Raw genomic sequence first — 144179 nt, forward strand, 5'->3', positions numbered from 1 at the left:
TCCAAATTGGTGCAACTTGGGCGGGCTCGACCCGAACCCGGCGGGTTCAACCCGAAAAAAGTCGGGTTGGGTTGGGTTGAGTTCGGGTCGGGTTCAGGTTGAGTGCTTGGGCAACCCGACCCTGGTGAACCCGATATTTTGAATAATTTTTTTAATTATTTAAACTTAAAATCTTGGGTGGGTCGGGTCGGGTTGAACCTCGTTGGGTTGGAACTCGGGTTCGGGTTCGGGTTGGCCTCAACCCGACCCAATCCGACCCGAGTTGCACACTTGCACCTCTAATATTTCCAATAAAAAATTTTCATAGAAAAATCTTTTCTAATTACATTTCATGGAAAGAAAACCAATGACAAGTGTAAGAAATTTTCATATGTATATATTTATTTATGTTCATTAGTGGTTGAGGTGATGAGTTTTGGACAAGACCCATGAGGTTGATTTGCAGTCTGCACTTTCACAATGATCCTAAATTTGATGTGATTTGCTTCCCATCTTTTGCACTTTTCTGAGAAAAGATGGCTACAAAGTTTGACAGGATTGGTTGTGAATTTGGAGGAAATTTTCTATTTGAAGGTCTCAACTAGATAGTTTTGCATATAGCCAAAAAAAGAAAAATGCCTATCTCGGTTAGTAACTGCCCTATGGGTTCCACTTCCTTATCACAACCATTATTGCATGTAATGTAGAAAAGAATGTATGCTCCTTGGCGCTTTAATTTTTAGTCTTAATATTTTAATTTTTTGTAATGAATTTGCCATACTTTGAAACTCTCTGGTCAGACAATCCTAACCATTGATTTGGATTACTTTATGTGGGCCATTTTACATCTCCAAGCCATCATCCAATGGTTGGGATTTTCTAATTGGAGTGAAATTCAGTCTATGACATCTCTGTGTCTTTGGAACATTTGGGTGCGCCTAGATGAAGCTTGTCATGCCCCATTTTCTAATGACCCTTCAAAACCTATCCTAAACACTTGTAGTGACTAGTGACTAGTTGTGTGTTTACATTACACAATTGTATTTTTCAAATAGAGAAGAATGCTCCAATTCAAATGATTAGACAGTTTTGGAAAAGAATTCTATCAATCAAAAGGGTTCCACTATTGTTATAATGTTCAATAGTTTAAGGTGCACAAACTACCATGTACTGCACCTCTGAAATCCTTGTACTCCATCCCTAAGATATCAAGAGATCTTTTGATGTCTATAGCCTAAACCTATTGAAACAAACAAAAAGTATCCCCACTTGCAGCCATTTGCCTTGGATGTGTATGGTGCCCTTACTGTTCAACCAAAGTTGAAGCCACTCAAAGAGCATCCCATATCAAAATTTCCAAAATTTCCATGGAAAATTAATGGCCGGTATCATGCAATTAATCCTGTTTCCTTGTGAAACACAACATTGATCAAGGGTTAAAACTTTTAGTGTAAAATAGTGAATCCATGTGGTGCGTTAGTCCTTGATCCTACAAGAAGGGTATGTATCGATAGCATATTGATTATCTACAAAAAAAAGTTGCGTCTTTCGACTTAAAATGGGCGTAAAACAAATTTTACGCTCATTTTCCACTTAAAAATGGGCATACAATTTATTTTATGCCCATTTTACATCAAAAGAAATACAGCCTAACAGTTTAAACAACAATTTCAATTGGAAAGGAGCAAATAAATGATTTTTTTTTTTTTTTTGGGGGGGGGGGGGGGGGGGGGGGTAACAAAGTGTTGATATGCATTTTATTAATATATTCTAATTATCATCAGAAGTATAGGAGCAATTGCTGCTTTCTCTAAGGCCTTGTTTGGATTGGAAGAAAATTATTTCTGGCAGAATTCTTGTCGTTTCCACGTTTTAGAAGGAATTGATATGGTTATGTCTTATTTAGAGGGATATAATCTTAATTGGAAGTCCCTCTAAATAAAACTCCAACCATGCTGGTTGAAATTATTATTTTTTTCATGTGTAATCAAACAATGGAAAAACAATGAAAAAGTTTTTCCTTTCCAAACTTTTCAAGAAAATTCCTGCTATCCAAACAGAGCCAAAGAAGAACATATGAACTTTTGTAATTTTCTCTTAAAAGTAACAATATCCCAAAAAGAAAATCATAACTGGTGGTATTATTATAATAAGCACTTCACAAAGAATTGATTACAATGAAGTCAAACAATTGTAGACAAACTTCCTTAGTAGTATTCTCCTCTTTTTCTTAGAAAGAAAGATTCCCTCCCATTATAATGCCAAATGGGTTTCAAAGCCAATGAGGGTATTTCTAGTACAAGCAGTAGATCATTTAAATACACCCAACTTGGGCATTTGCTTACAGAGGATTACAAAAGTTATAAACTAATGATAATACCAAGCTGGCCCAAGAATAATAGTTCCATTAAGTAAAACAAAGCTATGAGAAATATCTTCACACATGTTTATAAGATTCTATTTCTCAATACCATTTGTAGTTTTTTATATATGGTTACTTCTGTAAGAAACATCTTTTCTGCTATATTCATTCCCATGTCTATTAGTCAATGATGATGTTAGTTAGAAGCAAAAATCCTATGAATAGTGGATTTTTTTCTTCTCATTAAAACGAGAGAGGGTTTAGAATTTTTCTGCCACTTTTCCTGAATTGATCTGAAATTCTATAATCAAAATACCAAAAACAGGTTCTCCTTATAAGAGAAATCATAGGATTTTTTGTGCAAAGCTATGCTATCATTACCAGATAATAGTGAAAGGAACTTTATTCAATCTAACTACTATCTTTTGGTCACTTAAACAGAGTAGACTATTTTAGCAAATTCCTATAAAAAAAAGGTGTCCATTGACATCGACTTCTAAATGCCTTTTTCTATGATACCTCTTCTCCCATCTCTAAGTTATTCCAGCTACCCACCTTAAAACCATTGGTGGTTCTTGTCTTCTTTCTTTCTCACTCTAAAATATCCATATCTCTTCAGATTACACTTGCATACCTATTTATGAAGTCAGATTGCAGAATCTCTCAACTATCCATATTATAGTATTTGCATTTTCACATGCCTACATACATATGACATAAATGTTTGCTTGTGTATATTCCTTAGTAGCCGGAAAATTCTTGGGCGAGTGGGAAGCTCGTTTCCCCTAAAACATTTCCAAAACATTTTTTTTTTTTTAAATTGGGGAAACGTTTCCGAAATATTTCCAAAATGTGGGAAACATATGAGAAACTTATGTGAAACATGTGGGAAACGTGTGGAAAACATATGGAAAGCTCGTAGAAAACATATGTGAAACGTGTGTAAGACTTACGAAAACTATTTTGTAAAATAACATACCAAAAATTGCAGAATAGATATTAAAAAGGAAAAAAATAGTATATATTGTAATAAAAAGTATTCAAATAAAAATTTGAGATTAACAAATTTTAAATCTACAAAACCTTTTATTTCTTGTTTTCGATGTGTTTCATATGCATTTTCATTAACATGTCTTTAATACTTCTGAAACATTTCTGATATGTTTCCTAAGGCGTTTCTCAACGTGCTTCTCATACGATTTTCTATTGTTTTCCTGTTTCTCATTTCCCCTCTATTTTTTCCCACGTTTTCCGTTTCACATTTCGCTTTATGTGACTACATACATAAGAAATACCTGTTTGCTTATTTATATTCCCTATTGTGCAAAATCCAAGGTGGAAAAACATCCACCCAAGAACTATATCCAACCAATCCTCACCTTAAAAAAAACAATATTTTCCTTCTTGGTTAGCCTTATTAAACCCCACCCCACCCAACATATTACTAAGTCCCTCTCTCTCTCTCTCTCTCTCTCTCTCTCTTGCAAGATGGGGAGGAAATGCTCTCATTGTGGGAATAAGGGTCACAATTCAAGGACTTGCAATAGTAACAGAGGAAATATTGGAGGGCTGAGGCTCTTTGGAGTTCAGCTTGACATAGATTCTTCTTTAAAGAAGAGTTTTAGCTTGGAAAGCTTATCTTCTGTTTCTTGTTCTTCATCCTCCTCATCTTCTCATGTTTCTGTTGATGAAACCTCTGATAAAGTATCCAATGCCTATCTATCTGATGGTCTCATTGGCAGAATCCAAGAAAGGAAAAAGGGTGAGAAAATGTGTCATTCTTTTCTTCTTCTGTTTTCGTAGTTCAGCCCCCTTTTTAGTCATCTTGTGTTTTTTAGTTGTTTCTCAATTTGGTTTAGTTTCAATGGGAAAGACATTTCTTTCCATTTATATGATTGCCATGCTTTAGTTTCTATCTCATCATCATGTAAGAACTTATCAGGTTGCTTTTACTAGTTTAAATTCTCTTAGCTTTCTCACTGGAACCCAAGTTTTGATTCTGAAACCTTGAGAATTAGAATAATGATTGCTCATTTTTTCCGCATATGAACACTAGAAGGAAATATGATTTCTTTGCATGTTCTGATTATAAGATTGTTTTGTTCTGGATTTCATACTAGCTTGAATTCCTTGTTTGGTTTCTTTGCATATTTTGATTGTATGATTTTCTTGTATTAGTCTATGATTGTTTTTCAGAAGCACCCTAGTTTTGATTCTGGAATTTGGTGAAGAGATAGAACTTTTCCATTTTCAGCATTAAACACCATGAAAGATATATGGTTTCCTTGCATTTTCTGGATGTATTATCATTTTCTTCTGTTCTCTTTTCTAGCATGAATTTTTGATTTGTTTCAGCTGAACCAAGTTTTAATTCTGCACCCATCAAAAAAAAGTTTTAATTCTGAAAATATGGGTAAACAAATGCCAAGTTTTTTGTTTTAGAAATTGCAGTTTTACTACTTCATGTTCTAGTTTCATTTTTTTAGTTTTACAATTTATTTATTTTTATTTATTTTGGGTTTTTTTTGCCTCTACTCAGTTCTTGGGGATTTCAACTTTTTTTTTTTTTTTGACTATGCTTGCTGATAAAACTCTTTCGCTTCTGTTTATCATCTGTTTCTTCCGTGCCAACTCACTGTTGCAAGATGTATAACAGTTTTTTTTTGTTTTTCGGTAATGCATCTTTAACTGAGTCATACTGATAATTTCATCCTAAGTTTAGACTCTAATCTTTGTTTTGTAATGGCTTTGTTTATTATTTACCATTTCGCTGTCCTTTGCATTCAGATTTACCAGAGCTATTTAGTCTATATCCTGACACTACTGCTATTTTGCAATGTTGCATTTAATTTTGGTGTTTTCATGATTTGGGTAATTCAATAAACTTCTGTGGTGCTTAGGAGTGCCATGGACTGAGGAAGAACATAGGACATTTCTAGCTGGGCTTGAGAAGCTTGGAAAGGGTGATTGGAGAGGTATATCAAGGAGCTTTGTAACTACAAGGACTCCAACCCAAGTTGCTAGCCATGCTCAGAAATATTTCCTCAGACAAACCAGCCATAGCAAGACAAAGCGTCGATCCAGCCTCTTTGATATGGTAGTGATTCAACTAGTTTCTATTTAACATCATTCACAAGGTTTAAAATTTCAGTTTCGGTTTGGGACATAGCCGGAACCAAAATTTCGGCCGAAATACGGAAATTTCAGCCGAAATCGGTAAAAATACAAATTTCAAACTTGTGCCTGTTTAAAACCATGATCATTCATCCTCAATGAAGAAATTAACCCAATTCCTACTTTTCCACTTTTTGCAGGTTGGGAACTGTAACACAACAGTTCATCTTACTAATTCTAACCTCAAAGAACCACTTTTCTCAACTGAATTGCCTGTTTCTTCTCTGTCTCCTTACAGAACATACCATGAACTTCACAAAAATGCCCCTCCAATTGATGTAAATTCGTTACAACTTGAACCCAGATCAGAAAATCTTCAATCATCATCATGTCTTAATGTTATGCCCATTTGGTCATCATATGGATCATATGATGCATCTCAAGGTTTTGTTTCTCAACCATCTTTTCCCATTACAAAGACCATTGTTCATCCTGAGCCTCTCAATCTAGAGCTCACCATTGCATCTCCAAGGCCATTGGATCAAAGTAAATATTCGCAAAGCTCTCTCCTGATTGGAACCATAAGCGTGAACTGACTGTCAGTCAAATGAACCTACCACTTGGTCCCTTACATCAATGGAGATGTTCTGTATCTAATCAGATATATATTTCAAACAGACTGTTGGTTGGCTTAATTATCCGAATATAAAGAACTGTTGATGCCTAAATAAAAGTAGCATTAGTTAAGAAACTTGTTTATATGTGACTTGTCATAGATGGGAAGATAGGAAGAAAGCCAGAAATTTCCATATGGGCTTTGTGGTTTTATTTCTATAATGGCATAACATGCACGCTTTTCTTCTTTTTTATAAATATTGAGAGCCTATCAAATGCACAAGAGAAAGGTACCTTGAATAACCCAATATAATGAAAAACTCTGACATGCTTACTTGGTTGGTGCATTCAGTGAGCAAATCTGGATTGGTTGATGCAATCAGTGGGCCATCTGAAAAGAGGTCTCAGTGTCTCACTGCACTAACCATGGCAGCATCTTTGGCCTTGTCTGTTCTAGATTTTGAGAATTGATTTTTGGAGTCCAAGACTGATTATTGCACTCAAAATTGCATTTAATTTTGACTCCAATCAGCACTTTTGGACTAAAAATTGATTCTCAAAATCCGAAACAAACATGGCAGTAGAGCATGGAGTATATTAATAGGGATTTGCTAGGGACCATTGCAGAAGGCGTTTCGCAGATGGTCTATCGCATGTCAGACCAGCCACCTCGTGAATGATGACAAAATCTGCTGAAAAGTGAGCCTTTGTGGCTGGTCTGACATGACGGACCATCTGCTAAATGCCTTCTCCCATAGCCCCTACCAAATTCCATATTAATATTGTTGGTGCTTTGCTGTAGTACTTTTTCATCTCAAGCAAGTTTGCATTAAGTCTCTCAGCTCCTTTCAAGTCTGTTTTTTTAAGTTTAAAAACATTTGGCAGATGGAAAGTCAAGTAAGAAAATGCACTTGGAAACTTTAATTTTAATTTTTTCCCTTTTTTTTATCTCCATGAGGAAGATGTAACATTTCATCCTTATATTATTATAAGATTTGCAACTCTAATAATGAAAATACCCTAACATATATATCTTGGAAAATGACCAAAAGGCCCTTATTTTATAAAGATAACCAAAATCTCCTTCATCTAAAAAAAAAACTACAATACCCTTAACTCATGGAAAATGACTAAAATAGAAACGTACAGTATGACCAAAAGGCCCTTATTTTTTAAGAATTTTTTGTTAAAAAATTGTGTTATTTTGTTAAGGATTTTTTATTTATATTTCAAATTACTTCGTTCACATCACTATGGATTTCTTTTCCTCTACTAAATATAATTGCTTGGGGTTTTTGGATCATGACTAATCCGCTCTTGATCCCTCCAATAAATAAATAGGATCCTCCGGTGTCGATATTGATTAATTGAAAATTAGGCCTAAATTATATATTCAAAATGTCGAAAAAAATGCTAATTGAATGAAATGTGAGTAGAAATATTTAGACCCTTTTTTGTGGGGCCCACAACATTTATTTATTTGAATCCACAATTAGGGCCCACAAACAAGGATCACTTTGAAATTCCTATTGAAGCCCCAGCTTGAGGAGTCCCAGACACTCCTGTCCTAGACATTCGCAGAGTAACCCACAATCCGCTGGACTTTCCTAGAGTGACCCACCGTCTAGGAAGTCCCCAGAGGATTTAAAATCTCGTGCCACTAACCCCGTTTAGGGTCCGTTTGGAGGTACACCATGTAAAAGTAGAAGGGAAGGAAAAGACTTTTTCTTTACTTTTCTTTTTCTCTTGATTTGAGGGGAAAGAGAAACAATGTAATACAACTTGCATTTGGAAAATTTACAGCTGACGAGTACTGGCATGTGAATAGTAAATGGTAAACAGGCAAGGGTAGGAAATAGAAAATGTATCATTTTACTTACATTTTCCTAATTTTTTGTGCACACAAAAGAAAGCCTTGGAAAACATGTTTCATGTGTCTCTTTCAGTAACACTGAATTTCAATTCTCCTTCACTTGATTTTTTGACAAATCAAATCTACCTGTGGAGGATAAGAGTCATTTTCAGGCAATTTGGGTTGTGAACTTGTAAGCCTCTACAGATGAATAGCTTATTTTGAAATCTTAACAATTGAGCGTGCTAAGTCCTCTACCTTTTCAAAAGGGTGGTTGCAAAGGGTCAATATATCCCTATAGAAAAAATGAACAAAGTGACATTATCTTACTTGTTTTTCAATATCACAATTTCAGATTATACAAGTGTTCCTTTATGAGAAAACATATCCAACATGGTGAGGGGAATGCCATTATTTTCCTACACCCCTAAGAAAAACTCCTACATACCTAAAACTCTCTCTCTGCGCGCAAGCGCACACACACATGTTTTGTTAATGGAAATTTTCCCATTAAAAGTTTTTCCTGGGAATTTTTTCTATAGAAAATAAATTTCCTAGAATTTTCTAAACTCATTTTACTTTAAAATTATTTTCCTGTTCTCATGGAAAATTGCAAACCTAATAAACCATGGATTTTTTTTCCATGGAACATTATTTTTGATGAATTTTTTACACTCATGTTTTGATGAGGTGGACCCCACCATTTTATACCGATGCACAGAATGGATTACACCTCATGTTTTGATGTTGTGGGGCTGCGGTCTCCATCCAAACCCATGCATAGGGAGGGGTGCACCATTCTACACCTCAGGTTTTGATGAGGTGGGGCCCACCATTTTACAGAGGAATGCTACATATCGTGTTTAATTGAATATGAATGATTTGTCATATTAGGTAATCAGTTTTAAACAAATTAATAGAGAGATGTGGACAACTTTGTATTCTTTACTACGTGTAACTATCAATGGGGTGTGAAAGTGTACCTCGTCTTGATTTCTGTATTCACATGTTTTCCATGGGACTTTGTAACCAGTATCACAACTGACCCAATGCTCAGAATTGGCTACAATAATCCCAGGACCACCCAGCTACGAATACTCTCTCTCTCTCTCTCTCTCTCTCTCTCTCTCTCTTCTGTTTACTTAGCTGATTTCTTTTTAATGACCATACAAGTGAAGTATAGTAAATAATTCCTAAGACCATATTTGTTTTTTTATCATGTCGACTGCGGCGTAGAGGCTCTTGGACTTGCCAAATTCATGAATATTGTTGGGTCATCCGAGAATGGTTTCTCCATAAGACACTATATATGTGTGTGTAGTAGGCCCCTTTTCTTCCCTGGCCTAGCCCCCCAGGGTATTTATGACTACAATTTACACTAGAGGCCGGTGGCCCAAGGAAGAAAAAGGGGCGAATATATCATTTCCATAGTTTGAAAAGAAACAAAAAAACTGAGCTTATTAAAAACCCTTACACCACCCCCAAACACATGCACCTATAAGTCAATTGGCTCACATTCACCAAAGAGGATTCGCCTTTTCTCCTTTTGATGTCTCAGAATTTTATTATTGTTGTTAGAAACTTAAAAAAAACATTGCTTGAAGTCTTTTCCATAACAAACCTCTGTAAAAGGTTGGTGAGATTTGTTTTATATTCTTCTCTTTAAATAGTCGAAATCAATTTCAAAAGTTGGGTAAGCATCTTGTTTCATGCTCAAGTTTCGTTCTTGAGAAGAAAAATTAAATTGACTTTTTTCTAATAATAATAATAATTATTGTTCATCGTACAAGGATTAGGAATCAAATTCCCAGAGCTTGCTGAATTTTCTTCAATAGAAAATACATCCAGAGTCATCTAATAATTCACAATTCGGTTATAACCGAATTATTAATCGGTTCGGTTATCAAAATTTGATAACTGAAATTATTTGGGTTATCATATTTCGGTCTACGGTTTGGTTTCGGTTATAACCGAACGAACACCCTTAGTCATTTCAGTAAGGCTCCGTTCCTTTCCATGTAAAAATGGACGTAAGATTTGTTTCATGTAAATATAACGTTGAAAGGGGCAGATTTGCAACGTGAATACGTGATAGATAGAATTGAGTGAAGCAATTCAAGAGTACACAGCATGGTCACAAATATCTCGTGTATTTTCAAAAGGGAAATGATATCAGCACAATCATATTTTAATAATTGCACTAAGTCAGCTTGTATTTTCTTTTCAGATGAGTTTGGGACAGCGTTTTGGGAATCGTAAGAATAATGGCAGCTATTTAAACAATAAAAGACAGAGATGGGATAGTGCAATTATTATTAAAACATGGTTGTGCTGAATATGCTGGTAACCGTCTCACAATATTTTGTGATTTTTTTTGTTAAAATGACAATCCCAAAATTCTCATTTCCCTTTTCTTAAATTTTTTTGTTAAAATAATAAATATTGTTCTTATATATATATATATATATATATATATATATATATATATATATATATATATATATATATATATATATTTTTTTTTTTTTTTGCATATTCTAAATATTTTATTTTCCAAAGTCTTACAGGTATAAACCCGAAATAACAAAAAAAATTAATATACAATTCCCAAGATAAATATTTGTGACTACGGTCTCCATTACTACGATTAATTCTATACACTTGTTCCATATAGATTTTACCTGAGTCAGTAATAATAATCAGAAACCTAACAACGATGTTTAAATAAGCGTGGGAGATTTGATTAAAGCGGGGTATAAAAGAAGGTGGGATGGGTATTTCAAAATAAAAATACATGAATTGATACTATTCTACAATTCAACAACTGCAAATTGAGCACCAATCAAAAAAATCAAATCAAATACACGATGAAGTAGAAACTATGATACACAAATTCAGTATGCAGGTAAGGAGTAAGATTTACCCGATCAAAAGCCGAGACCAAAATTTGTTAGCTTCTTGGCTTTTAGATCCCTCTAGTGTGTCAGTTGAATTTCACTCGTGGGGCTGTTAGGAGGGTTGAGGAGAGAACGGGAAGGAGAGCTTTTAGAAGAATTGTGAATCAGTCTATCTCCTTTGCGCTCTTAAGTACCTGTCCCCCAGAGTATTAAGAAGTCCATCAGGTAAAGCTGGAATTCCATTTCTGTGCATGATTTTTTTGTTTATCATGAATCATGAGAGCTTTGGACCAGCAAAGTAATACGCTTAGCACTCTCTGCGCGAAGGCTATCACCTTTAAATCCCATCTGGAAGTTGAAATCATATTCAAAATACCTTAACCCCTTTGGTAATGGAGAGGAAGTAATTATGATGAGTGGATGATTTGCAAAAAATGAGAACATTACCTCGACCTGGATGCTATCGGGAGAAAACCATCGCAATAACACCCCAAGATGTATGACTGCAGGAATCAGCTTAAACAGCAACGGAGTAGTTACCTGCACAATTTCTTCTCTAAGTGATCATAGAGGGAATTATAATATGATGAAACAACTGAATTTGAAAAAGCTGAAGTACTCATACATTACAGGTGTCAGAATCCAATACTTCAGTATTTGCCACGACACTTCTAGATCTCTATTATGTCTTTTTTTTTTCCAAATACTATCACCACATGTTTTGAGTTTTATCGATCTTAATAGTAAAATTTTAATATAGTACCTGTTATAACCATATTATTATCTAAAAAAATTATAATTTGAGAATTGATTAAAATACTTCGGTGAATCCATGAATCTTTCTTTTTGAGATTTGCCAAATCTTGCACTCATACGTGCCAGATTCAGACACTTGTACATGTACTAATGCAATGTAGGTTGTATAGCTACTTCAACCTAACAACTTAGAATAATGTGATCTGATCCTTCAATATACTCCCCGCCTGAGCAAATTTTCAAAAGACGCAACTCTATCTTTTGATATTTCAGTCTCATTTTGAGGCTTTCATGGGTCTGGTTGGACTTTTCTTGTGCAAGTTTGGCGAAAATGCATGTAGTCACTGAAGAATTTTTTTTAACAGAGTAACATTTTATTGGTAGGTGACCCAAAAAACCAATAGTGGGGTAGTCACTGACGAATATTTACCTACATATCCCACAAAGCCATTCCATTAATTTTTGGCTTCTAATAAATACCTAGCAATAGCATCGACAAGTTGGTTACCTTTCAAAACAAAATAGCATCGACAAGTTGGTGCCCACAACGGATTGAGCGTCTAGCTGAATGGTCAAGGTTTTTTTCTTCGACCTAGAGGTCGAAGGTTCAATCCCAGCTTACCTACCAAAAAAAATGTTGGTGTCCCCACCAACTTGCTAGGAAGGCACAGGAATATTTGTTGTATCTCAGAGATGCTTTGGCATTACGTGCCCCTATGTCAACCATTAAGGGCAAGATAAGTGTGGATCGGAGCATGTGCTTATGTGACTGTTATAGGTCAGATTCAGAGGCTACATAGGGCTTCACATTGTGCATTGAACAAAATGAATTCAAAATGGGATAGTTACATGATGAGGTTGAGATAAGTGTGGATCGGAGCATGTGCTTATGTGACTGTTATAGGTCAGATTCAGAGGCTACATAGGGCTTCACATTGTGCATTGAACAAAATGAATTCAAAATGGGATAGTTACATGATGAGGTTGAGAAAATTACCAGACTAAGAGCTGTTGTGCCAAGAAGCAGCAGGTAGAGTTTTCCCTGTCAAACATGATCAGGCTGACAGTTACATCATCAATTTTGATAAAATAATAAAAGGAGTGTCTAACTCTTGACCCAGTCTTTCATGTGTGTATCCTTGAGAATGAGCTAAATTTAGCTAATCTCAAGTAAATGTACTTTGCTTTTATGCAGAACGAATTTATGCCAAAATGAAGTGTATGCCGATATTTCCTAATTAGGCATTATTGGATCTAATAAACCTGGTTTGAACCATAAGCTTTTATAATGAACAGATTTATGCCACTCAAAAAAATGTACTTAGCTTTTACATGCTTCACATAATAAACCCACGTGAAGTGTATGCCGATATTTCCTAATTAGGCATTATTGGATCTAATAAACCTGGTTCGAACCATAAGCTATTATGTGGAACAAATTTACGCCATTAAAAAAAATGTACTTTGCTTTTAGATGCTTCACATAATAAACTCACGTGAAGTGTATGCCGATATTTCCTAATTAGGCATTATTGGATTTAACAAACCTGGTTTGAACTTTGAACCATAAATACAAGATTTGTTTTGCTAACTTCTATCTTAATTAGATGCAATAGGTCAAACTGTAAGAGTAGTTTTATTCGCCAACACTAACCTCAACTAGATGAAGATTAGATGCACGACTGAGAAGAACAAAAGCAAACTCTCCAATTTGTGCCAGGGACATGCCAACCTACACATAATGTGATAGAAACTAATTCACCAGCAGTAATATGTAAAAAGCTCAAAATCTAGCTACGCCAGCAAAGAACAAACTTACGAGAACTGAAGTCTTATTGCTATAGCCAAATCCCTTAACAACTGTTGTGATAACAATTGTTTTTATAATGATCACCAAAATAACGGCAGCGAGTAAAATGTCCACATGGTTCCAGAGAAAATGGACATGTATTAGCATCCCAATGCTGGCAAGAAAAAGGGCAGCAAAGAAGTTGCGAATGGGTTCAACCTGTAAAAAGAACAAATATGGAATGAGAGTACGATGGGCCATTTTCAATACACAAATGTCAAGATTCTCTGCTAAAAGATCCTAGCCATCCGTACATAGGCCAAATTTTGCATGAGTTCAATAAAATATCATTGAGACAACTAAATATGAATATGTAATTTCAAATGCCAGAGATCTATTTTCTCACTCTGGATATATGGGGTAAATATGAATGAAGAAACCAGAATACAAAAATAAAAACCTACATGGATGAAGCAATCTTGATAATTAAATTACAACATTGACATGGCTTCACCACAATAGTTTTGTTGAATTGTTCATAAATGTATACAAAAGTTGGCCTTTTAGAAAAGACTAAAAAAATGCATGTTCAGGAGAATTCCCGAATTATAAAAATAGCGGTGTACTCTTCCTCAAAGTGGGGCTATGCTATTTCATTTTCACACATTAGGTTCTTGGTTATTCAACAAAAAATCTACAAATGCAGTGAATTCTACTATCATTTCTTAGAACAGTGACAAAGTCCCAACTCACTCGGGAATGTAGTCCTTATATATTCTGAATGTGGGTGTGTTTATAGTACAAAGTGTTAGAATATCAGGTTTGTTACAAAATCGAGAGGAAAGCACATATATGGAAGCTTTCATGTGGAAAAGAAATATCTTTGCAGAATGTCTTAGATTGGTAACTTCAAGTAGAAATCTACTCCGGATAGTTTCAAGATGAAAGTCTCATCCGGGAATTCAGGCCCAACTATAATATACCACACATATCTAAGGGGCATGCCACCCCAGATCCTTTATAATAGAAGATGAAAAAAACTCATCAATCACACACATGTTCCAGTCAAATTATTTTCTTAACTACTGTGCCATTCAAAGTTGAAAAAAATAAGAAATTATTAGTCAACAACTCCTCTGAAGTCTCTGACAACACAATGGAAGGGATACTTAAAGTACAGCAGTCGGCAATGGCATCAGGAATCTACACAACTTCCGACCAGGAAAATAAACAGAAAGAAGGCTTACTTGTTCAAGGGTATGTTGTGAAAGATCAGTTGTTGATATCATCACTCCCGCAGCAAAAGAACCCAACTCAAGGCTCAGACCCAACTTGTCGCTACACTGAGATGACACCAAACAAACTAGTTAAAGTGAAGCATCTGGCTTGAACTGTTAAAGGAATTCATATACAATAACTAGTTAAGCCTTTAAAAAAACACTAGTTAAGCCTCAAACGCATTATCTAGGATCCGTGAAAGACACTTTAAATATTATAGTGATGTGAAGGCACACAACCACTAAAATGCTGATACAATAATGGCTCCTGTGAAGATTTTTTAGTAGGTAAGCTGGGATTGAACCTCCGACCTCAAGGTTGAAGAACAAAGCCTTGGCCAATTGAGCTAGAGGCTCAATCCCGGCTCCTGTGAAGATGTAATAACAGTAGCAGTAGAAAAACTGTCTGAAAGAAGATTATATATAGAGTATGAAACAAAACCAAATAAGAACCAATCAAAGGTCACGGAATACATCAAACCAAGCATTGAGAAGTGATCTGGAACAAACCCAAGCAACAAGTAAACAAAATGCCACCGCTGCCAATTGATAAAGTTCATTTGTCTGCATAGAAAATGCCAGTGAATAAGATCCCTGGCACATAGAACACAATGTAAAATTGTGATATTTTCCTGTATGCCTATGAAAATTCATACAAAACATACCTGTGATGAGAGACTGATCATTAGCTTAAGAAACCAAGGTACACAAGTACGGCATAGTATAGACAAAATGGCCAAAAATGTACAAAGCAAGACCAACCTGGAAGAGAGAAAAATCAATAGACGCAATTAACGGCAGTTAGCATAAAGTAAAGGTATAAGAGACTAAAAGATCTTAAGCAATGGAAGACTCTAGACTCCTTTCAACCTGAACAAAATCAATAAAATTTTCATTACTAAATCCATTTACAATGTGTTCAAATGCATAAATTTCTTCTGATGGATATGAAAGAAACCTCCATTTTCAGTAAAAGGAAAGTGATCCTATGATTTTGGTTTGTTCCTCTAAAGATCTGGCATAACAATGTTTTATTAGTAGAATTGAAAGCTGTTCCCAAGTGGTAGGGACTAGGGAGCCCAACATCTCAGGTTCTATTCCCAACTTATTGTTCCAAAATGGAGGTTATAAAGCCTATCTACGCAAGAAGACAATTATCTTGCAGAAAAAGGGAGGTGATCAAATGGTTTTCAATTTTATTTATTTTGAAAGGATTTGAAAGAAAATTTCATAGTACAATTTGTAGAATTCGTAAAATGTGGAAGTATACTGGATCATTATGAAAATTGGAACTAGAATTTCAAAGGAGTAACACAGTTACCTAAATCATATGAAAAGGGGTCAATATCAAAAAGATCCTACAAGAAATAACTTGAAATAATACAAGTCATCTTGTTTATTTTTGGCAAAAGGTCAGAATTCTGCATTTACAACCAAGTTCGGCAAGGAGAAAATAGTGGTAGTTTTCCTATATCCTCCTCCCATTCACTGTATCGGGAACAAACGTATCATACAAATATGAGCACATTGGTCCATTACAATCAGACCATGCAGCCATTTCAAAAAAAAAAAAAAACAATCAGACCATGCATGAAACCACAATTGAGAAAAATGTACAAGTATTCTTTCTTTTATCCTTTTGTTTCCATGGCACTCACTTGCCCTTGAGTTAAGATAGCAGCTATCTTACCTTGTAGCTATCTTTTAATTTTCAAAAAAGAAGATAGCAGCTATCTTACCTCGTAGCATAGTTTGGTTCCTTGCCACTTTTCTAATGATCCATTCAGACACTAAATTTCAGTTTATTAGGCTGTCCTCGTATTTACATCCAACTTGCAATTTGAATCCAATTGGGCTCTCCAGATTGCAGTTTAGACATAAACCTGCATTCAATAAAGGCTCATACTGCAATTTGGGAGTACATCCAAATACACCCTTAATTTTTCTCTTCGCAACTACAAATATGTCATATTTCTATGGCAGTACAGGCTGATACAATGGATCCACACACAAAATGATTTGTCTTTCACGTGACTATCGCAGCCTGCCTATTCTTCTACTACAACTACCTAAAACAGATCCTATGAACTCTATGCACCCTTGATAGGTGATACAGATGCAGGACCATTTAACAATAATTTAATCACGTGGATTCAATTCAGTATGTGGGTTCACAATGGTTCATCTCTAGAACCTATCCTTTTTATTTTGGAATTTAGTGAAGTTTATGGAATATTTTGGAACCATTTTGTTACATTTCTAAAAACCACTGTTGCGAAGCTTGTGATGGCTGAATTTAGAAAGTTCGAATTTGAATAAAATTTGGTAACTTTATGATACAAATCGTTGAGCTGAAAATCCTTTTGGGCAGCAGTCCAACTTTCCTGTGTTTGTCTATTTAGATATTTTTTTGTGTCTACTTAGGTTAGGGCATATTTTAGGGGCTTCTTTTGATCATGGGTATTTTTGTCATTCTGGTCTTTAGGTTCTTGAATAGGGGTAGTTTTGTCATTTTGTCTTTGGGGGTTTCACGTAGGTTTTTTCCAGGACTTTTGAGGGTTGTTTGTCACTGTAATCTCTGGTGTAAGGTCTTTATATTGTGTTTTAAGGTGCCTAGGGGTATTTTAAGAATTTTAGGCTTTCTTGTAAATTTGGTTTGAGCTGAGTATTTAAGGGGCAGAATGTCATCTCTAAGAAGGTTTTGAAACAGAGACTTTGATATCTTGAGAGAAAAAACTCCCTCTAGCTAGGGATTGAGAGACTAGAAGAAGTAAATGTTAAAGCTCTGAGCTCCAGGTTCGTTCCAATATGCTTTTCGCAGCAAGATGACACGCGAAGATAAATGTACTCTCATTCGGTTGTTGGTTTCTTTTCAAAACAGAGATTTGACGGATCTCAATGATGAAAATCTGCATCGTTGACACCTCCTTGCTCCCTGGTGGTTCATCTGATGCCTCTTCGCAATATCCTAGCGCATGAGGACCTTCACCTTTTACTGTTTAGCAGCCCAACAACTTTGGAGGTATTTCTTCTTCTTCATGTTTAATGAGTATTCTTGGATTTTGTGGTTTATTTTCAACCAAATTTTTGTTGTGGTTTTTCTTCAACATTATTTGCTGTCGTGTCATTGGTTTGCATCTATGTCACAAATATCGTTCTCGGGAATTTCTCGTCAAGGGAAAATCTCAAGAAATTTTTATTTTTTTTATTTTTTTTGGGTTTATACCGGGAAAAAATGGTAAAAACAAATTAATTTACAAATATAAAATATTAAATATGTACACTTTTTTAATTCAAAGGTTTTAGGATGTTTGAGAGATTTTTAGAGTGAATTAAGTTTAAGATAATTTTTAAAGTAAACCCCCCAAATTTATCGCAATAATTAGCGATAAATCACGAGAAAACCACGAGAAATTCAATTTCTCGTCATAAAAACATAATTTTATTGTTTAATCAAAATATCATGATTTTCTAACGAGAAATTGAATTTCTTGCAGATATTTGTGACATAGGTTTACATCACTTTACCAGTAAGTAAAGAGGTGGATCAGACCAAGATAAGATTCATACGTAGGGGAAAGTGAAGCATTCAAGATTTTCAAGAGTTTGGGTGGCAACAAAAACCTTTCTAAAGGAACCAAGGCTTCTTTAATATTTCTGACTGTATACAACAGTCCTGAATTTAAATATTTTTAAAAATCACTATTTATTATTGCTTTTTCTTTCATGAATACACAAGCGTTCAGTCATTTTTATACTGAGTTGCTTGTCAGCACCTAAAATAGGTATAGACTTGGGGGCTTAATTTTATAGTGAACATACATGAACTCCTGTTCTCCATCAAGATTCTTCTCCTACATTCCATTCTTACATAGTATCATAGCCAAAGTCCAAAGATCAATCATAATGACAAACCGGACAAGGCCAAAGCAATGAAACTATTCTCCAAATTCTTATCTCTTTCTTTTATATTTCCTCAAATCACAAATTTTCAACTTTTCTCTACATACCCCCATCTGAAATCCTAAGACTCTCCATTCCTTCCATTACTCGTTTTTTCCCTCTCATATTTCCCTTTTATTTCCCTGTGAAAAAAACCTCAAAACATCTCTCTTGTCTTTCTTCTATCAACATTTTGTTTCAAAACCTAGGTTCCCTTTTAATTTGTTGTATGGACTTTTGAACTCCCTTGCTTTTTATTCAAATTTTGAAATTTAGACTACTCTTCCATTGCTAATTTACAACTCACTTAGGTGCATGTTAGCGAGTTTTTTTAAAAGAGAACCTGTCGACACTTAAACTTCAGTATTTTTCATTTGCTAATTTGCACCTCACTTAGGTGCATATCAACGGCTTTCAAATGGAGGCCCAATTACATTTTTGTTGTTTACTCCACTTAAATCGCAATTTCAAATCCTTTGCCCATACAACACTTATTCTTACCCTACGTCGCTTTTATTAATGCCATTCTGGTGGGCATTTCAATTTGCTCATTCGAACGGAACGTTCCTGTGTTTTGTCCATTTTGAAAAATATGCTAAGAATGGTGATTTTTTAAATAGTTAAAAAACTAAACGAAATTGGTTCGGCAAAAGTGTGAAAATGAGAGGTTTTGATGTGTTTTTAACCCTCCCATTCATCTGAAGGGTTTGTTTCAAGGCATCAAATGTCCCTCAAACAACTATAAAACCATCACTACAAATGGGTTAAAAAGGACAACTCTGAATAAATGCCAAAAGGCATTTTATGGCACTTTTGCATAATATTTGGAATGGACCACAACGAATGGAATGGACCGGAACAGAACGAACACAGGGCAGAAAGTTTCGTGCCACATTTTGTACCATGTTTTAGTCCGGAATGAAACGTTCTCGCCATTCCAGACAAAATGGAATGGAACTGATATTCATGCCCTAAACTTTTTTTTTTCTATCCATACAACTTATTTCCCTCTTTTTAAATCTATCCCTTCCTTTGATTGCATACTTTCTTTGATTTTCCTACTTTTCTTGTTTGTCTTCTTTCTATTTTATAGCTTCCACTTCTTTCAATTTTTGTGCTTCTTCTAGCGCACTTTTTTCTCTCCTTCCCCATCTTGCTACCATCAAACTTTATCCCATCAATTTTCTACCCTGCAAAGGTTAGATTCTTGCTTGTATGAATGCATCCTAGGTAATTATGATGACTCGTTAATGTTACCACCTAAATATATTAAAAAGAGTGAAAAGGAGAGGAGATGTCTTGGGAGAAACATCGAAATTTGAAGCTTTGACTATGATCAACTAGTTCTTGCATAGATAAATTTTGCACTTTCTCCAAAGATCTTTACTTAAGCTTTTGATGAACCCACTGCACCAGAAATTTGGAATTATTCAAGATACTTACAACAGTCGAGACACAAAACATACATCTTTGAGCATAATTCCACAATTATAACAAGGATATTCCATTTGTTTTGGTTACCTCAACAAGATGAAAGGTCTTAATATCAGCTTGCAGCCATAAAAAAGTTGTAAATGGCAAAGATAAAGTCCAGCAAGTCCTTAAAGATCTTGATAACAATTATAGGATGTTTAATACATATACGATGACTCATACACCTTTTCGCACTTTTGCGAGGTATAAGATTTTGTCAGCATTGGGCACAATTTTCCCTAAAAGCTAGTTCATTTAGACCTCTGATCAACCTGAGGTTTTACTTGCCTATGCATCTCCTCACATAGTTGTAGACAAGGCCATGGACAAGATAGAGAGCACCAGTACTTTAAGCCTCCTTCACAACAACCATTGCATAATTATGGATAATCATATGGATATATGGCTCCAAAGTCCACACCTTCTCCCTTGCTGCAAGACCAACACCCCATTGTTTAGTAATTTGCCTATACCCAGGACATGCTCTTCCACATTTGCTCCCCCATACTAGCACCTTCGCTCCCTTCTAATTAATGTAATCACGCTACTACATTGGTTTGTACTTGTCAAATTTGTGGTTAGTGCTACTACCATTTCAATAAATTTCCACTAATCAATGTGCAAGTGCATCAAATCAACAATTAACTGATGAATTTGCACCATAATCTAACTACTATATATAAAGGCAAAATGATGGGTTAAGTTCTTCCACCCTTTGCCGTTATTTCCGCTTGTGTCCCACTGCGATAATTTCAATTGTATCCCACATGTAAGGGCATTTGTGTCATTTGCCGTTATTTCTGCTTGTGTCCCACCTTTTGATCCACACGACATTACTCTTTTACCATTAACCCCTTTGCTGATATCTAACATCTGTCTCTATGAGAAATTATTTGAGGGTAAAATCATAATCTACATACGAAAAGTACCGACATAGGGTACCTGCCTATGACAATTACGGCGAAAGACTACAAAGAAGAGGTAAAGACATGCCAATGACGAAAGAACTACTTTATAATACTCATGCAGGACACTTTCAAAATGTTGATGGATTCAGGGCACCTGAAGAGGAATAACAATTATGGAAACCCCTATCGATTGGAGGGCTAGGATCAGCCTATATCGATTGGAGGGCTAGGATCAACCTATGGAAATGGTTTTACGGGCACAACCGATTGATGTTGTGTTTCATCACATGGACGGTTTAGATCAACCTATAACCCTCTATAGATCAGAGGGTTTGGATCAACCTATGAAAATTATTTTTGGGGCACAACCGATGTAGGAAGTGGCCCATCCAAAAGAAATTTCTTTTCTTTTTGTCTGGGATTTACACGTCAGCATTACTGTTTTACCATTAACCCCTTCGCTGATATCTAACATCTATCTCTATGAGAAATTATTTCAGGGTAAAATCGTAATCTACATACGAAAAGTACCAACACAGGGTACGGGCCATACCGTACATTTTAATAGAGTGAGGAGTGCGATCATCAAAATACGGTGAGTAGTGCCATTATAAAATATGGTAGTGAGGACATTAGCACTATATATAATTTCAAACCGTTGTTCTTACTTGGATGTTCCCACGCAGGTTGGGTTCAACCCGAACCCAACAGGTTCAACCCGAATTTGGGTCGGGTCGGGTTAAGCTTTTTCGCAAATCGGGTTGGGCTGTCGGGCAACCCAACCCGACCCGAAACCCGAATTTGGGTTCCATCTGAAGAAGTTCTGTATATGTGTGTTTTTCTTTTTCAACATTCAAATAGTCTCCACAGTCCACAATGGACGGTTTGGTTAATCCTATGGTGCGGCCCATACCGTACTTGAATAAAGTGAGGAGTGTGATCATCAAAATATAGTAGTGCGGATAATATTTCCCTTTGTTAATTGTTAGTCCCTGTTTGGTTTCGATTTTAAGAACCGACTGTGAGTTAAAAACTGATTATTGGTGACTCACTATTGGTTCTCAAAATCCAAAACAACCCGGCTTGAGTTGAGGTGGTCAACAATTGGTACCATATCAAATCGGGTCAGCCCGACCCGACACAACCCGAATTGGGTCGGGTTGACACCCAAGTTGCACCCCTAACGATGACGAAAAAACTACTTTTCCTTATTCACTATGTGCGGGTCAAATTACAGAAATGTTGATATTACGAATGCAGGACACCTGTTAAAATATTGACGAATTATGGGCACCTTAAGAGGAACAACAATCACGGAAACCTATATAGATTGGAGGGCTAGGATCAGCCCATGGAAATGATTTTACGGGCACAACCTATTGATGTTGTGTTTCATCACATGGACGGTTTAGATGAACCTATGATGTGGTCTGTACAATTTTAAATTGATAGCACGTGCATCACACATGCATTTTTCCTAGTTGAAGAAACAGGGCAAAAAAAATAAGCACTTAGCAAGCAAAGTAGAAAACCACTTCTCTATGCACTTTGGTCGAAATTTCGACAAGTCGTTCGGTATTTTGTAATTTACAATTTTACATATGAAAGTGGTAGACTTGATGTCAGGCCTATAACGAGAGGATGAAAAAACTTCACCTATTATTGACTAGATAACTTTTACGTATATCTTAGTATATGAATTACAACGTTTTATTCCGAAGTTCACATCTACTCAAGGTTAAATGCTCAGTCACAAAGTTTCAGCTGCATGGTTTTTATGTATCATTCATCATTAGCATTTGTATATTAAGTGAAGTTGGAACACTGATTTCTTATATTAATTTTCCATAATAAAAAATATCCTTCAGATAATGAAAAAACATTGGTACAAGTGATTTACTTACGACTTGGCCATGGATATAACGCCTTGAAGAACACCAAAAGTGCCACCCAGAATTGGGAGTAGTGCAAAAAGCAAGCCCACAGCACAATCCTGATAGGTAAAGACAGATTTATTATCCACGAGCAATCTTGTGTTATATCACAAATGAATATAATCCATTCCTAACCACACCAGATGATATTACAATAGTTACATGACAACCAGACAGCGGTGAGCACTAAAAGGAGTCCTCAAATTATTTTTTTATGACATAGGGTATCCCCACCCCATTTTAGGATGGGACTAATCCCTATGGATGCGTGTAGTCACCCGTAAACCACGCACATCGGGTTACTATGGGAGGATTCGAACTCACGTCACTGGGAAGCATAACCATGACTTTAAGCCGAAGAACCATACTAAAAGGAGTCCTCAATTATTGAAGTCCATAACTGAAAGATGTGCGAGTACGAGTTTGGTACCTGGAGAATAAGGGTGCCAACCGTAACTTGGCCATGAAGAGAACTAATGCTGTTTCTTTCCATCAAAAACTTCAAAACCTATGAAAGAAACAATATAATATATTTATCAAAGTCTATCCATTCCATAGATATCTTTTGAACTTACTAATGGCAAGAATATTAATACGGATTTATCATATTCTATCCATTCCATAGACATCTTTTGAACTCAACTGATGGAAAGAATATTAATACAGATTAGGAGAATTATATGATACCACCAAAAAAAGTACAAAAGAATATGTAGTGTTAACATTCCTGAGAAAGTGAGAAAAAATGTAGGCAACCCAGCATGGAAACTAGAATATGCCGCTTAGAATATTTGAGTGAATCTAGTGACACCTGCACCACAGGTGTCATCGGATTGTAGAAGCAGTCCAAGAGCTTTAGAAAGATGAAGTCTCACTATATTTTGTAAGGTTATGATCCTCCAAATACCCAAAAGATTAACCAAAAAGCCAAAGTGCCTTTGCAATATGTAGGAACGAAGGGCAAAGTTTTCAAATCAATTAGGAGGATTTTCCTGTCAACACCACGAGAAGACTTCTGCATTTTCAAGACATGTAGGGTTTGCACTGTGCAAACAAAATATGCATAACCAAGGTTAGAAAATTCATGAAAATAGAATGACGTGGGTTGGCCAAACATTTTAGAAGAAATGGTCAGTAGATTCAAATAAATCTTTGAGCCTTTAACTTGCACAGATTACGTCATCACAAAAAGAGAAAAAATATGAAAGTAAAACCCAGAGAAATAGGATAATACAATCGAAGGATGATAAACTCAACTAAACTCAACTAAGCCTTTGTCCCAAACTAGTTGGGGTCGGCTAATGAATCCTTTAGAAAATACATCGAAGGATGATGTATTAAGAAATAATTCATTCTTCTTGGGGATATGGCTTGGCAAAGAAAAAGTTGCTCCTTGGAGGACTGTCATCACTGGGAAGTATGGGTGGGTGGGACCGCAAAGAGTTAGTTAGACGTAGGGGTTTTAAGAGCCTGGCATTCTATTTGTCAAGGGGTTCTTGTTGGGGATTTGGTATAAGATGTATTCAAATAAATTCAAAGAACTTTGATTAGGTAGTGTTCAGTGTTCCTTTCCATCATGCTTATCTAAGACTCCTAGGATGGTTAGGAACTAGAGGACTGTATTGCTGATTAGGAAGTAGTGGGATGGAGAGTAGTGGGATGTGATTTTTCCAATGTATTTTCAAAGACGACAGATTTGGTATCCCAAGCTTCTGATTTTTCTTGAAGAGGCTTTCATGTTGGGTGGTGAGGAGGATCATAGAATTGGCTGCAAACCCTCAAGGTGTGTTCTTACTTAAGTTATTGTTCAAGGTTTTTGTTGTGAATTATTTACAACTCTTGGAGGAGCTCTTTGAAAGACCCTTCTAACTAGAATTCATGATCAAGGAGTCTATTGAACAATGGCATTGGATAAAATCATACAATCAACCATTGTGATTTCTTGAAGAAGAAGATCATTATGGCTAATGAGTGTATGATGTGTACAGAGGAAGGGGAAACTGCTGGGTGGTAACGATCTACTGATTCTTAGTAAGATTGCATGAAGTGTTCGTGTACAATATCCTAGAGTGGTTCAGTTTGTCTTGGGTCTTTGACTTCTTAATCCTTTGTAGGAATGAAATATGCATTGGAGCGAGAGAGGTCACAGTCTTTGACCTATAATTCAGTATGTGGTGATGTGGGTGATCGAGTAGCCTTGTAGGGTGTTTAAGGGTGAACTCTTTCAATTTGAAAGATTCTTCCCCGGATTAAAATTTTCATTTTTTCTAGGGTGCTAGTGAGAAAGAGTTTGGGGCATATCGGCACAAGACTTTTATAAGAAATCGAAGGAAATCATAGTCAGAATTTTTTTTTACTTTAAATGTGATAAATGGTGGAAAGGTAGAACTTTCAGTATGTCATGGATTCTTCTCACACTGATTTATCGACAATCAACCCAAAGAGTGGTGAAGTAGAGGCATAACGGCACAAGTCTAGAGGAATAAGTCTAAGGCAAAGCAAATGCTCCTAAATTCTTTTTACTAAGAGAGGGAATTAAAGCTTCATACAGAAGTGAAATTGCTACTGAACAGGTAACTGTGATTAATTGCAAGAATAACAATAGGGAGGATAGATCAGAAGATTTTTCTATCAATGAAATATGACATGAGTTTGGTCCTGTACAAAGCACAAGGGGTTTGTTCTTGTGTTGATGATTAACTTTGAAAGGATCGCCGGGCCTTCTGGGATTTTTTCATTCAATTTCTCATCAAAACAACAAGGAATAAAAAAAATACAGAACTTCTGCATAGATCCATCCATAATTACATTTAAATGGTTTCATATGAACAATCAACTAAAATGATGAGCAATTTATTTCAATGTTAGAAAAGTACCACAGCTGTTGAAGACATAGACAAGAATGCACCAACAAATACCCCCTCTGAAAGTTTACCTCCGCATAACTGCAGAAAGCACGCATTGGCACACATATCAGAATGGCAACAAAGGGAATAAAGAAAGACAACATAGAACAATTCATGAAACTACCTGACACAAAAAACCGCAAGCTGGAAGTTGGAAATAATATGCTTTTCAGATGCTTTGAGCATTATAGTGATGATTTAAGATTATTTTCAGATTTGTAGCGTTGGAGGAAGTCAACCCAAATTTCTAGCATCATAGAGGAGCAAGACAGACGATATATGTCTAAGAAAATGATGTGGCCAAAAAGAATGGTTTGATACAATGACAATCCACTTGTATCTTGAGAACTTCATGTATATTCCAAAACAAATGTGAGAAACAAGATAACTGGTAAGTATAACAAATGCCACTTATATTGAAAGAAGAATTTATCAAATAAGAGAAACAAGAAAAGATTTTTGTAGCTTACATAAAGCCTTCATCTATTTTTTGTCAAAAAACGATAGAAGTATTAATTAATAATTTAACCAACAGTATTAATTGGCTTCCTGTGTTGCAACATGATTAATTGAAATGATGAAACCACTTTCCTTATTTTAGTTTTTTTTTAACAAGAAATATCTTATTGCCATTCGGAAAAAAAAACAAGAACTATCCTCTCTTTTTTTTTAAATGAAGAAATATCTTATTAATCAAAACAAAAATAGGAATTATGCAAGGAGAAAACATTACTAGACAAATAATTCATAGATATACACCTTTCTAAATTGTATTTGTCTCTACCACATTAGCCACACACAGAGTGTGACTAAAAGATGAACTGATATCACTAGAGAAATACTATATTTCATCAATGACAAATACTAATCTCCACGAAGCCAAACTCTTTTTTGATAGCTTCGAAATTTCAATTAAACTTAGATTCTGACTATACTTAAAATAGAAACTTCCAATGTATAACCAGTCCCTACTCCCTACATAAGTCAAACTGAGGATTTCTACAACACTAGTACAATCCTCTGAAAATTCAATAAAAATCAGAAATAACCTCCTCCATACTGACATTGGCAAGGTTGTGTGCTGACATCAACATAACAGCAATAAGGCCAAGTTCAACCCTTCTTCTTCCCCTTTTCTTGGCTGAGATATCCCCTCCTTGCGTAATAGGATGTACTGCATCGTATCATACCACCTCAAGTGCCTCTTTAGCAGCACCCAAGTGCTCCCATTGCCCAACAATCTTGTGACAGTTATGGCAACCTTAACCAGTGTTTACGTGAGTCCAGCCATAAATGTAACCCTAACCCTAATGGAGCCATTGGTTCTACATATCTTGGTTCTTTCTAGGAGTAGCATTGGAAGTCATGTTGCCAATTGCAATTGGAGGCATTGATTTTCCAAGGCCAAATGTGATGGCAGAGAGAGAGAGAGCATCATAAAAAAAGCGGCGTTTTAGCCATCATAAAGTAAAAAATAAGTTGAAATGCGAAAGAGGCATTCACATAATTCATTATTGATTAAAGTCTCGTTCTAGTTAAAATTTTATAAGGCGTTTATAGAATGCACTTGCTTCAAAAAACCGCATTAGAAATGCCCGAAAGCAACAAGTTTCACATCACATGACTAATCCAATATTTTCATTAAGTGTGAAAAAAACAAATTAGAAATGGTTCATAAAATTCTGAAACATACCGAAGCTGTGATGCCACACAGGCACATAAATAGAAAAATTTGCAGAAGCCCTCCTAGAACAGCAACTGCTCGAACAACTCGTAGCTGCAATTTCAAAGAGGAGACATCAACCTAGCTACTCTGAATTTACACAATACTTGAAACTGTGAAAAATATTATTTCAAATTTAGGAAGGGGAAATTAGGATGAGGGTCATGAATCAACCTTTGCTGTGGAGAACTCAAGCCCTAGCGCAAAAAGAAGGAAAATGACACCAAATTGAGCAACTGTCTCAACCTGCATTCAAGAGCATAAGTAAAAAAATGTATTGTAAAATGGGAAGGTTTAAAACTTATTTGCTTGAACTGGACAGTAATAATCAATCTGAAACTCGTACACTAATGAAGAGATGAATATAAACCTTGTTTATGTTCTGGTAGAAATTCATATTGAATCTAAGATCCTTTCTTTTCTTTTCTTTAATTTGTTTTCCGGTAGGCAGAAAATATGAACAAACAAAAAAAATTAACTTTCAACAGTTAATACTACATAATAAATGAGCCAATTCCAAGAATGATTAATAGAATTTCGGCCAAAAAACCCTCGACCCGTTTCTTTTCTTTTCTTTTCAGTAAACAATATTTTTATAAAAAAGTGAGAAAGATAACACCGCTGACCTTACATATTCATTAAGAAAGAGGAAACTGGAACCCAAAAGAAAGGACGGCCTTGACCGTCGCCCTTAGCTGAAGTGTTGGCTCCTTCACCAGGAAACGGTCGATAAACTACTTGTGAGTTGTAACAACTCATACACATCTAATATCTCCTTGACCAAAATTTCCTAACCGCCTCGGGAATTTCTGACTCTTGATAACTAATCTAATAAAATTACGAAAGTCCACTCAATCTCAATTTTAACAGAAAATATTAGAAGATAATAATTTTACCCCTTGACAAAAAGAAAGGACTTTGGGCCTGCTCAAATCCTTAAAAATAATGAGACATGAAAAAACAGCTTAACTTTTCTTGCATGATTTCTAACGATACCAACAATTCCCACCAGACCTGGATAGCCAAATACAACCATCTGAAATTCAACTTGACATGGCCCTCCAGCGGACTCTTCTACCTTTTCAGCAACCATAGCCCACTTCAACAATTCCAACAAGAAGAAGCATACTCTCCTCTAATAACATGAAACTCCAACGAAACATTGCCGACCAAATAGTAAGATTTTAATTTCTTTCTCTCACACCCCTTGCTTTCCCAGTAACAATTGTCATTATACACAAACATGGCATTTAACGGTGCCAGATGAAATGTAGATATGTACGTAACAGGGACTGTCAAACGCATGTTCCCAAGTGATAATAGTCATGGTAGGAACATTCCACCTCTTTAAAAGAACCATGACAGGTGTCTGGCCTCTTTTGTTGAGACAATACTCTTGGCTTACTATCGGGGAACTTTATAAGTGAATCTTTGGGAGGCAAAAAGTCAAATCCTAAGGCAAGTCATGGTTCACCGTTTACCACATCATATCCTAAGGTAATTTTTCTCAAACCAATGCCACAAGTTCTCCCTAATGAAACATCAACTCGGAAAAAGGAAACATATTTTAAAGAAGGCATAACTTATAAGCAAGGTTTTAAATTTCAATTTCGGTCGTCACGGAAACGGAAATGTTTCGGTTTCAGTTTCGGTTGGAAATTTCAATGGATATCCTGTAAAATCATATAAATATATGGAAACATAAGCAAATGATAGTAGTTAAAGATGAAACATCAGGAAATACTAGAATATGCACAAATACAAACTTAGAAGCCATCACATAAGGAATACAACCATCCATAATGGTTTAAAATCATCAAACACCTAGTGACATGCACTGACACTGATAATTTAGTACATCTCAAATTTCACATGTAATTCATATAAATATTTATGCATAATACATGTACCACATTTTGCATGCAATTCATATATGATATAATTATGTAATACATATTGATATAATGAGGAATGATAGATACAAGGGAGCCCTTGCATAAAGAGCCAAAAAAGGGCTCTGGATTTGATCCACGTCAGCAAATGTAACTGATAATATATCACTATTACATACTGATGTAATACACTTACGATTTTAGTTTATGAATTTTAGTCGTTTCAGTTTCGATTTAGGTGGGGATGGAAACAGAAATATTTTGGTTGTTTCGTGTAGGTTTCATGGAAATTTAAAACCATGCTTATAAGCATGTAAAAGTAAAAGCATCTTACTTGCACCATTTCACTAACAAAGCTTAGACCTCCAGGCCCAATAATAGATCCCGCTAGCAAATATCCAGTAATAACCTACAATAAATTCAAAATGGGTAAAACACACAGTTCATTTAAGGATGGAGGATGTGTATTCATATAATATCAATAAATTATTATAGAATAATACTCTCTTCAATAATTACAGTTCATTATGAAAAAATTCAGGGCAGTAATAATGCTCAGACCGGTTGTCCAGCACAAGCGAAGGCAATGCCACCACAAGTTGCAGATACGATGACCACTACGAGATCTGATATCAACCTGCAAAGACAGCAATTTGAACAGTGTAAATAAGCTGAGAGGTTAATGTAAGCAATAGCTCCAAAAAACACAAAAAATCAGTAGGCTTACCTCAAGTCTAACTGTAGGACAGGATATTTTGATTTGGGATTTGATATAATGAAAACATTGTCCTGGAAACGCAGTTTTCAGCATGTACATCATATTTGATTAGCCTTGAAGACTAATTTGTTTTTTTTTTTTTGAATGGTGGATTAGACAAAGCTTATATAACATACCTTACGATCTATTAAAGTTGGAGTATCTTCTGCTCGATTTTCATTATCCAAATTGAAAACATCGTGAAGTTGAAAAGACCTATAGAGCCAAAAGGATGTGCAGAAATTAAAATTTATACAGCCACGCTGAATTAACTTTTAACTATAGCATTTGCATATTTAACTTCTTTTCAAGTGTCAATCAAGAAAAGCAATTTCCAGTGAAAAATCAATTTATATCATTCATAAATTCACATGATAGAAGCATATACTTCTCCTCTTTGGTGTCATTTTTCTTGGTCTTAACTCTAGCTACAGTTTCCAGAACTGCCTGATGAACAAAAACATATAAAGAAAAAATATTAGCAAAAGAATGAACCTGAAAATCCACTAGCATATGCAACCAAATATGAAAACCCAAAGTTTAGCGTTACATGTGCTTTTGTAACAAGACAACAAACAACTATGAAATGCACACCCATTCAAGAGTCAAGACAACTTATACACATTCTTCATGAGCCATAATAACCATGCATTCTTCATGAGCCATAATAACCATGCATTCTTCATGAGCCATAATAACCGATGTTATCTTTACAAATACAAAAGCACATGTCATTTTTTGTAATCACCGTCATATAGGCATCTCATTGGAAATAAACAAGTTTTAGAAGGTATACAGGAGCAGATATCGCAGGGGGATTTCTGAGGAAAAGAGGAGCGTTTGACCTCAGATAAGGCATAGATCCTACAAATACAATGACAACCACCGGCTAATAAATATGAAAATATGCTTACATGTAGCCCATTAATATTACTTTACAAGAGCACTGACAGGCTACAAGAATTAGAAAATATCAATCCTATATAATAAGTGTCGGAGAACAACTTTATCAATACTATATAAAAAGTGTCAGAGAACAACTTTTAGTTTCTGTCCGCATTAATGTCAAAATAATGCATGCACCACAAAAACTTTTAGTGCCGGCCCCCTATTGTCCAAGAGTGGCAGCCTCATGTTTGATAATGCATGCACTACATTTTATATGAATTGCATTCCCATTTTTTTCACATGTTTCCATAATTTTACAGGATTTCCACCAAAATTTCAAATGGAAACTGAATTGTTTCCATTTCCGTGGCAAGCGAAACCAAAATTTAAAACCTTACCTTAATCCCGCTCCCATGCTCAATACCTTTTTTGGAATGGTAGCAATTTTCATTTAGAAGCCAAAAGGAAGGCCGAGGAGGTCAACCCAGATAAATACGAAGAGAAAAACAAAAAAGAGACACGATCAAGGAGGAAGAAAATAAAAAACTCCAATCCCTGCTTTTCTAATCCTTCCCTAGCTAGACAATCTGCTATACCATTGACCGATCTTCGAGCATGCATAAATATGATTGACGATCCAGCATCTCAGGCTAGAATCTCGTCAAAAAACCAAGCAAATCTCCAAGGGGGGACAGAAGATCCCCCTAAGCCAGCAAATGGCATAGAGGGAATCCCCCTTCACTATCACCTTGTCGAGGCAATCCTTTCCCAAACTTATAATTCCCTGATGTGATGCACGAACTCAGCCTCATTCGCATCTGCTATCCCGATATGTCCTGAGAAAGCCCAGATTACTTCACCCCTCTCATCTCTAAGGACACCTCCAATGCCAGCCTCCAACTCTGGATGAGGAGGCTGCCACTCTTGGACAATAGGGGGCCGACGCTCAGCGCTGAAAAAGATCTTCTTCCAACCTTCCCATAAATCAAATGGCGACACAAACCGGAACAGGGGAAGGCTTCTTACCCATGCAACAGACAAGGCAATAACTTTAATGCATAAAAAAGCAGGAGACTTGGCAACACCTTCAAATACTCTAGCATTCCTCTCTTTCCGAAGGACCCAGAAGGTTGCTAGAAGAATTATGGCCCAAAGGTTGCGAACGAACCTCAGCCTCGTTCGCATCCGCTATCCGATGCTCAATACCTCTGTCAAGCACTCTTATCAATTTTCAAAACAATGCTAGTCAATCTTGATTTTTACATTGTCAACTTGCTCAGGTCACACCCTCTTATTCTGTCCAATCATCGGCTTTAAAAAAGCACACTTAGTTCTTTACTTATCCAAGTCAAACTTGGAAACTGAAAGACAGATATCCAAGCTTAAGACTCAAAGACTAAGTTTTCGAACATTAGATCAACCATAGAAATCCAAGGTACTACTCGTGCTTGGGCAATTGATATGGGGCTTCAGATAATATGACATGTAAGACATTCTATCACTCTTTAGAAATGCATGTCTCTAATACTACATGCCCCTTCTACAATATATAAAGTAGGCCCATTTTCTATATCTATTTATGGAGTTGCTCTTAAAATCATTTGGTGTTTACTAAGTTACAAACTAGCCCCAAGTAATGTTTCTAAAATGAACTCATCCGTGAAATTGTAATGTCACTATCCTGCTGTGGGATTGTCCAAGATCTAGTCACCCGTAATATATGAATAACCAAGATATAGCATGAGCGTTTCAACAGTTTTAAGCGAAAGGCGATGTGGTACAAGTATCATGCCAGTAAGGAGCAACTGTCCTATTATTTTCAAAAGTTTATTTACATTTTTGCCATTAAAAAAAAAGTTATTTACATTTTTCTTTCTTATAGCAACTTGTGCACCACCTATAAGCTTGTTACACACTACTCTTGTCATTCCCTTGCAGCATTGAGTCATTTGCACTGTTCGGCCTTATCCATCCCAATGAGTGGGGTTTCCACCGTTCGACCTTATCCATCCCAATGCGTGGAGTTTCTAAAGTAGGTTCATTTTCTTACGTTATATTCATTTATAGCTAATGCTCCCATCACTAGCATGGGATTGACTTACTCCTCAAAGTTAATACCATAATGTACTGTGGAGATTATGTTTCATACTCTTCCATTTAACCTCGATTATATTCATTGTCTTATATGGAGGAATTTGAAATCTGTTATTACAGGCATTAGTCCCACTTACTGCATATGGTTTGAAGGGCCTATGGAGAGCACTGTACAAAAAGCATGCTCAAGGCGGCTACTACGCTTACCAGGTACTTGAATCACCACTTGAGCTTCACTATCACTTTGCCCAACTCCTATGCCTAGCACAAACTTGAAGCATCACATGCCTACTAAAGCAAGCTTAAGCTTCACAAGGCCCTGAGGAAGCTAAAACACAATCTCCTTTCACGACTAAAGGCTCCACTCACCACGTTTAGTTGTTTATTGGTTCCTATCCACCCGGTGTGATAGAGACTATAAAGCAGTCTTAATTCAACCTTCCTACTTCAACTTAAACCTCCTCAATTCAAAATAGAAACTCCAGAATGCCTTTTTCTAGAACATGGACTTTCTAAACCTCCTCAATTCAAAAGAGAAGTACACCAACAATTCAAATAAAAATATAAAAAAAGTTCAAGAGTTCCTTAAAGGTCATCATCCTTCTCCAATTTATGGTTGAAGGGCCTAAGGATTTGCATAGCATCACACCTCCTAAACCCAAATTTTACAGCTTATCATATGTATATTTGATCCTAATACTACTCATATGGCATGCAAACAGCTTGTTGGGGATTTCCACACTCACAATTAATTTTCCCAATGTCGCATGCATTGTCAACCAAGATGTGTATCACATTGTAGCCTATTTGAAGTACATTCATCTCGTGAATATTTGTCATATAACTCATGCTAAATGAAAATTTTGTTTGGATGACGATATTTAGGGCCATCGATTTCCTACATTATTTTCTACATCTCAGCAGTTCCCTGGGCTGGTTCCTCTAATGAATGTGTTCTACCACAAGCTCCTATACCTTCCTAGGATCATGTCTTATTCTCCAATATTCAAAAGATCAGACCCAACTTAGAGCTTGCTTAGAGGCTACACAATAGAGTAGAATGACAAAACTAAAGAGTAAAAAATTAAAGAAGAACTAAAAAAGGGAAAAAAGTACTTATATGGGAGTTTTTGATTGACTTGGCTGAGTCAACGGAGAACTAGGCTGAGTGGATTGTTGAATAGGAGCAACTCGTCAGACACATAATTACTCATGCTTGGTTAGGGCTAGTGGGCCACAACCAAGTCAATTCAGATGAATTCAAGATGAACAAGTAAGTTTGGGACAACGGAGAACTAGGCTGAGTAGATTGTTGAATAGGAGCAACTTACCAGACACATAATTACTCATGCTTGGTTAGGGCCGCAACCAAGTCAATTCAGATGAATTCAAGATGAACAAGTGAGTTTGGGACATTGTTATTTTCTGCAAGAGGAATGACCATGAGACTCTTTTTACCTAGAACCGAAGTAAAATGCCATATCTATATAAATTATAGTGAGATTAAAACAATAAAAAAACTATAATGATATTGTTCAATATCCAACATTGCTTACTCATCTGGGAACTAGGCAAACTCTATGTTGTAATATGTATCATAAAAGCCACTTATAACTAGGGGTTACACATTCAATACATGCAATGGTTGATTGTCAATACCACAAAACAACAACCACCTAGGCTTGTTTCTCTCCTACATGTTGATTCAATAATTGAGATTGCAGCTCTTTTCACTATGGCTATGACTCATAAATTTGATCTCCACCAAAGTTCAAAGATTGAATTCATAATATCAATTTCCTGGGAGGCTAGTAGTGACATTTCCTTAATTGTGTGTTGACATTTTTTATAATAGTTAGCATTTAATGGTAGCTATCTAAATGGTTTTATGCTTCTTTTTTTGAAAGGTTATACTTCTATGAGGGTTTTTTTTTTTAAATACCTATGTGGTTAGGAATGTATTATAGAACTTCGAGGCATTGCCCTAGGAAGATATATCTATAATACATAAATATATTCATCACAAATCGCATGACTGGAAAACCATTACTTTAATCTATAAATATCCTTACAATCATTAATGAATATAACCCTTTGTACCTATCCCTGATCACACTTGCTGCCAAATACATCCCCATCTATGCTTTATGAATTCTTCTAAACAATTGGAGAATCATGTCTCAACACCTTTCAACATGGATTCTAATACTGATATGCTTAGGACATGGCTAGATTCTTCCGTCAGCCATGCACGGACGAAGCTCAATGATTAAGTGCCATAATGAGACTTCTATGCAACAACTAAATCTCAATTGACACTAGTATTAAACAACTATATATCATTATCCACCTGTGAATCGACATCTAAAGAAACTTTTCAAGTAAAGACTCCTTCCTAAATCTAGTTTTGAAGATACAAATCCCACTTATCCTTGTTATTCAATATAATCCATGATGAGCAGGATGCTTTGGACATGTTAAATCATCTTCCTCCTCCAGTTTCATAGTGAGACAGAAGCAATACTGCTCCTGTCTACTCTAGGTATCCAAATTTAATTATCATTTTTTTTTAATGGGCCAAATTTAATTATAATAAGAGTGCAAATTAATGTTCCAGATTAAATTTGATGCTTAGTAGTGTATCATGCAGATTTAATAAAGCTTCAGCTATGACGAGATTAGATGTTAAGTTCCAACAAAATATTAGTAGTAGTTAGATTCAGTGTTTTTAATTACCAAGTTCTCAATGGTGCCACACACATTCTTAAATTCAACAAACGATTAATTCAAAATATAGGTAAAAGATCATTCACAACACATCACGATCACTACAAAACAGTTGTCATGTAAACAAATAGATCATCCACAAATAGTGACTAGCAATTCCTGAAAGCACAATTACCAACCTGTTGCTCAGCCACACTATTGTTAAAGCTGCCTGCATCAGTTTCTGCCAAAAATAAAAAAGCAACCAAATCAGTGTTTCTTGATACCACATTAGAAATTCAAACTTTTGATTTTCTTTTTCTCTCAGTAAGACGGACTCCAAACCACTAACTACCATAGTTTAACCAGGACTAGTAGAATCTTCCTAATCTCCTCGGTTCAAAACCTATCATTAAAGAAACATTAGACTACCATTGCCACGGCAAAGAAATCAAACTGTCAAAACCTAACATTCAAAGACTGACAAAGGATTTCCAATTAATCGACAGAGATCAGTTACGACTTCACACTCACAAGACTCAAACCAGCGTTTCAGAACAAATCTCACTCTAGTTCTAGATTTAAAAGAGTAAAAACATAATTCGTGATCTCACATTCATCGTTTCCTCTTCCATCACACATTGCCGAAAAAAAAGAGAAGAAAAAACAAGAAATCAAGTAAAAGAAAAATCTCACTCTATTTTTCTAGATTTCACACTCACAAGACTCAAACGCGTCTCCGAACAAATCTCACTCTAGTTTTAGATTTAAAAGAAAAGAAAAAAAAAAACTAATCCGCAATCTCTCAGTCATCTTTCCCTCTTCCATCACAGATTGCCAAAAAAAAGGAGGAAGAAGGGAAAAAAAAGAAGAAACCGTGTAAAAGAAAAATCTCACTCTAGTTCAAGATTTAAAAGGGTTCTAGATTTCACACTCAGGAGCGTATCCGAACAAATCTCAGTCTAGCTCTAGATTTAAAAGAAAAAAAATACCTAATTCATAATCTATAACTCATCTTTCCCTCTTCGCGTCACACATTGCCAAAAAAAGAAGAGAAAAGAAAAGAAAAAACAAGAAATCAAGTATAAGAAAAATCTCACTCTAGTTCAAGATTTAAAAGGGAAAAAAAAACCTAACTCATACTCTTGGAGTCATCTTTCCCCTTTCCAATCACACATTGCCAAAAAGAAAGAAGAAAAAACAAGAAATCGAGTAAAAGAAAAATCTCACTCTAGTTCTAGATTTCACAATCGAGAAAAGGAAAAATCTCACTCTAGTTCCAGATTTAAAAGAAAAAAAAACCTAATTCATAATCTAGGAGTAATATTTCCCTCTTTCCATCACACATTGCCGAAAAAAGAGAAGAAACAAGAAATCGAGTAAAGAAAAATCTCACTACAGTTCTAGATTTCACACTCACAAGAATCAAACCGCCGAAAAAAATCTCAATCTAGTTCTAGATTTAAAAGAAAAAAAAAACCTAATTCGCAATCTAACACTCATTTTTTCCCTCTTTCCGTCACACATTGCAGAAAAAGAGAAGAAAAAACAAGAAATCGAGTAAAAGAAAAGCATTGTAGATCTACAGACCTCCGGTTTGTTCATTTTCGGGGAATTCTTTCTCGAGAGCGCGATCAATCATATCAGCGAAGCTATCCTCCTTCGAATCAGTGATATTTGTGCTTTTGGATCGATCATCGGTTTCAGAAAGCGAATGAGAAGGGAGAAAAGCGAAGGAGAGGAGGAGAGAAAATAGGAAGATGAGAAGAGAGGAGGAGGAAGAAGAAAATCTCATTGCAGGTGGGGCACAAGATATGGGGAGCGGCGCAGGCTAAGAAGAGAGAGAGAGAGAGAGAGAGAGAGAGAGAGAGAGATTTATAAATGCATGCTGATGAAATAAAAACAAAAAGAGTAATTAACCGTGGTTGGGGGAGGTTGGGTTATGTTCTGTTACATCATACATAAAATGCATGCTCGTTTTACTGTCCAAAGAAAGCTAACTGACGAGGTAGCGTGAAATTACGGAAAAGTCCCTCTCTTTAAATCATCCGTAAATCAAATTGCCTTCAATTCAACTCTCTCTCTCTCTCTCATACATGGACCATGATTCATCTATTAATCAGAGATCAAAAAGACATTAAATTAAGGGAAATGATATCAGCATAACCATGTTTTAATAATAGCACAGACCCAACCCAAATTGTGTCTTCATTTTTAATTGATTTGTGAGAGCTGTTTTTGGAAGTGTAACAACGGCCCGTTTGGATGCCGAGAAGATTTTGATTTGGAATTCTCACATTTGCAGCCCTTTTTGCATTGACATTTGGATCCCGATCAAATCCTTGAATTTCCAATTCAATAACTGACAGTGAAAAAAATCAAATTTCCAAATAAGCTGTGGAAATAAGAAATTGGAAATCCACAGATTTAGCAGTTTCCTTCACCCTCTTGGCTCTTCAACCTATCCCCTGCAACAGGAATTACCCCATTCGCTCTCTGTCTCCCTCAACATGAGCTGGCAGATCTATTCATTTTGGAATGAAAACTCAATTCCAAATCCAAATACAAAATTTGAGGTATCCAAACGGGCCCTTAATAGCTTTTTAAATACTTAAAGACAAGATGAGTTAATGGAAATATCGAAACATGATTGTGGTGAGATCATTTCACTTAATTTAATGTCTCTTTAAACCCTGATTAATTTAATGATTCTCTGATTAACTTAATGACTCTCTCTCTCTCTCTCTCTCTCTCTCTCCAAAGTGGGTGGAATTGCTAAAGGAGTGGGTGTATCCTTTCCCATTTGGCCATGTCCACAGGCTTTGATAGATAAGCTGTCTTTAGAGATTTTTGGTGTGAAGATTTGTGGTTTTTTAACAAACAATGAAATTATTCACCGTCCTAAGCAAAAATTTAAAAAACTGGCTCGACCTGAGAAACTATCCCTGATAGGATTTGGTTTATGAAACATGTTTTTCCCCATTAAAAATTGATTGGGCCTAACCCGAGGTAATTTCTCGAGTAGGGTAGGGTTCTTATACGTACACTTACCGAGATTGCATGGAACTTAGAAATCTAGCGCATTGCAAATTAAGAAATAGTGACGGTCAGATCATCTTAGCCGTTTGATAGCTTGCTAATTGACAGTCAAGAAGTCAAGAGCATTGGGCAAACAATTATCCAAGAATTAACATAAATTTACACTAATAAAACAATTACAATGTCCAATTTTTTAACAATTTTGGGCCAGTGGCCATCAACATGGTGGCCCACTACATTTATAGGCCTAGTCACCATATACGTGTGCCGTGTGTATGAATGAGGATGGTGTGGTATAAAAACAATGACACCCCACAAAGCATTGTAGTATCTTCCTTGTGAGAAATGACATTTCCCCTCCTTTTTTATTGCCTTTTTCTTATCAGGCAAGTGTAGTTTAGTATGTGGTTAGAAAGGAAGGAGTGGCACACAAATATCATGCAGATTTTGTTTTTTTTCTTTAGTGTCCACAGATGAGAAATGATCGACATACCCCTCTCATTTTCAAAGCTATGACAACATGGGTTCAAAATGAGATCTTCAGGTGGGAAACAAATGTCCAACACATAGACCAAAGCAACTTCCTAAGAAGCTTCGCCTTAAAAATAACTGAATGACCAACTACCCTTAGCACAGTCCTAGAGATATATAACTTGGTTCCCACATGACAAACATGTGTATCATCACCGTTGATCCAGTTGTCATCTCCTAAACACATCAATGGCACACCTCGCACTCGCTCTATGTAATGAATTATTGGAAATCGTGTCTTAGTTACTCAATGAATCATTTGCAACATACGTGGAAAGGTTGGGGGGGGGCGGCCTAGTCAGGGTTGCAACTTGGGTGAGGTCGAGTTGAGCTTTTACTAAAAAAATGAATTGGAATCAACCTGAACCTGACCCATTTTATCGTAAAAGCTAAACCCAAATTCCCAAAAATCGATCTGAGTTGCACCCCTAGCCCCAGTGGCTAAAGCGAAAGTGGTGCTTCCAATTTCTAGAAAGTGGTCTGGCACATATGGTTCTAGAGATCGCAAGTAACCCCATAGAAAGTATTTACCTAAATATACTGGAGCAGTGGGAGTTTGGGTCAATAATCAAAATGGACAATCAAATAAAGTATTTTATTAGAGTGGGTGGATGATTCTCTGTATTTGGCTAACTCATCTCCAATTGTCATGCAGCTGATGATTCACGATCCGGCTCCAATTCAAACAAGAAGTGCAACCTAACTTCAGCCAGAAATATTACCATATTAATAAGAAAGTGATAGGGGCAGTACAACTAGACTTCCCTTCTTTAAAGCTCATTTTACCCTCTACGCATGACGTGTAAGTGCTGTAACCATGTTTCAGCTTGTGATCACTCCAGAAAACCGTGATAGAAAATAAACAGGCACTTAGAATAAGTATATGCTATCGAGCATAATTGACCAACTCATCAATGTTGATTCATTTCAATATGAACAACAATTCAGCCCAATTGACTGACTTACGAATATAAAACTAACATGGGACAATGGAAAATATTGGTAATGGATCATGCTAAAATAGCCCTTTCCATTTCATTTAATATAGAAACAATATACAAATTGAATTGAAGAGAAAAAGAAGTAATATCAGTATAATAACATGTAACGAGGTGTTATTTATTTATATTTTATTTGATTTTGGACTTCCAATTCACGAGCGGTCTACATCGGCAAAAATAATGGCCCAGGATCATCCAATCAAAGTGGGACCAATTGCAATTGGCCATACCGTGTTCAAACAACAAATTTGACACATACACATGAGAGAGAGAGAGAGAGAGAGAGAGGGGGGGGGGGGGGAGGAATACATCTAGATCCCCTTTGTCTGTTTAATTTTAAAAACAATTACCAATGGGGGGCACAAAAATGACGTAATTATCAACAGGACCCATGCTTTTCTAAAATTATCAACAAGGGACAAAAGAGGTCTTGTCAGTAAAAGCTAGACGAAAATGCCCTTTGACATTTACAGCACGTTTTCACCTTGTTTTTTCCTTCTTCCCTCTTCTTTTACTTTTCCATTTTCACCTTTTTTTTCTTTTTTACCCTACTAGTCATCTTCCTCCTCATTCAGCCACCATTGTTGCTGGCAAGTCTTGAAAACTTGAAAGTTGAGTTCTTACCATCTATCTCTCTGTATCTCGAAAACTTGAAAGTTGAGTATTTTTACCCTACTAGTCATCTTCCTTTGTTTCTGATTTATCTTGTTTAGGGTTTAAGCGGTTTGTATTTTAGTGTGTGTTCTGCAGATAATGCATGGATGGCTTCACTCACTTTTTGGAAGCCAAGTGGTTGTATAAGAAAATTTTGATGCCAACTAGAGTTCGCTTGTGTCTAATCATCTTCTACTCCTCTTTTCTCTTGGTTTAGGAGCACAAGCCACTAATGTTTCAAGACCCTATTGATATCATTTAGACATTGATGCAGATTGGATCGGGGTTGCTGTTTTGCAACGTTTGCTATTGTCCCTCAGCCCATTGGAGTTGGCTTTTGAGTGTCAATGTGGGCATGGTATGGGCCTCTGATTTCATCGAAGTCCTCATCATCCAGAGGTTGGTTCTCAGGGTAAGTGCTTGTGTTTGACCCAGTCTCACTTCCCCGTTCCTCTTCTGATTCTAGCTCCTCCAGAGCTGTAGCTGTTTTTCAATTAGAGGTTATGGGGGGGGGGGGGGGGGGGGGGGGGGGGGGGGGGGGGGGGGGGGATTTTGAGTGTTACTATTTTGAGTGTTTCAATCATAATCAATCTTTTGCTTGATAATTCTTGCAGATGTCGAGATAACTGAAATCCGGGAGGTCTGCACCTGCATTAATTTCTAATCATAATTATGCTGAATATTTCAGTCTTGCTGGTTTTGTGGTATGGGAGTCCATGTATAGGCTTGCCTATTGTGCTGGCTATCTTGCTTAAGCCAACAAGGGTCCAAAATTTCAAATGTAGACCTGGTAGCCGAATCCATGTTGGGATGGAAGTGAGGCTTAGCTTTTCTAGGGAGATGTCCGGAGTCCATCTTGGTAAAATAAGGGTCTCTTCCCCATAGTAATAGTTATTTATCTCGAGAGCCAGAGGCCTGAGTGAAATCTTCCGAATTGCTGAATTTGAAAAGGAAGAAGCCATTGTTTAGAGCAAAGAGCTGAAGTTCTACTTTCCATTTCCTTGTGAGGTGCTCTTCTAGAGCTAGGAAATACGACCTGCCGAGGAAGTATCCAACTAAGTTGCTTACCCATCGATCTTCAGCCTCTTTGAATTCTGTCTTCAAATTTGATTATTACCTTTCCTTCGTTGTCATGTTGAGGTGCTACAACTGTAGCTGGGCAGAGGAAAACTGTTTGGGAGTCTGATTTGCAAACAGTGCGCTCTAAGGCAGGGTGATCTTTTGTTCTTCTCTTGGTCGAGTCAAGTTCTCCTGTGAGCTGATGTTATCCCTGTAGCTCATTGGGAAATCCTAGTTGGATTTTCCTCTTGTGCGGCTAAGGGTCTTCTTGCAGTTGCTGTTGGAGGTGCCCAAGTCTTCCTTGGTTGTCATTTGAAGCATTTCTTGTTTGACTGAGTAGTTTCCTGTTTTTGCAGGTAACAGGGCGATTGAGACATGGTTTCTAGTTAAACTTCTAAGATATTTCTTTTTTCTGTCTTTTCTACTCTTCATTTATCGAGGTCTGTGCTTGCTTTTGCTGGTTTTGCATCTAGAAGGGGGTCCTTTTCTGAACTTTCTATCATTTCAGCCAACTTTCCTGTTTCAGCTTTAGATGAGGCTAATACGTTATTTTGGAAAGAAGCTCTTTGGCCAAGTTGGCTGCTAGTTTCCGTTTTTGCATTCATCTTCAACCTCTGGATACGGTCTTCGAGGTCAGGGGTGATCACCATTTCACGTTTTTCCTGCCTTTGTATTGTAATGACTATTGCTTTGAGTTTGCTTCTTTTTTTGGCGAATCCCAGTATGTAGCTCCTGGAGCTCCCATTCGGCCAGCAAATCATCAAGCAGGCGGCAGGCGCAGAAGTTTGGGTTGGGTGGGTTCATAGTGTCCTTAAAGCTAAGGGGCCTTTTGGATACGCAGATTTTAGAATCCGGGATTTCTTCAAAATTGTAGCTAAGAGATAAGAGAAGAAATGGACCAGCCATCGTTTTTGACTTCTCGCCCTTCTTTCCCTCAGCAAGAGAGTAGCAAATCCTCCCATATTTCCAAGTTTTAGAAATCTCAGGATGCAGGAGAGATTTTTAAAACCTGAATTTCTCACTTAAAATTCAAGAAACTCTGTCAGGACAGCATACAGCAGCTTGATTATGAACCCTCTTTTACACTGTTTTCAAACTAAAAACCTGGATTCTAAAATCCGCATATCCAAACGGTATAAAAGAGGGTTCACGTAGTTAGAAAACAGTATAAAAGAGGGTTCACGACAAACTGCTGTATTCTAAGGGGCCGTTTGGATACGCAGATTTTAGAATCCAGATTTTAGCTAGACAAGTATAAAAGAGGGTTCACGTAGTTAGCAAACAGTATAAAAGAGGGTTCACGGACAAACTGCTGTATGCCGTCCTGACAGCGTTTCTTGGATTTTAAGAAAGAAATCCAGGTTTTGGAAATCTCTCCCCCCATCCTGAGATTTCCTAAACCTGGAAACATGTGACGATCGTCTGATCTCTCTTACAGAAAGAAGGGTGAGAAATCAAAAAACGACGGCTGGTCTATTTCGTCTCTCGTCTTCCATGTACAATTTTGAGGAAATCCAAGATTCTAAAATCCGCATATCCAAACGACCCGTAAGGGTTGTAGAACCTGTGAGAGCAGCAGAAACCACCAGAGAATAAAATAAGACGAGAAACTATTGCTTTATAGAGGGTAGATCGAAGATTGGACATTAAATTCAAAACACAATACTCACAATGCAGGACATTTAATTGAGGTGCTATCTAGGAGTTAGTAGAGATAAGATGCTGGTATTCTATGGAGAAACTCAGGATAGGCAGTGGAAGATGAGGTACACGGAGCAGAGAATACTTACCTCCTCACAAATTAATCTCGGTGGAGTCGGTAAGATGGGTTTCCTCCATTCTCCATTCTCTTGTGGAAGATATACTGCTTTAGAGCATTCCTCTTCCACCTCCCACTATTGCTTTTCTGCCGCCACTCAATCATTCTTCTATCCAGGAAACCTTTTGATAATATTTCTTACACAAAATAATTAAATATTAAAGAAAATAACATTTATACATGAAGAGAGAGAGAGAGAGAGAGAGAGAGAGAGAGAGAGAGAGACCCATCATGAATGGGCCATAGCACTAAAATCAGAATGATTGTTCAATCATAACCACTCAAATGAAGACATGTGGGCTATTATAAGATATTAGGACAGCTACTTATGCAGAGGAATGAATAATCATAGAGAAAAGAGAAAACGAAGACATGATAAATCCCAAACCGACACCAGTAATTAAGATAATTTCACAAGCGTGCGTGCGTGTGAGAGAGAGTGAGAGAGAGAGAGAGAGAGAGAGAGAGAGAGAGAGAGAGAGAGAGAGAGAGAGATCTGAAACACTATTGATCTTCATAGTTATGAAAGTCATGAAGCCAGAACTTCACCGCGGCGAGAAAGAACTCCCACTTGATCTTCACATGAATTGGAAAGCAAGAATTTTAAGGTGCAGACAGGCTAGGTTCGCCAAGACCTGGGTTGTAATCCTTTGGCCCATGTAACCAATGATTCATCATGATGAGAAGCCATTGTTTTCCTCAAAATAAAAGTCATTTTGTTTGTTAGATTTTGTACGTGCCTCGAGCTTTATGTGAAATGAAGCCCAAAGATTGGGGTGGGTTGCAATTCTAGCATTACAGATATCGCAAATATCAAAGTTTGTGACCAAGCTATGGGGGATGACCACCCATCTTTTTTGCCAAAATCCCATGGTGACCAAATTTTTGCTTTGAGAATCATTGCCCATGATGTTGGGATGATGTTTTAAAGAGACGAAGCCCAAAGATAATAAGCCAGGTTTGCTAGCTCGTGATCAGGGGATCAACCCACCAATCGATCAGTCGACCACCAACCCGTCAATTACTAATCAAATCAATCCCCCGATCAATCATAAGCATCTATCGATTGATCAATATCAATCTTTGCGCAAGCACCCCCCCTCCCAAAAAAAAAAAAAGAAAGAAAAATAATAATCCCCACGAAGCCCTTCGTGATCAGCCAAGCGTGGACTGTTCTCCATACAAAGTGTAGAGTGTAAGGTAAAAAGCAATGGACTGTTCTCTATTGCTCGAGAGTGTCAACTCTCCGTCCTTGGTACAAACCAAGAAAATGACGGAACATGATAGGAACATAGAACTTATTTGATGGACTGTTAAAATTGACTTTGGGTAGTTTGATGGCTCCTCGATTACTAAAATGCTTGTTTATTCATGCTTTGCAATGAGCCTTGAATAGGCTACCTCTAATAACTTAACAAAGAATTTGATCTAACCATTGACATGAAAATTTATAAAGAGATCCCTACTTTAGTGACTATGATGTGGAAATGTGGGAATGGTGACATCTTCAATGAAAAATTTTCAACTCATTTTCTGAGCAGGTAAAAACGTGAAAATGGTGGACAGTTATCCATGCCTAGAATGTGTAAACTCTTTGTCCTTAGTAGGTAAAAACCAATGGTGGATTGTTCTCTATACCAAAAGAGTAAAATCTGTCCTTAGAAGGTAAAAACCAATTCATATTGTACCAATCTATGCCATGCAAGCTGTCTGTGTCTGATGGGATGTACAGATTACATTGATAGCAGTTTCAAATAGATTGCAACGTAAACAAAGAACAGTTTCAATTGCTATCAACTTAACTATGCTAAGCACACAAAATCTTTGAGAACAGCAACTGCATAGCTTTCATACCAGACTTGGAAGTTATGAGAGAACTGACGCCTAAATGGTTGTTCTTCGAATTATGATTTGAATGGAATAGGGTGCTTACCCCTACTTTTTCTGGGTTAATATCTAGTAACTCTTAAAATGTAACTAAATTACAATTTGGATGATTTGCTGTAATGTAGGAGGTGAATATGGAATGTCAATATGTCCATTGGCCTTCAAATGAACGGTTGGTTAAACTAGTCTATAGTGTTTCAGAACTCCTTTTTTTTTCTTTTGAATGGTAGCTTCATCACTTTCATGTCTTCTGCTTTGGCATGGAGTTGTGCCTGATTCATGAGTGGTGCTGCCTGCTTGAAACTCTGATCGATGGTGCTTTGGTCAAACCCACTATGAAGTCAGGTTATGGTACGATGTTATGTAAGATGACAAGCGTACCAAAGAGTGATTTGGCTTTCTTCTTAGGTAAAGACAACGTCAACATTCGCCGTTTAATTGAAACCTTTGCCCCCTGCCGTGACCTTCTTGACTTGAAACTCTAAAGGTGCTGACAAAACGTGTTGAGTTTGTGCATCTACACCCGATTCCTGACCTTCCACAAGTCGAGGTTTATTTTATTTTTCTTGCTTGATGTGGTGGATCAAGTGCAGCGAGGAGTGAATCCGGTGACCGCGGTCCTAATAGAAACTTCTTTCGGTCTGGATATGCTTTCCCACACCCCTGATTCATCCTACTTAGGTGTTCCTGCTCTTCTAATCGTAAGTAGAAACTTTCTATTCTTGTGATGATTTGCGACCGCATGTATGGAAGTGAGGTCACAATTCCTGAAGCTTGCAACCGGAATATTCCCTTGACTGTTCAGTGTTTTGTGAGGTGTGGCTGTCCTTAGAAACTGAAAACTGTCATCCCCGGTCCCTTAACAGGTTTTTGCTGAGGCACTTATTGTCTTACGGATATGTGATAGCTCATGAGGACACAATTGTTTGGGTTTCCTAGCTCAGGATGCGAACCAACAATGAGATACTATAGAGTTTTCCCAGAATTGAGGTTGCGGTCCTTCGAACTTATGGTTGAGTAGGTGCGCATTCTGGGTCTTAATAACACTTATTTTTATCTACCCCATCAGGTCTTGACCAATATGGAGCGTGCCACGGAATATGGGGAAGTTTTAATAAAAAATTACAAAAAAATTAAGAAAAATAGAAAATTTAGTAAAAACTAGCGAAATATGGGGAAGTTTTAGTAAAAACTAACAAAATATGGAAAATTTAGTAAAATCTAAAAAAAAATAGTAAAAGCTAATAGGGTACATGAAAATTTTAGTGTAAACAAAGAAAATACTAAGAAAATTTACTAAAAAGTAACAAAAAATATGGAAAATTTAAGTAAAAACTAACATACATGGAAAATTTAGTAAAAATTAACAAAATAAGTGAAAAGAATTAGTAAAACTAACATAAAAAAGTAAGGAAAAAACATTAGTAAAAACTATCAAAATATATGAAAAAATTAGTAAAAACTATCAAAATACATAAAAATATAGTAAAATCAAACAAAATAATGAATATAAAGTAAGATCTAATAAAATACCAAAAAAACTGACAAAATAGATGGAAAAATTAGTAAAAACTAACAACATATATATAGAAAACAAAGAAAATACAAAGTCACCCCTGAGCACATTGTGTCCATGACATAGCGTGATTAAAAAAACAAAATTCTGACCATCCAATCGGAAGACCTGGAAAATGATTGTGGCCCATTTTTTCTCAATACCTCAATCCCACTAAACAAGTGGACAAAGATCCTTACTGAGGTTGGGGTGGTGCCCACAAATAATGAAGACCCGCACTGTACTTGTATGAAAAGAAATGACCGGAGACAGTTGATCAGATCGACCGAGATGGGTGGCCCCCTGTGGGTCCAGATTTGAAGATTAACGGAGATTTCGTTGGCACCAGTTAAAACCATGACAAGATTTTTTGTGCTTCGAAAGTTACTTCAAAAGTAACCATCTATACTTCGTACATGACTTTTTTCCTTGGAAAAATATGAAAAACACCATATAATCATTTGTAAGCCCAGAAAGCCCATCACAAGCATAAAATTTACCAATCAGTGTACGATCCATTACAAAAAGATCAGCTGCTCACTTAGCTGAAAGAGTCCAGGTCAAGTACACAAACTCATCCATGTATCCATTTGCAAAGATTTCAGACAGGAATGACCTGGCTCTTTTTAGCCATACTGTCTAGAACACCATTGAGTGGTTTACATAAACCCACAATCTGCAAGGTTGATGATACTGTAAGTACAGAAGACTAGGAGAAGATGAAAAGAAAGAAAATTGGTCACATAGCCTATCAAGATGGTAACAGTGGCAAGTAAGATGAATACAAGTCTGGTTCTTTGAATGGTCAATACTGTACCAAATGTATCACATACTATCAGGTTTATAAGACAGCTCAGCCTCATCATATGTATCTTCTAATACATGTCAGCTTCCAACAATTTTCCAACACAATCAAATTAGTTGTTGCAATCTAAAACCTCGTTCACTATATCAGTTGAATGTAGTTTTTAAAAGCCAAGCAGATGACAAAACGTGCCAACACATAAATGAGTTATTGCAATCTAAAACCTAGTTCAGTATGTCGGTTGAATGTAACTTACAAAAACCAGAGTGATGACAATAGTGGCAAAGGACTCCATTCGGTCGAACTCGGTTTAACCCCATTTCAAACCAGTCTGAAGCATACCATTCCAAAAAAAAAGAGTCTGAAGCATGACATAGGCATGATACATCAAATATTTTTATAAAAACAGAGTGAAAAATAAAACTAAGTAAAATAAATTTTGAGGCTGCCATTTTTGTCACTGTGGATGTAGGTAAGAGCATCATTTTCTAGTCATTCTCGGGTTTGTACTGTATGGTTTTTAAGTTCTTGGAAGGAGGTATGTGTACCAGAACAGTGGTGGTGGAGATAGGATGTGTAGAAGTAAAACAAACAGTCTGGTTCGTGATTAACTGTCCAATTCATTCTACTACGATGGTTTGATCTGTCAATCCAACAACTCGAGCAGCAGGATAGGATTGATAAGATAAGAGACTGGTGATTCAGGTCAAACCAGATCAAGATCAAATCCTACTGTCAAGTCTGGTTTGAGAACACTGGATTCCCAAAGTGCATATAACTATGTTTGAATTTACCAGGTCATTGATAAGTTCAGTTCCGACACTTTTTTTGATAAATACTTCCAATTGTACTTATAATGTGTCACATTCCAGTAGCAGAACCAAAATGAACAACTACACACTAATACAGAACACCATTTTGAGAATGATATCCAACTACAACATCTAGGTCATTAGTGAAAGATCAAATATCTAAATTCAGTATTTCAGTAAATCATCAAAGGGCAAACTATGTCTCTTTCGACAAACCCAAAACATTGATATCCATCAACTATCGTATCCCTTTTCTATTCAAGACTAGCAGCTCATATCTCTCACTGGAAGAGGAAAAGGTAGAACAGCCAATCAATTTCATCTAAATAACATATGAGGTAAATGTTGACGTCTTAACCATCAATATCAAAACAACAAGACGGGAATGGACATCTATGGCAGGATTCATGAGAAATTAAAAAGAAAAAAATCAGATAGTGAATATATGTGGTGCCTGTGTGTCTTGACCATGCAAGAAGAACCAGGGGACCACGAAATCATTTTAACTAGCTAACCAATGGAGCCCTAGCATCACTACTTCGATACAAACATATCATAATAGTCCATGTAAGCATCACATATTAAGCACATGAAGAATGTACCTCTACAGGAGCGATGCCGAGAAAAGTCCCTAGTTCCTCAAAGCTTCATGAAAATAAATTCAGAAGAAAAATCAGAAAAAGGAAAAAGGAAATTACAAGGCATTTTTCTCACAAAATAAAAAGCCATCATCAAATTCCAACCTTATGTTTGTATAAAGTTTACTTGCACTTAAAATATTATCAATCATGGCACGACCCAACACAGTGAAATTATACAGAAAAAGTACTTTCTGTTGGAAAAATCATTAGAAGTCATATTATTGCATCAAGAAAACAAGGGGCAGAGGTAGACAAGATGAAATCCATGCAGCAATGATGTTTGTATCCTGGTGTACACTCAATTCTTGGGCAGATGCATCAATTTCTGGTTTTCTTGAAATTCTCTCCAGGTAAATCTGACACAGATATAGCATGCAAATGAAAACAGTAACATTTTGGCCATTTTGTGTCAGTTTTGGTGAAAATTTAAAACAAGGATTGCGTACCTCATGAATCCATAAACACACAAATACCAAACCAGTAAATATTTGCGAAAGAAAATATGTAACATCAAGTTTAAATGAATCACAAAATAAATAAAATAATGATTACGATGAAATTTAACTAGTCAAATCAAAGAAACTGAACAAAACCTGGAAGAATAACAAAAATTAAACATACAAAAACCCAAGTAAAAATCAAGAATACAAAAACAGAAAACAAATAAATTCCTCCAGCAACCTATTGAGAAACAAAAAATCCTCCAAAAACAGTATAATATAGACAATCATACTTCAAATGTCAATTACTAGGATCGAACACAAGAGAAATATACACTTTAAGCCCGACACTTTGAATAGCAAGGGGAAGATGAGGTACGCGGAGCAGAGAATACTTACCTCCTCACATATTAATCTTGGTGGAGTCCGTAAGATGGGTCATGGGTTTCCTCCATTCTCCACTCTCCTGTGGAAGATATACCGCTTTAGAGCATTCCTCTTCCACCTCCCACTATTGCTTTTCTGCTGCCACTCAAGCATTCTTCAATACTGGAAACCTTCTGATAATATTTCTTACACAAAATAATTAAATATTAAAGAAAAACCTCAATTTTTAACCCATTTTTGTTCTTTGTATCAAGCATGCAACATTTATACATGAACAGAGGGAGACCCATCATGAATGGGCCATAGCACTAAAATCGAAATGATTGTTCAATCGTAACCACTCAAATGAAGAGCTTTTACTCAACAAATGTGGGGGCTATTATACAGCTACTTATGCAGAGGAATGAATAATCATACAGAAAAGAGAAAACGAAGACATGATGAATCCCAAACCGATACCACCAACTAAGATAATTTCACATTTCACACACCAAGCATGTCTCTGTGTGTGTGGCGAGAGAGAGTTCTGAAACACTCTTGATCTTCATAGTTATGAAAGTCATGAAGCCAGAACTTCGCAGCGGCGAGAAAGAACTCACACTGGATCTTCACATGAATTGGAAAGCAAGAATTTTAAGGTGCAGACAGGCTAGATTCGCCAAGTCCATGGGTTCTAATCCTTAGGCCCATGTAACCAATGATTCATCATGATGAGAAGCCATTGTTTTCCGCAAAACAATAAGTCATTTTGTTTGTTAGATGTACGTGCCTCGAGCATTATGTGAAATGAAGCCCAAAGATTGGGGTTGCAATTCTAGCATTACAGATATCACAAATATCAAAGTTTGTGACCAAGCTAGGGGGGATGACCACCCACCTTTTCCGCCAAAATCCCATGGTGACCAAATTGTCGCTCTGAGAATCATTGCCCATGATGTTGGGATGATGTTTTAAAGAGACGAAGCCCAAAGCCAGGTCTACTAGCTCATGATCAGAGGATCAATCCACCAATCGATCAGTCGACCATAAACCCATTAATTACCAATCAAATCAATCCCTCGATCAATCATAAGCATCTATCGATTAATCAATATCAATCTTTGCACCAGTGTCATAAAGAGCGCCCCTCCCCAGAAAAAAAAAATCCCCACGAAGCCCTTCATGATCAGCCAAGCGTGGACTGTTGTCTATACCAAGTGTAGAGTGTAAAATCTATCCTTAGAAGGTAAAAAGCAATGGATTGTTCTCTATTGCTCGAGAGTGTCCACTCTCTGTCCTTAGTTGGTACAAACCAAGAAAATGAGGGATCATGATAGGAACATAAAACGTATTTGATGGACTGTTAAAAGTGAAATTGGGTAGTTTGAAGGCTCCACAATTACTGAATTGCTTGTTTATTCGTGCTTTGCAATGAGTCTTGAATAGGCTACCTCTAATAACTTTAACAAAGAATTTTGATCTAACTATTGACATGAAAATTTATAAAGAGATCCCTACTTTAGTGACTATGATGTGGAAATGTGGGAATGGTGAGATCTTCAATGAAAAATTTTCAACTCATTTGCTGAGCAGGTAAAAACGTAAAAATGGTGGACTGTTTATCCATGCCTAGAGTGTGTAAACTCTTTGTCCTTAGTAGGTAAAAACCAATGGTGGATTGTTCTCTATACCAAGAGAATAAAATCTGTCCTTAAAGGTAAAAACCAATTCATATTGTACCAATCTATGCCATGCAAGCTGTCTGTGTCTGATGGGATGTAAAGATTACATTGATAGCAGTTTCAAATAGATTGCAACGTAAACAACGAACAGTTTCAATTGCTATCAACCTAACTATGCTAAGCACGCAAAATCTTTTAAAACAGTAACTGCATAGCTTTCATACCAGACTTGGAAGTTATGAGAGAACTGACGTCTAAATGGTTGTTCTTCGAGTTATGGTCTAAATGGGTCAATATCTAATACCTCTTAAAAATGTAACTAAATTACAATTTGGATGATTTGCTGTAATGTAGGAAGTGAATATGGAATGTCAATATGTCCATTGGCCTTCCAATGAACGGTTGGTTAAACTAGTCTAGAGTGTTTCGGGTCCTTTTTTATTTTCCTTTTGAATGGTAGCTCATGTCTTCTGCTTTGGCATGGAGTTGTGCCTGATTCATGAGTGGTGCTGTGTGCTTGAAACTTTCACCGATGGTCCTTTGGTCAGACCCACTATGAAGTCAGTTATGGTACGATGTTATGCAAGATGACAAGCATACCGAAGAGTGATTTGGCCTTCTTTTTAGGTAAAGACTAAAGACAGCATTAACATTCGCCGTTTAATTGAAACCTATGCCCCCTGCCGGGACCTTCTTGACTTGAAACTCTGAAGGCGCCGACAAAACGTGTTGAGTTTGTGCATCTACATCTGATTCCTGACCTTCCCCACAAGTCGAGGTTTTTTTTTTTTTTGAAAATTGACAGAAATATATTAAAATCAAACGAAGGATACTTGCTAGGGGGGCCAGTAGTCCCCCTAAGTATTACAACGTATTAAGACCTGGAAAAAAATTACTGAGAACAAGAAAAACAAGGAGTAAACCATAAGACCAATGACCGGTGCTCCCAAAACTCCTTTAATCATCCACCCGTACAATTCTATGAGTCTTCCAATAAAAAACATCTACCCACCTTGCTCTTGATAACCACTGATGCTACTCCTTCCACTAAAAACTTTCTTCACCCATTCTAGAACAAGTCCCCTCAACCTATACATTTCTCCAACTCCTTTATAAGAGACTTGATTTCATGACGACAAGCTTCTTCATCCGACACAATGGCTTGGTCTGCCTCGTTTCGGGACCTATTCTCAGAAACTTTTCCAGCCAAAATCTTCTCTTCCAGCTTCTGAATCCCAACCGCTTTCTTCACCTCCCACTCCTGCCGCCTTACACTTCTTTCATCCGTCAAGTACTTGATGAAAAAAGGATGCTTATGCATTGGTTTGTGGGATTCCTTCACGTTGTAGGTCCCAGTTAGGCTGAAAATGCTTCCCTTCTCCTGTTAGCTTCATTCTTAAACAACGTCCATTGCCTTTTTATGAATTCGCTAATGACTTCCCTAGGGGTTCGAGAAGACTTAGAAGCTTGTTCTTCATTATAGTCCATGCCCCTAATCCTTAACAAAGCCTCCTCCATTTCCAACAGATCCATGGGCCGCTTTCTTTCCGGTTTATGATCTGGGCAGAAGAGGGAGAGGACAGGGGAGGAGAAGATTGATTCTGGTATTCCATTTTCCTTAGAGAGGCTGCAGGGTGTCTGGGTTTCAATACTAATATTTTACTTCCAAAGATCCTTATATTAAAGGGGTAACCGCTTACAGATACCAATAACCGCCCCCACATCATCCACGAAAGCGAAATAGGGGAGGTTTCCATGCTTGATGTGAAATCATTTATGGTGTCAGATACACTCTTGACCAAACTATACTGACTCTTCGGCTTCCAAGGGTAATAAGACAAAGGATCCTATACAAAGTAAGCTTAGACAATAAGGCCCCAGCATGGTCTCTAACAGACTTCTAATCATCCCCTTTAGTCACCCCAAGACGCCATAAATGTTATACTATATGTAATGATAGTTTGATACACCTTTAGGGGGGGGCGCATCGCCTCCTTCTTGTCCTTTCCGATTATCCCGAATCGATACCTCGATTTTAGTTTTTCTAGATCAACAGCATACACGGCTCTCTTTTTATTTTCAAAAAACTCTATTCCAACCGGCTTCCATAAGGTAGCTCCTAGAGGGAGAAAACCTCCAGGACTAGTTATCCAGTCACACACGGGCCCCACTTGCCCTGGAAAGACATAGGGAAAGTGTTTTTCAGAGGCCAATCAACTGTTTTATTTGTCAGGGCAGAGAAATAAGGACGGGGGGCCAAGAGAAAATTGGGAACAATCTTTTTAACTTTCCTTTTCCCCATCATTGACTGGTGGGGTTTGAAATTTGAATTCGAAAAAGTGGGACCCAAGGATACAACGGTCTTTTTTTCCAGCAGGCCTCCAGCCAACAGGTGGCTGGCCTTCACTCCCGACCGGAAAAACTAAGACCGCCGGCCGATTTACAGTGTGGCTCGATCGATTCAATGTAGGCAGGCTTAAAGGATTCAGTGCTGGATAACTTGGGATTCTGTGAGGAAGCGAATCCAAGGTTTGACCCATGCTATCGATAGAGGGAGAGAATTCGATTCCTATAGTAAAAACCTCATCCAAAACCGAGAGGAGAACAAAGGGGCATGAAAACTTCCATCTAGGGGCAAGGATTCTAGCCGACACAAAACTCATACATTGTCTGTGTCTACCCTCCATCCGTACTTCCAAGACTTGACCAAAAATGTTTCCAAAAGCTTCCACTGTTGAAATTGCCCATGCGCGTAACGGGATTCCATAAAAATTGACCCAAAATTTCTTCCACTCCCTGAGTAAAATCCCAAGACCAAGCTGAAAGGGATAATAATTGGTTCCCACACGCTTCCACCCCTTTGGCCAGGATCTTTGCCGCCTGGTCTGCTGATCCAAACATAAAGAGAACCTCATCCCTCACCAATATACAGGGACAAGTGAGGGAGTGGATACTCCAAAAACTTTTAGCCCACAACCAAAGCTCATCTAAGGTCTCGCTCGGATCCTTCCTTCTTCCGACCAAACATGCTGATGTTAATCCGAGATCCCACTTCCTTTCTAGATACAAATAAGGACGGGATCCCTTTTTCACTAGAAAATGAGTTTCTTTAGAGTCCGGCCACACTCCCCCGCATCTTCAGCACTGGCCAACGGTTGTTGAAAGTTCAACCCACGAGAGAGGGGAGCTGATTTCTTTCTTTCCGGTTTTTTTTTATCTACTAAAAAAAACATAAAAGTAGATAAAAATTTTGAAAAATCTATCAAGATACATGGAAATTTTAGTAAACACTGAGAAATATCCAAAAAATATACTAAAAATTAACAAAAAAAACTTGGAAAATATACTAAAAACTGACAAAATATAGAAAATTTGAAATAAAAACTAAAATAGAAAATTTAGTAAATGTTAACAAAATACATCAAAATTTAGTAAAAATTAACAAAATAAGAAAAAATTGAAAAATACTCGGCAAAAATTTAGCAAAAACTAAGAACAAATATGGAAAATTTAGTACAAATTGCATAAATGCACGAAAAATATATGTAACTAAGAGCATGTACGAAAAAATTAGTAAAAATAAAGAAAAGGAAAAATTGCCAATGGGGGACATCTAGTTAGTTTTAGTTGAGAAAAATTACCTTGATTAGCTTGACCATCCTTAAGCTATAAAAGGGTAAGGTAAAAAAGGAGAAATTTGTGAGAATAAATACTCTAAAACTACTTTAAAATGTTGGAATTTCCCCCATGGTAAAAGGCCAAGCTTAGGTATCATGGCGACTCCTCAGTTTGTTGGCTCCACGTGCTCAGCCTAAAGAAGTTAGATGCGCAAACGAATACCTAAGGATTTGAGTCACGAGCATAGCCGATAGGTCGTTACGAGATATTTCACCCAGGCCCATCGGTTACCTAAGTATCTGAATTTTAGGGCCAATAAGTCGTTACGGGATATTTCACCTAACCCATCGATTGGCTGAGTATCTGAGCTATGAGTAACTCTGACGGGTCATTAAAAAATATTTCACCAAGCCCGTCGATTACGGGAAGATCGAAAATTATGAGTAAGGGCGATAGGTCCCTATGAGATAACTAGTCGAAGACCTTCTGATATAATCTAGATCGATCGATCTTATTTCATAGATAAGAGTCTAGAACATTTTCCAATGATCGGCCTACCACTGCCCTATCTCTAGCTCCAAGTTTCCCAATGCTAGATCTTATAACAGCCTCCTTTCTCTCCACCATTCCTCATCTCAATCCTCTCCTCATATTTGTTTCAATCGGTGCTACAATAATTTCTCACCTCCTTTCCCAATTTGCTCCACCGGATCCCTGGCGGAGAAGCTTGTTGTTCTCCCTGTTTCGCCACTTATTTACCAGTTGTCACAGCAGTCCTTCACCCCATTTTAATATCCTCTTATGCATCGAATTGCGGCCTCCCCTTCTCCCCGATCTTTCCCTTTGTCGCATAATCTTTTTCCTTAATTTCCTCACCTGAACTCTCTCTTGTGGCTAGAACAGTCCCTTTGTCAATCAGTGCTACATTTCTTTCTCTAGCATCTCTTGGACACTCCTCGACAAAGAGGTTGTTACATGGTTAAAACTTGCACGATCAAGCTAGGGGTTCCGATACATCTTTACATCATTCAAGTCAACCGAATTTCTATCAAATTTATATATCACTAATTTGCCTATACCGGTCCCCATCTTTATCACCCTTAGCTCCATACCCTACAACAAACATCTATTAAACATACAAAACACAGCCCCTACCTTTCTTGGCACATATAAGTATTTTACAATGAATTTGTGATTTCTTCGACAGGATAAAATACCTACGTATGTCCAAGAAAGCTAAGGGGTTGTGACTTGACTGTGTAGATGTATGGAGAGTAAGGGACTGAGTGTGATGAAGATGGGGCTGAAAAAAGCAAATAAGTGTCGAAAGTATCAAATATGAAAGTAGGTTTTCAAGAATGAAACAAAGATGAAGAGAAACCCGTACCTTGATCGTGCAAGGCTTCGACCCTGGTCTTCTTCGTGAAGGAGTTTCAAAGAGATGCTAAAGAAATAGCTACAACAACGATTGGAAAATAGACCCTTCGGCAACATGAGAAATTTTCACATAGGGAAATTAGAGTGAGATTAGGGGAAAAGAAAGGCATAAAAGACAAGGAGACAGAGGGGAAATATTTGGCTAATAAGCAAACTTCTGAGCAAGGTCATTAGGTAGTTACGGGTATTTCATCCAGCCCATAGATTAATTACCTAAGAATCTGAGTTCAAGGCAAGGCATATATAGTTCGTTACTAGATATTTTATCAAGCCCATCAATTACCTGAGAATCTGAATTGTTAGTGAGGCTTATAGGTAGTAATGAAATATTTTGCCAGGCCCAAGGATCGCATTGAGTATATGAGTTATAAGGAAGGTCAAAAGGTCGTTGCGCGATATTTCACTCATCTCATCGATTACTGGAGCATCGTAATTCTTAGTAAGCTGACCAAAGACATGAAGATCGTTGTGAATGATTTAGACCGATTCATCTGATTTGATTGATATGAGTCGAGGAAATCGCTCGACAAAAATACGAGAATTGCCAACATGGGACACATTTTTGAAAAATTGTTAGAGCGACGAAATGGGGGTAATCGAGTCTCTGAAACGGTGTTATCAACCCTCTAAATGGGGTTATCAAACTTCTCAAAAGGTGGTTATCAACCCTCTTTAACAATTTTTCAAAAGTGTGTCCCTCGTTGGCAATTCTCGTATTTTGATGTCCCTCATTGGCAATTTTTCCTTAAGACAATGTAGAGAAAATTTCATTAAAAATAACAAAACCATTGAAAATTTTAATAAATGTTAACAAAATACATCAAAATTTAGTAAATTAACAAAATACGAATTAAGTTAGACAAAAAACATGGCACAAATTTTGCAAAAACTAACAACATATATGGAAACTTTCATACAAATTGAGTAAATACACGAGAAATATATGTAACAACTACAAGCATACATGAAAATTTTAGTAAAAAATACGAACATACAGAGAACAATTCATTAAAAGTAACAAAAAACATGAAAATTTTAGTAAAAACTAATAAAATATAAGAAAATTTTAATAAAAACTAACATCCATGGGAAATTTAGCATAGTCATAGGGTAAAAAAAATCCGTAGAAAATTTATTAAAACTAACATAAAAAATAGATAAGAACTATCAAAATGCATGGAAATTTAGTAAAAGCTAACTAAATAAATGAAAATATTTGTACAATCAAACAAAATACATGAAAAATTAATAAAAACTAACAAAACATGAAAATCTCACAAGATACTAGAAAATTTAGTGAAAACAACTAACACATGGAAAAGTACTATACAAACCAAGAATACAAAAGAAATTTTTTAGAATGAAAATTTGGACGAAACATAAAAAATTAGTAAAAACCAAGAAAATTGGGGAAAAATTTACTAAAAATTAACAAAAAAAATTAAAAATTTGGTCAAATCTAACAAAATATAGATAAATTTTTCTCAAAACTAAACAAGCTACACGAAAATTTTGGAAAAATCAAACAAAATACATGAAAGGTAGTAAAAGAGAACAAAATATGAAAAAAATGACAAGATACATGCAAAATTTAGTAAAAGCTAACAACATATAAGTAACATTCAATACAAACTAGAATAATACAAGAAAATTTTGAGTAAAAACTAAGAGGGTACATGGGAATTTTAATTAAAACTAAGAAAAGACAAAAAAAAATTGCTAAAAAGAAACCAAAAACAAGGAAACTTTAGGCTCTGTTCACTTCTTTTCCCCGGAAAGGAAAGGAAAGGATTTCGTTTTCCTTTCCTTTCCAGGTGACATGGCAGAAGGAAAAGGAATCCAGAGGAAAAGGCTTCGTTTTCCCTGGAAAGCCTCTTTCCGATATATTTAATCGGAAAGCAAATCTCAAGTAACAAGGAAAAAGTCAATTTCCACGTCATTTTTAGCTTTTAAATAAGAAATTCCACATCTGATAATAGTTTTCCCTGGAAAAGAAGTGAACATAGAAATTCTGTCTTGTCAAGGTCTTGTCAAGGAAAAACAGCACTAGGGAAAAGAAGTGAACAGAGCCTTAGTAAAAAAGTAATAAAATATAGGAAAATTTAGTACAAAGAGGATAACATAAGAAAAAATTATTAGAAACTAAGAGCCTACATGGAAATGTTAGTTCAAATATTCGCCCCCTTATAACGTGAACAGTGGGCAACTTTAACACTTTTTGACGTCAAATCACGTTAAAAGGGGTGCAAATAAATATCATCACCCTATTTCTAAATACTAACATATGTGAAAATTTTAGAAAATACTGACATGTGTAAAACTAACGTAAAATTACCAAAAAAACAGTTAAAACAATCAAAATAGGGAAAAACAGACAAAATACATGAAAAAATGAGAAAAAACTAACATATATTGAAAAATTAGTATAACTAAGAAAATCTATGAAAATTATTAGTAAAAAACTGATAGAAACATGGAAAATTTAGTAAAATCTAAGAAAATAGAGAAAAAATTTTCTAAAAAGTAAAAACTTATAGAAAAATAATAGAAAAAATAACATAAAAATTTTTTGTAAAAAATAACATATATAAAAATTTAGTAAAAAACTAACAAAATAGGTAGAAATTTTAATAAAACAAACAAAAATGTACATAAAATTCTGACTAAAAACTATCAAAATACATGGAAAATTTCGTAAAATAAAATATAATACATGAAAATTTGTTAAAAATAACAAAATATGAAAAAACTGACAAAGCACATCGAAAATTTAGTAAAAAATGCATATGAAAAAGTTTATAAAAACTAAGAAAATACAGAAAAACTTTACTAAAAAGTAAGAAAAAACATGAAAAATTTGGTAAAGATTAGTAAAATCGTACATGAAAAATTAGTAAAAACTAACAAAATGCATAAAAAATTTAGTAAAAATTAACATAAAAGAACATAAAAACTTTAGTAAAACTATCAAAATACATGGAAAATTAGTTAGTGAAAACAAACAAATCACATGGAAAGTTAGTAAAATAAAACAAAAATAAGTGGAAATTTAGTAAAAACTAGCAAAAAATATGTAGAAAATTTACAAAAAAGGGAAATTTTAGTAGAAACATACATCAAAAACTAAAAACAATTAAATTACGTAGAAAACTTAATAAAACTACATAAAAGTGTATAAAAATTTAGTAAAAACTATAAAAAATGAAAAGTTTAGTAAAAACTATAAAAACAGATGGAAATTTTAGTAAAATCAAACAAAATGCATGAAAATTTAGTAAAAACTAACATACATTGAAAATTTAGTAAAAACTAACATACATTGAAAATGTAGTAAAAACTTGCAAATTTTTAAATTACTAACAAAATATAGGAAAATTTTGGTAAAAACTTTATGGAAAATTTATTAAAAACTAGTAGAAAATTTAGTAAAATTAACATAAAGAACATAAAAATTTCAATAAAAAAATTTTTCAATAAAACTATCAAAATACATACATGGAAAATTTAGGAAAATTTCAGTATAAACACATACATGAAAATTTTAGTATAAACAAACAAAATAAGCAGAAAATTTAATACAATCAGCAAAAATGTACATAAATTTTTTAATAAAAACTAACGAAATACATGAAAATTTTAGGAAAACTGAACGAAATACAAGGAAAAATCAGTAAAAACTAACAACATATATCAAAAAATCAGTACAAGCTAAGAAAATAGATGAAATTTTTAGTGAAAACTGAACATGAAAAATTTATTAAAAACTAAGAAAATACAGAGAATATTCACAAAAGTAACAAAAGACATGAAAATTTTGGTAAAATCTAACAAAATATAGGAAAATTTCAGTATAAAACATGCACCATTTAGTAAAAACAAAAAAAATAAGTAGAAAATTTAGTACAACTAGCAAAAATGTATATGAACATGTTAATAAAAACTTACAAAATACATAGAAAATTTAGTACAACTAACAAAAAGGTACATAAGAAATTTAGTAAAAATTATAAAAAATACATGAAAATTTATTAAAAACAATCTAAACACATGAACAACTTAGTAAAATACTAAAATAAAACAAAAAATGGAAGTTTTGTAAAAACTAATAAAATACGAAAAAAACTGACAAAATACATGAAAATTTTAATAAAAACTAACAACATATTAGGAAACTTAAGTATAAATTAAGAAAATACATGAAAAATTTTAGTAAAAACTAAGAGAATACATGGAAAATTTAGCAAAAACTAAGAACATACAGAGAAATTTACCAGAGAGTGTGAGAGAGTTTGTGATAACTATACAAGAGGAAACACCCCACAAATCTTTGTCATCACTCCCCAAGCAAAACACGTAGGGCAATGATAAATTTGCACTCCTTGTAGGATAATTCGCACCCCTTTTAACGTTAAAGTCTGCCACAATTCACGTTAAAAGGGGTGCGAATTATTCCACAGGGGGTGCGATTTTATCATCTCCCAACAAGAAAATACAATTAAAACAGTAACACTCCGTTCAACACAAAACTATGGTTCTCAACACCCATTTCCATTTCCAGATATCTCAAAAAGAGATGTTATTTGGTACTAAAAAATTGTACATTCTCTGTCTAGTTTCAGGAAGAAAAATATGAAGAAAGAAAAGAGAAAAAGGTTAAAATCCTATTTTACAAGAACCCTTGAAAGGTACAAACCCAATTTTGTACTAAATACTGCAAATCCCTAACCAATGCAAACACTAGGGTTTTTACAAGAACCCTTGAAAGGTCTAAACCCAATTTTGTACAAAGTACTGCAAATCCCTGACCAATGCAAACAGCAGGGTACAAGAACCCTTGTGCGTTTTCAACTCTTCCTACACCCTGGTAGTAAACACAAGAGTCTATTAACAGATTACAGGCATAACTCAATCAGAATGAAAATCAAAGCACCAAATAAGCTGCTGTATTAATGGGATTACAGTCATAATCAGGAAAAAAAATCAAATCTCCAAATAAACAACCAACAACTGCAAGGGAATCGAATTTAGGGAAAAGAGATAAAGGATTGATAAATACCAGAACCAAGAAACAATCTCCCGATGGAATTCTGAACCTCGTCCGACTTCATGTTTGTGTTCACACCCATGTTTGATATCATGTGGGTTCCTTGTAGAACAAAAAGAAAAATCAATTCTCGATATTGATTCCCCGGGATTCAGAGAAAGCTTTATTGGGTCATAAAAATGGAAAATATAAGGAAAAAATGCTAATATTGAAACAAGTGGGGAAAAGATCATCTCTCGATTTCGGAAAATAAATTGAAAAAAGAAATGAGAGCTAGTAATGCGCCACACGATTGCTTTGGTATTTGCACTCATCTCTTCGATGTAGATGCATTGGTCAGGCAAAAATTGGGGGGCAATGCCATTATCAGGAAAACCTAAGAGGCGATTTCCAAGGTTCTGAGTTGGAGGCGATCCTTGTCTCCGATCTGAAGAATCAGTTGTCGCTGGATTCTGAAGGGGGAAGTGTTTGGGGCGGGTTTTTGTGGGATTAGGGGTTTGAAGGAGAGGAAATGAGGGATTGGGAGGTGGGTTTTTTTGTGGGGTTGTTGAATGCCGAGCTAGGGTTTTGGGGAACACCATTGATGCAGAGAGAGAGAGAGGGAGGGGGAGTAGTAGATTTTCTTTAATTAAAGCTCCGAAATATGGGGCAAGCGGCAAGCCCTTGTTTTAATTGCACGAAAAATGGTGGTTTAGAGAGAGAGAGAGAGAGAGAGAGAGAGAGAGAGAGAGAGGGACGCGGTACTGAAAAACTTTCCTTTTTACCTAGGTTTCTATCTACCGCGTTAATCCCGCGTTAATCTATAGCTATGTTGCCAACTCAAAACAACGGTCCCAAACGATGTTCAAATAGGAAAGGGGAGTGTTTTTTATATTCGCGAAAAATAATCTTTTGTTAAATAAAGCTTAAAAAGATGCAAATCCCAATAAAATAAAGTTGGGAATCTAAGTACTCATGACTTAACAAACATTCAACCCCTAGTAATTTAAGAGCCCGTTTCGATGCTTGATTTTGATTTTGATTTCTCACATTTGCAGCCCTTTTTGTGTTGTGATTTGGATCCTGATCAAATCTTTTGATTTCCAAATTAGTGACTGAGTGAAAAAAAATCAGATTTACAAATATGCTATGGAAATAAATAATTGGAAATCCACAGATCTAGCAGTTTCATTCACCCTCTTTGCCCTTCTACCTCTCCCCACCATTAGGAAGTACCCCCTTCTCTCTCTCTCTCTCTCTCTCTCTCTCTCTCTCTCTCTCTCTCTCTCTCAACATGAGCTGGTGGATCTATTCATTTTGTATTCAAAACTCAATTCCAAATCCAAAAACAAAATATGAGGTATCCAAACGGGCCCTGAGGGAAGTGATATATCCGCCCCTTTTGATTACTAGGGACACCCAGCAGCAGTGTATCAATGACTGCAGAGGGGCTGATGTACTTCACGTCAGAAGGATTCAATGGGGGTGATTGCCACGTACATTGGCCCTGGGTGTCCCAAGTAATCAACAGGGGCAGATATATCACTTAAATCATTCAGTCTTTGTAAAGTACACACAAATATGGTGTATAAACCATAATACATCTCCACCCAATCACTAAAAATGCCATTCGATTCAAGCCATCCATATCATGCAGAATTTAGCCCGTTCAATGCAGAGTTTTGCCCATATTTCCCCTAACCATTTTTTAAAAATCATGTTTATCTGACTAAGGGTTACAAACATCCAATGGGGCTGGTCGCGATGGGGATAGAAATCCTTGGATAAGCTGTACCTGGGATTGGCTACCTTGCTTGTATAATATACCCTATTCATTGCAAGAGTATCAAGGATAAAACAATCCCCAGCTTGATATCCCCATGGACAACAGCCCCAATTGATGTCAAGAGTGGGGTTGATCTATACACTGAAATTGGGTGTGTAGAATTTATGCAAAAGATCATTACTCAGATTAATTTCATCCATGCAGACGAAAATTTAGGGTTTTCTCAGGGCTCATTTCTTTGAAAGCAACACGCCTAACTATATTTACGGAGTCCCACATGCCTACAATTGATTAATTAATAGTAAGATATTTATTAAGCATAGAGGTCACAGTCAAACAAAACACAGTTATGGTGTCTAAATCTACATCTGACTTCATGGATAAGCTGAAACTACATTAGGGATGATTCTCTAATAGCCCATGCTGTTGGAAATTCTAAGAGCTGCTATTTATGAAGATCACTCTTTAGCATGGGATTTCCTCATTTTAGACCTTGCATATCTGAACAAACCCAGTCAAGAAATATCACTTGTATGCAGTGTTAGATGAAAAAGTAAAAGATCTTAGAAGTCTACTGATATTGGCACTACCATGTTTTGATAGTTGCACAAATCCTGTTTGTCTTTTCTTAACTAAATGCCTTCTGAGAGAATTTTGGGGAATTGTAATAGCTTTTGGCAGCTAGTTAAATAATAAAAAAAGTAAGTTTTTGCAATTATCAAACATGGTAGTGCCAATATCAGTAGCCTATTGGAAATGTACATAAAATGAAGAGAATTCAACTTCTTGCAAAGGATACTCCAAATGTAATCCACCACGATCAGATGAGGCCAGCAAACTGCCTTGAAGACTTTCCATGGCTTCAGTAGCTTGTTCAATTTCCTGCAAATACAAATATCTCAAGCTTTCAACTAAGCAAAGATTAGATCACACAAGCATTCAGTTGCAAGCAGTAAAAGTGTAGGGGCATCAAAAGAAGAGGAGAGGAAAACTAGTTTTTGGGTCAAATTTCGCTGTAAATTGGAACATATTTGAGAGTCTAATATGTTTCAGTGAGTAGATAAAAGATCAATAGCATAGTGATGGCTGGTATTGGTGAATTGCCCGCCCATAAATTTGGAAGTTTCCCACCATATCAGTCTGTCTTATTTTATTTACCTTTAAATTCTTACATATAGGACACACCCCGCATGACTGCCAAATTTGAAGTGTCTGTTTTAAAAAAAGTCTGTTCCACACCCTTTATGATGTTTGACATTGATGTTCAATATGATGGAGCTTTCTGGGTCTCAAGGGAGTAATTTTTCCAGCAGTAAGTCATCAATATTAGGGATTTTAATTACTAATTGTTAATTAAATGTCAAAAAGAACAAAATTAATGATTAGGTTAATTATCATAAATGGAGTAAAGAGTACAAAAAATGAACAAAAAATGAGATACTAAAACAAATCGCTCTTCATTTTCCTTGCCCACATATGAACCAAGAAACTACAATTTCACATGAAAACGGATTGCAATCTCATATTAAGGTTGAAGCTGAAGTGAAACAACATGTGTGGAAGTTAGAGCTAAAGCTGGGGTGGTTCGTGACCCAAAAACTGAACCAGCAACATGAGCCAAAGAAGAGAGGAATTGGGATTGTTCGGGAGACAAATTCTGGCGCGGACCCATCACCTTATTTACGAGTGTTACGTAATTAGGGTATAACAGATTTGAGTGTTAAGTAATTGGGGTATAACAGATTTTTTTTTAAAGTTTCACTTAAGTCACATGAGTGAAATAAAATAAAAGAGGGCCGCTTCACCCCATGACACTATTCACAATACTATTCACAGTGTTTCGTAGGGAGCTTTAAGCGAGGGTATTTTTGCCAAAAGTAAAAACTTTCTACGTTAGGATTTTAAAAGCTTTCTAGGTTCTTTTCTTTTCTGTGTATATGTTTTTTTCGAAAGATAAACAGATTTTATTGCTAAATATGTACAACGCATCTGCATAGAACACTCAAATGGGACAAGGAGTCCCATAGGGGAAACAGGGCAGATACACCATAATTAAACCCACAAAAAACGCATCTAAGACCCCAACTGCGCTTCTACCGTTGGATTGGAAGACAATAAACAGGCCTTGATTCTCCGCAACTATTTAGCCAATTTGTCTGCTTGCTCATGAGCAGACCTCAGCATTTTTTTCTTTTGAAAATTGACTATTATATTCATACCATGGAATATACATGGGGACCTGTAGTCCCACCAGATTTACATAGTATGAGGATCCAAGAGAATACTCCACGACCAAAAAGTTCAAAAAAATGTAAAGATCTATAATCAAACTCCCACCATCATCTAAAACTTCCTCCTGCATCAACCCTTCCCTGCAACCTTCTGTAATACCTTCCAGACAATCCAACCACAGAAACACCATAGAATCCAACAATTAGCCATATAATTGCAGAAAACCAAGGAGTTCATAGGCCTCAAAATCCATCAAGGATCTAAGTCATTTTTCCACCCACCTTTGTAACTAAGATAAACTTCAAACAACCACCACGGGGAGGAATGGTTATCAGGGGGAGAGAATCTCCCCCGAGCAGCGAAGGAACATTGTCCCTCAAGCACACTCTGATAAACTAAAATAAATTCCCATAATTCTTATCAGCAAAAAACTTTTACCATAGGCTTCCAGCCCAGCACAACATTCCCATCCCTTAAAACATCTAGGGACTACCGTAGCCTACCACAAACCACCAAAAGTTCCAAAAACTCCCTACCATCCCAAAAAGCATTCGACGAGAGTATTTACACAGAAAGAGCCCCCCTTCATTTCCAAAGAGCTTTAAGCTCTCGGCTCCCGCGACCAGGGGACTTACCTTTCTTCTCTTCCACGTCCCTTTTCTCAGTGTCGAAAAACATCTTTTTTTGTTTCGTCCACGTCTTCCTTGTAATCTATACCCAGTACACCCCCCATTTTAGCCGTCTCCTCAAACTCTTCTGAATAGGCTTGCTCTTCTTCCTCCAAGATGGCCTTCTCATCATGGAAGTGTGAATAAGCTTGCTCTTCTTCCTCCAATATGGACTTCTCTTCATCAATTGTGACTCCCTTCTCATCCTCTACGGGAATCTACTTCTGCCCTACCAAGACAAGTTTTTATTTTTCCACTGAGATCCACGTCCATCGAGTCTCTAGACATCATAGACTCCAAGTCCGGGTAGCAGTGCCAACCTCCTTCTGTTGATTTTCTCCATCCGAATCCGTCTCCATAAGAGCATTATGCTCTTCTTCCAAGTGTTTCTGAAAGAACGGTAATTTATAGACTGGTACACATACCTCCTTGATTGATCTCTTTCCTGTGAGTTGAAATAATTCCTCCTCCTTGCCCTTTGCGTCCTCTTCAAACTTTTTCCACTGGAGTTCCAGATACTCCATTGGAAAAAGGCTTTGTTGAGTTGAGTTGAGTTGAGTTGAGTTGAGTTTCAGATACTCCATAGCTATCTCGCTTTTAGTTGCCGATTCAAGGTTCACCCTATTTTTGTCATATCCACTCTTCTTGAAACTCTTCCTTGTCCCCACTCCCAGTCCGTCATCTCTGGCAGCCTTACCCTTCGCCCTTGTAGTCGATTTTGTCCCCTTCATCTGAGGAGGAAGAGTCCCCACTTTTCTCAAAGTTTTCCAACATCGTTAGAATACTAGCGAGAAATTTTTTTCTTTTTCTTTTCTATGCTAGAACTCAGGACCTAATTTGACGCAAAGATCTCTAATTTCATCAATAATGCCTACTATTTTTCAAGAACCTACTGATTTTTTTGTTGGCCATGCAATAACGCATGAAGAATCACCTTCAATGTCTAATAGATCACTTAAAGAATTAGCATAGCATCTCAGTCCCCAAAGAAGGGCTCTTGTGTCTACCTCATTAGAATCACAAACACCCACCAGGTCTGAAAAGGTTAATAATGTGTAGCCGTCTGAGTCATGAAATATACTGTTGATACTTGCACAACCTGGATTACCTTGGGAACTTCCATCAAAATTAAGCTTTAATGGAGCGCCACCTCGGAATAGCTCAAATACCCATACCTTCAATGACTACTAGACCACTCAGAATTAGCATACCATCGCAATCCCCAAAGAAGGGTTCTTGATATTGCCTCATTGGAATCACACCCCACCAGGCTTGAAATTTTATTTTTTTTGAAAAATGACATATTCCATAAAATTGAAAGAGCATTCGGGACCGGTAGTCCCAACCTGCTTTTACAAAATATTAATACCGGGCATTCCCGGGCTAGTACATGAAAAATAAAATGTGCCCTTCTGAAGATCAGACCTACACCATCCTCCACTGAGGAACAGGATTACAAATATGATACTACTTCGAGATCCTCCCTATTAGCTCCTGCCTTACCAGGCTTGAAAATTTTAATAATGTGTGTTCGTCTGAATCTTGAAATATAATGCTAATAATCATTACCTTCGGAATTTCTATCAAAATTAAGCTTGATCCATCCATTAGGCTCCGTTCAGTTGTGTTTCTTGGGTCGAAAACCCGCGGATATGACATGGCGAGAAGAAAAAGGAAACGAAAGGAAAGATTAAGAGAAAAAACCATTCGATTGGAAAGAAAAGGTAAGAATCTGAGAGAGAGATAGGGAGGGAGGGAGTCTTGCGGCCGTTGATGAGAATGAGGGTTGTACGTAGTCGGTTGTACGTATTTGGTTTGCTGATTTTTACTGTCAACAACGTATAGGGAGATCTTGGTCAGAGGGCGGGTTAGTGCCTAATGCAGCTAGCAAGAGGCAGATGGCGAGTGAGGGGAGAAGAGTGTGTGGGTGTGTTTTGGCAGAAAACATTGGGAAGACAGAAAAGGCATTGGTAACCCTGTGGAAGACAGAAAACATTGGGGTGCCACATCAGCGATAGGGAGTTTTGACAGAAAACACATCCTCTCTAGCACAGATCTCAGACGGTGTTGGAAGGAGATTTTCTTAAGCAAGGATAGGGTGGAGATGGTCTCCCCCAGATGGTCCCATCCAAATGCAGGTTGGCTGAAGTTAAATTTTAGCGGATCAAGCATTGGTAACCCTGGTCAGCCTGGAGTAGAGGGGATTCTCAAAGATGTTAGATCCACCAGGTGGGCTTTTTTGGGCCCCGCTGGTGTCAAGGAGACAAGGACTCTAATGAGGCAGAAGTGACCGTAGTGCTGTAGGGAATCAAGATAATTGGCAATAGAGATAAGGGAATATTTATTGCGGAGGGAGATTTCCTCAGTGTCATTAGGTGCATGGATGGAGGCCGACCCTACCCATGGAGGTTCACGGACTTGATTGACGAGATTCAGGATCGGGAGCGAGGGGGGCAAGCGGTTCGTTTCCAGTATGTTTGGAGATTGGTTAATGGCAAGGCAAATCAGCTCGCCTGATCAAGAGTGGATAGGAAGAGAGCGAAGCTTTTTGCGCTTTCGATTATTGCTATTTCTTGCTTGATGTACTTTATCTTTTAGCTCGGTTGCTTTTTTGTAGTTCTGACCACCTCGGTCGTGTGTTTTTCCCCTTTTTCTTTTCTTTAATAAAATTATGCATCATTTCAAAAAAAAAAAAAAAAAAACATTTGGATTCTAGCCTAACACTGGGACAATTGGGACGACAGAACAAACTGTCGATGGAGTTTTGACAAAAAATAAACCTCATTTCCGTCAAAACACAATGGAAAGTAACTCAACTAAAGAGGGCCTTAGAGGGATGGCACGACCTTGGAATATCTCTAATACCTGCAATGACTAATGGACCATTCATAGAATTAGCATACCATCTCAATCTCCAAATAAGGGCTCTTCCTTCCGTCTTAATGGAATCACACACGCCCATCAGACCTGAAAAAGTTAATAACATGCCTCCGTCTAAGTTGCAAACTATACTGCCAATACCTGCACAACCTGGATTACCTTTGGAACTTCCATCAAAATTAAGATTGATCCATCCATAACGAGGGTGCCATCTTGGAATAGCTCTAATCTCCATACCATTTTCTCGAATAATAGTCCTCCATTTCTATGTATGTCTCTCGTATTATAATTCAAGAATATTTTTTTCATTTCTTCCCCAAAAATGAGATCTATTTTGAATTATAGCATTATCCTTTCCAATCGACTCTTTGCTTCGTTGAAGATACGATTATTTCTCTCCTTCCAAATATGCCAAATCAGTACAAACTGGTTGCCAGAGCGCGAATCAAAAGCGGGAATCGAAACGGAAATCGAAAGTGGGAATCGAAGGCCCCCGGAATGATCGGAAGCAGGAATTGTGAAGTCGCCGATGAGTCAAAGGAGACTCACTGGGGAGTCACCGGGAATCGTTGGGGAGTTGGAAATGACCAGAGAATCTCCAGGGAATCGCTGGAAAATCGTGTTTCACATAATAATAAACCGCGGTTCCCAAAAGTGGGAATCACGTTTCCGGGGAATCACAAACTGCGATTCCCAAAAATGGGAATCGGGTTTCCGGCGAATCCGAACCAGGATTCCCAGTTTTTGGGGATTCGAGAAGATTCCCATTTCGGATTCGATAACTGGGGAATCGAGGTTCCCCACGCCCAGGGAAGAATCCTGCTTCCTTGGTACAAAGTGTCAGGCCCCAAAGTATATGTCATGATTTACCAAAGAGTCCACCCCACGAATGTAGGATAGTGTTCTTGATTGACTGCTGAAATGAAGAGTCTGAAGCTTCTGGTAATGGAAAGCAATAGCTAATGAGCAGAAGGACAATGTACCACGACGTGATCTAAGGACTCCTCTTTCATGCATAAAATGCACCAGCTGGCAAGGCGAATGTTCCTTCTTCTGAGTCAGTCATGTGTTAATTTTTTTATCGGCACCATAGAAGCAAAGGTCGTCACCCATGAGGGAGCAACTAATTTCCAGAGCCTTGCAAAACGACTATCTTTCTCATCCTTCTTGATCAAGCAGTGAAAAAATATCAACTAGAGAAAGAACCATGAGTATCTGGGAGCACGACTCTATGGTCAGGAACAAGAGGAGAACAATAATAAGAACTAAGAAGACCTAGTAACGATGTAAGGCTGTCTATTTCACTATCCCTTAGGTTGCGTCTAAGCCTAATGAACCAATTCAGATCCCATCCACCACCTCCTCATATAGCCACACTTTCTAGCCCATCCAACGATAGCCAAAAGATATAGGTCCAAAAATGCATGGCATAAAAAGGACTCATCTAGCCAAAGATCCACTCAAAATCTTGTCCCCTCTCCCCTCCCGACTCTAGATCTAATAAAAGACTCATGGAGGGATCTAGGACCACATCTCGAAAATCTTATCCCACTGTTTAAGAGGTGTTTTTACATCCATCTGGAGCAATTCTATGTCAAAATGGACAACCAATGGTTCGAGGGTTATAACAGACTTGAGCTGAAGGCCTTGGTGTGAAGACAAATCTGTGGCGACATTGTCATTGCAAGTTTGACCACAACTTACTCAGCAACCCGAAGGAAGTGAGTGAAAAAAGAACTAGTGTCCCTTCAGTCATTTTATGTAGGAGGGCACCTCCGTACTTGGAGCTGACAAGTGACGACCTCTTTTGAGGATTTGCAAGATGTTGGGTTGTTCCCGGCTGTTGTTGTGATTGAATTAATTGAATGGGCTAAATGAAAGAGAAAATCAGATGCCATTCTTAAAGAACAAAAAAATTTGAGAATTCATGCCCTACTCTACACTTCTATCAATGAAACTTGCATCATCCATGTATAATTTACAACCCTTTGGATGCGAAACAAAAAATCATGTTTATGTTGAAATTGTCATCCCCGCACTTTCTTTGCGGAATGATCTGAAATCAAACGCAAATCAGAATGTTTGACCACAACCCGCTTCCTGACACACAAAAGGCCGAACTACCGTGCACGCCTTGATGTGCTCTGTTCTTGCCCATGCCCACTTGAATGACATCTTGCACCCCTTCCAGTGGAATTTCAGAGGGCAGCCATTGATGTGGACCCACTGGTGCTGCACGAGACACTTGTGAGAGAAGAAATTCTTCCCACTCCCTTTGACGCAATATATATTGTGCTTGTGCAATAATAGTTCTTGCTTTTTGCAAAAGCCCTGTCACATTTTCTTTTATTATCATATCAATGTTTGCTTCGAGCTCTCTTCACTTTCTTCTTCCTGATTTGCCTCTTACCTGCCTGTTTGACTTTAGCCTATGGCTTTTGAGGTCTTCTTCTAAGGTGTGCTCTGACCGCCTTCAATATCATCCTTAGAATTTGAATCGCTTAGACCAATGTTCTTGTCCCTATCATTACGAAGAGGAGTCCCATGTTGTACAGACAAACTTCGGAGAATCCTTCCATGATGTGGTGAGACATTTTCAGGGGAATTTTCTTCTGCTTCGAAGGCATTGTCCTGTTGGTGAAATTTGGGTCTCTTGGTGCCTGCCTTCTCCAGCTGTTTTCTCCTCTTCTTCCCATATTTCCTAGGGACAGTAGTTATGCTTGGAAGGAATTCCTTTTTGAAGGAAACATTTGGTGAAAGTATGCTTCCATATTGAGCTTTTGATTTGTACCTTGAGTATGAAATTTTCTTTTTATGTGTTCTTGTTCTTGAGTATCCCTATACGCTAGAAAAGGATGTACCTAGTTCGACATCCATACGTTCCCAATAAGAAATCCCCTTCTTTGTGGGTATGTTACGGTTCCCCTTCTCTCGACCAGGCTGGGTTGGCGACCACCCAGATGGGCATGGCTAGGGTGGTGTCGGGTTGGCAAGCCACCAGTTCTTCTGGCCGAGAGTGGAAGAGCGAGGACGAGCAAAGCAAGAGTAGTTTTCGTCATTGTGGGGTCTCCATATGTTTGACCATGGTAAGTCTGATAAAGGGAAATAAAGGAATGTGACAAGGGTTTTCCAATTTCGCATCAGCATGCCGACGATAGCCATATTTGGGCCGCAGCTTCACCCTTGCTGGCGATGGAGAGGAACAATTAAAGGTGAGGTGTCGAGGAAAATAACTTTAGTCAGTCTTGCCGGCCATGGATGGCCAGCAATCCGATTATTTAGCAGACGGTAGCCGTAAGACTCTGCTCGATGGGAAAAACCCACACCAAGTTAAATCTGCTAAAGACTTTGCTCCGCACTTCACAAGCCAATCTGCAATGTAGGAAAATATGATTCATTGTCTCGCCTGCCTCCACACATAGAGCGCAATGGTCAAAAATCAGCATGTGGCAGTTACACAAATATTTTATCGAGGAAGACAGTCCAGCCAAACACACATACCATAGGAGGCACAGGAATCCTCCACACTCAGTTTTGCGACTATGCCATTCTTGGCGATGGTGATCGTAGACGAGAAGGTGGCGGCCGCAACCCAAGATATTTGGTTTGAGTGTACTATAACTATATCTAAAGAAAAGTCTCTCATTTCAAATACAGGTGCTTTGGATTTCGCAAAAAGATTTTGGAGCGACGAAGTGACTAGGGATTTCTCTCCAGTGTCTGCTAAGATGCTCCGGTCATTGGTTGACTCTGTTGCAACCCCGATTTTCTCAAAGATTAGAGATGTCACTGGTACTATGTCTCTGTCTTTGACCTATCGATTGAGGGGTGCTTCTTATCGTGCTTATCGTGTCATCATCCCACCCAAATCCCGACAAACCCCATCTCTCATTCCCACCCCATTAAACCACTCTTCTCACCACCCGACATTCCCTTTTTTCAAATCCGCGAGATCACAGGACAAGGGAATCAATAGATCTTTTCTTTCTTTCCTTTTAATTGTGTGTGGTTTTATGCTTTGTAGTAAACATAATCCTATAGTATTGTTCAATCAAATCTTATCTTTTCTTGTCTTATTTCATAAGATAATTGCAATTTCTACTTGCTTGCCACATTATTTGCCCATCGTAGAATTTCTCCTTTATTTCACTTTTCATTTAGCTACATCTTTTGTATTTTTTAGTTCGTAGTATTACATTCCACACAAAATCCCTACGCAAAGTGAACAGCAACATCAATGCATATCCTATCAACATGACCTTGTATCATGAAAAACCAATGTGCAGTGACTCTGTATATACAAGTTACTGAGTAGTCAAATAAATTAGGCATTGCAACTCTGTTAGTGCACATAGGTCCATCAAATTGAAGCAGTCAATGACACAGCAGCAGCTTAAGACTATTTTGATCTTATTCGATTTCTAACATATTGGTAATTGCAATCGATACAAATGCCAGTATTCGTAATTTGGTAGAAACAAAAAACTAGAAGAAAATCACTATACGAATGAAACTGATGATGACGGCTTAGGGCGCGTTTGACTACCATGAATTTTTTTTTCATGATAAATCGGTGTCTCCAAGTGGAGACAAGGATGAAGTGGCTAAAAATCAGGAAACCAGTGTCTCCAAGTGATAGAAGTGGCTAAAAATCAGGAAACAAAAAACTCTACTTAAAATAGGATCGACTTTTTCCTGATTTTTAGCCACTGCCCCTGCTCATCTCATCATGCCCTCTAAAATCTCTCTCCTCCCACCGACTTACCCCTCTCTTACCACTTGAAGATACCGATTTATCATGAAAAAAAATTCTTGGCTGCCAGACATGGCCTTAACAAATGTCAATTTCATGAGATAAGAACTAGTCTTCTAGCCATAAGCAACAATATACCTGAAAATCAGCGAAGGCAACCGGCATTCCACCTCTTGCCTGCATCTTAAGCATATGGAATCCAGTATATCTAGCAAGAAAAATAACAGAATGTATAACATTTTTAGCCAATAGTAGTCGACAAAGAATTATGTTCAAGAGAAAATAAAAAAACACATGTACTTCTTAAGGCACAGCCACGCAGAACCCATCATTTGATGAATGACGGGACAAAGCAGAAAAATTATGAATGCATAAAAACAGGGGGAAAGGAAGAAACAGGAACAGTCTGTCAACATACTGGGACAAAACTTGCTTAAGTTCTTCCTCAGTGCAACTTGGGCCCAGATTTGCAATGAACAACGTAGAACATGGTGGTATTTCGGCTCCTACAGGCTTTTCCAACTGTTCCTGCAACAATAGGTGCAAACTAAGTGAATTGGCAAGTTGCAGAAACATGCCTATTAATGTTTTTGAAAGTCAGAATCGAATCGTAAATCGTAATAGGGGTCAAATCATATCGGATCGTAAATCCTAATAGGAGTCGAATCGTATCGGATCGTGAACCGTAAGATTCATTCAAAAAAAAAAAATTTATATATATATATATATAGGAAAGTGAAGCTACACCGCCGGCATAAAATACAATGGGCCCACATCGTTTTGGTGATCCAAAGAATTCATTTGATTGGCCCTCACATAGATAGGGTGTCCACCAAAAATCAGTTCCATAGGATCATCCCAACCCTACGATTTGTGGAGGCAAAAATGAACGTGTAAAAACCTTCACAAATTTGTCCATTTTTGCCTCCACGGTTTGAAGGGTTGGGATGATCCTATGGAGCTGATTTTTGGTGGACACCCTATCTATGTGAGGGCCAATCAAATGAATTCTTTGGATCACCCAAACAATGTGGGCCCATTGTATTTTAAGCCGGTGGTGTAGCTTCACTTTCCTCGTATATATATATATATATATATATATATAGGCCAATCAAATGAATTCTTTGGATCACCCAAACAATGTGGGCCCATTGTATTTTAAGCCGGTGGTGTAGCTTCACTTTCCTCGTATATATATATATATATATATATATATATATATATATATATATATATATATATATATATATATAGAGAGAGAGAGAGAGAGAGAGAGAGAGAGGAAAAGGATTGTGAGCTTGAGCGTTGGAACATATTCGTGAGCTTGAGCTCTCAAACCAATGAGGCCCACATTGTTAGGATGATCCAAAGCATTCACTAGAAAGGACCTTACATATATAGGGTGTGTACAAAAAATCAGCTCCATAGGATCATCCTAACCCATCCATTTGTGGAGGTCAAAATGGACAGACCACAAATCTGCACATTTTTGCCCTCCACTTTTGGAGGGGTTAGGATGATTCAATGGAGCTGATTTTTAGTACACACCCTATCTATGATAGGCCCTTGCAAATGAATGGTTTGGATCCTCACACAAATTGTGGGACCCATGTGATTGGTGCACTCAAGCGCACCATTCCTTAATAGAGCTTGAGCGCACGAACATATTCCTCATATATATATATATATATATATATATGAGTTAAGTAAAGCTACACATACGTGTAGCTAACTTAGCTACACCGACGGCTTAAAATACAGTGGGCCCACATTATTTGGGTGATCCAAACCATTCATTTGATAGGCCCTCACATAAATAGGGTGTCCACCAAAAATCAGCTCCATAGGATCATCCCAACCCTTCAAACTGTGGAGGCAAAAATGGACAAATTTGTGAAGGTTTTTACACGTTCATTTTTGCCTCCACAAATCGTAGGGTTGGGATGATCCTATGGAGCTGATTTTTGGTGGACACCCTATCTATGTGAGGGCCAATCAAATGAATTCTTTGGATCACCAAAACAATGTGGGCCCATTGTATTTTAAGCCGGCGGCGTAGCTAAGTTAGCTACACCGGCGGTGTAGCTTCACTTTCCTCTATATATATACACGTATGTGTAGCTTCACTTAACTCTCTCTCTCTCTCTCTCTCTCTCTCTCTCTCTCTCTCTCTCTCTCTCTATATATATATATATATATGTATATATATATATATATATATATATATAGAGAGAGAGAGAGAGAGAGAGTTAAGTGAAGCTACACATACGTGTAGCTAACTTAGCTACACCAACGGCTTAAAATACAGTGGGCCCACATTGTTTGGGTGATCCAAACCATTCATTTGATAGACCCTCACATTGATAGGGTGTGCCCAAAAAATCAGCTCCATAGGATCATCCCCACCCTTCAAACTGTGGAGGCAAAAATGGACAGATTTGTGAAGGTTTTTAGGCGTCCATTTTTGCCTCCACAAATCGTAGGGTTGGGATGATCCTATGGAGCTGATTTTTTGGGCACACCCTATCTATGTGAGGGCCCATCAAATGAATGGTTTGCATCACCCAAACAATGTGGGGCCCACTGTATTTTAAGCCGTCGGTGTAGCTAAGTTAGCTACACGTATGTGTAGCTACACTTTTCTCATATATATATATATATATATATATATATATATATATATATACACATATATATATGTATATATATATATATATATATATGTATGAGCATGCATTTGCTGCGCTCGAGCACAGAAACAGGGTGGGGCCACATTTTGGGTGGGTCCAAAGCATTCATTTGATGGGCCCTTTCATGGGTAGGGTGTCCACCAAAAATCAGCTCCATTGGATCACCTTAGGGTGTCCATTTGTCGGGCCAAAAATGGACAGATTTGTGGACAAACAGTATCTGTCCATATTTTGCCCCACAAATGGACACCCATTGGTGATCCAATGAAGCTGATTTTTGGTAGGCCCCCCATCCATGATGCGGCCTTCCAAATGAATGCTTAGGATCACCCCCTCAATGGCCCCACACCCCTGTTTCTGTGCTCGAGCGCAGCTAAGCCTAGCTGCGCTCGAGCACAGCAACCCTTTTCTCTATGTGTGTGTATATATATATATATATATATATATATATAGGGAAAAGTGATGCTACTCAGTCGAGTAGATAAGCTTATCTACTCGGTCAGCTTATCTACTCGGTCGGGTTAAATACAGTGGGGGGCCACATTGTTTGGGTGATCCAAACCATTCATTTGAAAGCCCCTTACCTAGATAGGGTGTCCACAAAAAATCAGATCCATAGGATCATCCTAACACATCCAGCAGTGGAGGGGAAAATGGGAAAAAATGGACAGACACAGTTTGTCCACAAATCTGCCCATTTTTCCCTCCACTGTTGGATGGGTTAGGATCATCCTATGGGTTTGATTTTTTGTGGACACCCTATCTAGGTAAGGGGCTTTCAAATGAATGGTTTGGATCACCCAAACAATGTGGGGCCCCACTGTATTTAACCCGACCGAGTAGATAAGCTTAGCTACAAGACCGAGTAGCAACACTTTTCCGATATATATATATATGAGAAAAGGGTTGCTGCGCTCGAGCACAGAAACAGGGAGGTGGGGCCAATGGGGGGGTGATCCTAAGCATTCATTGTGAAGGCCCCATCATGGATGAGGGCCCTACCAAAAATCAGCTCCATTGGATCACCAATGGGTGTCCATTTATGGGGCCAAAAATGGACAGATACTGTTTGTCCACAAATCTGTCCATTTTTTGCCCCACAAATGGACACCCTAAGGCGATCCAATGGAGCTGATTTTTGGTGGACACCCTACCCATGAAAGGGCCCATCAAATGAATGCTTTGGATCCCACCCAAAATGTGGTCGCACCCTGTTTCTGTGCTCGAGCGCAGCAAATGCATGCTCTATATATATATATATATATATATGAGAATAGATGAGAATAGAGTTCCTAAGGGTGCCCTCATATAGCTTATATGAGGTGGCTCTCACAAAACATAAGGGGCTCACATTGTTAGGATGATCCGAAGCATTCATTTGAAAGGCCCCATCATAGATAGGGTGTGTACAAAAAATCAGCTCCATTGGATCATCCTAACCCCTCCAAAAGTGGGGGCAAAAATGGATAGACACGTTTTGTCCACAAATCTGCCCATTTGTTCCCCCACTTTTGGAGGGGTTAGGATGATCCAATGGAGCTGATTTTTTGTACACACCCTATCTATGATGAGGCCTTTCAAATGAATGCTTCGGATCATCCTAACAATGTGGGCCCCTTATGTTTTGTGAGAGCCACCTCATATATCATATAAGCTTATATGAGGGCACCCTTAGGAACTCTATTCTCATATATATATATATATATGAAAAATATAAAAAGGGCGATGATAGTTTCACACCCCCCCGCAGTACGCATCACCCCCCTTATATTCTCACGAGAAGATTCACGAAAAGTTCTATTTTTTCATACAAAACTTAATTAGGATAAATCGCATGAATACTATAAATCGAACTATTTACGATCGAATCGTAAGATTCAATCGAAAATAGCAAGAAAATTTTCTGAAGGATTCATTAGCCAACTTGTTTGAGACAAAGGCTTAGTTGAGTTGAGTTGAGTTGTATTCATATGCTGCATGTATCTCATTCCAGAAATTTGATACTCTCATTCTTTTCCTAGATGAAAAAGCATTCAGCTAAGAAGTTTATTTGCAGTAGGAACACGAATACTTCTCCACAACATAAAACATTAAAACTAAAATGTTCCTAGAAACGAAAAGAAAACAAAAACGCCAATTGTTTCATTATCGTATATTTTGTGCATTCTAATCGACGAACACCTCGTGATATAATAATATAATAGTAGCAATAACTTGCTCTTCCCCTTCCCCTATCTATTGATGAGGGAGGCACCTCATGCTGTGTTTTTGTAACAATTTATAGTATATCACCATATGAATTCCAATATTACTATAGAACCTTGGGAGACATGATCTGCACTTACATGTGGTGTAGCTTGAGCATTATCCAGGTCACCCATTGTCTTAGCACTGAACACAAGAAAAAAGAAGAAGATAAAGTTAGTTTCAAGTGGAGATTCCAATAGGCCTACAATATGCATTATTCTATTGAAACAAAAGACTCCAATATCTAGTCAGCTATCAATGAATATATGAAATCAGCTACTATAATAATCCAACCAAACAATTATTGTGATTTGAGAAGTGCATTTCAACCTCTGTGCGGCAGTTAAAGCACCCTTGTTGCTGGAATTAGGTTTATCAGTACTGGATGGTTCATCAGATCCACCATGTCCTGAATGTGCAAATGTGACAAAACATGTGCAAGTGAGCTGACTGTGTCTCTAGTGCAATCTAGACTGCGAAATTCTCAGTCAAAGGCATGTGAGGAGTGGAAAACCAAGGCAGATAAAGCACTAATTAATTACTGTAGAAGTCTTAAAAGTGATAAAATATAGGGCAATTGGCATGAAATAATTCTTCACCCGTAGAATAAACCCAATACTAATAATAACATCAAACAATAAAAACCTCCATGGTATTTTCCACTTAAATCCACCATTCATATGGTTCATTACCGTCATCACTCCCAGTTTCATAAGCATCATTTGGTGCTTTAACTCTCTTATCAATTACCCAATAGACTCCAGTCCCTGTATACAAAAACCGCATGTTACTGACGTGCTCAGATTTCTTGATTTCAGCCATGGTTTGAAATTTCAGCTAAAATTCCAAAATTTCGGCTGAAATTTCGGCCAAATTTATTTTCTTTTATTTTTTCCGGAATTTCATATATTGGCCAAAATTTCTGCCAAAAAATCTTATTTTTCTGAAATTTCAGTAATTGTTTACAGAATTTCGGCCGAAATTTCTGGATTTCCCAAGGCCGAAACCGAAACTGAAATTTCAAACCTTGATGTCAGCATAACATTCTCCACACCTGACCAAACTGGCCCAGGAATACATATTTAATAATTTAATAATTGAGCCAAAGCAACAACTTATAATAGTTAAAGTTTTAACTACTAGAGAATAACAAATACTACATTACCACGTGAGCGTTTGTGCCGCGAATTCGATCGAGCCAGCTCAACATGCAGAGTAGCTCCTGTTTGAGGGTCAAAGGTTACGCCCTGAAAAAAGGATCATCATAGAGGACAATATCAAGACATTAGCAAGTGCTTATGTTTTTAAGCCCTCAAAGCTTTGTATGTTACTTTTTCTCGGTTGCTTTCTACATGAAGACAATGGTTAATTTCAATTATTAACGAATCAAAATGTTGATAAAAAGAACAAAGGATGACATGATATTATAAGGTTTTTTCTTTTTTTTGAAAAATAAGCAAGTGCTTATGCTTTTAAGCCTTCAAAGCTTTGTATGTTACTTTTTCTCGGTTGCTTTCTACATGAAGACAATGGTTAGTTTCAACTATTAACAAATCAAAATGTTGATAAAAAGAACGAAGGATGACATGATATTATAATTCATCTAAAATGTAAACTCCATGTTTTCACTTTCAAAATAACTTCCTACATACAAAGTAAAACACTGTCTATTGTCTTATCAAAATTCTGGCTGAGAATCATGAAAATATTGTATGGGCTAAATTATTTGTTAAAACCCACCTTGCAATATTTATTTTGCTGAAAAGATTGGGTTATTTAATTCTTATAAAGACACCGAGAAGTTTCAAATTTAGCCCTAAACATTGACTCGAGATATGAAAAAGTATATGAAATTTTTTTTCTTGTGTGTGAACATGCCCATTTTTAGACTACATAAGATTTTTCCATTTCAACGAATTCTATATTCTATATCGCTCTCTGTTTTTTTCTCCCACCATGAAAGATCTCATGTTCTTTTCTAATTCATTAATGGATTTAGATTTTCCAAGAAAATTAACAGCTTTCTATCATTTACTACTATAGTTTTTTTCCTGTGGTAGGTAAGCTGGAATGTTATAGTTTTCATTGCAATATACTTTCAAATTGATAGTTCTTATTTTCTGGGCTGTCTGTTAACCAATGATCTGTGGACATGGACACGGACATGAGTGTCGTGTGTCGACACTGACACAGAGTGTCGGACACGGCAAACCCCCAAAATTTAGAAACAGGGACACGGATAAAATAGAAAGTATATATAATTATAATTTGTAGATATGGATACGTGTGTCGAGTATCGACACGGATATGAGTTGTTATGGCAACATCTAAAAATCTTGAAATGATGACACCTACATACACATAAAATTATTGATTATTACACAAATATATGTCCACACACCCACATTAACTCTACACTCCTTGCAATACATTTAAAAGTGTCCAAAGGAGTGTCAACACGGGTGGACAAGCATGTCGTGTCGGACACAGCAGGTCCAGCAGGACATGTGTGTCAGCAATAAATTCAAAGTGCAGACTAAATCATAGGTCAAAAAAAAAAGTAACAGATTTACGACCATTGTTAGTTCTTACATTCAGCGCATCCAAAGCCGCCATCGCCAATGTGTGATTAGAAAAAGTAGCAAATGCAACAACCTGTAAAGCGCAATCAACAATATAAACAAATGAATTATATATAAAAAATTGAAATAACATTTAGGCATAAAAGTAACAAAAGGGAAAAAGAAATTGAGCTTAAAACTGAAAACTAGCAGAATTAGTAATTCTCTTTATAACAAAAATAAATAAAAGTCATGCATTCTTCAATCAACTCTAGTTCCCTCACAAAATGAAAAATATCAACAGTAAAATGAATAAATCAACAACAGCAAAATGAAGAAATCAACAACATGAGAACAACATTATTAGGGGAAAAAAAGAAGAAAAAAAGTTAACCCTAACCCTAACCCTAACCATGGTTTGAAGTTTTGGTCAAAACAAAATGTTTCGGCCATAAAACGAAATCCACTTGGATTCAGAGAAATACAAAATTGTCCGAAATTTCAAATTTTCGCCCGAATATTTTGGGATTTTATAAAAGTATCAGCCGAAATACAAGGAACATGAGCATGCAACTTTTCGGATGTAAAAGCAAAGACATACAACTCCAATCCCAGAAAAGAGAAGAACACAAGACTCCTTCAAGAAATTTCTAAAAAAGACCGAAATGTTTCTATGATTTTACAAGATTTCGCCCTAAATTTCGTATTGAAACCGAAACCAAAACTGAAATTTAAAAACCTTGGTTACAAAACCCTAACGAGAGAGAGAGAGAGAGAGAGAGAGAGAGAGACCTGATTGCGGCGACCAGTGTACTTGAGCTGGCAGGACTCAAAGCCATGACGCCTGCTAAAGAGATTGTGGATCTCACGTGGCTTCACATCATCAGGGAGTCCAGAGATGAAGAGTGTGTTGATGATCTTGTTCTCATCCGGATTATCATAACCCACACCTACTGGATTCTGATTCTGGTGATGGTAATGGAGACCGTACGGGTGATGGATTCCCGTCGGCATAGACATGGTGGTGCTCTCGCCGCCACCGGAGACTGAGAGCTGGAATGGGAGAGAGGAAGAAGTGGAGGAGATGAATGGCTGAGATTGAGAATGGAGGAGGATCGAAGGGTTGTGGTTGAGGTGAGGGGGTGGGTCTCTTACCACCCCCAAATATTGTTGCCGTTCGTTGGAATCCATAAGGAGCAAACCATATTGCCGATCGTTGGAATCCATCATACACAACAAACCAACTCCAAATTTTTGCTCTCTTTCCAACTCTTATCTAAGGCTAAAGGCTAGGGTCACCATCATCCGTACACGTGTCCCGTAGATATTCTTGGCCATTTGCAATTTGGCCCCACTTTCATTGGATGACTCTTGACCTTTGATTAAAGGGATTAAAAAAAGAACAATCATATGGTGACTGAGTAGGAGACCATGAGTGGAACCGAACAAATATCTTCATTCCAACTTAGAATAATCACCTTTTTATCAAGGGAAAATGACTAAAAAAGAGGGCTTTCTACTGATTATGACGTGGCAAGGGGGTGTTTTCTAAATTACAAATTTGAAGTGATGTTGACTAGTTTGGATGGGTTTAGGACAAAAATGCCCTCATTGTAAAAAAATGATAGTTTTACTCTCTTTTTTTTCTTTTTTTTAACATTCTCTCTCTCCCTGCAAATACCTTGCCGGCAGAAATTTTCCAGCAATTCTCTCTCTCTCTCGCTGCAAATACCCCTTGCCGGCGGAAATTTTTCGGCAACTCTCTCCGTCTCTCTCTGCAAATACCCCTTGCCGGCGGAAATTTTTCGACAACTCTCTCTCTCTCCCTCTGCAAATCTCACCAGCAAATTTCTGAGAAAAAAAAATTCTCGGAATTCCGCAGTAAACAACATAGTAAAAAAAAAAATTTGCTCGAAAGTCCAAGCTTTTCTCTCGGAATTCCGTAGCAAACATCACAGTTAGAAAAAAAAAAGTTCTCAGAATTCCAAGAACTGTTCCATGCATGTTTAAAGCCCTGGAACATGCGATTTTTTTTCAATTACCCCTTCTATTATTCATTATTTTTCCCTTCTCTCTCAAACCCTTTCCAAACCCTAACTCTATTATCCATTTTTCCTCAAAATTCCTCAAATCTAACCATAATCCATCATCTTCTTCCTCCAAAACACTATTTTTTAGCCAAAAACCCAAAACCATTGGTAATCATAAATAAACAACTTATAAACACTCTAAAACCACTGCTACTCCTATATAAACCACTTACAGACACTGTAAACCACTGTTTACGCTATATAAACCACTTGTAAATACTCTAAACGACTGCTACTCATATATAAACCACTTACAGACACTCTAAACCACTATTTACGCTATATAAACCACTTGTAAATACTCTAAACCACTGCTTACCCCTATATAAACTACTTACAAACACTATAAACCACTGCTTACATTGTATAAACAACTTATAAACACTATAAACCACTTATAAACATTCTAAACCACTTATAAACAGTCTAAACCACTGTTTACCATATATTATACACTTATAAACCCTCTAAACCACTGCTACGCTTATATGAATCACTTATAAACACTCTAAACCATTGTTTACCCTATATAAACCACTTGTAAGCACTCTAAACCACTGCTTACCCTATATAAACCACTTATAAACACTATAAACTACTGCTTACCCTTTATAAACCACTTGTAAAGACTCTAAACTACTGGCAAGCCTATATAAACCAATTATAAATACTCTAAACCACTCTCGGCTTATATAAACCACTGTTTACCCTATATAAACCACTTATAAAAACTCTAAACCACTGCTTACCCCTATATAAACCACTTACAAACACTATAAAACACTGCCTACACTGTATAAACAACTTATAAACACTCTAAACCACTGTTTTCCCTATATAAACCACTTGTAAATACTCTAAACCACAGCTTACCCCTATATAAACCACTTACAAACACTATAAAACACTGCTTACACTGTATAAACAACTTATAAACACTCTAAACAATTGTTTACCTATATAAACCACTTGTAAATACTCTAAACCACTGCTTACCCCTATATAAACCATTTACAAACACTATAAAACACTGCTTACCCCTATATAAAAGTGGGTCTTGGGATTTGTATTGTAAATGTAATCATTTCAAAAAAGGTGATTTGAGAGAGAGAGAGAGAGAGAGAGAGAATCAAGGGCATTTTGGTCACATGCACTCTTGATTGGTGATTTAGAAAACACCCCTCTTGACAAGTCATAGTCAGTAGAAAGCCCATTTATTTGGTCATTTTCTCTTTTATCAAAGGTGATTAAAAAAAACTTCCTATATGTCTTCAAGTTGTTGATTTTGCTTTTAATCTTGATGTCCAAACCTGGTGTCGCCTCATCAACAAAAGACTCGGAATCCCGTATCTTGCTAATCCCATCACATGCTCTCGTCACCGAAGCCTTCCACCCTTCTCTCACCTTGTGTACACAAAATATCCTATGATGTTCTTTTCCATGGTTGCCAAACATGCTCCAAATCTTTGGGAGTAGAGAGAGCATCCACTCTTCCTAATAAGTAGTTAAAAAAACAAAGAGAAAAGTGTTCCTACACTGCAGCAGGAGCTTAACTGCGTTGTAGTTGTTTATAAGGCTACCCATTGGTTCGTATAGTGGGTCCACAAGAAAGGAACCAATGGAAGGCTTTATAAACAACTAAAGCGCAGTTAAGCTCCTTGCACTGCAGCGCAGGAACGCTTTTCTCAAAAAAAAAAAAAAAAAAAAAAAAAGAAAAGAAGAAGAGAGAGAGGAAGAAAAATGATATCACCACAACCATGCTTTAATGATTGCACAGACCCAGACCCAGCTTCCAGACCCAGACCCAGCTTCCTTTTCTTTTTTAATTGAATTGCCTTCTGAGAGCTTTTCGGGAACTGTAAAAACAATTTGACAGCTCTTCTACTACTAAAAGACAATATGTGCTACTAAAAATATTAAACCATGGTTTTGCTGATATCATTTCCCAAAAAAATCTACTTAAATTTGGTTTTTTGTTTTCCTTATTTGTAGGAGTTTTTCATGATCCTCTCACTGCCAACCTCTCAAGTTTCTCCCTCTCCCTCCATGGAATACACTTTCAAGGTTGCCAAACATTGCCTCACCTAAATCTAATCAAGCCAGTTACAATAATTAAATAGGAGCAGAACCTCCTCGCAACCAATCGTAAAAGAGAATTTGTGGCTGTCTATCCTAGCATTTCTGAATTAGTTACGGTTTATTATGAGTTATACCTTCTTTTTTTTATACACAAGATCATTCCTCACTGATGAGTAAAAGATGTCAATAAGATGAATATCTACAAAAAAAATGAATGTTCATCTGATTAAGACTATAAATACATACTGATAGCCAAAAAATTTGAAAATTTACAGTCCCAAATGCATCTCCCTGCAAGAGACGCGCAATCCTACTTTGGTTTACCCTTTGCTCTGAAGTTAAGATTCTTTGTTTCCAAATCCATCGAAGTTGGGAATTTCATCACCTTCAAAAAGTACATCCAACCTCATTCCACTTTGACTAAAAAATCTCAACATTTGGGATGGAACATTAGCTGAAATTTTTATTTCCATCTGAAAAATGCAATGTAGACAGTTGTTTCCTTTGATACTACAGTTGCAAATAATGATTTAATCTGTTCTGCACTTCCTTCTTTCTTATCTTTGTCAAAGCTGCTTTCTCTATCTTTCTTATCCACTCTTTGGTCACATGGAAAAGCCTCCCAATCTCCTCGAGGGATTTGCTTTTACCATCCCCAAGCCCATACCTTAGTACCAGAACTTGTTTCTCTCTTGGATGTAGGCCTTCTAAAAGCTCATGAATCTCACTTCTCATGTGTTGCCTCATGACAGTCTTTTCAGGAGTTATTAATGATGTATCTGGTGTTATCTCCTGCATGTAGGATACAATGTGCTTAATGATTGAAAATTTAATAGGAAATTTTTGTTAACATTAATTATCATAAAATTAATAATAATAACTTATAAAATTTAAATCAGTTACCACAATTAAGTCATGGTTCTCATGCCAAAACACTGCAGTAAACATATATGACATACAAGAGAGTATAAATGATCACCAGCTCAGCCAATGAAGTTCTACTGCTCATTTTTGCTGATTATAAAAAACCTATGTTGCATGAGTACGGGTACGGGGACGGAATTCGAAATGGGTATTGAGTGGTGGATTCGGCTAACCTCGGAAAAAAAGGATTCGCGGATTCACTAATATATTTTAATTAATTCTAGTTGTATTTTTACAAGATAATATGACCATAGTAGGTAATAATTTGAAATTTTTTAATAGTTTAAGTAAATGTAATGTTGTATTTTCATATAAAAAGCTTACTATTGAAATAAATAAAACTCAAACACATGAGATAATAGTAAATTTGTTGTAGTAGTATTTAATAAAGAAACAGACAAAAGAGATCCAGAAGTGTCTTGGTGAATCCTAAGTATTGAAATCCAACAAGTGTCCAACACAGGTACATCACCCATTCAGAAGAATCCATGTAACATAGTAAAAAAGCAAAGATCAGTTGGCCCTTCCAAAAATTGATCTTATACTGGCTTTTCATTTTTTTTGGAAGTCAATGATATCCAGTCATTTCTAGGAAAAATGGACTGTTTTAATTATCGTAGTCCTTTTCAGTTTTTGATATTGTGAAGATGAAAAGGTAATGAGTCAGATTAACATTTTTTTAACTGTAAGCCAAAAATGAGTCAAATTAACATCTGTTTATCACTTGATCTTTTTTAGGCACTCATTCTAAGTCTCCATGGTTTTTAGTAGGTGAGATATTTCTAGTTAATAGGAACGATCTTCTATGGAGTAATGATGGCCAACTAAAAGTTAATAAGTTCGAAAAGATGGTTCAGAGTTTAAGAATGGAACCCAATTATACCATAAGAAGAAAAGAAAATAGGTAGATGGATGCCAATTATAACAAAGACCATGTTTGTTTGCATGCGTGTGCGTAGGCAGACCGACTCGTAGATAGATGGATAGATAAAAGGTAATTGGCAAAGTTCAAGTGCCACGTACCATAAACTTTACACTCGTTTCACGTCCCACTTTCTGATCAATTGAACCCATAAATCTTGAGCACTTGCTAGCCAATCTGACTTTAGCTAATGACATACTGGTAAGCTTAGATATTTCATCATGAGTTGGGTACCTTCCATGGAGGTTATGAAGGTTTCTTCTGGCTTTCTGTGTCTGATTTATTACATTGTTCAATGACACCTACAAAGACATGGAAACATGTCAAATAAGCACTAGGTTCTACTTGAAAACCACGGACACAAGAGCTCAAACCTTTAATACCAAGAAAAGGTCCATACAGGTATTTGGATTCCTCTAGAATGTCGTGTTACCAGCATTGACATTGATTTCCTAATCCAGTGCTGGACATAAGTCGAGAACTGGTATCCCCTCGTGTTGTCAAACCTTTCTGCGCCTTGAAGGACACCCATGTTCCCTGCCTGCGATACATACATGCATGGAATTAGAAATATAGACAAATGTATAATGATGAAAGATGAATGCTAAACTCAGGGGCACCCTTGAGAAAATCAGATGAAAGGGCGCTTCCATTGGTTGCTATCTCCAAAGTGCATTTATTGCTCTTTGACTTATACATTTTTCGGTTCTGTTATAAATGCACTTTGGAGATAGCAACCAATGGGGCGCCCTTGCAAGCCCTTTCACCTGATTTTTGCAAGGGCGCCCCTGAGTTTAGCATTCCTCATGATCAAATTTCTTCAATCAGCGGATACTTCTGCTGTATATGATGTACCTGAAGTAGATCTTCGAGTCCTATTCCCCGTCCTCGATAGTTTCTTGCAAGGTACAAAACTAAGGAATGGGTACTTTTCAAAAGTCTATCTCTGCAATACCAACCAAAATGCAAACGCTGCTTCAAATCCTTTTCATTGATTCCAGCTGCATCTGCCCACCTGCCAAAGCTTGCTGCCCGTCCAATTTTCTCTTCCAAACTTGTGCGGATCCTTTCCAACTTTGCGACCTCCTATAAATTTAAAGTTTCATCACTTTCAACTTTCTTCAAACCATGGTTTTAAATTTCGGATGAATACCGACATTTCCGCCATATGTGATTTTTAAATTTTTTTCCAAAATTTATGTTTTTTTTTTCCAAGCATAAAGAAACGAATTTTATTTATTTATTTTTTACCGAATTTTAGCTGAAACACTGGCGAAGCCAATCCCGAAACCAAAATTTCAAACTTTGCTTCAAACACTGTAAAGAAAATAAATGTAACTCCTAAGAAATTCAAGAATTACCTTGACTCCCCTTGACATCTCTGACTCATTTCTAGCAATTGCGACTCTTCTACTTCTTGAGGTTGTCGTTTTCCTTGGCAACTGACTAACATTACTAATTGTTTTTGAGGGTGATGGCAAAGCAGACATCTTGGAAACTTTTTCCAATGCTCTTTTTCTCTTTGATCTTCTCTCCATCTTCTTCCTAGAATGAAGAGTTAGGCCATCCGTGGAGGTATGCACACACAAATCCTTAGAATTCACAATAGGTGGTAAGTCCAGGTTTAGGGCATTTGGTTCCTTAAGAGTCCTGGATAGACAAATATGAAATAATTCCAAAGCTCCAAGCCTTCCAATTTGTACCAGAATATCTCTTTCTAGCCTTATCAAGTCTGAGTTGTCAATGATCTCTTCTATTTTCTCAAGATTCTCCATCAAGAAACTAAAATGCGATGTTTCTTTCCGAAGATATGCAGATTTAACCTCCAGAATAGGCATGTTGATTTTGTTAATTGTACTACGGGGCCCCGAATGCGACCCTTTCTTGCTGACATTCATCTGACATGATAAAAGACTAATAAAAATTTTGCATTTTTAACTAAACCGATAAGATGCAAGAAAAGGAAATTACAAGGCTTAGAAATGAGTACAATTAATAGATAATGAAAAATATACTTAGAATAAGATTTAAGTAGAAATTTTTTTATTATGACAGTTGTTAAACCAAAAACAACGGTTCACAAGAATGATGTGGGGAAATAAAATCATCAGGTTCATATTATTTCTAAAGTCACTGAGGTATGCTTAAGATTTTTTCACGGAAATTTATGATGATATAACACTAACCTTCATCTCTTCCCCTATCACATCACAGTTCTCTTTGCTTTGGAGTGCTCCAAACAAACATGAATAAGGCTTGAGAGAATCTCTATACCGAGTCTCATTTTCCTCAAGAATGACAGATAGGGTGGAAACTCTTGCCAGTTCCAATGACACCTCCCTGCCTCTTACTGTGTTATTTAACAAGTAGGCAATTAGTGTTGCAGTCCAAGTGGCAATTTTTGTAGACATGAAATCAGTGCATCACACTATGTATGATATACACAAGTGGGTGCACACACACACACACACAAAGACATGTGGTAAGTAGTTACAAAAAGATGCAAACTTAGAACAGCACTAGGAAAAGCATCTGTTAGAGACAAACAATTATACTACTAAGAAAAATAGCTGTGACATGAACATTTCCACGGTGATGCCCGTGAAGTTAATGACAGGGAATCAAAAAAAGAAATAATGCAAGAATGTTTATTTCAAGCTATAAAAAGAGGACTTTCCCATGAATTTCATTTCTACTACTACTTTTTACGTATCTGCATCCTTAGACAGGGCAATCAGGTTGCTGACAGGAAGGCTAACATAGTTTTGACAAAGGGGAGTAAATTGTATAAAGGAAACACATTTCGTTAATAATTTTCTGTTCAATGGTGGATTCGACTTTCCTCAGTACCACTTCAAGTTGGAGTATGAAACCATGATTAATTCTCTTTTGGTGTCGTCTTCTGTTGGTAAAGTAGCTTTATTTCCCACCACTGTGAGTTGCTTGGGAGGGAAGGCAAAAGGTAAAAATAAGAAAGTCTATTTTGGGTTTTTGGAAAATCTAATGAAATAAATACCTCTTCTCCAACAACGGTTGCATGGAGGCCCTTTGTGTGTGTGTCCGGCTGCAAAGTGGAGGAGAGTGAAAGGGAGAAGGGAAGAGAAAGATAAGGAGAGAGAAGAAGAAAGAAGAGGCCCTTTCTCAGGTTTCTTCTCGGGTTATTCTTTGTGTATGATCCATGGTTTTAAATTTCGACCGAATTTCAGATTTCGGTGGGGACCGAAACTGAAATTTCATTTTTCGTCATTTACCGAATTTCGGTCCAAAATTTCGATTAAATGCCATTATTTATTTATTTTAAAAAGTGTTACAAAATTTCGGTCCGTAATTTCAAACCAAATTACCAAATTTCGGACCAAAATTTCAGTTTTCGGTGGGGTCCGAAACGGTTACCGAAACCGAAATTTTAAACCATGGTTTGCTTCTTGTTTTACTCTTCCGTTAATTTGTGCACAATCGGATTGGATTTTCTCGACGGATTTTCTCAACAAGTGGTATCAGAGCCGAGGTTGGAGCGATCTTCGAGGCCGGGTGGAGTGATCATGGGTGCTGTGATTTGATTGCGGGTATATTGATCGTCGAATGGTAGAAAGATTATCTGAGAGATTCTCGTTCGAGGTGGAGCACTACACCAAGAAGTGCAGAGTAATTTGAGATAGCAGTAAAATCGAGTTCTACCCAGTTCAACATTATCAAGTTTGACGGAAATTGCAGTTTCACCCTATGGCAGATGAGGGTGAAGGACATCCTAGTTCATCAAGGATTGGACAAGGCGTTGAAGGGAAAGGATGGGAAGCTGGAGAAGATAACGGATGCCGAGTGGGAAGACATTAAGTCGGAGGCAATCGACACGATTCGGCTATGTCTGGCAGATAATGTTTTGTTTAACGTTATGGAGGAAGAATCTGCGCCTAAGTTATGAGAGAAGTTGGAAAAGCTTTACATGTCAAAAAGCAAGGCTTTGTTGACATTCCTTAGGTTACGGATTCCCAATCCTCCTGACCTTATAAGTTTACAAACATCCTTCCAATTAACAAGGTGGAATTTCTTCTTCTCCCCCCGCCCCAACCCAAAAAAAAAAAAATCTAAATTTGCTCGGTTCGCACGATGACTGTTATAGGACATTTGAATATGGGCAGAAGATAAATCGGGATATTCTTCCTCCGAGCGAAGTTTTGCTTCCACGAGGATAATCTTCATTTCACTCTCTCGATTACAGGATCCCAAGCTTTTTTCTTTTGACGGAAAGGATTCTACTGAGCACCTAAGCAGACCTGCCAACCTTTCTCCTTCACCATCCCCTTGATGTATACTCATTAGCTTGGATTTTTTGAAGTTGGTCCTTTGTCCTTAAACCACTTCATAGCACCTGATTACAACTTCTAATTTTAGTACCTTATCTTCATCAGCTTCACTAAATACCACTGTGTCACCTGCGAATTGGAGGTGTGACAATTCCACCCCCTGGGAGCCGATGGTAAATCCTTTTATAAGCCTGCAACTTCTTCCTTTATCTAGAATCCTACTGAACGTTTCTGCAATAATGATGAAAAGGATGGGGGAGAGCGGGTCTCCCTATCTAAGACCCTGCGAGGTGAGAGCCACTACTGATCAATGTTTTTGAAAGACATAACTGCCAAAGTTTTAGGAAGATCTATTGCTTGGAAAACCTGATTGAAATATTTGTAACACTGTACTATCTCACGACCTTAAAAGCTGCAAATCTGGTTGGGTGGAGGGTTGTCAGTGCCATCAAAGGAGGCAGCACCTAGGACGCTATGGGCATTGTGAGATGTGGTATTAGATTGACCACACGGCGACCATGCCCGCGTCATGATTGTCAGCCACGCACACGCCCATGTGAAGAGGAAGATTGGGTCATGAAGGTTGTGTTGTGAACTATGGATTGAGCAATTTGAGAGGCATGTTAAAGGCGACATTCTTGGTGTTTTTTTTTTTTTTTTTGAATGGTAACTGAATATATTATAAAGGGAGAGGCCGAAAAAGTCCCCCCGCACACCCCACTAAACAAGTATTACACAAAAGAGAAAAGAAAAAAGAAAAACAATACTATAAGAAATTAAGGGGGCAGAAAATCGTAAAGCTCCAGAGCCTGCTTGACAGCACCTGCTTTAGCTGATCTCCTTATATTTTGGAATGCCATAGAGCACCCAACCGTTATATCCTTTATTTCATCGAAAAAACGAAGAAATCTCCAAGGAAGAACCACCGAACCCTTAAGCCACCTAATGACATTTAACGAGTCTCCTTCCACGATAGTGCTCGCCATCCTTCCTAGAAGCAAAATGCCTTGATATGCGGCTCTAACTTCAGCTTCGTTCGAATCTGCTACGCCGATAGGCCCGGAATAAGCCTGCAAAACTTCCCCATCGGAATTCCTCAAAACACCCCCGATCCCGGCTAGACCGGGATTGCCTAAGCTTGATCCATCAAAGTTCAACTTGGAAAAGCCAACAGGTGGATTAACCCACTTCTGTGAAATTACAGGATCGGGGACTTGACTGTTGCAAACCACTTTCCACGCCGCCCACAAGTCGAAAGCCGAGACAAATTTGAAAATTGGCAGCGCCCTCGCCCAGGAAATCGATAACGCGACTACCTTGATATATAGATAGTAAGAAGAATTTGCACGCCCAACGAAAATCCTATTATTTCTTTCCGTCCGTAGAACCCACATCGTGGCCAATAAAGAAATCGACAACAAAACTTTCCCTTTTTTCCTCCATGGAATAAAAGACCACCCTTCAAAAAGATCCTTCACATTAGAAGGAAACACCCACGCAATACCGAACCTTGACAGAACCCCTCCCCAGACCTCTCGAGCTACTTTGCATTGAATAAATAAATGATCCACCGACTCCCCCGCTTCTATACACAAAGCGCAATGATCGACTATAATCATATTCCTAGCCCTAAAAAAGTCCACCGTTTGTATACGACCTTGAATCGCCGTCTACCCAAAGAAGCAAATTCTTGGGAGGACCTTAATCTTCCACAATTCTTGGTTGAGGAGATGAGATGTGAGATTAGCAAAGGATGGGGGTTTAGGACGAACAAAGAGTGCTGTAATGACAAATTCATATTCTGGTCCAACACCTGTAAGGGTACAAATGGGAAGTTCAATGCCTGAAATTGGTTACTGAATAATAGAGAGACCATCGACGATACATTTAAATTGCTAAAGATAGTCATGTATGGAAAGGAAACCACAACAAAAGTTTTGAAGTTTGTTCCATGGTTTGGATGATTCGAGCAGCAGAATGATCAGAGAAAACACAATCAAGGGTAATTCATATTTCTCAACAGGTGTTGAGGTTAATGTATGTGAGGAAAGTTTTTGTGAGGGCCACGTTGATCCAACTGACAAGCAGCCATTGTCCACAAAATTGACTGCTTTCTAGATTGATAACAACATGAACCGACTGAAACACTCTGTATGTAGCCTATATAAGGGAGAAAATAAAGGCTCTTGAGGGGTCTCTATCGATCCTAAATGGTTCTTCCTATCCACTAACTTATCAAATACCATGATGCATAGATACGACATTGAGTATTTGGACTTGGATAAACTTTCTTTGGCCACAATATTGGTTTAGCATTTTATAGGACAGGGAATCTATAGAGAATTAAAGATCAACTATTTCACCCTCAACTAATTTGAGACTAGACCCCTAGTCTGTATATTCAGCCAACTAATATTTGGCATACTTATAAATGATGTCAAAAGCCTTAAAATCAAGTACATTAAATCTTCTGTTCCTTTACTCAAGGCCACATTACAATTGCATATTTCTTACTAGTAAACCCATGTAGGTCAATTGTTCTCGAACATATGACAACTCAATTAGTACAAAGTCAAAGCTTCATTTCTCTGCAAGTTGTACAAGGGTTGTCCCTATTTTAATGTAAATCCTTAACAGACAAGATCTGATGCAAGGACATCGCAACAATGTAATGTACTACTTTGGGCAAACAAAAATATTTGATCTTACCTGATGCAAATTCCATGAAGTAAAACTTTTGACTTTAACTACAATAATTCTCTTGCATTAATCTCAAAACATAGCATAAGAACACCAAGACCACTTGACCATTTGTGTTCAGTTACTCAATTACTTGAATCCACACAGTGTATCCTTGACCAGTCACTTCTACCGAATTCCATTTTCCCAATTTTGATCATCCAATACAAACAACCATACATGCTATAGAGAACAGGTTGTTACTAATTACAAGTAAATTGATGCATGCACAGCTGAAACACAAAACAAATAACCCCAATAGTTCGTTAACTTTGCTAAAAACCCATTGAACATCTGTCCACAAAACATCAAAGTAGTATATTATCAATTAATATATACAAATAAAGGAACATCCAAAAATCACTTCCTACTGTTCTCTTTTCCATCTTTTCAAAACTCAACTTACTCTAATTTCCCAAACTAACCAATTACTCATCATTTAATTTGTGAAGAAAACCCATGAAGCAATTAGAACAATAGAACTTTATAAAATATAGCATCAAACCCATATATTTGAAGTAGATAAAAATGCTTAACAGCACAACATAATAAGTGAAACAAGTCTAAAAATAGCAGAAAATCTGAACTCACATGAAGATGAGTATTGCCTGGCTGATGAAGTGGAGAAGGAAGGGGAGTGGATTGGAAAAACCCATTTCCAATCTTGCATGAAACCAATCCCCATTGCTTATTTGAGGCTTGGAAGATAACCATGTTCAAATCCACCACCAGTTTCCCATCTCCAAATAAAGACCCCCTTTTTTCTTGTACTCTCTCTCAAGTCTTAACACCATGAAAAATATCTAGAGATATCAAGGAGTCTCTTTTGATACATCCACGCTGTCACTCCCCTATGCAATCTTCGTCACACATCAGAGTTGTATGGCCAGATAATCTATGGCCCACTAAATGAGCAGCCTAGCTTATTTCGTGGAAATGAGATTAACCATAAAAAAAAAAAAAGGGAAATGATAAATTGGCCCCTTTATTTTACTTGGGACAGCCGCCTCTACTGAAAACAGAAGTCATAAATACACTAGAGGGGGCTGTCCCAAGTAAAAAAGGGGGGCGAATGTATCACTTCCCTAATCTTATCTAAGGAGTTTTTATATGGTGTAAGCCCGTATGGGTTATGCCCCAAAAATCATTTCCATGGGATGTTCCGACGCTCCTACAGAGGAGCTCTATATCATGGAAATTTCTATAGATCGGAGGGCTAGGATCATCATATGGAAATGATTTTTTGGGCACAACCTATTTACAACGTGTCCTATCAAATGGATGGATGGATGGACGGTTTGGATCATCATATGGTGTAAGATGTGTTGTACTTTTTGAAAAACTACTGGACTATACGGGCTTACACCATATAAAACCTCCTTATCTAAATCCATATTTATGATAGAATGGTCCTATGATTAGTTTTGATTATAGATGATATTAGCAATTTAGCACATATCAATGTCATAAATTTAAGGAATGTTTGGCAACCATGAAAAAAAAAACCCAATGGGAATTCTCATGCCTTATCAGATTTCATTGCTCTATCATATTTCGATCCTGACTACGTTGCGAACCAACATAATTTTGGACGTAAGTATACTGATCTAATGGACACATTCAGATCCAACTAGCGGACCCAAATCCTGTACAGTGCCCATTGGATAGTCTGGTCCACTAATAGCCCTTCCAACAGTCATACCTCATGATATTTATGCTTGCAAGTAGGGGTGCCAATGGATCCAAACAGTTCGATGGACCTCTAAATCCGAACTTAAAGGGACAGTAAAAGTAAGTCGTGCATTATTTTTTCAAATTATTCTTATTTTCAATATTTTCATTCTATAACCATTGAGCCTGAGTCCCTAACCCACAGAGCACACTTACCCTATCCATAGCTTTCTTCAAAGAAATTTAACTGAGTAAATGTTTGTAGGACCTACTGGGACACTTCGATTTGAAAAGGATCATACACGGAAAGTATGATCCAAAGAACACTCCGAATCCGATCCGCTTGGTAAGTGATTTTAATGATCATGACCGAGACATAGGTGGATCCGATCTGAAGTGGATCCGCTGACAAACCCTACATGCAAGAGCCTTTATTCGTATCAACCTCATTTAACGGCTACCGGCAATCTCCGGTAATCCATCCAACACGTGCCGAAGATTATGTCACACGTGTTGAATATTGCCCCAAATCTCTGACATCCCAAATCGCATATCCACGTCAGAATGTCAAACAGCCAGGACTATCACGAGGATAACATCGACAGCTTGTCATTCACCTTCCATTCTAATTTCTAAACTTCTTATTACATAGTTACCCCTCAATTTAGCAGTAAATTACAAAACGCATCAGTTTAAACGAGAAAAACCATACTATAGTCTTTAATAAGGAATCGGTCGAAAATGTCTTTTTACGGGGTGAAGGAGTAAATTGTAATTTTATACAAAATCCAGGTTGCTCTTTAGTATTTCAGTTTCTTCTCTCCAAATAGCCTATAAATGTGGCCACTTGCACCCTTCTTCACGTCTTTCTCTCTTCTTCTTCAACATGACGGTGATTATTCGAGGTATTTTCTTCTGTAATTTATATTTTCAGTTTTAGTTAGATTGTTTTTGGGTTTTGTTTTGTGAAACTATATGTTTTTTTGGGCATAGAAATGGTGTCTGTCCATTTTGCCTTCAACATTTGGATGGGTTAGGATGATCCTATGAAGCTGATTTTTTGTATACATCCTATCTATGTAAGGGCCTTTCAAATGAATGCTTTGGATCATCCTAACAATGTGGGCCCACCTGTGTTTGGGCCCTCAAGCTCATATAAGCTATATGAGCTTCAAGCTTATATGTGAAGAGGAAAATGATTGTGAGCTTGAAGCTCATATAGCTTATATGAGCTTGAAGGCCCAAACACATGGATCCCACATTTTTTGTGATGATCCAAACCATTCATTTGCAAGGCCCCATCATAGATAGGGTGTGTGCCAAAAATCAGATCCATTGGATAATCCTAACCCTTCCAAAAGCGGAGGGAAAAAAGGACAGATTTGTGGCAAATGGTGTCTGTCCATTTTGCCTTCAACATTTGGATGGGTTAGGATGATCCTATGGATTTGATTTTTGGCACACACCCTATCTATGATGGGGCCTTATAAATGAATGGTTTGGATCATCACAAAAAATGTGGGATCCATGTGTTTCAAGCTCACAATCATTTCCTCATTACAGAAAGCCATATAAGTTATATGAGCTTCAAGCTCACAATCATTTCCTCAAACTCATATAAGTTATATGAGCTTCAAGCTCACAATCATTTCCTCATTACAGAAAGCCACACAGTTAGTGTAAATGAAAAAAATGGAACGTTGAATTTCGATGGAGACAACAATGCATTTGGCCATTCTTTTAGGTAATCTTTTTCTATGTTTTTAATTTTTCCATTTCTGTAACTTTTTTTCCTTCAAAAACTGCTTATGAAAGTCTTCAAGTTATTTGTACTCATTAAAATAAGAGAAGAAATGGGTCTTCTATTACCCCCCAAAGTGATTCTTTTTCCTTCTCTAAGAATAATGGGTCCTGTTTTTTTTTTGTTTTTAAATGGGAAATTGCTGTGCATATTTGTTTGATTGCTGTGAAGGGATTATGAAAAGGAGAGCGAGAGAAAAGAGAGGCTAGAAAAATTCTACCGAGATAATCATGTTTATCAGACCTACGAATTTGTAAGACTCTCTAAACCCATTGTTTATATTTATTCAGAAATGCAATATATAGCTATATACATTATTCACAAAAAAGACAGTCTTAAATGGATTCTCACCGGTGTTTAAAAACGCGGATTTGACGCGGAATGCGGCCAAGAAAAGTGCTTGTTGACTCGGCGCGGACGCGGCCAAGAACGCGATTGACGAGATTGACGTGGTCATAACTTGGGAGAGTCGAAGGCATTTATTAACCTTGTAGGGCAAAACGTGGAATGCGGATGTGGTGCAACGCGGAACGCGGACAAAGCAAAAAGAAGTCGAGTCGGGGGAGTTTTTTGTCGAGTCGAGGAGTTTTTAAACACTGATTCTCACAACCTTCCTTCGTTTCACTTATTTATTTTTTCTTTCTGTCAATATTTTTCAATTCCAAAAACAATTTCAACTATTACTTATGGACAATCCACCTTTTTTTTTTGTCAATTAAGGTAACTTCTATTAGTAAAATTGAGTTTTCAGAATTTTAGAATACTTCTAGATTTTAAAATATTTTTTATCCCATATAAATGCCTTAAATGTTAACAAAAAAATAACATTTTCTTATTTGGATTCTTTCCATTTCATTTTTTTTCTAATTCTTATTGGGATTTTTGCCATCTAGTACCTGTAATTTTGCCAATTTAATGAGGGAAAAAAAAAAGGGTTTTACACGTTGGGGGCACGTGGTGCAATTTGTTGCCTAAATATAGCAATGTGGACTCTATTCTTATTTTCTAGTGAATGAAAATTAATTCTTAAATTCACACAGCCTTATTTTGATATGCACATGCACGCACCCCATTTGATTGTTCGTATGATTTACGTAGGCAAAGAAGCAGAAAGAGGAATACGGTAAACTGAAGAAAGGTGAGATGAGTATATGGGAATGCTGTGAATTGCTGAATGAATTTGTGGACGAAAGTGATCCCGATCTCGACGAACCTCAGATAGAACACCTTCTCCAGAGTGCTGAGGCAATCCGAAGAGATTACCCAGATCAAGATTGCCTTCATCTCACTGCTCTTATCCATGGTAACTTCATTTTTTCTGTCTATGCTTCTAATTGTTAAGTATAAATCATTAAATAACACCAACTCTAACAACTTAATTGGTTGTTCACATGGTATAGAGTTCAAAACCCAACAACTCTTATGGTATAGAGTTCAAAACCCAACAACTCTTTGACATTAAAAATTCACGTGTATAGGGCCACACATGAGGGGGAGTGATTTAAGAATAAATTATTAAGAGATTTGCTAGGAACATCACAAAAAGGCATTTTGCGGCCAGTTCTTGCATAAGAGAGCAGCCACCTTAGATGAATTAAACGAATAAGACAAAATATGTTGAAGATGAGATTACCCTGATCAAGATTGGCTTCATCTCACTGCTCTCATTCATGGTAACTTCATTTTTATATGTTTCTAATTGTTAAGTATAAATCATTAAACAACACCAACTCTAATAACTTAATTGGTTGTTTCACATGGTATAGAGTTCAACACCCAACAACCATTTGATATTAAAAATTTATGTGTATAGTCAACCTAGAAAAGAGGGGCCACACCTGAGGGGGAGTGTTGAAGTATAAATTAATTATTAAATAACACCAATTCTAAGCTTTCTGAGTAATTGGTTGTTACACATTATTCTCTTGAAATAGTATATCTATATGCAAGAGAATTTGGGCATCAGTCAGATTCCGGTGGTTCTAATATGCTTGTAATTTTGGCAGATTTGGGCAAGGTTATGTTGCACCCAACATTCGGTGGAAAGCCTAAGTGGTGTGTTGTAGGTGGGTTTTCTTCTCTTAAGGCCTTGCTGGATTCCAGTGTATTTGGATATTTCTCTGGCGGGTTTTGATCGGATTTATTTTCAGGCGATACTTTTCCTCTTGGTTGTGCATTTGACGAGTCCATAGTCCATCATCAGGTAATATGGTCTATTTAGTAATCATTTTCTATCTTGAGTAAACACCAAACAAGAATTTTTTTCTGTCATTCTGTTTGTTGTTTTTGCTTAGAAAATTTATACTGAAAAACTTTTTCTACACAAAATTTCTATTCAAAATTTTTTCCCAAAATTTTTTCCCCCTGTTTTCAAAAAGTGTAAACTATTGGACCTTAGTTTTTTCTGTGGAAATATGATAAATGATAAGTGCGCCCCTTTTCATCACTTGGGACACACAGCTAGACTGTATCTATGACTGCAAAGGGGCTGATGTACTTCACATTTGAAGGAATGAAGTGACATAATTGCTACGTACAATGCAGCTGGGTGTGTGTCTCAACTCCCAAGTGATGAAAAGGGTTGCATTTATCATTTCCCGGAAATATTTTTACAATAGCACAAGAAGGGCCCACCATTTAGACCTCATAATGGGGAAGCGGTATATTTGCTCCCGTTGCTTTCCTGGGCCAGCCCCATCACGTATATTTTATGACTACCCTATTACTCTACAAGGGGCTAGTTCAATTAACCCGTACGGGTGTGGTTCTTTGGCTTAAAGTCATGGGACCCTATGTCATTAAATAAAAAATAAAAAAAAGGGCTTGCCCAACCAAGAAAAAAAGGGGTGACTATGTCATTTCTCATATTTTCTTGGGGTGGACCCTCCATTTTATACTTCATGTGACCATCATCTCCACCTTAACCATGCATATGGTAGGCTCCACAATTTAACCTCATTTTATGTGGTAAGGCCCACCATTTTACACCCTATGTTTTGATAGTGGGTCCTCCCATCTCCTCCAAACCCATGTATAGTGTGGGGCCCACCATTTTGCACCCGGGCCAAGAAGGGTAGAGTATGTATATGTTTCTACTTTTTAACCTTCATTTGCTAGACACCCCTTATTTTTACGAGAAATTATATGATGTAATACCTTACAACTATAAGGCCTTGGTACGGTGGAGGTACCACCCTTGATATTTGATCCAACAGCAGATCACTTTTAGTATTTGCCGGACACGTCTCCTTCTTTTTACAACTATAAGGCCTTACAACGTATAAAAACTCTCTTTTTACTACGAAACGGTGTTTGGACGTGGGGAGCATTTCAAGGAAAACCCGGATTATCATAACTCGGTTTTCCGTACAAAGCTGGGGATGGATCTACTCGGAGAACTGCGGGTTGGACAAGGTGACGATGTCGTGGGGCCACGATGAGTACATGTACATGGCATGCCACGTCGTTGGGTCTGGTTTTCTTCTGATGACGTGGCTCTACTTGTTTGACAGGTGGCAAAGGAGAACAAGACGACCCTCCTTCCTGCTGCCCTCTTTATCATGATATCATCAGTTTCCATTCGTTCTATGGTGGGTCCAATCATAGTTAGCAAAACTCCTTTTTAAACTTTATTATTATTATTATTATTATTTTTTGACAAAAAAACTCGTTTCCTTTGAAACTTTTTAAACAAATTTTTTTTTTTTTCAGGAAAACAGTTTAAACACGTTCTAAATGTATTAACCACTTTTTTTTTTGGCCTACTTTCCAACTTTGCTCCTACTATTTTTTTGTAAAGTGAAACGATAAATGCCCCTTCTCATTACTTAGGACACCGAGGGGCACTTTATTGATCACTGCAGAGGGGTAGCTCTGCATCACATGGGAATGATTGAAGGGACCTGATTGCCACCCTTTTCCGAGCAAGTGTTCGTTGTGGGCCGGAAGGACAAGCCCTTTGAACCGCCCAATCATGAGGTTTGATTTACCGTTTTGCGGGGGTTTCCCTCATCGGCCCCTTCACTATAAGGGCAGACTGAAGCAAGGTCATTTGTGAACTCGACCATCCGGGAGGGGACAACTTACTAATAGGGCAGGAGCGAACGAACAATAACCATCCCACTTGGATGTCCCACCAACAATTGCAATGATCTATCTCCATCACGATGAAATTTTCAAAGATTATCCGGGCTTGTCGGCCAACGCTATAGACTTGTTGGAACGGCCATAGTCCCTGTAAGAAGCTGGCCGTGGAGGGTGACCTCCACATACCTAGTTAGCAGACTGAGGTCTCGTTCTTTAACGGAATTAATCAGACAAATCGCTCCACCAAAGCTCTACATCACATGATTGAAGGGACCTGGATGTCCCAAGTAATAAAAAGGGGTGCATTTATCATTTCCCTCGGTAAATGGCAAAATTTTAAATGCATTTTTTTTATTTTCCATTTTTTTGAACCAAGACCATATTAAACTTGAATTTATCCCGTCTGGTTTTTTTGTCCAATCACGTTTTGCTAACTATGGTTCCACTACCATTGACACATCATATTTTGTTTGAGAATTTTAGCTGACTTCAGCAACTTGTTTTTTACAGCTATGCACCGATATGGAGCTTACACTTTTCTCATGAATGACGAGGACAAGGAGATGCTGAAGTGGCTTCACGTCTTAGGTAAGGGTCTGTTTGGATGCCTGGTTTTAAACATTTACTAGGTCTTTTAAGTCAGTTTTAGGGTGCCATGTAACCAAATATCATGTTTGGATGCCAAAACGCAATTTACATATTGATGAGACTACTTGGTTTTCAGGCAACAGTTGGCCCACGCGGCGTCTCTGACACTCGCTAACACTTAGGGGGTCGAGGTTAGAGAGAGAAAGACACACTGGGGTCCATTTGATATATGGGGTCGATTTATCACTCCCCGTGTAAGAATCGTCTGACTTACGGAAAAGACAACTGAGAGGGTAGGAAAGTCTTTTTCAAAATTTTTTTACTTCTTAAGTTTCTATCCAAATGAGGTAAAAGACAAGAAGGACAAGGAACGTTATCTTGTCTTTCCCTTGTTGACAACTTATTCCAGCTCTCTACCAGCATCCAAACATACCCTAAAGGTAAAGTAGCAACATCATGCCCACGGATTCACAATACTAAGGGCAGGAACTAGACGTACATCTCTTCATGTACCCAACTTGCATCACTGCATCAGGTGTAGTCTCCATACACGCATTAATGTGACTTGTCTCGGTTACTAGGATAGAGCCTATTTGGATGCCACATGCCGCATGATTAAGGATTTCCCGAGTTAAAAAGGTCACCAAAAAGTAGGGCTGCAACTTGGGTCAGGGTTTACCCGACCGCATCGACCCGACCCGAAAATAGCTTGGGTTGGGTTCATGTTTCTCGGGTTTTGGGTCAAGCCGGGTCTTCAATCCAAAAGCCCGCATGAATCTCGGGTCGAGCCGGGTTTGAGGGGGCCCGACCCGAGTTACTTGAGTTATAGTATGTTTTCTTTCTTTTTTTCAAAAACTTTGTTACTTTAAAAGTGAAAACTTAAAAGTAAAACTCACGCATGCACGTACGCAATCACAAGGACTCTGTCCATCTTATGTTCGTTTCCCTCCTTATAACCCTACGCAAAAAGTACCGTCTAGGCAACACCATAGCATGATCCAAACTGTCCATTTGGTGGGCCACAACGTAAATAGGTTGTGGCCTCAAAATCCTTTCCATAGAATAATCTTACCCCTCCAATCTACAGAGGAACAGCATAATATTGAAACCTCTATAGATTGGAGGGTTGGGATCATCCTATGCAAATGATTTTGAGGCCGCAACATATTTATGTTGTGGCCCATCAAATGGATGGTTTTGGATCATCCTAGGGTGTGACCCGTACTGTTCTTTTTGAAAAATAATGGACTAAATGAGCTTACACCATATAAAATTCCATTTAAGAGAGAAATTTTGCCTTTATTTCAAGGAGAGAGAGAGAGAGAGAGAGATTTATTTTCAAACGATTCAATCTTCTTTCCTTTATTGTTGAAAGGAGAGATTTTAGGGATTTCTACCTTGCTTATGACTAAAGTTAATATAACCAAGGGTAAAAGAAAAGATTATAAGCTATTTAAGGCACAAGAACGTTAGTAGGGCCGGCGATTTCACACGAGAAAGTGGGGATCCGTCCTGTTTGGCGTGGGGATTCCCCGATTTGAGCGGGGATGGGGAAGGGGGTTTAAAAAATTCCCCGGTGCGGGGACGGGTAAGGGGAGGGGATGTAGTTGTCCCCGCCCCGGCCCCATTAATCAATATTATTTAGGAAAATTTCTGACGAAAATGCAAAGATTTCAAAATATTGTGAAGTAAGGGTAGAGTTTTCAAAATTATAGGAAAGGGGCTGTCAGGGTACGAAATTTTGTCTTTAGGACATATATACCCCTTGGTTTTTCCCACCCTTTTGAGAAGCTCTTTTCCCTATGCTATTTCACCTACCACCTTCTCTTTTTCTTTCTTCTTCCCAAATGGAGTTCCAACGTGAAATACCACCATTGTTGGATACCTTGGTAGGTTGAGAACGTGAATAACAGAAAGTCATTTGAGAAGAAAACACCATTTTCCCTATGCTATTTCACCTACCACCTTCTCTTTTTCTTTCTTCTTCCCAAATGAAGTTCCAACGTGAAATACCACCATTGTTGGAAACCTTGGTAGCTCGTCCAACGTGAATAACAGACAGTCGTTTGGGAAGAAAACACCATTATTTCTTCTTGGTTGATAATCAAACTCCAAGTATGGCCATTCTCCTCTAGTTGAAAAGGGTTTACATATTCTTTTGTTTTCATGTTTTCATGATTTCTTGGGTTTTCATTTTTTTCATGTTATTTGTGAGGTTTTTTCATATTCTCATGGTCTAGCAGCTTATTTGTTTGGATATTACCATGTTTATCTCTCTCTCTCTCTCTCTCTCTCTCTCTGTAACTCTCTCTCTCTCTCTATAACTCTCTCTCTCTCTATAACTCTCTCTCTCTGTGTGTAGAGAGAAGCCTGATTGGATTCGTATGTATAGTTGGACTCTTGGAACCAATAGTTAGGCTTCGGAACCACAATTTAGTGGTTTCTCGGACGTTAAATAGTGGTTTCATTACTGTAAATTATGGTTCCCAAGTGGTTGGTATATTGTATGAGTACTTTATTAGTTGTGAAAGGGATCATGACTGTATCATTAGTGTTTGGAACATATTGGAACCATTACATAGGCCTTGGAACCACAATTTAGTGGTTTCGAGAGGTTACATAGTGGTTCCAAGACTGAAAATTGTAGTTCCAATAGTCGAACTAGTGTTTGATATATTATTACAGTATTTTAGTGGTTTTAAAAGTCATCATAGACCTATCATTTGTGTTTAAAACTTATTGGAACTATTACTTAGGCCTTGGTTCCGTAATGGTTCCGCCATATAAAATGTGGTTCCGTAATGGTTCCGCCATAGAAAATGTGGTTCCGTAGTGGTTTCGGCTTATAAAATGTGGTTCCCTACTGGTTCCGTTGTGAATAATGTGGTTCCGTAATGGTTTCGGGGTGAAAAATGTGGTTCCGTAATGGTTCCGCCTTAGAAAATGTGCTTCCGTAGTGGTTTGGGCTTATAAAATGTGGTTCCCTATTGGTTCCGGGCTGAAAAATGTGGTTCCCTAATGGGTTCGAGGTATAAAATGTGGTTCCCTAATGGGGTGAAAACTGTGGTTCCCTAATGGTTTCGGGGTGAAAAATGTAGTTTTGTAATGGTTCCGACGTAGAAAATGTGGTTCCGTACTGGTTTCGGCTTATAAAATGTGGTTCCCTAGTGGTTCCAAGGTGAAAACTGTGGTTCCCTAATGGTTTCGGGTGAAAAATGTAGTTCTGTAATGGTTCCGACGTACAATATGTGGTTCCGTACTGGTTTCGGCTTATAAAATGTGGTTCCCTAGTGGTTCCGAGGTGAAAATGTGGTTCCCTAATGGTTTCGGGGGAAAAATGTAGTAATGTAATGGTTCCGACATAGAAAATGTGGTTTCGTATTGGTTTCGGCTTACAAAATGTGGTTCCCTACTGGTTCCGTTGTGAAACATGTGGTTCCCTAATGGTTTCGGGGTGAAAAATGTGGTTCCCTAGTGGTCTCGGGTTGAAAAATGTGGTTCCCTAATGGTTTCGAGGTATAAAATGTGGTTCCGTAATGGTTTCGCCATAGAAAATGTGGTTCCGTAGTGGTTTCGGCTTATAAAATGTGCTTCCCTAATGGTTGCGGGGTGAAAAATGTGGTTCCGTAATGGTTTCGGGGTGAAAAATGTGTTTCCGTAATGGTTCCGAGTTAGAAAATGTGGTTCCGTAGTGGTTTCGGCTTATAAAATGGGCATCCCTACTGGTTCCGGGTTGAAAAATGTGGTTCTCTAATGGTTTCGAGGTATAAACTGTGGTTCCGTAATGGTTCCGCCATAGAAAATGTGGTTCCCTAGTGGTTTCGGCTTATAAAATGTGCTTACCTACCGGTTCCGTTGTGAAAAATATGGTTCCCTAATGGTTTCGGGGTGAAAAATGTGGTTCCGTGATGGTTCCGACTTAGAAAATGTGGTTCCGTAGTGGTTTCGACTTATAAAATGGGCATCCCTACTGGTTCCGGGTTGAAAAATGTGGTTCCCTAATGGTTTCGAGGTATAAAATGTGGTTCCGTAATGGTTCCGCCATAGAAAATGTGGTTCCCTAGTGGTTTCGGCTTATAAAATGTGCTTCCCTAGTGGTTGCGGGGTGAAAAATGTGGTTCCCTAATGGTTTCGAGGTGAAAAATGTGTTTCCGTAATGGTTCCGACGTAGAAAATGTGGTTCCGTAGTGGTTTCGGCTTATAAAATAGGCATCCTTCGGGGTTCCGGGGTGAAAAAAGTGGTTCAGTAATGGTTTCGGGGTGAAAAATGTGGTTCCGTAATGGTTCCGACGTAGAAAATGTGGTTCCGTAGTGGTTTCGGCTTATAAAATAGGCATCCTTCGGGGTTCCGGGGTGAAAAAGGTGGTTCAGTAATGATTTCGGGGTGAAAAATGTGGTTCCGTAATGGTTCCGACGTAGAAAATGTGGTTCCGTAGTGGTTACGGCTTATAAAATGTGGTTCCCAAGTGGTTCCGGGGTGAAAACTGTGGTTCCCTAATGGTTTCGGAGTGAAAAATGTGGTTCTGTAATGGTTCCGACGTAGAAAATGTGGTTCCGTAGTGGTTTCGGCTTATAAAATGTGGTTCCCTACTGGTTCCGTTGTGAAAAATGTGGTTCCCTAGTGGTTCCGGGTTGAAAAATGTGGTTCCCTAATGGTTTCGAGGTATAAAATGTGGTTCCGTAATGGTTCCGCCATAGAAAATGTGGTTCCGTAGTGGTTTCGGCTTATAATATGTGATTCCCTAGTAGTTGCGGGGTGAAAAATGTGGTTCCCTAATGCTCTGTTTGGTTCTCTTATTCTGAGAGAAATAGCAGCGAATGTAATTCTAGTAATTCGCCCGAGTGTGTTTGGTAGGATATTTAAACAAAATGGGGTGTTTGACCGCCGTGGATTTTTGTCGCTTGTCGGTGACGTGGCAGCCTCAAAACTCGCCAGAGAAATTTCTCCAATTTGAAGGAAAAAGGGGAGAAATTCTCGGCAAATTTAATTTGGGAAATGTTATCAGCACTACTGTATTTTGATGAGGGCACTCTCACTTTATTAAAAGTACGGTGTGGCCCACGTCGTAGGATGATCCAAACCGTCCATTAGATGGACCACAGCCTAAATGGATTATACCCCAAAAGTTATTTATATAGGTTGATCCTAACCCTCCGATCTATAGAGGGTTAGGATCAACCCTCTAGCATTCAGATCAGAGGGTTAGGATCAACCTATGGAAATGAATTTTTGGGGCACAACCTATTTAGGCTGTAGGCCATCTAATGGACAGTTTGGATCATCCGCGGGACATACCGTACTTTTCATAAAGCGAGAGTGCCCCCATCAAAACACAAATACAGTAGTGTTTTAATTTTTCTGTAATTGTCATAAGTTTATAACTTTTCATGATTAGTTTTTTTGGTAATTGTCATATTTTGTTTGTAATTTTCCTTCTTTATTACCATTTTTCGGTAATTTTTCATTTAAAACTTACCACTCCTGTAGCAGGTCTAATAAACCGTAATGATTACTATAGTTTTTTCTACTTTTGCTAGCGACCTTTTCACCGATTTACTTCTTCAAATCTTTGCATCAGGACGGGCCACAGGCCGAGCAAGTGGAATCGGCGAAGGTGACTAGCAAATTCCTCTCAAACCTGACTTTTAAAAAGTAAAAATAATGGGTCAGTAAAAGTAAAACTAAAGAGGGGTATTTCAGTCTTTTAAAAATCTGACAACCCCTCTTTTACAAATTCGGCAACTCTACCCTTACTTAACAATATAACTATAACTTTGTATTTTCATAACAAATTTTCCTATTATTTATTTTAGTATTGTTTAAGTGTTTTTTTTTTAAATTTTTTGGTGAGAACTTTCTTGGGAATATAATATTAAACATTTCATTTTCACATTTGCATTTCTTTCTTTTAGGTAAGTGATTTTGGAATCACCATATTTTGATAATTGCACAAACAAAGTCTAATTAAAAATTAAAACTTAACAGACAATAAGACAAGACGAGTTAGTGGAAGATATCAAAACATGGGAGTGCCAACATCGTCTTAGGCCTTTTTACCTTTTTAAGTTTTATAGCTAACAAATAACAAGGGATTGGGTTTTTACATTTTAGCTCTTCAGAGTCAATACTTTGTGCGATAGAATGTTAGCTTGGTCACTTGCTTAATATGCGGCATTGCATTATTTTCTGAATTTTTTTGTCGTATTGGAAACTGTCCTTTTGTATCAGGATGTCCATGCATCTCATGGTTATGTTTTCACTTAAATTTCATTTGTTGGATTAGGGAGAGAAGCATCCATCGATTAAGGACACCTAGCAGCGGTGTCTAAGGGAAGTGATATATCCGCCCTTTCTGATTAGGGACACCCAGTAGTAGTGTATCAGTAACTAAAGAGGAGCTGATGTTGGGTTGGGGCCGTTGCGGGGGCGGGGCGGAGATTTTGTCCCCAAAGGATGCAAGGCGGGGAAGGGGAGGGGATGGGGATTACATATTGTTCTCATGGTCTATATCCATATTCTTGTTCCACTTTTCCTTAGATATTGCTTCTAAAGATAAGTCTCATCTTTGTTCTCATGGTCTATATCCCTATTCTTGTGATAGGTTTAGTATTATGTATGCTGATTGTAATATCATTTACACTCTAATAAACCGGTAGGAGTCCCCGCCAAACCCCAGCTTACCTATAAAAGAGATATGCTATTTTACGTACAGTTTTGTGACTTATAAACGCCATTGTGATATGTTCACTCAATAATTCTATCTAAGAGGATTTCCACTAAAATTTTGCCTGATAAAGTTAGAACATTGATGTAACGAGTATAAAGATTGATCGTGTGGGCCAGCAGTACAGTTTTGCAAGAATGTCAAGTCATTTATTCCAATCTTATCATAAGAAGATAAGAATGAAGGCTGAACACTTTTGAGGTTCTAAAGATACCCCACTTCAAAACTGTAAGAATAATTTTCCATGGAATTAACGCATGAACAAAACAGCCGAAAATAATCCAAACAATCAAAATATTGCAGTCGAATGCAAATGAATTACATGGATTTCAAAATCCTTTGTTAGATCCTTCTGATGGTGGGATTCGATTCTCTTAACCCTCTATAGATGGTGGCCTTAACCTCTGCAAAATCTTATACGGATAAGGAATGATAGATGCAAGGGCTCTCTTTATGCAAGCGCCGGAGAAGGGCCCTTGAATAGATCCACATCATTAAGTGCAACCGAATTCAGTTTCTTAACCGACTTTAAAAATGAAGTGGATCTATTCAAGGGCCCCTCTTTAGTCCTTCCATAAAGAGGCCCCTTGCATCTATCTAAACTTCAAATCCTGACCGTTGCTCTTATACAGGATGGATGACGATAAGAAAAATGAGTCTGACTAATCTGAACCATGAGTGTGAGAATCAACGCTAAAGAAGTATTGGGTCCCACTCCTGCTCCATCTTGGGCAATCCTACTCGTTAATTTGTTAGAGAAGGGACCCACATGGTCCTGGTACCATCTCGAATGGACATTTCGTCCGGAGATCCTCGTTGTAAGATTCTAGCATAGAAAAATCAACGGTTTAAACTTTTATTGTCGGAATTTTAACTAGTTTTGACGGATCTAAGGGCAAGGATCATCCAATAAATGTGGGGTCCACGAAATGGAATTTCTACATTACTCTCACACCATGTCACATTCACAACTAATGTCTTCTTCCCCCGATACGTTACGGAAACACTAGGACTAACGCTCCCTTTTCGGCCGATACGTTTATGGAAATTCACTTTCTCGTGAAAATCAACGCGTCTTTAAAAAAGAAATGAAATTAAAGCGTCGCTTTCAAGCGTAGATCCAGACCGTCCGAACGAGACACGTGGAGATTTGTGGAGGCTCGGAGTAAATAAGGCCTCTTCTGTCACCTAAATGAGAAAAGGACAACAGAGCCACGTGTACAGAAGATATGATAAAATGACTATTCTCAAGCAGAGGATGACACGTGGAATCGCTATCTTGGCGGAGATTTTCTCGTACGACGGGCTTTCTTGTCCGTTTTGTTCGCAGTGTTTTTTCTTCTTTTTTTATTTTTTATTTTTTATATTCGGATCTTCCCATGTCCGGAATTTGACTCCGCCCGGACCTTAGCAGGGTCCAATCGGGTAAATAGAGATGGGAGAATTTCACGATTATAAGAAATGCGTGTGAATCTAACTCCGTTTGAATAAATAAGTATTTGCTATAAAAATTAGGGGAGGATAAATAGTCCCCCAGCCCTTTGGAGTGGTCCCTAGAAAATCTTGAGAAGGTGTTATTCAATCTTTTATACTTAAACCCCCCTCACTGTGACCCCTCTTTTTAAGGTTGGCCTACACCTACATGTAGCCCCTCTTTTGGGTTTCGCCATTCCATGTGGATTTTTGCTATCAAGGAGGTTTGAACTTAGGACCTTTGGCTCTGATACTAAATGTTATGTACCTTACCAATACGCCTAAAGTTCTAGAGCTGATGGAACACATCAGCCAAGTCCCTTTAAACTAGTCTCATACCAGGCTGGGTCCCACCTAGTCCCATAAATAGGCGAGCCCCCACTCAGGACCGTAACATTCAACTATAATTCTGCATACGATGTCCCCGGCAGCCTATTTTGTGACGGCTTTCATTTTGGCCTTTTTTTCGAGATAGCCCTTTCCGTGGCTCGAACACGGGACATGGTGGCTGCCAGCAGTTTCATGTGAAATGACCAGTAACTCCAAATAAACTTTTTGAGTTAATAGCAGTTTCACATGGTATTAGAGCTCAGGGCGTAGTAACCCAGTTTGCCTTCGGGGGCGGAAATGTCCTTCGGGGAAGATCTTGGAAACCCCGATGCAGTATTTCGTGGTTCCCATGCTGCTGTCGTGTGGAGGGGCGAGATTGTCCACGTTGCTTCCTCGAGGATAGGGAGATTGTTGGGGTTCCACGCAAAAGCAAAAGAAAAATCCTACATCGGAAATGCAAAGGGATGTGGATGGGGTTATATGGGAATGGGCACCCTCCCTTGGTTAAATTCCCAACAAATGGTATTAGAGCAAATGCCTAGGTTCAAACCTCTTTGATAGCAAAAATCCACATGCAATGGCCAAACCCAGGCCATGCCACGTGTAGGCCAACCCTAAAAAGAGGGGCCACACGTGAGGGGGAGTGTTAAAGTATAAAGGATTAAAAAACACCTTCTCCAAAAGCTTAAGTGACGCAGGATGGGCGCGCGATCGATAACGATAATGACAATTCGATTAAAAAAAACAACAGATAATTGTGGTGCTCAAAAGCTAACCCACGTTGGAGGGAAACTCAAAGAAAGAAGTGTGAAAAACACATTTTCTCAGGAAAAGAATAGTTTTCATTCAATAGTTTAATTATCAAATAACCTCAGATCTTCTCCATTATATTGCGTTTAAATAGACTAATGAGAGCTTTCTCCTAACTTTGAAAACTAAAAACAAACAAAAAAAGTAGCAACTCTAATCTAAGTGTAAAGATCTTACACAATTTTGCATTGAAAATTTAAATAGAAAATAAAAGTTGTTTTAGATCTCATTCTTATTGGCTACTAATCAAAAAGTAATTTATTGCTATTTAGCTAGACTTAAGAAATGAATATGCTAAACTATTAAACTAAGAAAGGCTAGTTTCCTAAATCTAAATCCCACGGATTGGCACTTGATGCCATTTATGTTTGGTAACTTGGTAAAATGAAATTGATGTCATTTAGGTAATGATTCAATTGGCAACTTCCTAATACCGAATGGCAAAATTGGAAAGCAAGATGCTCTGCATCATTAAGCTTTTGGAGTAATTGGTTGTTTCAAAGATCCCATATGAGAGAGATTTTATAAGTTTACAGTATGAATCATTTTACATTTCACATTCACCACCTGTATAAAATACTGCTTGTGGTTCAAGTTTTATAATCTATGTTAATTAAATGAAAATAGTTGAATAAAATGTGAAAATGACAAATAATTGGTCAATTTCTCATATATTGTTTGTTAATCCCATGAATAATTAATTTTTAGGGAAATGATTTCAGCACTCCATTGTTTTGATAAGATGCGCACATCATCTTGTTATTTAGTATTTAAAGGGCTTATAAGAGCTTCTTGAGAACTGTGAATCCTTCTGATAGCCCTTCAAATGCTAGACGCATCTCGTCAAAACATTGGCATTTTGATATCATTTTCCTTAATTTAATGCGAATTTGACAAATAATTGGTCAATTTCTCATATATTGTTTGTAAATCCTGTCAATAAAATTCAAATTATTGAAAATGACATAATGTTGAAAACTGAACTCATGTCCAAATCAATCAAACACATGTTAACTCGGATAAGTATATATATACACATATATACATATGACACCGTCTCCTTCCTTCTGTAATTCATTTCATTCTCTTTCCGTTGTATTGGTTCTACAGCTGACTCACAATTTAACTCGGAAAAGTAAAAGAGGAGGAGGAGGAAGAAGAAGACCATGTAGATGAACAAGAAGAGGAGGAATTGGCTAAAATCGGGTCGGATCGGTAAGAAATCCTCTTAAACTAAAAAAATATGGCCCTTCTCGTTTAATATTATGACAAATCATTTGTGAGTGCCAAACCGATTATTGGACTCAAATTTAAACGTAATTTTGAGAAAAAAATAATCGGCTTGGCATTCACAATCAATTGTCATAATCTTAAACGAAGGGGGCCTAATATTCCATGAATTCTGATCACCTATCAATTCTCTCGCTTTCCTACTCTCCTTGCCTGCGTCCCACTCCCACTTCCCTAATATTACATGAAAAATATTTTCATAGCTGCCAAACGTGTCCATTGGTATTCTAGTCACAAAAAATGAGAGTTTTGAGGAGCCAATATCATTGGACCATATGGGTTGTTGCCAGAGACTCATGTCCGTAGGATGATCCTAACCTCGACATATGGAGGGACGCCACATTATAGAAACCTCTGGACACCGGAGGGTTACTATTATCCTATGATGGTGATGATATTTGGGACATCACCTACTTAGATTGGGACCCAACAAATGAATGGTTTGGATCATCAGACAATGTGGGCCCTACTGATTTTTTAAAATATCATATAAAAACATCTAGTAAAACCCCTGACAGCGAAAGTATAGTACAATCTCATCAAACCCCTAACAAAATTGGATTCTTAGATAAGATTTAGTTGGACCCACAAAGGATTTTAGCCTTCAGACTGCAGGGCATTCTAGTCATTTCCCAACAGAAATGTCTCTGACCCTCTGACTGAACAGGCTAATATAATTACTTTGCCCTCGTCTCCACGCAACTTCTACTAGAAGGGGGAAAGAAAGAATGTGAGGGCATTTTCGTCATTTCAATCCTGCCTTGTCTTAAATAAAACCGTACGGTTCCGTCCTGCCATATCAGCGCACATTAGAAAGCTAACGGAATCCCTGCTAACTTGTACTAGGATCCATCCGCACGACACAACCGAGTCGACTCAGTACGGACGCGTTACTGCTGACGTGTACTACCGCTATTCCTAGCGGGTTCTCAACCGCCAAGTGTAGCGAAACTCTGTATTTTTTTCTCTCTTCTGTATTTATCGAAGGCTCCTTTAAATTTAGCAAACAAAAGCAGTGAAACGTGTCCACAATGCATGTTTTCCTTCGGACACGTGTCCCACTATCTTTTCCACACCCCTCGATTTTCACCCCGACACCCTAACACAAATCTCACGATATTTCCATATTTATCGCGACATCATAAAAAATACCGACCTATTTTGCTCTCACCGACTCAAACCCAAACGGCGGTGAGTTTTATATTATTTTAACCGTAGTGGAACCAGTAGTCGTACAATTTTAACCTAACTAGGGTTAGAATTAACTCAACCACGGTTAAATCAACCCTATATATTCTAGAGACCCTTCAAACAGACTCTGATGACTGGAGAAGAAAGAGGAAAAAATGATGTTGGGAGAAGGAAACCAGGCTAATCCAACGGTCCACGTTCCGCCATGGAACGTGTTTGATGAATCAACGGCTGGGATGATTTTCCCCATGCCGGTAAGTGGCGTTTGCAGTGACGGAGGGGAATACTCTCCGTATTGGGAAACGTTAACGGCGTTGCACCGTTACCTTCCGTCTAACGAAATAGACGATCCGGACTCTGATGGGTCGGGCCGTGAGTCCGATATACCCGTTGATGCATTCTCTTGTGATGAATTTCGGATGTACGAGTTCAAGGTCCGAAGGTGCGCGCGGGGTCGGTCCCATGACTGGACCGAGTGCCCGTTCGCCCATCCCGGCGAGAAGGCCCGGAGACGGGATCCGAGAAGGTTTCATTATTCGGGTACTGCATGTCCGGATTTCCGAAAAGGGAATTGTAAAAGGGGTGACACTTGTGAGTTTGCACATGGGGTTTTTGAGTGTTGGCTTCATCCGGCCCGTTATCGGACCCAGCCTTGTAAGGACGGGACTAACTGCCGTAGGCGAGTTTGTTTTTTTGCCCACACTCCGGAGCAACTTCGGATCCTCCCACAGCAGAGTCCGAATCCGAGTCCGAGAACGGGTTCGGATTCTTATGATGGGTCTCCCCTCCGGCAAGCGATCGAGGCGGCTTACTTCTCGAAGGCTTCGTCGGTGATTAATTCACCCACCTCGACTTTGATATCACCACCCCTCTCGCCGCCTTCGGAATCTCCTCCGTTATCGCCAAATCTCCGGCGGGTCGCCGGATCAAATTCTGTTAATGAAGTTTTGTTATCGCTCCGGCAATTGCAGCTTTGTAAGGCGAAGTCAGCTCCGGCGGCGTGGGGGGTTCAGTTGGGTGGTTTTGGGTCTCCTAGGGGTGGTTTTCCGGCGAGTTTTCCTGCGACTCCGACTACTCCTCCGGCGAGTATGGGGTTTATGGAAGGTTGGGAGAGGGGTTGTGTTGAGGAAGAGCCTATGGAGAGGGTCGAGTCTGGGAGGGATTTAAGGGCGAAAATTTTCGAGAAATTGAGTAAAGAGAATTCCGTGGAAAATGCTGCTCCTGATGTTGGGTGGGTTTCTGAGTTGGTTAAGTGAATCTTAATGGGGAGATGAGGAATTTATAATCCTTGTTTTTTGGGTGCTTTATTTATGATGATTTATGTATATAGAGAAGGGGGAGTAGAACAACTAAAGAAGAAAAACAAAGGTTGGTTCTGTTTTGGGGGATTGAGAAGTAAGAAAGAAGGGTTAACCTTGAAAATTTGTATAGATCAAGCTGGAGAATTTCTTTGGGCCTTATCTACTTTTTATTTTTATCTCTTTTTTTTTGGGTTTTTTTTTTTGTTTATCTAATATCTAATCTCATCGTGAAAATTGAAGAACCTTCTTCCATGTAATTTGATTCCATTAATGTAATATATTTTTTAAATTATGTTTAATAAATGTCTGAGAAGATCAGAAGATGATCCAAACCGTCCATTTTAAGGGCCACAACTTAAATAGGTTGTGCCTCAAAAATCATTTTCGTAGGATGATCCAAACCCTCCGATCTATGGCGGTTTCAATATATGGAGTTCATCTATAGAAAGAAGGGCTAGGATCATGGAAATGAATTTTGGGTCGGTATCAAATAGACGGTTTGGATCATCCTATGGTGTATAAAGTCTTCGTTATTGGTATCATTTTTCTTCACCTTTAAATGCCTTGGTAGCAAAGCAATAGCTTTGAATTAAGGATGATCTTGGCCATCCATGTGTTCGTCTATGATTCTATTTTACTTTACTTTTAATGCTTCTATTGCCGGTACAGTTTGGGATGATCCCGACTGTCCATGTGTTCGGTTTCCATACAGGAGACACTGACCGTGAACCCACGTGAACGGTTGAGATTTGATTGATGTACCTGAACCTGAATTTATTCATATTAAAGAGGGTGATCTATAGCCACGACGACGTGGACGTGGAAACCCAAAAGTCTTATCCTCGATAGCGCTATAAAATATTTTTTCCCTAGGGCTGATATCAGAACATCTCTACTCTGATAATGGCACTACCCCTGGACCTTTTTATTGTAATCCAATAAAGCCATAGAAATCCATCAAAATCTTTCCTCTGTCAAGAGCAAGACTTTCAAAGATTTTCCCATACTTTTTTACTTAACTTTTAGTAACCCTACTTGACACGCAACAGCACACAAATGTGGAAAATTATTAAGGTTTGAATTTCCTTAATTAAGGAATGATTAAGCAAAATTTTTATGGGATTTTTTCAGAGATTTTATATGGTGTAAGCCCTTAAGAGTAGGGTTGCAACTCGGGTAGGGTTTTGGAGAACCCAACCCTACCCGAGAAATATCTCGGGTCGGGTTTTTTTTTTTTTTTCAGAAAACCCACGATTCCCAATCTCGGGTCGGGTTTTTTTTTTTTTTTTTTTTTTTTTTCAGAAAACCCACGATTCCCAAACCCGGCTCTACCCATGATAAATCTTGGGTCGGGTTTTTTTTTTTTCCAGAAAATCCACGATTCCCAAACCCAGCTCTACTCATGATAAATCTCAGGTCGGGTTTTTTCAAGTTGACACAATTTTTTAAGGAAAATTCTTGTTTGGCAAGGCAACTCAACTCATAGAAGCAGAAATTACACTCACATTACACTTGAATCAAACAATGCTGTAATCAAACAATGTTGTAATTATAATCAAACAATGCTGAATCAAACACTTGAATCAACTCAACTCATAGAAGCAAAAATTACACTCACATACAATAACAGTGGGTGCGTGGGTTTTCACTTTTAACTTTTAACTAACAATAGAACAAAATGTACATACTATAACTTATGTAACTCGGGTTGGGTCAAGTCGGGCCCCTTCAAACCCGGCTCGACCCGAGATTCATGCGGGCTTTTGAATGCTCAACCCGGCTCGACCTGAAACCCATGAAACCTGAACCCAACCCAGGCTATTTTCGGGTCGGGTCGATGCGGGTCGGGTAAAACCCGGCTCGAGTTGCAGCCCTACTTAAGAGTTCCATATTATTAAAAAAAAGTACCGTATAAACCACACTATAGGATTATCCAATCCGTCCATGTGATGGGCTGGGCCATATGTAAATTATGTTGTGCCCAAAAAAATTCATTTCTATAGGATGATCCCAGCCCTCCGATCTATTGAGGAACTACATATTGTGGAAATCTCTTGATCGGAGGGCTAGAATCATCCTATGGAAATGAATTTTTTGGGGCACAACCTATTTCCGTTGTGTTCACTCGCATGGACGGTTTGTATCATCCTATGATGTGGTCCATAGAGAACTTTCTGAAAAAATAGGGGACTATAAGGGTTTACACCTAAGGGTGTCAATTTTGGCTCGGGCTCGGAAGCTCGGCTCGAATCCTTAACGAGCGGACCCGAGCCGAGCCGGTTGGCCAGGCTCGTTAAGCTTAACGAGCCGAGCTCGAGCTAGGCCAAGCTCAGCTCGGCTTGTTAAGAATTTAATATATATATATATATATATATATATATATATATATATATATATATATATTATACATTAATATATACACTAAAAGGGTTGTCTAGGGAGTGAAAGGGGGAGGCAAAATATGTCACTTCTTTTTTGGAATCCCATTTGTTACTTGGATCACCCCCCGGTAGTGTAAAAAGAGTAGTCAAATTACACTAGATAGGGCTGTCCAGGGAAGATGAGGGGTGTGAATATAACCCGAGCTTGATAAGGCTCGCGAGCCTGGCCCAGCCGAGCCCGAGCCGAGCTTTTGAGCTTAACGAGCCGAGCCGAGCCTGGCCTCGTTTTCACGCCTAAATTACACCATATAAAATCTCATTTTTTTTCGTATCTAATTTCCTTGCGGTATATGTTTTTTGTCACGTCTTTTGATGTGGTTAAAGAGTAGGACTCATTTTGTTGCTTTTAATGAAAGCTTTTGGAAGGAGATAAGACCTTGGACAGGGGAAGATTAAGATGGTTTAAGATCTCCTCCTATTCTGTTTCTTTTATTATTTTTGAATTATTTAATAGTGTTTTGGGGTGCTTTTAACAATTTTGGAGGATAGTTAAAGAACAACTCCTTTTTTCTCTTGTTTTACTTTCTAAATTATTTTTAGTATTTTGGGTTAACCCGAGTCAACTCGTCCCCATTTGGGACAAGGGAGTTAGATGTCTCCTTTGATATCTCCTGTTAATCTGGGCTTGTCTGTTGATATGGCACCCTCCTCCACTCCCCTATAATATTTAAGCCCAAAGCTACATATAAGACAAAATCTGCTGAAAAGTGAGCCTGTGTGGCTGCTCTCACATGCAACAACCCATCCACGAAATGCCTTCGCAACGGACGCTAGCAAATCCCTTAAATTCAAGCAATAGCCCATCTACGAAATGTCTTGTGCGATGGATGCTAGCAGCAATCCCAGAAATAGGGTTCTGTAGGAGTTAACATAGATAGGGTGTTTCTATGAAATCATCTCTATGCTATCATGCTTACGCATGATTTGTGGAGGTTTAAAATGGATGGCTAGAAAATGGGTCCAATTTATGCATGCATAGATTGAATGGTTATTAGGATGATTCTATAGAGATGATTTTTTAGGAACATCCTATATATGTTGGGTTTCATGGAATGAATGGTTTGGGTGAAGCAAAGAACATGGGTGACGTGCTATTTGTAGTTGCTAGCTTGGATAAGCTTATCTGCACCCCTACTAGGTTGAGAGGTTTGTAGGCAAGATAGCGTAGGGTTCAGGCTGAGGTTGCGTGGGGTTAGGGCTGAGCGATTTGAAGTTAAGTTAGAGTAGGGCTGGGTTGGGTCAGATCAGGGTTGAAGGAATGCTAGTTCGGGATAGGCTAGGGTTGGCCTTGACCCGGCCTGGCCGAGTTGCACCCTAGTGGCAGAATAGTACCCTAGTGGCAGAATAGTTGAGAGAAGGGTGCCAACATGATCGGATGACTATAACTTAACTTCAATATGGGTGTTCTTGACATTTTGCTACATACATAACCGTTGATTTTGTGAGTCTTTGATCGAATGGATGAGACACGGTTAAGTGCAAGGTCAAACGATCTATCACGAAAACTTGGGCTCATTCTATGATCCAGGTCTTCGTTAATGAAAACTATGGCTACAGCAAACTGTCAATTTTCATTCCAAAATGTCATAATCTTAGTCTTATTGGGGGTCATTTTCATTCCAAAATGTCAAAATCTTGGCATATAAAAAATTGCTCAACAAAAGCTTGCTTTAATGGGCAGTAATAAGCTACATATTATAAGCTTTTCAAGGTTGGAAAAATATAAAAAAATTAGTGACTTAAAAATAGAATTCATAAAGTACTTCTCCTAAATCAAAACCCTTGGGCTACGTTTGGATTACGGGAATCAGGAATTGGAATCACCATCATATTCTATTCTCTTGTAAATATTTAGATTGCCAAAATTGGGAATTGGAATCAGCATCTTATTCTATTCTCTTGCAAATATTTAGATTGCGGAAATTAGGAATTGGAATCGGCATCGTATTTCAATTCTATTGTAAACGGAATGAAATAATTCTAATAAAAATTTTAATTAGAAAAATTTGCTCAAAAATTTAATCCGTACCAGGGCAGAATAAAATACCACATATTAGGCAGGAAACATTTTTTGGGCACATTTTAAATCTATTCCGCCTTCCTTATTCTGTTCATTTTTTAACCAAATGCTGAAATCAGAATAGAATGCCGATTCCAATGCCTGTTTCTTGTAATTCAAACGCATGCTTCGAGAATATGGGCATGGGACTGATATTCAAAATCATGTTTTGATAATGGGACGGATCACTTTGTTTTGTACTTTTTTTAAACCATTAGTCAAAATCTTTTACAACTCCCAAAGAACTACCTGAAGCCAATGAGAAGTATAACTGAGTAGTCCTATTATCAAATCATGATCGTGCAAATATAAATTCCCAAAGAACCTATACATTATAATGGAGCAACCCAAACAAGTAATAAGATTGTAATAGAGGGGCCATGGAGTGAGGTCTGATTGTAATTGGAGGTTTCCACCAAAGAATATCTCAATAGGATGATAGTAATCCTTTGATCTATAGAGGTTTCTATAGCTTGCAATCCCTCTACAGATCGAAGGGTTAGGATCATCCCGTGGATTTTTTTTTTTTGAGGAATAACCTAATTTTTAAGTTGTGGCCAAACAAATGAACGGTTTAGATCATCCAATGAAGTGGGCCCACAGTGCTTTTTGCAAAATAATGGACTCTACACGCATGCACCATATAAAATCTCTATATTGCATATCTAGAAGTTGGAGTTATTAATAATTGAGGCCAGTATATGAGTGTCGTGTAGTGTAATTTCCCGGCAGCATTTGCATTGTCGCTAAGTAAAGCTATAAATAATAGAGAGTGGCCTTGTTTTAAGAGTTACTTTTCTTCTGTCGTTTTCAAGTGTCCATTAACAAATTGATTATATTGCATTACGAGGAATCTGTTAAGCATAACATAACACTCCATGACATTACATCCTTAACACCCAGCTGCAAGAATGGCAGATTTTGAGCTTGTCTTGTGGAAGAAGAAGGCGAGTAGAGCTAAAAAGTTTGGTGAGAAGATTGTAATCTCTTGTTTGGTAATATTGGAGAAGGAAGTAACAAGATAGAGAGAGAAGGGAGAGGGAGAGAAATTGCTTTGCAAAAATAAATGTAAATTGCACTATGTAAAAAAATGTGAATACAAAACAAATTTGCAGAACCTTGGAATTAAGATCACCTCTTAAATTGAACGTTCTTTATAATCAATAAGTTAGAAAGCGAATTTGACAGGTAATTTCAGCATCTTTTCGAATTTTATAAACGATTATTTTAAATTAAGGGTAATTAAGTGTTAAAGTATAAAAGATAAATACTGCCTTCCTCCAACAGCTTAAGCTTTTGGAGAAGTTGGTAAATTAACATGGTATCAGAGCCAAAGGTCTCGAGTTCAAACCTCCCGGATAGCAAAAATCCACATGCAACGGTCGGTCCAAAGTGGGACCACATGTGCCACGTGTTTGCCAAGTGGGCCACACGTGCGGGGGAGTGTTAAAGTATAAAAGATAAATAACGCCTTTCTCCAATAGCTTAAGCTAGTGGAGAAGTTGGTTAGTTAACATTAAGATCTTTTCAATGACAGCTTTTAGATTCGTAAAATTCATTTCGAATTTATCTCCATTTTTATTAAAAAAACATGCTTTTGATTGATGGTTAAAACAAATTTAAATTTTGGATTCTACAAAAATAAAATTTGTTTTAGTAAACTTTTAGAACTCTTGATCTAGTAAAATTTCCTTACTTTTTCCACCATTTATTTTACTAACTGATAGTTACATTTCTTCAAGTCCTTGACCTAGTAAAACTTCTCTTCACTGGGTCTTGCCTCGCATAAGAATTTTCTAACCAGAACGTTACTTTAGTCAAAGTCCTTCTAGTCTTCCCATGATAGACTTACTATTGCGTGATCAAACCATAAGCATGTGATTGAACAAATTATATAAGAGAAGAAATAAATGATAAATACCTCCTTCCATGGTAGTTGATCCTTAACAAAGATGATTTCACAATCCTCATTGCTCTGCAAAATGAAAGAACAATGATAGGAGGCCTTCTACTCTCTACACTTCTTTATGTGTATTCCAATGGGAGAAATAACAACCTTATATGTGAGAGTTCCCATACCCCTTCCAACGTGAACACACGTGGCTAAGGTGTTCCCGGCTCAAGACCTTATTGATTACTAACCGTATATGAGCCGATTTGGATTACTCTTTCCCATAATCAAACATTCTCTACAATCCGATTTTACAAAAGTAAAACATGTTCTATGCAAGTCCATAAAAGTCTTACATTCCCATCAATCAGTCCTCTATGCTGATGCACATGAAATGAAGTTCTCCACATGGGTACTTTTCAAAGATCATGGAGGATCCAAATCTTTTCATGGAAGGGAAAAGAGGTTCTGATAATCTAAAATTGAAGACATTTTTATGTGGTTTATATGGAAAACTGTTGAGAATAGTTCAAGACCTGTTTCTTCACAATGACATAACCTTATGTTGAAATGATGGGTATCTTTCTTTGGTATGTAACGATCATGGATGTTGATGTAGAAGGAAACAATGATAGTGATATCTAGGCGTTGCCGACATCACAGAAATGGGAACCATATTCTTGGAGACTCCATTGGGGGATCTGAGATTTTGTTCTTCCTAATTGTAGAATTATGAAAAATGATCATGTGTAGGTCATGTTTGGTAACCACGAAAAATTATTCCTAGGAAATCACGATAAGTCTGTAAAAATGATAAAAATGGAAAACTACTAAAAAACCCCGACATCAAAACTTAATTATCTACCATAATCCCCTAAAATTTTTCTTAATTACAAAGACTACCGTCCGCTGCCTAATATACCTTTTAATTTTTCTTTATCAATTTTACCCTTAATTATAAATAAAGTTTACTTTTAGTTAGAAGATTAAGGAAAATGGTAAGCAAATCCCTAAAATCTCCCCCTCTATTGATAATATTAGAAACACATTAAGAAGTATGATTGTAAAATAGTGGTCCCATCAGCATCACATCAATATTAGGTGTAAATGGTGGGCCCTGCCTTATTCATGAGTTTGGTACACATGGTAGGCACAGACATCAAAACATGAGATGTAAAATGATTGGCCCCACCATATGCACGTACTTGGGTGGAGATCACGAGACCCACGACGCCCAAACGTGAAGTAAAATGGTGGCCCCTGATGCATGGGTCTGAGAAGAGTTGATGGGACACAACCCATCAAAACATATTTTGGTGTAAAACGGTGGGCCTCACGCCAATGCACGGCAGAGTTGATGGATCCACCTCCATCAAAAGTAACTTTATCTTACGGCTAAATTTGGTAAAGCAAAAAATTAAAAATTATTAGGGAGCTAGAGTTATGAAGAGCTATTTTGAAATCCAAAAGTTTTTGATTGAGCAGGACTAAGATAGAGTATATAGAGTCAAACTTTTGTAATGTAAGGAGGTGGGGCGAGAATGTAGTAAATATGACTGGACATGAGGTACCTAAGAGGGATATCTTTCGCTATCTTGGTTCAATCCTACATAAGTAAGGAGATATTGAAGAAGATGTTAATCACAAAATAAGAGCAGGTTGGTTGAATTGGAAACATGCTTCAGGAATTCTGTGCGACCGTAAAATACCTACCAAATTAAAGGAAAAGTTTTATAAAACAGCTGTGAGGCCAACCATGTTATGCGGCGCAGATTGTTAGGCCACCAAGAAGCAGCATGTGTATAAGATGAGTGTAGCAGAGATGCGAATGCTTAAATGGATGTGCGGCCACCCAAGATTAGATTGAATTAAAAGTGAAGACATCCGTAAAAAGGTGGGGGTGGCACCAATTGAGGAGAAGATGAGAGAGCACCATTTAAGATGGCTTGGGCATATCCAATGCAGGCCTTTGGATGCTCCCGTGAGAAGAAGTGACTCGTGCCAAGTTGATGGAGTAAAAAGAGGTAGGGGTAGACCGAAAAGAACTTGCATAGAAACACTGAGGAAAGACTTGAGGGCTAGGAACATAATAGAGAACATGACCCTGGATAGGATAGAATGGAAGAAAATGATCCATGTAGACAAACCCAACTAGTGTCAGGATTAGACTTAGTCAATTTAAGCCGGATAGATCCTTTCACTTTCTTCATGAAAATTTTCTAATGGATTCATTAGCTGACCCTAACTAGTTTAGGACAAAGGCTTAGTTGAGTTGAAAGTTAAAGGGAGATGATGGTGATATTGTTAATTAAGAAATTTTTTAGAGGATTGTGGTAGGTAAGTTTTGATGTAGGAGTTTCTAGGTGTTTTCCTTAAATAAAAATACCCTACAACCTTATTTGGCACCGATGAATAGGGTTTGTGAAATGCATTGGGATCCGTTTCTCAAAAAGGTGCAGGGAAAAGCATGTAAAGGGCATTCTTGTCTTAAAACATGCCTTGGGATGCGTTTCACCAATTTCTCTGAATTTAGCCAATACAACCCTTTTTGGGCAGTGATATTTCCCCCTTCACTGCCCCCTCCTTTTTCATATTTTCATTTAAAAGTCGCATCTTATTTTATCATTTTCCCATGATTTTTTCCCATAGAATACTAGCTTACTCGATGGAGAGGGATGCGATGTGGGGGGAGAGAAGGTAAGAAAAGGCTAAAAACAGGGAAAAACTCCATTCAAAATGTGATTTATTTTTTTCCTATTTTTAGCCACTTCTCACCCTCTTCTCACTCGCCCTCTCAAGTCTCTTCTTTTCCCACCCTCCTTACCCCTCTCTCACCACTTGTTAAGCTCAAGCTAATAATCCATAGAAAAAAAAAAAAAATGGATGCCAACATAAAAATATTTCTTTTCCTATTTTTTGAAGTTTATCTTACCCTCTCCTCACTCAGTCCCCATAATCAATTTTATCTTTTTTTCATCCGTAAAAAAACGTATGAAAATTTGAAATATTTTTCTTTCCAAAATTTTCCAAAAATTCTTGCAATCTAAACAGGGCTGGGAGCTGCTTTATTCCATGGATAACTAGCCAATGTTTGGCCAATGATTTTTTATATATGGAATATTAGGTTAATCAAGTGGTGTGGGGGTGTGAACGGGTATTTTCACCACCGACTCTTGAGAGTCCTTTTAGTAATTTACTTTAGAGGTTTTCTGGAACCGGAAAGCTATTAGGGAGTTGTGATTATGTTGGACTTCTAGAAGCATAGGTTGAAAGTCTTGTTATTTATCTAGGATATTTAGATGATTTCTCTTCATCTAGGATAGAGTTCGAGAAGCATAGGATAACTAGGTTGGAGTTATCTGACGAAACTACTTTTTCTTTATTGTAACCCTATAAGAAGTGGACGTGTGAATAGAAGTTGGTTTTTCACGTTTCAGCATTGTATCCACGTTCTTTGCGAATTTTCTTTGTGTGTGTGTGACTCACATTTATTTGCAAAGCAAATTCCTCTTGCTACTTTCAATTTTTCATTCTCTTTCTTCTTCAAGAATACCAAAGAAGGTTTACAAGTGGTATCAGCGTAGGTGTACGATCTGAATACTAGTTTGTTCTTGGATTTGCTTCGAGGGAATATCAAAGTGGGAATACCGGTTTGTTCTTTGGTTGCTTCCAGGTGATATTGAGGTTGGAAGAAGAGATGGCGGAAAGTGCTGGTATGTTGGCGGGGATTGAAAAGCTCAACAATACCAATTACATCTATTGGAAGTCGTGCTTGGAGTTGTATCTTCAACGCCAGGATCTATGGGAGATAGTGAATGGCAACGACACTGAAACGCCAGTAGAGGGAGGAGTGGATACGCTACGGAATAGGAAGATCCGTGCCGGAAAAGCATTGTACGTATTGAAGGCGTCAATACAAAAGGAGTTGATTGAGTATATTAGAGATGTGAAAATTCCAAAAGAACCGTGGGAGGCACTCTCATCTCTCTTTTCATGGGCGAACGATGCACGGTTGCAGTTCTTAGAGAACGAGATAGGTTTATTAACACAAGGTAATTTATCCGTTTCTGATTTTTTTATGAAAGCTAAAAACTTGTGTAATGAGATATCTCAATTAGATTGGAATCTAAGATTAGTGAAAGTCGGATGCGGAGATTGATTATCCGCGGCTTAAGACTTGAGTTTAGCGGATTTATCACCGCTATACGTGGCAGAGAGTAATTAAATTTTATCACCGTCTGACGGGACAATCGTAGCTACGGGTCGATCACAGGGAAGAGAGTAATTAAATTTTTAACTTAGGCAGAGTGTACTAATTAACTAGAATATTACTATCTAATCTAAAAGAGAATTTCAAATCAATCTTACTTTTAAGGAAAATTCGAATAAACTAACTTGATGGGCTGATTCGATTTCTAAATTAATTTACTAAATCAATCACTAAACTAACTCAATAAGAATTCAAATTGATAACCTACTTAGGGATAGAATCCACCATAAAGTTAGATCAAAATCAATGGTTTGTAAATTGATTAATTCGATTTCACTCTTGAATTGGATTGCATTGTATAGATGATTAATCCAATCAATAGAAAATAAGATCAACGGATGTTATTTCCTATGAGTAATCAATCAAATACAAACTTCAATTTTATGATACAAGATTTTATGAAACATCATCAACAATCATGCATACGAAAGAATATCGATGGCATGTATGATTTAGAATTCGAATTTATAACCCCTTGTATATTAATTTCTTTTAACAAGATTGAATCTAAAGCGTTGGATTACAAACTATCAATTTTTATCCTTCCCCTAAGGATAAAAATTTCTCTGTTGAGAGTTTCAACCCAATACAAATTCTTCAAGAAGCATCATTAGGAAAAGGATCCCTTTATGACCTTTAGATCTTGGATCTTGTGGTATAGATAGGAATGCAATCTAATGAGAGAAGTCTGACGGGATGAGAATTTTGCTAAATAAGAATCTCTCGGCTAAGTTCTCCAAGAAAGAAAGTGAGAGAGAGAAAAAACTGCGGCTAAAAACTAGGAAACAAATTGATGGGTTGCAGCCTAAATGGGTTATGCCTCTTAAATCACTTTCTTGGGATGATCAGAACCGTCCATTTGTTTAGGGCACATGTGCTGGACGAAATTCCAATACGAGAGAGAGATATCATTATACCAAAAATATCTCGTTTGAGAAAATCCTTCTTTATATTTTGCTTTTATGTGTCCAACACAGATGCTCTTTAAAAATTGACCCAAAAGCAAGGTTTTTAAGTAACCATTGATCTTTTATTTAAAGGATAAGATGGGAGAGAGATTAGGAGAGAGAACTATTTCGGTTGGGGGGGGGGAGAGAATATAGGAGACCAAATAGGGAGCATGAGAGAAAAAAAAACTTTTAAGAGAGAGACAGAGAGTAAAACGTTGGAATATGGGGGAAGGAGAGAGAAAATTCATTGGAAATGAGATAGAGAGCTAAATCGTTGCCACTTTTCCTATTTTCTCTCTTGCTCATTCTGTGGAATAACCAATTTATCCCCACCTTTTCAATTAATTGCAAGCATGCCATATATTTTCGCAAATGGTTAATTTACCCCTCATTTATATTGTACACAAACACTTAATAATTCCCTTCTCTCATCTTCATCTCCAAGGAACGATCTAAGCCATCCAATTGACGGTCAACCTGTAAATTACTTGCACCACTAAGTCATTCCAATTAGATGATCCGAATTGTTGAATCCATGAATCCCAATGTGAATTTCAACCTCACCAATGGTTGCACCTCTTGCATTTTTTTTGTGGGCTGATCTGGACCATCCAAACAATGGTAAACAAATGTGAATTAATTGCCCCTCCAAGCTCATTGCCATAGGTTGATCTAGACCGTACATTCAGTGGATCTTGGGATAAATGGGTTGTGCTCTCAAATTATCTTCAGGAGATAATCCTAACTGTCCACTTGGTGGGCCCTTCTTCCATTCATGATATGATCTTGGCCATCCAAAGGTGTGATCATCCAAATCGGCCCTTGATCTCCCTCTTAGTTCGTACTTTTGCGAAAATTTCACAAGAGATAAGAGATTGTTGATGTCGATTTCAATCCAAAGCTTGTACTCTTTACATCCGGCTAATTGAATCGCCTGTTTGATTTTCGGATGAGATCGTATCCTCACTTGATCTCGGCCATTTGTTGAACTTCTCTCTTAACCAATTTAACCAAGAACTTTTCAAGCTTTTATTTTCCTTGAAATTGCTTCCCTTTAACTCTCTTTTCTGTGAAAATCTCAGAAACAAACTGAAACACCAAAAACAAAGAAAATGCCTAAGTATAAAATATAAGATTTACACATAAATGTGCTCATCAAGAATCTCTTGATTAATCAAGAGATGTTGGCAAGGCGGATGATCGGATTGTCAGTGAAAGAAAGTGAGGAAGCACTTGCGGTGAATAGCAAGCAGAAGTGGCAGAAAAATAAGAAGCCAAAGGATAGCTATAAGAAAGGTGATCGGGCTAATAACAATGAAAAATCACAAGAAAAACGTGACTTTTATTGTTATCGATGTGGCAAGCTTGGTCATATTAGAAGAAATTGTCAGGTTAAGATTGAGACCGATGATGGGAATATTGCCATCGAATCCAAAGACAAGGAGGAGGATGACGATGGTGAATGGGATATGCAAGCTTTTTTTGCATGTGATGTGGCAGTGGGAGAGACTGCTACGGAATATGACTTTGGGGAGATTTCTTTTGCACTGAATGTTGCACAATCTCCGATTGTGAAAAGTCATGTGTGTGCAATTAATTCTTTAAGAAAGAAGACTATTGACTACGAGAATGATTGGTTGATTGATTCTGGATGTTCGCACCACATGACTAGAAATCGAAATAAGTTTATGCGGTTGCGAAAATATGATGGAAATCATGCGGTTGTCACGGCGGATAATTCTGTCCGTGCTGTGAAGGATGCGGGTGATATGACGGTTACCTCGCAGTGTGGTGAGGGAAATAGTATCCTCACAGATGTGTATCACGTACCGGGTATGGCGAAGAATCTAGTGTCGATAGCGCAGATCACATCAACAGGCAGTTATGTGCTATTTGGACCTGATGATGTAAAGGTGTTCGAAAAAGTGGATGTTTCTGACAATCCGATCATGCGTGGGAAACGGATGGAGACGATGCACGTATTATCAGCAGGAATGGCTTATGTTGATAAAGCTCGTCGTAATGAAACTCCAGAATTGTGGCATGCGCGCCTTGCTCATGTCGCATATGATAAGTTAAAAATTATGGCGAAACAAAACCTTGTCAGAGGTTTTTCACTTCTTGTGAACGGGGGAAATACGGTTTGTGCTGGGTGTCAGTTTGGAAAAGCACACCGTTAACCTTTTCCTCGATCAGAGTTTCACTCAAAACGACCATTGGAGTTGGTTCACTCCAATGTATGCGGTCAAATGAAGCAGAAATCTGTAAGTGGAAACCGTTATTTTCTTATATTTGTTGATGATTTTTCGAGATATGTTTGAGTGTATTTTCGAGAAATCTGAAGTCTTTGAAACGATCAAAGATTTCCGTGCACGTGTAGAAGCTGAAACAATATTTAAGATCGGTTGTTTGAGAACCGATAATGATGGAGAATACGCTTCTCAGTTTTTTTCCACCTATCTAAGAGATCATAAGATCAAAAGGCAATTCACTTGTCTTGAAACTCCACAGCAGAACGGAGTTGCAGAAAGGAAGAACAAGTACTTAGTTGAGACGTGCCAGAGTATGTTACATGGGAGGAATGTTCGTCCTCAATATTGGGCGGAGTGTATACGCGAGTCCGTATATGTAACTAATCGTCTTCCGCAAAAATGACTTGGTTATGAATCGCCTTACGAAAAGTTCACCGGAAAAAGGCCGTCGGTTAGACACTTTAAAGTGTTTGGTTGTGTTTGCTATATGCTTGTGCCAAATCAAATGAGGACAAAGATGGAGAAAGCGGCAGTTCGAGTTATGTTTGTTGGTTATGATGAACAAAGGAAAGGGTGGAGATGCTTGGATCCATGTACGAAAAGGGTCTATGTGTCAAGAGATGTGGTGTTCGATGAAGCGCCATCTTGGTGGTCCGTGGAAAACACCGCAATGCTAGATTCAACTGATTTGATTGATAATTTGAAAGAGAGATTGGATTCAATTGTGCTACCACAGAAAAATCATGGTGTAGCAAATCATGATTCAATCCAAAGGGTGAAAAGCACGGTTGATCTCTCACAGTTGGATGGAGATGTGTTAGAGTCAGAACACGAGGCGCCACGTCAAAGTTCAACGACAACCCCACAAAATGGCAGTTCGACGAGCAAGAGCTCTAGTCCATGGAAGACTGGAAAAAGTCAGTCGCGTGAAAAAGATGTTCTAGCTTCACCAAAAGAGTTGTGACCATCACAACTTGAAGATTTTGAAGAGCGTGAGTTTAGTACGTCTAAGCCATAGAGATCGACACGTATTCCAAAGGCGAATCCGAAGTTCGCAAATTTGCCTTGTTTTTGTAAGGTAGAGGATTCAATATTTTTTTTTTGAAGATACAAAACATTTCAAGGAGTGGCGAATTGATAGATCGCTAAAATTTCCTCAGAAGAAACTTAGCATAGCTTGTGAAGAGTTAACGCTGAAGGGGAGTGCTAGAGTCATCACTGATTTGTGCATGGCGTCGGAGGGGCCGGGCCGACGGGTTTGAGTAGTTTGGTGAGTCGGTGTTGAGGGGGAGAATTGTGAACGTGTATTTTTCACCACCGACTCTTGAGAGTCCTTTTAGTAATTTACTTTAGAGGTTTTTTTTTTTTAATTTGGTTTTCTGGAACTGGTACGTATAGCTATTAGGGAGTTGCGATTATGTTGGACTTCTAGTAGCATAGGTTGAAAGTCTTGTTATTTATCTAGGATATTTAGATGACTAGTAAAAATGCATGTGCCATGCACGTGCTATCCATTTAAAATTGTACAGACCACATCATAGGTTGATTTAAGCATTCCATGTGATGGAACACAACATCAATAGGTTGTGGCCGTAAAATCATTTCCATAGGCTGATCCTAGCCCTCCAATCTATAGAGGTTTCCATGATTGTTGTTCCTCTTAAGATGCCTAGAATTCGTCAATATTTTTTACAGGTGTCTGTGGACCCCGATCCCGAGGACGAATGGGCGAGGGACACGAGGTCCCCCGTCGATCCTCTAAGATCTCCACAATGTGAAGGATAGCTCTACCAAGGAACTCTCGAAATGGTGCCACTCACAGCATGGGTGGCGATATAAGTGAGATACCTCTCGATTCCAGGATCGGCCCGGAACCCAGATGTACCTATAACAAAGAAGAGTCGCCATCCAGGGAAGTAGGCCCTGGATCTCATGAAATGCTCTGTTGCAACGGATAACCAGAGATACAAAAGTCCGTGCCTGATGATGAATGGGGAAGGTATTAAGCGCCCCCAATTCGCCCAAGTGCAAGCACCTGGTCTCTTATGCCATTTTTAATTAATTTTGAAGAGTTTTGGGCTAAAATTATGTGAAATGGGAACGAGTATCCTCGAGAAAACGTCTATCTAAGCATGCATGACCCGGGGATGGGCAAAAGAAGATAAACATCGAAATTCTAACTCATCGCATCTAGTCCTAACTCATCACATCTAGGAAAGCAGTAACATCCGCATGCACAGCTACAGCTAAGCAAGCAATATCAGATATGGTAAGCAGAAAAGCAGTAAACATCTACAGCTAAGCATGTGAAACTAAACGCACAAGGAATAAGCAAGCTGAAAGTAAACACACAAGGAATCAAAGACAAACACACGATAAGCTAAAAGATGCGACGAAATAAAGGAATCAGAAAATAGAAAATAGACGGTATGCGCAGGCCCCAAAATGCCAGGGAAAATAAAAGGGAACGTACGATAGGCTCAGGGAGCGACTCTAATGAATCAACCTCAGCGATCCTGATCCGCTAAAGATCGGATAAGTCTCACGATCGTCATAGCCTATCGTTGGGCTCAGCGAGGACAGTCCCTGTGAAGGGGCCACGCTACGTCATCGCCCGTCCCAAAACCTGATGAAACGCCGGAAAACCGATAACACCGGCAAACCACGATCAAAATCGGAAATGAAAGGAAAAGAAGGCTCCGAGTGACCTGGCAATCACCATCCTTGCCGATTTTGGTTTTTTGTATTTTTAAGAAAAGCTTGAAAGATATTTTCAGATGCTGAAATGATTTTTTTTGAAGGGTTTAAAAGATTTTATTGAAAAGTTTGAACGATCTTATTGAAAAGGTTTGACTGAACTTGGGATGACGATCCCAAGCTGCCTACGTACCCTGTGAAAAGGGATCAAGCCAACGTAGTTCGAAACAGCTTTTCGAAAAACGCTTTTGTGTTTTTTGGATTTTTGTTATTTGATTTTTATGTATTTTTATCCCTTTTGATCGAAAGGGGGTTTTGGCTCAGGAGGTTGCCGTCTGTCGTCGCCTTGACCCGAGAGAAGTGACAAAGTATTCCCAAGATCGATGGGATCCCAAAACGCGAAGAGTATCCCAAGGAACGTGAAGAGAGTAGTTCCAAGAAGAAGGCAAGGTGGAACCCCTGAATCCTATAAGAAATGATGACCTCAGGAAGAAGGGAAAACCCCTATACCCTGTAAGAATCCTAAGAAGGGAAAGAGGATGTGAAGGGCAAAGGGTTGGCTCAAGAATCATTCTGTCATCACCATAACTCGACGGAAGTGTTCACGAAAGTCGGTGGAATCCCAACACTCGATGAAAGTTCTGAAACATAATGAGAGGAACCTCGAAATGGGCTCTTTAATTCAATAAATGGCCAATACAATCTCAAAATTAAAGGGAATCTCGCATATATTATAACAACACCATCCTCAAGGGAGCCTCTATGATGTATGAATTTAAGGCTCCTCGAGCAACCTAAGGGTCATGGAAGAGTAGTTAGGACGGTAGAAACACATTCGGCTGGTGCAATTATTAAACATAATAGTGCCTATATCATCCGCTAAAGCAATGACATGGGCCACCCCTGTTTCGATAATTGCACTACTATCATTACAGATCGATGTGCTTCATGACATTTTCTTTCGGGACTAACTCCAACAGAGAACAGCAAGCAATTTGTATGTAAGTAATAAAGCCTTGGTGGTATCAGCAATCCACACATGAGAAAAAGAAAAATTCTCTAATTACTCAAGGACAATGATTCAACTAACTCTTTCACTCCACAAGGTTATTCAACAGCCTACTGAACAGAGAGGCCCAACTCTGGCCATGGAACAGACAATGAAGATGGTCATGGAATAAAAGCAACGGGGATAAGAAACGAGAAATGAGCATTAACCAACAAGCAGTAAAAAAAAAGAAAACCATCATAGTACCCGCACTCTGATTAACGAATTTAAACAAAACAAAACAAAACAAAAACAGAAGATCACCTTGTGCTGGGCGATGAGTCCTCTTTGCTGCCGGATCTGAGGGGATCCGTCGGATTTGACGAAGATCGCCGGTGATGGAACGAGAGATGATGGTAACCCTAGTAGCGAGAGCTTGTACTGATTGATGGCGATCGGAATTGAAGCGAAGGGGGTGCCGGTGAGATCGGATGATACGACCGAAGAAGGAATATGGCCTAAGGAAATTGAAGTGGGGGATTTAAAATGGGTTTCACAGGGATTTCCAGTGTCGGCTGCTATGGAAAAGAAGGATGAGGTTAGATTTGTGGAAAATGGGTAATGGGTTGTGGGGATGGCGATAAACGAGGAGATGGTGAAGTAAGTGGTCGGAACAGGGAAGTGGGTTGAAGATGATAATTTGAGTTGCAGAAATGGGGCGTGAAATGAGGTTGGAATTTGATTTGCCGGAGGGGATGGTCGGAGAAGACAAAGTGGCCGGCTAAAATGGTTGCTCTGGTGTGGGTTTGTAAATGAAAACAAAAAAAAAAACAAAAGAGGGTTCGATGGTGGATGGATGGAGGAGAGGGGTTTTCGAAGTGGGTTTTGAAGGTGGGAAGCGGTGGTAGTGGAGTTGATGGACGGAGAAGATGGACGGAGGTGGGAAGATGGCGATGGTGGCGGCAAACCCTCCCCCTTTCCTTCCTTGCTCTCTCGGTTTCTCTCCTCTCTCTGTTTTCTTCTTCTTCTTCTTTTTTTCTTTGGTGGTGTCGGCGGTGATGGGGAAGATGGTGGAGGTATAGGAGGAGATGGGTATGGTGGAGGTGGCGATGCCTGATTTGAGGATGGTGGTGGTAGTTGGTGGTTGGTTTGGGTGTTTGAGAGTAGAAATGGGTTAGAGGTGGGTTTTGAGGAGAGGGTTTGATGGGATTTGGGGTAGGAAAATGGTGGAGGATGGTGGCTGGTGGCGGTGACAGAGAAAAAGGAAGATGGAGGAGGAGGTGGCGGCTGGCAGTGGAGGTTGCTGGAAAACTATCGGCGGCTCCGGTGGGATGTGGGTTGGAAGAAGGGTGGCCGGTGGTGGTTGGCTCGATGGAGGTTGATGGTTGTGGACGGTGGTCGGAGGTGGCACGGCCGGAGGTGGAGGTTGCAGAGAAAGGGGAAGATGGAGGAGGAGGTGGCGGCTGGATGAAGATGGGCTTTGGGTAACGGGTTTGAGGCCGGATTCCGGCAAGTTGCCGGAAACAATGAAGTCACAGATGGGGTTTGAGAGAAAAAAAAAAAAAAAAAGGGTTGTAATGGTGGAGATGGGAGAGGCTGATAATGGTGAAGATGGGAGGGGATTTTCGGAGAGAAGAAGGAGTAAGGATGTGGGAGACGACAGTGGAAGTGGCCGGCCTCTCCCTCTCTTCCTTTCTCTGCGGCTGCTCTTGCGGCTGCCCTTTTCTCAAATGAGAGAAGACTCCCCTCTATTTAATCCCTAATCGCTCCTCTTTAGAGAGGAAATGACGTTGCTACCCCTACTTTTTCCCATGGACAGCCCCCCCTGGTATATGAATTTATGACCATTCTTTTACCCTATAGGGGGTGTCTAGATAAGGAAAAGGGGGGACAAATTTGTTTTTTACTCTTAGGGACCGGTATTGGCACACCCTACCAAGATGGTGCACCCCTCCTTTGCCTAAATAAAAAAAAAAACAAGAAAGAAATGACATCAGTACAATCATTTCTTGGTGATCGCACTAAACTCATCTTGCCTTTTCTCAACTCCTTTGTCCATTTTCTTTGAAGATTTGCAGAGACGCACTCAGAAACAACAAGCATTCAAAGGTTGCACAATTAAGTCTCGGAACTCGAAAATTTAGGGGGGCGGGACAGTACCAAAGCTCCGGGATATTTGGTAAATTTCATAAATTTCGGGGAATCATTTGGGCTTGCACAGGTTTCGACAATAATCTGGAAATGAAGATTTGTCGGGGTCTTTTGCATTTTGGGTTCGGCTCTTCAATTTTTGAAGTTGAAGTGCGGGTTTAGGACATCAGGGAATTGTTTTTGAGATCCAAGGGTTCAGGAACTTTACTCGATTTCAGGATTTTTATTCGATTTTGGGAATTAGGGTCTGGTCAAAATGGGGTGTCTACAGTGTCCTGCATTCGTAATATCAACATTTATGTAATTTGACCCGCACATAGTGAATAAGGAAAAGTAGTTTTTTCGTCATCGGTAGGGGTGCAACTTGGGTGTCAACCCGACCCGATTTGATATGGTACCAATTGTTGCCACCTCAACTCAAGCCGGGATATTTTGGATTTTGAGAACCAATAGTGAGTCACCAATAATCAGTTTTTAACTCACAATCGGTTCTCAAAATCCAAACAAAACAGGGACTAACAATTAACAAAGGAAAATATTATCTGCACTACTATATTTTGATGATCGCACTCCTCACTTTATTCAAGTACGGTATGGGCCGCACCTTAGGATTATCCAAACCGTCAATTGTGGACTGTGGAGACTAGTTGAATGTTGGAAAAGAAAAACACACATATACATAACTTCTTAAGATGGAACCCAAATTCGAGTTTCGGGTCGGGTCGGGTTGCCCGACCGCCCAACCTGACCCAACCCGATTTCCAATTGCGGTTAATTTTTCCCAACCCAACCCAACCCGATTTGCAAAAAAGCTTAACCTGACCCAACCCAAATTCGGGTTGAACCCGTCGGGTTCGGGTTGAACTCGACCTGCGTGGGAACATCCAAGTAACAACGACAGTTTAAAATTATATATAGTGCTAATGTCCTCACTACCATATTTTATAATGGCACTACTCACCATATTTTAATGATCGCACTCCTCACTCTATTAAAATGTACGGTATGGCCCGTACCCTGTGTTGGTACTTTTCGTATGTAGATTACGATTTTACCCTGAAATATTTTTTCATAGAGATAGATGTTAGATATCAGCAAAGGGGTTAATGGTAAAACAGTAATGCTGACGTGTAAATCCCAGACAAAAAGAAAAGAAATTTCTTTTGGATGGGCCACTTCCTACATAGGATGTGCCCCAAAAATAATTTTCATAGATTGATTCGAACCCTCCGATCTATAGTGGGTTATTGGTTAATCTAAACCGTCCATGTGATGGAACACAACATCAATCGGTTGTGCTAGTAAAACCATTTCCATAGGTTGATCCTAGCCCTCCAATCGATAGGGGTTTCCATAATTGTTGTTCCTCTTCACGTGCCCGAAGTCCATCAATATTTTGCAAGTGTCCTGCATGAGTATTATAAAGTAGTTCTTTCGTCATTGGCATATGTCTTTACCTCTTCTTTGTAGTTTTTTGCCGTAATTGTCATAGGCAGGTACCCTATGTCGGCACTTTTCGTATGTAGATTACGATTTTACCCTCAAATAATTTCTCATAGAGACAGATGTTAGATATCAGCAAATGGGTTAATGGTAAAAGAGTAATGCTAACGTGTAGATCAAAAGGTGGGACACTAGCGGAAATAACGACAAATGACACAAATGCCCTTATATGTGGGATACAATTGGAATATAGCAGTGGGACACAAGTGGAAATAACGGCAAAGGGTGGACGAACTTAACCCATCATTTTGCCTTTATATATATATATATATATATATATATATATATATATATATATATAGTAGTTAGATTAGATAGATTAGATTCGATTTCTCTTCATCTAGGATAGCTAGAAGGAGTTCGAGAAGCATAGGAGAACTAGGTAATTGGAGTTATATGAAGAAACTACTTTTTTTTATTGTAACTATATATAAGAAGTAGACGTGTGAATAGAAGTTGGTTTTTCACGTTTCAGCAGAAACATTGTATCCACGTTCTTTGCCGTGGCATTATCATTGATGTAATGACAACACCATTGAAGTCGTGATTCGTGTTGCCATGTTGGTTGTTATTTTGGATTAAAATGATATTGGCACTCCACTGTTTCAATGATGACGTTACTCTATTTTACACAAATTCTACTTTAGCTGTTAAAAGATGTTACAATCCTCCCTGGGGCTGTCTTTTATATGGATAGAAATATGGGATAAGTTGTGAATAGAATTTACCATCCTGCTTGGTTAATCTTTGATCAAATAAGCCCTACCACCCACAAACCTATCTCTAAATTCCCAGAAAGATAATACTTCCTCTATTTATCATATATATATATATATATATATATAGGGAAGGAACAACGATATTTAGAAGAAGAGAACAAGAAACAATAAAGAAAATGAGTGGGAGAGATTCTCTTGACTTATGTTAAAGTATAAAAGATAAATAACGCCTTTCTCCAATAGCTTAAGCTTTTGGAGTAACTGGTAGTTAACATGGTATCAGAGCCAAAAGTTTCGAGTTCAAACCTTCAAGATAGCAAAAATTCACATGCGATAGTTGGCCCAAAGTGGGACCACGTGTTTGCCAAGTGGGCCACACGTGCAAGGGAGTGTTAAAGTATAAAAGATAAATAACTCATTTCTCCAATAACTTAAGCTTTTGGAGTAACTGGTAGTTAACAACTTAAAAGTTCTACATTGTCCTCTTCAATTCGTTCTTCTCTTCTTCTTTTTTCTTGATTTATATGCATGCCACTATTTATAATAGTTGCAGCTAGGGGTGGACATGGTTCGGTTTTGGGCTAAACCCATAACCGAACCATATATAATCGGTTCCCTGAAATTGGAACCAGAACCGAACCATATATGTATAGAACCGAACCGAACCAGAACCATATATAATCGGTTCGGTTCAGTTCGGTTCTCGGTTTACCCAACCGTCACCAATGGCCCATTGATACTCTACTAGATTTTGAAAATTGAAAAGACATCTTGATTTTGAAACCTACAAAAAATTTCCCACCAACGGCGCAGGACCGACCTATGATACTCTACTAGATCAACGGTCTGGATTACACATACATTATATGTGGGACTGGAAAATTGATTGTTATAACCAATCCAGACTTTCCGGTAGTTCTTATTTGACATACATGGAAATAGACCATGTGAGAAGATCTCATCTTGATGAACAAAACTGACCATGATCCAGTGTACACTTGGCATGTGTTTGGTGATTGGGATTATCGATCTAATGGGCTATCACAGGTGGCCCTGTAGGTCCACGTCGTACATGGTCCCACATATTAAATTTTGGAGTGTAAATCGGGAAGTGATATATTCGCCCCCTTTTCTTACCCGGATCAGCCCCCTCTACTGTATTTGTGACCATTCTTTTACATACAAGGGGCTGGATGTCCAAGGGAAGAAAAGGGGCGAATAAATATATCATTTGCCCTCCTTTTGAGTCTTGAGTCTCTTGACTAGAAAGAGAGGGTGGTCTTTTCGTCTACTACTGGAAAAAAGTTTCCGTTTCGGATTCTCTCATTAGCTGGGGAGCGACTCATTTATCACCGAAATCCTACATGGTGAAAGATATCCTCTCATTATTAATACCTAATGAGAGAGAGAGAGAGAGAGTGGCAGTTAAGGTGAGGGTCGGTTCTCGGTTCGGTTTTCGGTTCCGGAATCCGAAACCCAAAACTGAACCGAATTTGCACCGGTTCTCGGATTTCTGAACCGGAACCGAACCATATAGATATGGAACTGAACCGAACCGAACCATATGTGCCCGTTCGGTTCGGTTCCTCGGTTCGAACCGGAACCATGTCCACCCCTAGTTGCAGCTTCCTTCAATCCCTTATTTGCTATAAATAATAAGTTTCAGGCTTACTAGATTAGTAATTAAATTGTCTACTCACTTTCTTTCTTGAAATGGCAAGATGAATTCATTAAAAAGGAAGGGGATCGAGGTGGGCCTCAACCAAAATTACAAGAAAATAAAACAACAATAACAAGAAAGACAAATCTCAGGGAGGAAGGAAGTCAAACCACTGCAACTCCAACCTCCTAACTCCACTTCTAGCCAAGGAGTCCGCCTCCCCATTAGCAGATCGCCGAACATGATTGAAAACAATAGATGAGCCCGCAATTAAATCATCTATTTCATCAAAAATAGAAGAAAATCTCCAAGGAGGCGACACCAACCCCCTCAACCATTTAATCACATTCAAAGAATCTCCCTCCACAATAGTGATATCCATGCTATCTCTCTCAAGCCTTTTTATGCCATGATAAACCGCCCTCACCTCGGCCTCCGAGGCATCACAAACTCCAAGAGGGCCGACAAAAGCCCATATAACTTCACCACAAGCATCCCGACACAACCCACCAACACCGGCCGGGCCCGGGTTCCCAATACTCGACCCATCAAAGTTAATTTTGAACATTTCAATAGGCGGAGCCTCCCATCTCTGAACAATCGGATGCCGGATCTTCCTACTAAAGCAAACAATCCTCCAACCCTCCCATAAGTCAAAGGCCGATACAAAACGGAAAGCCGGTAAACTTCTCGCCCATGAAATAGTGAGCGCAATAATTTTCATATATATCCAATACGGAGTTTTGCAACCCCTTCAAAGGCACGGGAGTTCCTCTCTTTCCATATCACCCACCATGTTGCCAGAAGACACAAATTCCACAATACTTTGCCCTTCTTCTTCCATGGCACAAAGGTCCAAAGAAGAATCAACTCTGGAATAGAAAATGGAAAAATCCAACATATGCCAAATCTCAGAAATATCAAACTCCATACCTGACGCGTAAAGGAGCAATGCATGAAGAGATGATCCACAGATTCACCATCTTTCAAGCAGAGGGGGCAGTGGTCAACAAGCATCATACCGCGCTTCCGGAGGAAGTTAATCGTTTGAATCCGATCACGACATACCGCCCATCCGAAGAAACCAACTCTAGGCGGGCAATGAAATTTCCATACCTCGGCTGAAATGGAGGATACACTGCAAGGCAACAAGCTGAAATAGAAAGATTTGACAGAGAAAAAAACAGACGATTCCGCAGTCCATACTCTTTTATCCATACCGCTTCTCTTAACGTAGCAACCATCTAAAAGCTTAAGAAATTGGGCAACCGACTCTAGCTCCCGATCAAAGAAGTTCCTTCTAAACCTAGGGGACCAAACTAAACTACCCCCTTATCGAGCAAAGCATTCAGAAACAAAACTCTCTTTCTCAGCGGCTACACGATATAAATTTGGGAATAAACTCATAAGAGGCTCATCAGCACACCACATATCCCTCCAAAATTTTATTCGATCCCCCGAATACACTCTGAATCTAACCCTCAAAAGAAAAGCAAATGACATTTTCAAAATGTCACGCCAAACAGTCAAACCTTGTTTCTTGAAATGGTTTTTAGATTCCCACTTTCCCGGCTTGCACCCATATTTACTCCCAATTACCCTAACCCACAACTGAGAATTTTCCTCCCCGAACCTCCATAACCATTTTCCTAACAAGGCATGATTAATTCTTTCACTCTCCTAATACCCAAACCACCATTCTTAACAGGTAAGCACACACTCTTCCAACTAACCAAAGAAATACCCCTTTTCCTTTCATTGCCTCCTCATAAAAATCTACGTTGGATTTGTTCAATACGCGATACAACACTGACCGGGCATTTAAACAAAGACAAAAAATATATGGGAATATTGGCCAACACCGCCTTAACCAACACAAGCCTTCCCCCTCTAGAAGCAAGATTTCTTTTCCATGATTCTAACCTCCTTTCAATTCTCTCTACAACAGGATCCCACAAAGATTTTTTTGGTCTCCCCACCCCCAATGGGAGTCCCAGGTATGAGGAAGGCAATTGATCAAGCTGACAACCCAGAGTCTTAGCCAATTCAAGCGCCTCATCCTGCGGGATGTTTAGGGTATATAATCTAGATTTATGAAAATTGGATCTCTGCCCCGTAATCAACTCATAACATCTAAGGGAAGATTTTAAATTCATCGCTTGGATCATGTTTGGTTCACAAAACAGGAGCGTATCATCAGCAAATTGAAGATGAGACACTTCTACCTGCTGGCTTCCAATCTTAAAACCATTGAATAAGCCCAACCCACTCGCTTTATTCACTGTAAATGGTAAATTGTTGACTTATTATAAATAGTAAGTTGCGAAATTACGAACAGTAGTAAGTTTACTAGAGATGGAGATCTCTTACGGTATTTTCTCCTAGACATAATTTCTCTTCCCTTCTTAAGAGAAACTCTTTCCAACAAAATATAAGAAAGACCTCATAGCTCATTATTCTTTTGGTGCTTATCTTGTTGTTTACACATGTGAAACATTATCTTGCATGTGGGACCCCGATCTAGGCCCACATACCTTTGAGATCAACATGGATCAATCTTATCTTGAAAAAACACTTGGGATTAGTTATCCTACTTGTATAGTATACAATATCTGTTAAGGCTATTCTCAATGTTAGGAGGATAGCAAACTATCCTAGGATAGAATAAACTCTGGTCTGCTATCCGCACGAAGAACTTCACCAAACTGCTAATAAAAAAAGTACTTAATAAAGGGACGACATTGTCAAAACAAGGATGTGCAGTATCAATTCCCTATTTAAATATTTAGGACTGCTAGCAAAACAAAAGGGGGATGATCTTTCCCCCCTCTGACGGATAAAATCCGCCTTTAATGTTATCCATTAGGTTTTAAAGGCGAAGAAAAACGTTAATTAAAGGGGGTGAATTTATCCTGAAGCAGTGAACCATTCTCACAGAAACCGTTAGGGGGATTTTATCCTTTTTTCTTTGAGAGAGGGGGGGGGTCCCAAACAAAAAAAAAATGTTTTGAAGAAAATACGGGGTCAGCCTCTGTTACAAGTGCGCAGGAAGACACTGAAGAGAGCTTGAACCCTCACATCTACCGAAAAAAGTGTGAAAATAACCAAATTGGCGGCCATTTTCACTTTCATCTTTATTAGCCAAATGAAGTTTCATTTTGGAAGTGTTATCCTCTGTTTCTTTTGACGTAAAATTTGTTTTATGTTGTAAAAATGAACATAAAACAAATTTTACCTCGAAAGAAACTAGGCTTTGTTTGTTTCGACGTAATTCGACGTAAAGTGGTATGTAAAACAAATTTTGAGCTCATTTTAAGTGTAAAAATTGGCTTTTACGCCCATTTTACGTCGAAAGAAACGGAGCCTAAATATTTTAGGCAAGTATTATTAACAATGTAAATGATATCTTCACCCCTTTGGTCTGATACTGCCACTCCTTTCATTCTTTTACACTTGTTTCATAGATTGTTAGAGTTCCCAACAAGCTACCATCAGCCAATTAGAGCTTTACCACATGGGACCTGCAGGTATCATTTCCATTTATAGTTTGTTACACAATTTTTGTTTGGGCGATGATAAATTCGCACCCCTTGTAGGATAATTCGCACCCATTTAAGGGAGGGTATGGGTAGGGCTGCAACTCGGGTCGGGCGGGTCGGGTTTTGGAGAACCCAACCCTACCCGAGAAATATCTCGGGTCGGATCGGGTCGGGTTTTTTTTCGGAAAACCCATGATTCCCAAACCCGGCCCTACCCATGATAAATCTCGGGTCGGGTAGGGTTTTTTCACGTTGATGCAAGTTTTTAAGGAAAACTCTTGTTTGGCAAGGCAACTCAACTCATAGAAGCAGAAATTACACTCTCATTACACTTGAATCAAACAATGATGTAATTACACTCACATTACACTTGAATCAAACAATGCTGAATCAAACACTTGAATCAACTCAACTCATAGAAGCAGAAATTACACTCACATACTATAACATTGGGTGCGTGGGTTTTCACTATTAACTTTTAACTAACAATAGAAAAAAAAAGTACATACTATAACTTATGTAACTCGGGTCGGGTCGGGTCGGGTCGGGCCCCTTCAAACCCGGCTCGACCAGAGCTTCATGCAGGCTTTTGGATGCTCAACCCGGCTCGACCCGAAACCCATGAAACCTGAACCCAACCTAGGTTATTTTCGGGTCGGGTCGATGCGGGTCGGGTAAAACCCGG

The 144179-nt window shown here is 38.1% G+C and overlaps 6 protein-coding genes and 1 pseudogene across 18 annotated transcripts; 3 read left to right on the forward strand and 4 right to left on the reverse strand.

Moving 5' to 3' along the window:
- The first annotated feature begins 3754 nt into the window (after positions 1-3754).
- On the forward strand, positions 3755-6206 carry LOC143845921 (transcription factor MYBS3-like). Its single transcript, XM_077354322.1, has 3 exons — positions 3755-4103; positions 5242-5438; positions 5656-6206. The coding sequence occupies exons 1-3, from the start codon at positions 3830-3832 to the stop codon at positions 6049-6051; spliced, it is 867 nt and encodes a 288-aa protein (XP_077210437.1). The 5' UTR covers positions 3755-3829; the 3' UTR covers positions 6052-6206.
- Positions 6207-10641: 4435 nt separating this feature from the next.
- On the reverse strand, positions 10642-37736 carry LOC143846191 (K(+) efflux antiporter 4-like). 5 transcript variants are annotated; one of them, XM_077354616.1, is made up of 21 exons: positions 37455-37735; positions 36065-36108; positions 30565-30623; positions 30314-30392; positions 30147-30208; positions 29981-30056; positions 29754-29828; positions 27702-27773; positions 27498-27581; positions 25775-25843; positions 23329-23406; positions 22869-22957; positions 15307-15403; positions 15152-15235; positions 14612-14707; positions 13395-13583; positions 13230-13307; positions 12573-12617; positions 11267-11359; positions 11155-11167; positions 10642-11013 (listed from the first exon to the last, which is right to left on the reverse strand). In XM_077354616.1, the coding sequence occupies exons 1-21, from the start codon at positions 37657-37659 to the stop codon at positions 11006-11008; spliced, it is 1695 nt and encodes a 564-aa protein (XP_077210731.1). In that variant the 5' UTR covers positions 37660-37735; the 3' UTR covers positions 10642-11005. The 5 variants fall into 5 exon arrangements, 4 of the variants coding, with proteins under 4 accessions (XP_077210731.1, XP_077210730.1, XP_077210728.1 ...); XM_077354615.1 differs by lacking the exon at positions 11155-11167; XM_077354613.1 differs by having other exon boundaries at positions 10642-11167; positions 37455-37734.
- A 9737-nt stretch (positions 37737-47473) lies between these two features.
- On the reverse strand, positions 47474-63012 carry LOC143846192 (uncharacterized). 7 transcript variants are annotated; one of them, XR_013234688.1, is made up of 5 exons: positions 62267-63007; positions 50507-50629; positions 49629-49671; positions 48471-48545; positions 47474-48085 (listed from the first exon to the last, which is right to left on the reverse strand). XR_013234688.1 is itself a non-coding variant. In XM_077354617.1 (3 exons), exons 1-3 carry the CDS (start codon positions 62833-62835, stop codon positions 48011-48013), a joined length of 687 nt encoding a protein of 228 aa, XP_077210732.1. In that variant the 5' UTR covers positions 62836-63005; the 3' UTR covers positions 47474-48010. The 7 variants fall into 7 exon arrangements, 1 of the variants encoding a protein (XP_077210732.1); XR_013234689.1 differs by lacking the exon at positions 48471-48545 and having other exon boundaries at positions 50507-50573; positions 62267-63011; XR_013234686.1 differs by lacking the exon at positions 48471-48545 and having other exon boundaries at positions 62267-62999.
- A 1298-nt stretch (positions 63013-64310) lies between these two features.
- On the reverse strand, positions 64311-83308 carry LOC143846194 (RNA-binding (RRM/RBD/RNP motifs) family protein). 2 transcript variants are annotated; one of them, XM_077354618.1, is made up of 10 exons: positions 82843-83308; positions 82082-82144; positions 80655-80736; positions 80182-80256; positions 79820-79898; positions 79588-79633; positions 74971-75080; positions 74691-74760; positions 64819-64901; positions 64311-64520 (listed from the first exon to the last, which is right to left on the reverse strand). In XM_077354618.1, the coding sequence occupies exons 1-10, from the start codon at positions 83278-83280 to the stop codon at positions 64478-64480; spliced, it is 1089 nt and encodes a 362-aa protein (XP_077210733.1). In that variant the 5' UTR covers positions 83281-83308; the 3' UTR covers positions 64311-64477. The 2 variants fall into 2 exon arrangements, with proteins under 2 accessions (XP_077210733.1, XP_077210734.1); XM_077354619.1 differs by lacking the exon at positions 80182-80256.
- Positions 83309-86417: 3109 nt separating this feature from the next.
- On the reverse strand, positions 86418-95891 carry SIGC (RNApolymerase sigma-subunit C). The gene is made up of 7 exons (XM_077355344.1): positions 95700-95891; positions 90252-90415; positions 89427-89963; positions 88921-89151; positions 88466-88606; positions 88167-88367; positions 86418-87011 (listed from the first exon to the last, which is right to left on the reverse strand). Exons 1-7 carry the CDS (start codon positions 95791-95793, stop codon positions 86730-86732), a joined length of 1650 nt encoding a protein of 549 aa, XP_077211459.1. The 5' UTR covers positions 95794-95891; the 3' UTR covers positions 86418-86729.
- Positions 95892-97658: 1767 nt separating this feature from the next.
- On the forward strand, positions 97659-103568 carry LOC143845905 (putative inositol oxygenase; annotated as a pseudogene). Its single transcript, XR_013234560.1, has 9 exons — positions 97659-97684; positions 98442-98523; positions 98752-98833; positions 99679-99883; positions 100587-100646; positions 100731-100783; positions 102093-102170; positions 103177-103254; positions 103391-103568. The product of XR_013234560.1 is annotated as a putative inositol oxygenase (transcript).
- Positions 103569-115189: 11621 nt separating this feature from the next.
- Positions 115190-116700, forward strand: LOC143846201 (zinc finger CCCH domain-containing protein 20-like). The gene has a single exon (XM_077354623.1). It carries the CDS (start codon positions 115229-115231, stop codon positions 116327-116329), a length of 1101 nt encoding a protein of 366 aa, XP_077210738.1. The 5' UTR covers positions 115190-115228; the 3' UTR covers positions 116330-116700.
- Positions 116701-144179: the final 27479 nt, after the last annotated feature.

Source organism: Tasmannia lanceolata, unplaced genomic scaffold, assembly GCF_043159265.1.
Source record: "Tasmannia lanceolata isolate RefF3 unplaced genomic scaffold, GAP_Taslan_0.1 ptg000015l, whole genome shotgun sequence".
Lineage (NCBI taxonomy): Eukaryota > Viridiplantae > Streptophyta > Magnoliopsida > Canellales > Winteraceae > Tasmannia > Tasmannia lanceolata.

What these genes read in the sequence shown, in the direction of transcription:
- LOC143846191 (XM_077354613.1), bottom strand. Translation starts at nt 37,659, where the DNA reads ATGAGATTTTCTTCTTCCTCCTCCTCTCTTCTCATCTTCCTATTTTCT. An exon ending in GTCCTACAGTTAGACTTGAG is followed by an intron (nt 30,057 to 30,146) that starts GTAAGCCTACTG and finishes CTGTCTTTGCAG; the next exon opens with GTTGATATCAGATCTCGTAG. An exon ending in GCACAACAGCTCTTAGTCTG is followed by an intron (nt 11,360 to 12,572) that starts GTAATTTTCTCA and finishes GAAATTGTGCAG; the next exon opens with GTAACTACTCCGTTGCTGTT.
- LOC143846194 (XM_077354618.1), bottom strand. Translation starts at nt 83,280, where the DNA reads ATGATGGATTCCAACGATCGGCAATATGGTTTGCTCCTTATGGATTCC. An exon ending in ACACTGGTCGCCGCAATCAG is followed by an intron (nt 82,145 to 82,842) that starts GTCTCTCTCTCT and finishes TGCGCTTTACAG; the next exon opens with GTTGTTGCATTTGCTACTTT. An exon ending in CTTAAGCAAGTTTTGTCCCA is followed by an intron (nt 74,761 to 74,970) that starts GTATGTTGACAG and finishes TTTTCTTGCTAG; the next exon opens with ATATACTGGATTCCATATGC.
- LOC143845921 (XM_077354322.1), top strand. Translation starts at nt 3,830, where the DNA reads ATGGGGAGGAAATGCTCTCATTGTGGGAATAAGGGTCACAATTCAAGG. An exon ending in AATCCAAGAAAGGAAAAAGG is followed by an intron (nt 4,104 to 5,241) that starts GTGAGAAAATGT and finishes TGTGGTGCTTAG; the next exon opens with GAGTGCCATGGACTGAGGAA. An exon ending in GATCCAGCCTCTTTGATATG is followed by an intron (nt 5,439 to 5,655) that starts GTAGTGATTCAA and finishes CACTTTTTGCAG; the next exon opens with GTTGGGAACTGTAACACAAC.
- LOC143846192 (XM_077354617.1), bottom strand. Translation starts at nt 62,835, where the DNA reads ATGGTGTTCCCCAAAACCCTAGCTCGGCATTCAACAACCCCACAAAAA. An exon ending in GAGATTGTTTCTTGGTTCTG is followed by an intron (nt 49,672 to 62,266) that starts GTATTTATCAAT and finishes ATTTTCATGAAG; the next exon opens with CTTTGAGGAACTAGGGACTT. An exon ending in TCGGCATCGCTCCTGTAGAG is followed by an intron (nt 48,086 to 49,628) that starts GTACATTCTTCA and finishes TCAACCTTGCAG; the next exon opens with ATTGTGGGTTTATGTAAACC.
- SIGC (XM_077355344.1), bottom strand. Translation starts at nt 95,793, where the DNA reads ATGGGGATTGGTTTCATGCAAGATTGGAAATGGGTTTTTCCAATCCAC. An exon ending in TGATAGGGGAAGAGATGAAG is followed by an intron (nt 89,964 to 90,251) that starts GTTAGTGTTATA and finishes TTATCATGTCAG; the next exon opens with ATGAATGTCAGCAAGAAAGG. An exon ending in CTAGAGGAATCCAAATACCT is followed by an intron (nt 88,368 to 88,465) that starts GTATGGACCTTT and finishes ATGTCTTTGTAG; the next exon opens with GTGTCATTGAACAATGTAAT.
- LOC143846201 (XM_077354623.1), top strand. Translation starts at nt 115,229, where the DNA reads ATGATGTTGGGAGAAGGAAACCAGGCTAATCCAACGGTCCACGTTCCG.